This window comes from Vicugna pacos, chromosome 13 (assembly GCF_048564905.1).
Source record: "Vicugna pacos chromosome 13, VicPac4, whole genome shotgun sequence".
NCBI classification, from domain to species: domain Eukaryota; kingdom Metazoa; phylum Chordata; class Mammalia; order Artiodactyla; family Camelidae; genus Vicugna; species Vicugna pacos.
In genome coordinates, this window is record NC_132999.1 from 49,860,210 (window position 1) to 50,004,388 (window position 144,179).

General features: G+C 40.6%; 4 protein-coding genes and 2 long non-coding RNA genes across 12 annotated transcripts; 3 read left to right on the forward strand and 3 right to left on the reverse strand.

Annotated features, from left to right (window-relative positions):
* Window positions 1-3,633: 3,633 nt before the first annotated feature.
* Window positions 3,634-54,561, reverse strand: MACO1 (macoilin 1). Its single transcript, XM_072975089.1, has 11 exons — window positions 54,226-54,561; window positions 40,242-40,383; window positions 38,652-38,778; window positions 34,890-35,013; window positions 32,864-33,042; window positions 31,108-31,609; window positions 13,758-13,916; window positions 12,154-12,336; window positions 10,097-10,217; window positions 8,401-8,575; window positions 3,634-4,099 (listed from the first exon to the last, which is right to left on the reverse strand). The coding sequence occupies exons 1-11, from the start codon at window positions 54,303-54,305 to the stop codon at window positions 3,897-3,899; spliced, it is 1,995 nt and encodes a 664-aa protein (XP_072831190.1). The 5' UTR covers window positions 54,306-54,561; the 3' UTR covers window positions 3,634-3,896.
* Window positions 54,562-63,612: 9,051 nt separating this feature from the next.
* LOC102527255 (RH-like protein) lies at window positions 63,613-96,028 on the forward strand. Its single transcript, XM_072975828.1, has 10 exons — window positions 63,613-63,760; window positions 71,871-72,057; window positions 75,840-75,990; window positions 76,647-76,791; window positions 77,205-77,371; window positions 78,908-79,045; window positions 81,215-81,345; window positions 88,241-88,320; window positions 91,346-91,419; window positions 95,932-96,028. The coding sequence occupies exons 1-10, from the start codon at window positions 63,613-63,615 to the stop codon at window positions 95,956-95,958; spliced, it is 1,248 nt and encodes a 415-aa protein (XP_072831929.1). The 3' UTR covers window positions 95,959-96,028.
* A 1,457-nt stretch (window positions 96,029-97,485) lies between these two features.
* TMEM50A (transmembrane protein 50A) lies at window positions 97,486-110,966 on the reverse strand. 3 transcript variants are annotated; one of them, XM_006196792.4, is made up of 7 exons: window positions 110,825-110,966; window positions 109,144-109,249; window positions 107,301-107,413; window positions 105,124-105,191; window positions 103,179-103,271; window positions 102,358-102,418; window positions 97,486-97,962 (listed from the first exon to the last, which is right to left on the reverse strand). In XM_006196792.4, exons 2-7 carry the CDS (start codon window positions 109,234-109,236, stop codon window positions 97,917-97,919), a joined length of 474 nt encoding a protein of 157 aa, XP_006196854.1. In that variant the 5' UTR covers window positions 109,237-109,249; window positions 110,825-110,966; the 3' UTR covers window positions 97,486-97,916. The 3 variants fall into 3 exon arrangements, with proteins under 3 accessions (XP_006196854.1, XP_015095408.1, XP_072831191.1); XM_015239922.3 differs by having other exon boundaries at window positions 110,814-110,962; XM_072975090.1 differs by lacking the exon at window positions 97,486-97,962 and adding an exon at window positions 97,969-100,713.
* Window positions 110,967-111,025: 59 nt separating this feature from the next.
* Window positions 111,026-118,722, forward strand: LOC107033418 (uncharacterized). Its single transcript, XR_012079712.1, has 3 exons — window positions 111,026-111,154; window positions 115,267-115,389; window positions 118,508-118,722. It is a non-coding gene; the product is annotated as an uncharacterized lncRNA (long non-coding RNA).
* A 12,194-nt stretch (window positions 118,723-130,916) lies between these two features.
* On the reverse strand, window positions 130,917-131,991 carry LOC140700759 (uncharacterized). The gene is made up of 2 exons (XR_012079395.1): window positions 131,839-131,991; window positions 130,917-131,223 (listed from the first exon to the last, which is right to left on the reverse strand). It is a non-coding gene; the product is annotated as an uncharacterized lncRNA (long non-coding RNA).
* On the forward strand, window positions 131,784-135,890 carry RSRP1 (arginine and serine rich protein 1). Of its 5 annotated transcripts, XR_012079394.1 has the most exons (6): window positions 131,784-132,133; window positions 132,481-133,050; window positions 133,597-133,748; window positions 134,140-134,184; window positions 134,966-135,049; window positions 135,422-135,553. XR_012079394.1 is itself a non-coding variant. In XM_072975091.1 (5 exons), the coding sequence occupies exons 1-5, from the start codon at window positions 131,890-131,892 to the stop codon at window positions 135,539-135,541; spliced, it is 1,170 nt and encodes a 389-aa protein (XP_072831192.1). In that variant the 5' UTR covers window positions 131,789-131,889; the 3' UTR covers window positions 135,542-135,890. The 5 variants fall into 5 exon arrangements, 2 of the variants coding, with proteins under 2 accessions (XP_072831192.1, XP_006196853.1); XR_012079392.1 differs by having other exon boundaries at window positions 133,597-134,184; XR_012079393.1 differs by having other exon boundaries at window positions 134,140-135,049.
* Window positions 135,891-144,179: the final 8,289 nt, after the last annotated feature.

The window sequence follows — 144,179 nt, forward strand, 5'->3', positions numbered from 1 at the left end:
GTTACAGCAGTAAATAAATAAAAATCCCTGCCTCATGGAGTTTACATTCTAATTCTAGGCAGGTGGGGAGGAGGGGAGGTAATAATCAAAAGAAGCACAACGTGTATCACTTTGAGTTCTTCATCTCCAGCTTGTCCTTCATCAATTAAGCTTATTCTGAATTTTCAAAGCTTGAGCGTTGGCTGTTTCTGAACGAGAAGATAGTGACAGTGCCGAGAGTCTTTGGGTTAGGAAAGTCAGCTCAGGACAGGGCTTCTAAACAATTCATAAGCAACTGAATCACTTGGAGATGTTAAAGTGCAGGTTCAGACGAGGGCCTGGGGAGGCGACCCCGCGGTGCTGATGCTCGGGCCCCCAGTGCAGAACACACAGTTGAGGAGCTCACTTGGGAGTCAGGCTGGGGGGACGTGGATTCCTAGCCGGGCCCTGCCTCACTGCCGCTCTCTGTTGCAGCCCCTGACCTGGTCGGAGGCCCTGGCTAGTACGCAGAGCACTCCTTGGCATCATTTCACCTGACTCCCATAGCAACTCCAGGCGGGGCAGCCAGGAACACTATTCCTTCTTAAAGGTAAGGAAACAGCACGCACCCCAGAGGTTAAGGGAGGTCACAGAGTGCTGGTGGCAAAGCTGGGAGCGGACTCCCATCCCTGTCTAGGGGGCTTTGCCTGGCCTAGAGCAGACAAGGGCCTTTAAAGAGGGGAAGATGCACTCGGGCAGCTGCTGCAGGCTTCTGAATAAGCCGGCTCCGTAGTACCACTGAGTCCCAGAAAACCAGGCATGTATAGGACTCAGGCCCTTGAACCTAACCAGGTCTAGCTACCATGGCCCACCTGAAAGTTTTACTAGTTGGCTTTCACTGAAATGGCTTTGGAGTGGGTTTCTGGTTTACTTCTTCATCTCCCTTTGGCATGACGTGAATTTCATAAGCAGCAATCTGATAGCAGCTGTTAGAAATGTTCAGCCCTTCCAAGCGGCTTGCCATACACAGCCCCGTTAATACAGCCAGGTGAGCCTGGGGAATTGGGAGGGCAGGAGAAAGGACTGTTCCTTTCCTTCAGCCTGAGAGCCATGAGGAATTGTCCATTCTCATTTTATAGGCTGTCTTGGAAAGATGATCACAGAGGGAATGGGCACACAACGGCTATTTCCTTGTCAGGTTGGGAGACGTCAATAGAGAGGTTATTTGGCCAGTCAAAACACACTCAGCCCGCTCTTTCTGTAAATATTTAACCATCCAGAATGGCAAACACTGCTTTATGGCATGTAATAAGTTACACTGTACTAAGATGGAACCATTTTATGATGGACCTAAAATAACAAAGACAACAACTGGAGATCTCCTTGGTGGAACAGAACATGACAATGAGAATGCTGGAGGCAGTCATATTCCTTCAGGGGAGGCGAGGCAAAAGCCAAGTCAAGTTGAGGAGTTTCCCCTGAGGAACTCTGCTCATGGTGCTAAATGTGGTGTGTTTGCAAGATTTAGGAAGACTATTCAGTAACAGGGATTGGGGGGTGGGGGAGGTGCCAAGAGCAAAATTTTCCAGAATTGGAGCCAAGATCAATTGTAACAATGGCCAAGAGAGGAAAACAGAGGCCAAGAGAGGCAGCCGGCTTCTCAGAGGATGAAAACAGACAAAGCCTCTAGAAACAAGGGAGGACTATATCAGTGGTTACCTTGGAGGTCAGTTCAGAACCTGCAGCAGAAAGGAAACCCAACAGGGTATTGGTCACAAAGTGGCCCAACAAGATTCTGGAAAATGGGAAGGAAATTTGCTCTCAAAATTTTCTCACCAGCTACCGTCCAATCCCACCCCTAACTTGCTTTTTTAGGAGAGAAGGGTTGTACCAGAAAAGTAGGCTAATCAGATGCCAGAGAGGAAGGAAGGGGGAGGGAGGGAAGAGGAGGGGAAGGAAGAAGGAGGGAGAATGAGGATGGAGACATCTTAAGTAAGACCAACTTGAGACCCTGGATGGATTCATCCCGAGTCCAGCACCTGCTCACCCCTGCACAGGACAGTGCCACTGTTGGGGTGCTGAAATGCGGACTGAACAAAAGTGAAAATCTAAGGCCCATTCACAATAATTTATCTTGTGTGCCCTCCTGAAAAGTTAAAAAGGCAGAAAACTAGTTTTATCTGTAAGAAAATGTTTATTCTTTTGAACCCCACAGGAGAAAAAAAAAAGAATGCAGCCAAGACCAAGTATTTAACCAAAATAGTTGTCCCAAAAGGCAGCAAAATGGGGGAAACCTCAACACAAAGTCAGCGACAATTTTCCATGTTTTTGCACAAAGATGAAAAAATCTATGACAATTCTGAGCAACACTTTCATGGTGACAGTTACACAAGATGATTCAAAAATGCAAAATGGCAGCAACATGCACACCTGGCTAAAGCTAGAAGTTTTAAATTCCAAAGTAAGATCTGTGATTAAAAGGACGATTCTTTTTAATACTTCTATTTTGCTGACTTGCTTGCCTACTTAATTTGCTTTAGATGAGACTTACATGCCAATTCACAGGAAATTTTAGAAGAACTATGTCCTTCCAGAATCCATGGCAAGGAAACAAAACCAATCTACTTGGTTTCTTAATTTTCCTAGTTTTCAAATACAATTTTGCTTTGCCCCTCCCTCTCCCAGACCCTCCCTCCACCCCCACCCTGATTCTTAAACACTTCCAAAGGTTGCCAGTGCAAATACTTTTCTACCAAGGTATAATATACACTTGAAACTGAAATCTTTGTGCAGAGTTTTGAGTTTTAAACTCTTTCCAAAAAAATACCCTCCTTGGCACAAGAGCTGAGGAATTGTCAAGTTTCTTTTAAATCGTCAAACATAAGATGATGGAAGAGTAGAAAGCACAGCTGAATGAAATGAAATTAAAAAAAAAAAACAACAAAAAGAAAAACCAAAACAAAACCTAGAACTGCAGCTTTTATTAGCCGTCATTGCAGTCTCTTGAACATAAACACCGCCCAGCTCCCCTTCCCAGGGTGCTTGCCTTGAGACAGGTCCAGAACACTGTGGTGCTTTCTATGAAAGGAAACAGAAAGTGTGGCTGTGGTGGTAACGAACAGCCCAGCTACCCACCAGTTTTACAGCAGGATCCGTAGTGAGCTTGATACAGAGAGAAGACAGATGATGGTAAAGCGGGAAATTGTTTAAAATCATCAAGTTTCCTCTTGAAATGTCTTTTCCCAAGGCACTGTGAACAAGACTGCTGCTAGCAATTGGCTAGGACTAACACACCAATGGGAATGCACACATTTCAGACACAACCCCTGTCAAATTCTCATAGCTGGTCTCATCACCTGAGTCTCTCCCCTCGGCTGAATTGACACTCCTTGGATTTGTTTGGTCCTTGGAGGGGTAATCAATTTTTGTTTCCTGTAATATCAATCATCACCTTCTTTAATGCAGTGATAGGATCAAAGCTGTGTTAGGTAATTTAACCCTTTCACACTAAAAACTAAAAGTTTTCATTATCATTGCATGTGAATCCAATGTGCAGGTTTTGCTTGCTGATTTAAGAATAAAATAAAAATAAAAGGGTTGAGAAGCAAAAACTCTGCATTTTTTTTTTTTTGCTTCAAGAGGAAACTATAAGAATACATAAAAGGCAAAATTGGCTACTTGAAATCCAAGAATGGTTTTAATGTATTGGCCAAGAAAAATAAACTGCAAAGTTCTGTGAGGTCTTCTAAAAATTTACAAGAAAAACTGATGGGCAGTTCTAATCAGACTTGGATGTTACTTCCCCCCCTTTTTAAAAACGACAACATATACAGTCCCACAAAATACAATATAAACTTTTTTTTATCTTGACTGCCAGAGACGTTCCTTTGTGATGCCTTCTGATAACCAAATGGTTGGACAAAACACACTGCTGGCGTTCATTTCTTCAGAGGCTGGTAAACAGAGGCATTGGGATCGAGTCCAGAGGGGCTGGTCTCCACAAATTTGGAAGAGTAGTGGGGGGAAACGGGACTCAGGGGGCTGGTGGCAGCACTGTATGTTATGCTGGGCATGACGGCCATGACTTCGGCTATCTTCTGTTTTAGGTCCTTGATTTCCTGGTCTTTCTGAAGAATTTGTCCTGGAAGACCAAAGACCCACCATTAGTGAGAAAAGAGGGCTCACCCAACACAATACCCTCATGGGCCAATCAAACCCAAATGGATTCAACTCCAGCTCTGATGGTTTGTAAGGGCAGGCAGTTTTTTCCTGTGATGGGCCAAGCCACAGACTGTCTTTGTTGTGTGTGTGTTTTTTAAAAACCATGGAAAAAACTATTCTTAGGCCATGAGTGGTACAAGAACAGGTGGCAGGCTAGATCTGGCCTGTGGGCCATGGTTTACTGGTAAAAAGGGATTCTGTTCATGCCGGTGTGACAAGGCGAAGAGCTCAATTTCCAGAAGCCATGTTTGGAGCTTGGCAGTCACCAAGGGCAGCCTAAGAGGGTACTCCTTTTGAACTATGGCTCTTCCTCTTGAGCTGGAATATTTTTCTGGGAGGATGGGCTACCTCTGAGTGTCAGACCAGCCAGCTCCTGCCTGCCTCGGGGCCACTCCCCTTTCTGTGCTTCTCTGGCTCTCTATGTGTTGTTCACTCTTCAGGCTTCTACTTCCTCACGAAGCTTCCACTGCTTCTTCCACCTAAATTAAGACCGTACCGCCAGCCCCCAACTCCTACTAGATTCTCAACACACCCTCAACTTTCTTTTCTGTCACTTTATTCTTTGTAATAATGATAATAATTACAATAGCTAATACAAGTGTGCCAGACGCTGTTCAAAGTGCTTATGTAGATGAACTCATTTACTTGTCACAACAACCCTATAAGGTTATCACCATCCATTTTATAGATGAGGAAACCAACATACAATGAGGCTGAGTGACAGAGCCAGAATTCAAACTCTGCAGTCTGGCTCCAGAGTCTGCACTCCTACCAACCACATTCTTCTGTCTCTTGCGATTACTCATTTGGGTGATGATTTGTGCCCATCATCTCTCCACTGGCTCATGAGCTCTGTGAGGGCAGAGACTGTCTTCCTTTTTTTCTTTGCTATATCCCTAGTGCCCAGCCCAGAAGAAAGCTGAGGCCCTGCAAATTTTGTATCTTGCCCGAAGTCATTCAGTTATTAAGAGGTAGAGCAGACTTAGACCCAGGACCACTCTTTCCGAAGCCCAGGCAATTTCCACCACGCTTTGACACTCCCTGGTCTACTAGGGGTTCTCACTTAGGAGGAGCCCTTCAGAAATTCAAATGCTGAAAAAAGAAAGAGTCTGCATTTGAGTTGCACTCATTCTGAGTCCAACAGAAGATGGTAATATATTTGAAATATAAGAGAGCATGGTGGTGTATTTTAAAAAATGATATAGTAGAAATGAAAGCCATTTTGGAACTAGGATGAATCAAATGATATAGAAAGTAGGAAGGAGAAAAGCAACATGAGGTTTGATTTAAGTTATTAGAGTATTCCGAGCACAAGCATGACAGTGGAGGGAAGCAGTGGGGAAGGTGGCAGCAAAGGGCAGTAGAAAGGAACTGCTCCCTCTGACTTCCTTCACTCCCCTCAGCTTCAAGTAAGCATCAAATATCCTCCGACCCTTTGAACAAAATAAGCCTCAGATGAATAAAATACCTAACAGCATCTGGTATATGAGCCACTGTATCTTTTTTTCATGTAGATTTAAGTTTGATTTCTTTAATCATAACATGCAAACATTCCCAGAGCTTTGGAAAAGACAGTTCTCTTTGCTTCTTTGTTGCTTTACAAGAATTTCTGGGCCAACAATGCAATATATATGATCTGTGCTGTGAAGCCAAGCTCCCCTTGGCTACTCTGAGACTAGGTGCTGCTTCACTCCTTCACTCCAGGAGGCAATCTCTTCCAAGTCTGCAAATCCAAGTAAATGGGATAAGGCAGAGAGAGGGTGGCCACTTCTCAGGGAGCTGAGCCAGGCAGGCAAAAAAACAGTATATGGTTAGATGTCTGGCTTTAAAGCAGGATTCCCAAGAACCCTGCTTTTTAAAGCCTTTCCTTGGGTCCACAGATTAATAATCCAGATTCTCAAACCCCTTCTCCTCTTGTTCTACCACCACCATCCCAGGCCACTCCTGTGGCTTCACTAACTTCTTACAACTTCTATATCCCATCCCCACCCCAAGGGTTTTGGCCCTCTCTGGGGTTTAGGCCCCAAATTCCCACTGACTGATGAAGATCTTCCAGCCCGGTGTTCAGGAAGCAACTCCGAATCAAAACATCCCGAACCAAACTCATTCTCTCTTTTCATTCCTTAAACCTGTTCTGCTCTACTTCCGTGGTTTCAGCAACCCTGCCAGAACACGTCACCCTCTTCCTCCAGAAAATCTAGGGGACACACCCTGTAAGACAGTCCTCCTAATCTCCTACTCTCTTCTTCCACGTCCCCCAGCTTAAGGCCACCGGACTGCTGACCTGGACACTCTTAGCACTCTTTTCTTTCCTTTGCTTACACTATTCCCTCAAGTAACAATGTTTTTCCCTGCCATTCTCTGCTCTCAAAAAATTCATCCTTCCAAGTCCACTCAATGGCCTCTCCCTCATGAAGCCACCCTGATCTCTCCTCCAGCCTTTCAAGCCGTCTGCCTCCATCCAACGGCAGCAGGCCTTGCTGTGTGGCTTTCCTCAGTGTGGCAGTTCTCACTGGGCCCACAGGGTCCACACCATCCTCATGATAACACAGTATCTGCTTTCTTCACGCTCATTTGCCCATGAGTGTAAGTGAAATCTTGCAGAGGCAACATGGCAAGTGAAATTACAAGCTAAATGTAGAAATAGAGAAGAGAACTGAACTTTATTAAGCCAAAAACTAAGGAGATTTGCTACATGTAAAACAATACCACTTTTCTCACTAAAGCTTTTTTTGTTTGTTTTGAGGAATATAGTTTTCATAGAAATGTTACTAATGCTAACAACTAATATGTTCATTATGTTATTTTTAAATGAATTAATAAATGTTTTAGGTTTTAATTTCTAACAGGTAAATACTGGTTGATATAATCCACTTGAAAAACACCTCCTTGGGGTACTCAAAAATTTTAAGAGTGTAAAGGGGTCCCTAAGAGCAAAATGTTTGAGCACCACTACCTTAGTGGATCCCCAGCTAAATTATGTCTTGTACATCTTTGTCTCCCCTTTACCTTCTAGGACAATGCTTTATGCAGAGTAAATGTGAATGCTCTGTAAGTACCTGTTGAAATATTCTTTTCCTTCTACTAAGTCAACAGTCTGAAAATTTTTTTCAGTAATCTACTGGAGGCTTATCGATTTTTTGAACAAAAGCCAAATTTCTTTTCATCAGGTCATGTCAGGCCTCTGTTCAGAAGCCTTCCAAAGCTTCCCATGTCACTCAGAGTAAAGCCCAAAGTTCTTTCCATGGGTGGCAAAGCTGGCAGAAATGGCTCCCACTACTTCTGACTCTGACAACTCTCCCCATCACTCAGGCTGCAGCCCCACTGGCCACCATGCCTGCTCCCTCTGACTGAAGTGACTTACTGTGGCTCATTCACTCTCTTCCTCTCAGTCTCTGGTCAAATGCTACCTGTTCAAAGAATCTCCCACCTCCACCATGTCAAGTCAGCAGCCCTACGCGCATGCGGACACGCACACGCATGCACACACCCTGCCTCGCCACTGTTTTATTTTCTTCACTGCACGCATCACGTATTATATTTGCCTGTTGCTGTCTGTTCCTTCAGGGATTCTCACAGTGCCTGGCACATGGCAGGTCTCAGTAAATATCTGCTGAGTCAACAGCCTGCTCTTCAGACTCTTCTCCCATCAAGCCCTCCTCTGCAACCTTCGCTCCAGCCAAGCAGAGCCAGCTGTGGCTCTGAACACATCAGGCCCTCCTGGCCTCGCCCAAGCTGTTTCTTCTGTTTAGATACCGCTCTACTCCTAACCTCTACCATGCCACTTCCTCCCTGGGCTAACCCCTTCTCATCAATCAAGACCCAGCTCAGACATCAGCTCCTGTGAGAAATGGCCTTTCCTAATTCTCCAGACTGGCTTAGTCCCTGCCTCTCTGTTTCCATAGACCCTGTAGTACATCCTGCTACAGCAGCACCTTTCGGTGACTCTGAAGTTCTCTATTTCTTCAACAACACCCTGAGCTCCCTGAGTATAGAATCTCATACTCTTCTCTGTGTGCCCTGCACTGGACATTTCTCATCTCAAAATATGTCACAGAATGAATTAATGTGATGATTCCTAGATGTCCATGAAGGGCACTTATCAAACCACTTGAAGAGGAAACTGAAATGCCTTTGGTTCAAGCCCTAAGGGTCTCTACTCCCCATGTCCTGGGGCTTCCTCAGCCACGCCCCCTGATCTGGGGCCTGCTGCTCTCCTACCTTGGGCAATCTCCAGCTGCCGCTTTGCGTCCCCCAGTGCGGAGAACAGGTCCAGCTTGATTCTTGTCTCTGCACTCAGGCTGTTTTCCAGGTGCTGTGTTTTATCTTGCATTGCTGAGAGGGCTGACATTAACACCTCAGTGTCCTTCTCATTTTCCTTATATTTCCGAAGCTCCTATCAATATCATCAAAGCAGCAATGTTACAAGATAGTTTTGATCGATGTCTACAAATTAGCCTGAAATCACAAATAAAATCCCACTATTACTGATCTGGCCCTTAGAACACAGACTCCTGATGTTTCATGGGTTCAGACCTCACCACTTACAGGGAGTGCAAGATGTATTTATACAGTGATGTGCACATACGAAAAACACTGACTGTGCTGGGCTGTTTCTAGGTAACAGTGGACTCTGTCTCTAAATAAAATATTCTCTTACTATCCTAATTCAGAACCACAAAGAACTTTTCCTTGCTGCCAGTTGCAAATGTTGCCATAATGCTGCAGTCAAATTTACCAAAACTTGGCTCTCAATCTGCACTAAAAATTATAAAAATGTTAATTATTTTGACAGGGCATACAGCAAAATAAGCCCACTTAAAACATCAGGTAATGTAGCCAATAAATGTCATATATATACACACACACACACACACACATATATACACATACACACACACATACATACACTGATTTTTTTCATTTTAACAGAGAAATCTAAACTTATTATAGTGAATTAAAAAATACATAAAAGCTCAAATAAAAATCACCCAAAACCCCAACACTGAAAATTTTATATTTTAGTCGTTTTTAAGCATATGTGTATCTTTTAGCATAACTGAAATCACACTATACGTACAATTTTTAAAAAGCTTATATAAATAATCTCAGCTGTTCTTTGAAAATGCAATTTTTATTGGTTGTATAATATTCCTACGTGTATATGTTCCATAAGTTATTAAACAAATCTCCCATTGTTAAGACTATTTCCAATTTTTTTTGCATTTATATACTACTAAGATCAACATCTTTGTATATCAATCATTGGTGAGATTTTATTTTTAAATATTTAACTTATTTATTATTGTATTGTTTAATCAGTTTATTTTGGCAGAGGGGGGTAGGTAATTAGGTTTATTTATATTTCGAGGAGGTACTGGGGATTGAACCCAGGACCTTCTGCATGCTAAGCATGCGTTCTACCACTTGAGCTATACCCTCCCCACTGGTGAGATTTTAAAATACTGATCTTAGGCTGGAGTCATAAAAAGGGAAATAGTTTTAAAAAGTACATAACCTTTTCCAGAAAGTTACACTTCCACCAGCAACATATGAGGCCTATTTTACTGCATCTTCACCCAGGTTAATATTACCATTTAAACATTCTTTTCTAATTTCACAGGCGATAAATGCTACCTAACCTGAAAAAGTGTAATCAATCTACAGTAAGTCAAACTGTGATATAAAACATGTCAAAGACCATCAACTTTTCCGGCACGTATTAGAATCTGGTTAAATTAAATATGACTTGAATGAGCTGGACAAGATGAGAGGTTCCTTTGTGTCTTACAGAGATTTTCAGATGGACTTGGGTTTGCCCTGTATTAACAGGCACCATCTCCATACTGCACCACAGAGCACAAGTCTAACATGGAAGAGGAATTCAAGTGTGATGAAGTCTTTTGTTTCCCTTCACCTGAACTTTCAGTTCCAGTTCTCTGATCTGGTCTTCTTTCACCTTCATGTCCATTGTGAGCTTCTTGCTCTCTGCTTCTAATTCTCTGATCCGATTCCGTAAGGTTTCGGTGCACTCTCCTCTTTTGAAAAAGAAGAGAAGGGAAAAAAGGTACTTAAAAGACTAAAGGTTTGCTTATACTGCAGGATTGGTATTTTGCTTATACTTTCTTATACTCCAGTCAGTCAGATTCTAGCTTTTGACTCAGTCTGCTCATTCTCTCTGTTCTTTGATAATTACCCACACTATCATCTTTACTGGGGTAGGGTATATTATCCTATTTTCCAGGTAAGAAAACTGAAGCTACTTAGATATAACACTAGTCCAAGGTCACCTGGCTTGGAGGTCACCGTACTCAGGTAAGAAATGAGGATTTTTTTAGCTTGCCAATCCAGCAAGCTTCCTACCAGGCCATGTGATGAGACAATGCACACAACCTGAGCAAGACAGAACCAGATGCCTGCTGTCTCCAGCAGGGGGCGGTGAGCTAAAAACATTTTCACTTCTGAGGGGCTATGCATTGGGATCATCACCTTTCTTTAGTCATGAAGTTGTGACAAGCCTGGAGTAAACAGAAAAAGAAAGGAGCAACATTAGGCTACTTCTCAGGGCTATGATAAGGACAAACTAAAAATGATGATGGTAATGGCCAGTCCAAAACTGATTAACTGTTCAGGTTTCAGAAACAGCCTGGTGGAGAAAGTAGGTGTCCTTGGCCTACCGAAAAGGAGAGACTTAACGCCTTGAGATTCACCTAAGAATAAAAACAGCCTCTACATAAATGATGGCAAACAAGGACCATCCAAGGATAAGATCACAGCAAATAAGCTTAAATGAACACACAAGAGATTTGGTGCAGAGGCTAAAACCAATTTACTGATTCTCAGGCATAAGAGACGTTAAACACTATAGTTAAGGAACTATCATATCCTCCTCAGGGGTTTTTTTTTTAAAAAGAGTAACTGCTGGATGAATTAAGGAGAGCATAAGCCACAACAGATGACTATTCAGAGGAATCTCCTACAAACGTTAAGTGCCTCAGAAATGCTTACAAGTCTTTAAATGAATGAGCAAACAAAACTCCCACATCCTAGGCAGGCTTAGTAACGGGTCTTGTGACTCTGTATGGATGCTAACGGGCCAGCTCAGTCATCTGCAGTATAGAGTCTGCTGGGGGAAGGCATGCTCACACAGGAGGAAGAGTTCTTTATCCCGCTGATATTTACCAAAAGATGAAATGATGGCTCACCAATTACTCTGCAAATGCCAGAACTCAAAAGAAGGCTATTAACACACCAAATACAAAAAAGCAAAAAGTAGAATTCTATCACAGGTCAAAATTAGGATACTTAAAGTAAAATAAAAATTCACCCTCACTCCACATCTATAAACCCATAACTGACCCCAACCATGCTGATGAACTTCACCAGTCAAAAAAAAAACAAAGAAAAAAGATACAGTGATAAAGTGAAGCAGAAGCCAAAAAGAAAAAGAAAAAGAGGCTCTTAACTTTTCTCCATTTTTTGCCAGCTCATTTGACAGTTTGCTGATATCTGACAAAGACATGAGCAGTCAGTACAGAGTGCCTGGGGAACCAAGATTTTACCTCCCTTCCATTTTAAGATTAAAAACTCCAGAAACATACACCTAAGAGTAGAGAGTAAGGCTAGTTCTATAAAAGGAACAAAATTCCAGATTGGTTCTAAGTGTTTAGTAATTATCAATCTGACAGAAAGTGGCTGGAAACTTTTTGAGCAGCATTTTGTCTCCCATGTATGGGAGGCATGGTGATTCCCTCATCCCACTTTACAGAGGAGGCCACTGAGGGATGAAGTTGTCATAAGAGAACTGAAGTGTGCACAGATGGAGCTGAAACCAGCTAATAAAACAATACTTAGAGCAATTCATCCATGCATGATTGTGTATTTCCAGTCCTGTCCAAGGTATCAGATTTCCACATCTGTTTCAGCCCAAGGAAAGCCAACCTTGGATTAAGCACTCTGGGGACACAGACATACCTAGACGCGGCAGCAAATGCAACAGCCCGAGCAGCAGTGGCTTCTTCTAGCTTCTTCCTTTTTTTCTCCTCCATTAACTGCTTTTCTACAAAACTTCGGGCTTCCTGCTCAGCTTTTAGCTTTTTCTCCAACTGGCTGATATTCTGCTTGTCTTTTTGCTTCATCTGAACAGCATTATGTAACCTATATGGAAATGATTGTCAGTGGTACAAAGTTTTACAATTAGAAACGTCCACTATAAACCCTGAAGAAACATGATTCCTCTTTATCATTTTAAGACCAAAGTAAACAGGAGATTTGAATAGCAAATCATAAATGTCAACTCCCATTGCCCAGGGAAAATACACTGTCATTATTATTTAACAATTCCTAAACACCAATAAACAAGCTGCCTTACAAGATACAGAATCAGACCTAGCCTCCGCTCTACTAATATAAGTGATCTACAGAAGGCAACCCAGAAAACAGGATAAAACAAATTTCTATCAGAGGAAAAGATAACTGTTGGACGAATTCTAGTGCCCCAAAGTACCCTGAAAGAACTTTGGTCTGAGACTAAAGAACAGAGGGTGGGAGGGGAAGGTCTTTCTTTGCCTGAAAACAATATGCTGCAGCCTACTGCAAGCCTTTCCTTTCCAGCTGTGAGATGTTTTCTCAGCGTATCCCAAAATAGATCTCATAGTTAGAATCACAGGATGCTTAATTTCAGATAGAAATTTCAGCCACACTCCCTTCCCTTCCTACTACCACCCCTAGCTTTACATATCAATACATATCAATACAAGGTTTCTCTCAATATATCAATATAAGGTGAGTTTTTCTCAATGTAAGGTGAGACATTCTCTATGTAACAGTGTTAGAGGCATTACATGGTCAGAAGCAATGGAAAGGTTATCTGCCTGTAATGCACTAGCTTTTGTGCTACATTCCTCGAAAATGTTGAAGGACTACTCTTTCAAGGGAAAGCCCAGAAAGCTCAGAGCCTATAATAGTAATCACTACCCCAGACACACATTGCTTAGAGATTCAAAAAAAGACAGACCCACATTGAGTTAAGAAGTAATTCCAGAATGAATTAATGGGAAGCATAAAAGAATTCACACAGAAGAGCTGGCTTTATGCCTGCCTCTTCAAATAAAGTTCAGTGTCATTTTTTAGTTCCAGAAATCAAAGTAAATAGAGTCTAATCCTCTGGTAAGTTTCACTCAAAGGAATAAGAGAAATACTTCTGCCACAATTTGAGAAGCTATTAAATAAAAGAAGACAAAATAGAAATATTAATAAACTGTTTTGTTGCATGAAGTAAGTCTTGTTTGTTCGGGGGGCGGGGATTAGTTTTATTTATTTATTTTTTTAATTTATTTTTAATGGAGGTACTGGGAATTGAACCCAGGACCTCCTGCATGCTAAGCTCTACCACTGAGCTGTATATAGATTTTATAACATGCTGGATATATGGTCCTAAATTGAGTATTTTAAACATTTTATTAAAAAACCCTCTGCTAGACTGCTTTATCATCATGAATCTTGTGCTCCAGCCCCTGGAAACAAGAGAAATGGTGAGGCCGCTGGCTCACGGCCAAAGGCCCAAAAGGCACACGTACTTGTTCTGCAGCAGCTCGTTCTCCTGTCGGAGCTGGCCCATTTCTGAGCGGATCCCTCGCTCGGTGCTCGACAAGGAGCTGATCTGACTGCGCAGCTCCTGTTCCACTTGCCTGCTGGCCTGCAGGTCAGCCTTTAACTTTTTAATGTCTTGTTCCAGCCTAGGAGAAGGAGAAACACAGCATTTTTTATTATGGAGAGGGCACCCACGAGCCTCTGTGAGACCTTGGCTGAAGTCCCGGATCACTGGTCCCGGAGCACCCCTCTGGCAGCTCCTGACATCACCACAACTCCTGTCCACAATCGGCCTTTGATTTCAGTGCTGCTGCCTGGGTCCCCACCTCTTCCCAGAGGGTAGCTTTTGATTCCTCCCAAGTATTTGTGAACACTGACAGGTGAAGATGGTGCTTATGAATACCTGAGCTGCAGGAGGGGAAGGCAGAGGGAGTACGGTCGAAGGCTAAGGTCTCCTCCCCACTGGTGAATTTCCCATGCCCCTCGGCAAGGGAGCTATGTTAATAACAACCAGCCCAGGACCTACCTGCTTTGAGAGACTCTAATAGTTCAGAATGTACTGCCTGAGACTCCCTCCCATCACGGGCCTAGAAGAAAACTGTCTGAGACAACCTCCTGACATTGCTAGCATCCTTGCTAAATGATGCTCACACCTGCAGTGATTGTGACAGAAGAACTCAACAGACTCAACAACAATGAAAAAGGAACAAATTACATGATCTATGAATCACGAGAAAACACTATCTGTGAAATGAAGCCCATCTTTTCAATCCCTTACTCCTCCTCTTCCATTTATTTTCTTTAATACAGTAGTAGTTTCATTTTAAGTTACATGTACTGGGGAACTATTATATGCACATACAGGGCTGAAAAGGTTGACAAAAAGTATAAAATCAAGTCCCTTTCTTCATGAGAGGACTTTAGGATTTCACTGCGGCCAATAAATAGACACTTAAAATGACTCAACAATAACACAGGAAAGCCATTATTAAATACATACCAGCAGGAATAACTAATATTTAATGAGATCATATGTGCCAGGCACTGTTCTGTGGGCTTTAATGGAATGAACTCATTTAATCTGTACAACTATGAGCTGAGTGCAATTATTAGTCCCATTTTTACAGATGAAGAAATCTAGATTCAGGAAAGGTTCCAGCCCAAAGTCACACGGGCAGCCTACCTCCAGAGCCACTCTCTTCTCCAGCAGGCCAAACTGTGGCCCCCATCACCCACAGAAGGTATGGGGAGAAGTGCCACGTGAGTTGAGGAGAGAAGACAGGAACTGAGTTGGGCAGGATTTGGAGAAGTAGAGGAGAAGAGAAGGCATTCTAAACAAGGAGAAAACATGCTTGAAAGCTTAAAGGTAGGAACAGCCACAGATATTCGGGGGCAGAGCAATGAGTCTGGCCTCTGAGGAAGGCCTATACTCTGGGAATAGAGTGAGAGAGGACAGAAGGGGCCTTGCACTGAAAGTCAGGCCAAGGATGAATACCAGGTGAGACTCAGAAGACACCTTTTCCTACAAACTTACAGGTAGGCAAAAGTCAGTTCACACTGATGAGACTCTTGCATTTCACTAATCCAACATCCCAACAGAACCAAGATTTCTGAAGGGCAATGGTGATCTCTCCCTAGAACTGCCAGCTCCATGGACTGAGTCCTTACAGATATGTTTTATGAAGCACTAAATCCCCAGGGCCCACCACAGTGATCAACACTTACTGAATACATATATATGTTGTCTGGTCTTAGAAAAATCAAAGAGCAGCTTTATTTACCTGTCTATCTTTAGCCAACTGAAACAAAATCTCAAAACCAAAATGTCATGAAACATCGATGGTTATCTCCCAGGCACAGTAGCCAGTCCCCCTGTCCAGTGCCTAAGAGCACTGACTGGAGACCTTGTGTTCCAAAAGTGCTGCCGGTCTCCTGACACAGCTCACTCTCCAAGCAAGGGTCACAAATTGACATGATGCCACACTTTCCCTATTGCCAGAGTTTTTCCAGTTGAACATACTCCTGGAACTGCTCTAAACAATTACCTACTGGCACTGATACCATCCCCACACCATCCCTCATTCACCCGAAGTAACCCAACAGATACTTTCCAAAACAGGTTGATGCCATCAGGTTATCCCCGTTAAGAAGTCTGGCTGAAATACGTGTTAGGTAATTTATCTTTCTTGAGAAGTCAATTTCACAGTCTGAGGATTGTATTTTTAGTAGAAAGGATGAGTTTTAAGAAGAGAATAGAGACTTGGCATGGTTTAGAAATGGGGCTTAAGATCAGGATTCTAGACTCAGCTCTGGTGCCAACTCTGCCACTCTGGGCAAGGCACACAACCTTTCAAGACTCAGTTTCCCCATTTGAGGCAAATGATCTCTAAAGTTCCTCCCAGCTTGGTCTAGGATTTCGAGGCCTGACACACTTACCACCAGCTGCTGATCTGCTCCTTCAGATTAGCAACCTCAGCTGTATCGTATGCAGAGGCACAGGAATCAAGCTCCACACAACCAGCCACTGAGGCAAAGCGTGTGCCGTAGTTGGGAATGAAAGAAAAATTAAATCTGCAAAGGCTAGATGTCGATAATTTTGAAGTTACTACCTTTTTGCATTTTTTAATCTATAAAAGCCAAATTTTCCTACCATGAACTAAGAATAACAATATTCTGAATGAAACTTTAGAGTTGTTTTTGGGTAAAAACCCAGAGTTAGTGCAGTTATGAGAGCAAAACATGCGAAATATCTAGAGTGCAACTTCTGGAGGCCAAAGAACACTAAACAATATTGTTTTGTGTAGACTATGAAAATGTTGTCAAAGACATAAAGCAATACAACAGAAATAAAGTGACACAGTTACAACAGTATGTTCACTTTGTGAAAATTCCTAAGTTGTTGTATGCTTAAGATTTGTGCACTTTTGTGGATATGGTATACTTCAATAAAAAGCTTATTTTCAAAAATTAAATAACTTAATTTCACAAGGCATACAACTAAAATGCTTCAGGATTTTCCTAACTGCTGCCATTAATTCTGTAAAACCGTGAATTATTGTTTTCCAAGCAGTTGCAGCAAACCTGTGAGTTAACACCAGCATTCCCCAGTCTAAGAAACACTGATCTACGGGAAACTGCATAATGACATGTAAGACAACTTTACGTGCTAAAGGGTAAATTCTCAATAGTTTTTAAAATTTATGAGGGGAAATTTTTCATTGTCTCTGTACAGAAAGCATTAATTTAACGATGAATATTCACTATATTTTAAATCTTTACTGAGGTAGGTAGTAAAATGATTTACAATTCCTTACTGGATTCATGTTTTCACTGCAAAAATGATACCCAATCAATACAAAAAACTGCATACAACAGGAAAGTATAAAGAATGAAATGTAAATAACTCATAATCCCTTCATCCAGACAGAACCACTACTTGCATTTACCTCACTTCTTTTCTTTCTTAACACATTTAAACATTTTTAATACCACTGAGAATCACATATATTTTACATCTTAAGCACCTTTCCACATCATTAGAAATTTTTCACAATTTAATTGCATAATATTACGCTGTATGGATGTACTGTACAATCCTGTTTTCTAAGATATATTTCACTCTCTGCATATGCTCAATAGAAAAATGTATGCATGAGTTTTTAAAGAATTATATGAATTAGAAAACTGAACTGAATCAAGCCAGTCAAGTGCCAGGGGCATTTATTAGACAGATAACTGCTACTTGTCTTTATGGTATACTTAACTCTCTGGGGCTGAAGGTCAGTACTTACTAGGTAAAATGCAAATGTATAATTTATTGGTGTGAAGCACCAAGAAGTACTGATTAAATTGTGTTAAGAAGTTAATGAAAAATCTTCAAGTGTATTCTGGGGTTTAATAAAATGTCAACAGCTGCAACCTAAATTAGAAGCAAGTGGTCAAGAAGAAAATGAGGCAGAAGTAATAGTTTATAACCCTTAAAACTAATTTCAGTAAATAGGAATCAAAAGAAAGGAAGAAAAATTCATCCGCGAGCTCAAACCCATTTATCAGAGCTAAATCCTACTCTCCTCCTTACACAATAGGAGATTAAGGGAGAAAAGAGAACTTTCCTCCAGCAGAGCTAACAAACTCATCCAAAAAAGAGAAATAATGGGTCAGACAGATCTTAACCAAACTTTGGTAAGGTTTAGACAGCAAATAAATGCATCCCTCCTTGCCCAACCCCCGTGGCCCTAGTCTTCCCCCTGACAAAGGCTGCCCAAGAATGCTTCTACTTGGGATACAGACAGGGCCCACAGCAAAGCTGGAGTCTACGCATCCAGTAAATATGTCTGTTTATGCCAAATAAGACAAGCCAGGGTTCTAATCAACTCAAAATGTTACCTATTAGGTCCAGGCACCTTTCCAAGCCACTTTGTTGATAAATTTAAACTCGACTTACAAACTTGTGAAGCTACTTCTGAACTCCAGCAGACTACCTAACTCATGAGCAAGAGGGGGCCCCTGAGAGCAGCACTTCCTCAGGGCTCCAATCCATGGCCAGGCTGACTTCAGAGCAATGCTGCCAAGATAAGGAACCTTCTTACCCACTCCAAACCTCCACTCCATCTCATCTTCTCCCTCATTCCACCCAACTAAGGTAAGATATAATGTAAATGGCTAATAATTAACTATTTAATTTTAAGAGAGAAGATTTACATTTTAAAAGGGGATAATTTTCTGGCTGACCAAAAGAATGAAGCTCAAACATGAGTCTTTCAGGTAAGCTAAATAGGAGACGTATCTTTGAGTATCTCAAAGCATACCTGGTAGTAAAACAAAGTATAGTATTCAGGTGTCAGCTTTCAGTTGAAAAGGGTATTGTTTCTGAGTATCTGAAAAGGTAGGGAGATACTGACGTCTAAATGTTTGTAATCCTTATCCATTGTGAATTGCCTGAATTACAGCCATAGTGCTAAGACTGTTTAAAAGTTTAAAAAAGTTCAAAAGCCTCCAATGTGTACAGCCAATACCTTCATGTTTTTATAAAGCCTAAAGCTTTATGAGGCCTGACTGAGAACACAGAAGAACTTTAAGGCTCTGAGGCGGTAAATTTCCCCAGGAAACATGTCCTGCAAAAAAGAGGGAGACCTGTTCTCAGCCAGGACTTCACCTAGGGATGACTAGGTTCCCCAAATACTCTATGAGTCACACTCCATACCCACTCCAGAAAGTGACCTAAGTGTATATTTCTATAGGTTGCCAGCTTGACCCCATGAAGCCATCAGGAAGACAGGGGGCCTCAGCTCTGCTGTTATCTCTGAACTCTGAAAAGCTAGTGACAGATATGCTGTAGGCCTTGCCAGACAACACAGAACTTACAATGCTGCTTGCTCCATAAGAAAAGGGGCTTCAGAAAGTCATCTCTGAATCATACAGCCAAGTGATTGAAAGATGAGTTTTTCTCACAAACCCATCATACCAGCCAGAACAACCCACTCCTTGTCTCCAGATGTCTCTGCCTTTAATTATACCACCCTTCTGAAGGAATAGCCTCCAATTTTCAAATCTCACTCATTCGAGGCCCTGTTAAAAAATAAAAATAAAAAATAAACTAAACAAACTCTCCAGCATGAGGTGCTGATTTCTAAGGGCCCAAAGTTCTCGCTCTTTCTAAAAACTGAAAGCCCTTACTATTGGTGCTTCTCATTCAGCACTAAACCTGTGCTGTTTTTTAATTTGTTTTGGTTTTTAATCTTTTCTTGTCTATGTAGCTTATTTCTAAAAAGCATGTAAGTTCTTTGAAGCCAGGGGTTGACAGTGCCCTAAAATTAAAAGCTGGAAGTGTGTTTCTTCCAATCCTTCCAGGACCATGACTCTAACCCTCACTCTGTGTCCTTCTTCTCAGTGCTGAGAATACAATGGGGTCAATGTTATGATACATGTGGCTCGGGAAACAACCTATCTACAGCAGGCTGTCAGAGTTTTAGTTTAAATAGTGGCTGAAGGAGACAGGGGTAAATGGGCATTTGCTTATCAAGAAGGCAGGTGCACATGAAAAGAATGAATGAAGAGCAACTGCTTCATCTCGGTAAGTACCTAATTCCATTAGGAAATCCCCTGGTATACATTAATCACACAAGACAAGACTTGTTTAGGGACCACACAGCTGTCTATGCAGAAAGCTGAGCTCATAAATCAAAGCTCTGTTCCCAGAAGAAATACTGTTTACCCTCTCCACCAACTCCTTCCCCTCCCCTCTTTCCAGGTCATTCACACTGACAGGATGGGGAGCATGGGTCATTCACATGAAAACATGAATGTATCTCACCTTAAATGAGGCCTATCCTGACTTGAAGCTGCCCCAGTATATTCTATAAACCACAGCTCTGGAAAGAGCGAAATGAAGCTGCCTCAGGTCTCACTGTGGTTACTACAATTGCTTCCCAGGCACAAGTATACAAAAATAAACAACAGCCTGATGACCTGATTGCTGGTGAAACCATTACAAAGTTTCTTATGTCTCTGCTCCCTAATCTGTCAAACACATTCATTTTCATTAAGGAACATAAAGAGACAGAAAAGGAAATCTAGAAGATTTCACACAACTGGTCATTTAGGGATATAGGAAACTGACTTCTTGAAGCCCTTCAAGAATAAGGCTGAGTGCCACAAACTAGTATTTTTAATAAGGTCCTTAAAAGATGTAGTCAGATATGAGGGTTTCTATCAAAAGTCTTTAAAAATATTCATCCCACTCCCAGTCTACAGATACAAAGATTTGTGTAAAAGTGTGTTTGTTGCAGCATTATTTATAATAAAAAAAAATCGGAAACACTTGAATATTCAACAGAAGATTGGCTAAATAAATTGTATATTCCTATGTCTGACTGACATGCAACCATTAAAAAACAATCAAGGAAGATTATTCAATGACATGGGAGAATGCTCATGATACAGTCAGTGAAAAAGACAATTACTAAAGAATATACATAGTGAAAAGAATATGTATATATGCAAGAGAAAAGAGACTGAGAAGATATACATTAAGATAGCGCTATCTCAATGTGACAATGAATATATATATGTTCATATATAACTGAAAAAATTGTGCTCCACACTGGAATTTAAGACACAACATTGTAAAATGATTATAAATCAATAAAAAATGTTTAAAAAAGTGCTATCTCTTCTTTATTTTCAAAGCTGGAAGTAATTAACATCTATAACTTATTTTTAACACTTTAATTACAATTTTTTTGATTGGGAAAAAGTTATTTTAAAAGCAGAAGCTGTTAATTTGCTTTCCATGGCTTTTCAACGTTCATTGTTACTCTTAGACTTGCCCATGTAACAGGCCAGTTTCAGAATAAATCTGAAAGCCTTAGGGAAAACCCAACCCTTTTACTTTATAAACTTTTTAGGTCACTCCAAAAAAGGGGAACTTAACTTTCTGAAGTAGAAAATGCCTCAGTTCCTAACTGAACATCAACTACTTCCCATTCATCAGTTCCTATCAAAGCAACAGTCTGTCAAAATCTAGATTCTAGAGCTGCAGTTTATCGCCCTGTCCTGGTTCCCTTTGGAAAGAGGAGAGCAGGCATTGCTCTGATACCAGGTTTTGTGGTATACCCACGTTACAGGAGATGTGCTAGAAGGTCCACATTCTAAACCAGCTGGCCTGTGAAGTCTGAATAACCAGTGTCCATGTCCTCAGTTTTGGTGTATTTTATGCTCTAAGAACACAGTAGAAAAACATCTTGGTGTAGAAGAAGTTACCTTAGGAGGCCTCTGCATCGTATGGCTTAAGGAACACCAGAGACCCAAACCACCTTTCTTATCACAAGGCTGTCCTCTCTCCTTCTAAGTGATCTGAAAACCTCATGGTCAGATGTGAGGGTGCAAGAAAAAAAGGAGTGGTCTTTGACTCTGGAAGGGCACTGTCAACAGATGCATGTTTTCCAGGAGCTTAAGGAACTGAAGGAGAGGAGAAGGCAAAAAGGTTCCATTAATATATGGCAGATTAGTTCATGGGATTTACCAGCTAGTCCTTAAGTAAAAGTTCTTCGTACAGGAGCCCAGTTTTGATCGGTGGGGCCAGTGGAGGATGGAACAAAATACAAGAATAACAGGAACGGTCAGATGCAGAGGTTATAAACTGGTGAGACAATCTGGCTCATAAACATGTTTTGTTTGACCCTCCCCTACACGATGTAAAAAAAAAATGTTAACTGGGAGATTTCACATAAAGATATCTATTTTTGGCATCTCTTCTAAATATCAGAAGATTTAGCCACACTGGGCCTGCAACTTCCCACAACAACTGTTTGGAAAGGTATATGCTTCCAAAACCCAAGGTACCAGATGCAGTACTGAATATGAGTGATGCCAGTCCTGGCCTCTCCACTGATGCCTGTGCCTGCCTCGCTCCTGTAGGGATCTGAGTCTGAAACGCCCTTTCTAGAGCCAGGGGGAGAAGAAGAGCAATGGGGTCCTTTCCAGTTCTGTGTTTCTGCTTCAAATCTGTTCCAACACTCTACCAAGAAAGGTGAATCTACCTTATGAGAGGGAAAAGTTGTCATTCTTCCCATAAAAAAAAAACAAAACTTGTTTTAATCCTGAGAGTCCCAGCTGGCTAGAAAAAAAGTCTAAGAGATCCCCGAGAGATTTACACAGACAGAAGTATGCCCACACTGGCTGTCAAAGTATTCAAATACCCAGTTTCTAAATGATAGCGTGAGTAACATTTAAAGAATACAGTTCCTTTTCCTTGGAGTACCTCCCCTTCAGGGAATCCACCCCTGATCCCCTTAGCTGGAAATCTCAATTCATTATGTGCCAGCAGGGGTACTGACTCAGAATTTAACACAAAGTCGTAGTAGTTCCTTCTGAATTCTAGGGAAGAAAGTTTCTAACTAATCAGAAATCCCTGTTTTGTTAGAATAAACTCTCAGTACTCAACATAAAAATGTTTCTAATGTGCCCCCCCAAATAACTTATGTGTTATTTCACAATTTATCTATACAATATAGATAATTACCTTCCTTTATCACCTAGATATGGAGACATTAGGCAAACTGCCTAGCTTCTAAAGTGCTGCATGATTTTCAAGTCACAAAATAGCCCTGCTTAAGTATAAAATTATCATGCTTCTATTACCACATTTATATACCAGAATATTAGAGTTTTAAATCACTGCAATGGTTAAAATAAATTCAAACTATATTATGAATTATAATAAAACTAACCAAGTAAAACCTAGAGGTACCTTAAATACTAAGAACATGGCAGAAAATAAAAGTAAATCAGATCTGACAAGTATATCTGTCAGAAACAATGCTAGACTAACATAAATCAAAAGCATGCTTCCCCAGAGACGGTAAACTTACAAACTAGAAATACGGCTCCACTATTTATTTTTTCCACTTAATAATCTCCCAATAATTTAGTAGCATCTATATCCACTATATTTAATTTAATCTAGTTAGAACCTCTAAGTGTTTAGTTATATATTTTTACTAAGTTTTACCTCTCAGCTAGAAATGATACTGTTAACAAATAAATTACCAAATGCATCTGTAGAAGCAGAAAGCACTACTTTGGCAGCCATCACTCGCTGAGGAGAGTGTCAAGCAAGTCCTGTGCAGCAGCAGGTTGTCAGCGCAGATGACAGGTAGCGCATGTAGGGAAAGTAGCCAAGGTAAAGCCCCAAAGCCCTAGTTGCTGTTTCCCAAGGTCAGATTCTCTTCAGCAAACTATTCCTGACACATAGCAAAATGTATTCAAATGCAAAAGAAAACAAACAAATGTACCACTTCCTCTCTAGCACCAGAGATGATACATAAACAGTCAACGCATTTTCTAACTGAAGGCATCTCCTTGGAGGGAAGGCTGGAACAGAAACATGGGATCTGAGCTCTCTCCAGCTACCACAAAGACAAAGAGAATGGCCAGGGCTAAGGGGGGAGAAAGAGGGCAAGACCCACCAGGAAAGATGAATAAGACAAGGCAAACTGAGATTTTCTCCAAGTTCTTGGCTGGCATGTAGCTTGTGCCTAGATTCCTTGGCCCTGAAGCACAACCAACCCACTGCCAGAGCAAATGGCTTTTTCGACAGCAGTCCCTTGGAGGAGTTTTCTCCCCGTGTTCGTTTAAACTTTCAGAAATTCCTTAACCTCCTTCACAGTCCCGGAAAAAAGTCTTGACAAGAGTACTAAATTTGAAAACTTCCTGGGAAATACCAATGAAAGGGGCTTAGAGTGGAAAGTCTTTCTATTTTTTAGAAATATAATCAGTAACAACTTAAGGACCACAAATAGCTTGACATTGGATAGCAGGTCCTCGGCCTGGTCTAATGTAATATTTAGGTTTTCCAACTTCAAAAACCTTTGAGTTGCAATGTACTGCAATTACTGAGGCCCGTCTTTCCTCCCCTTGCCCCTTTTCTAGTATTTTCCCTGCACAAAGGTAATACTCATTCAACAAGTATTTACTGAGCATCTAGCCTGTGCCAATCCCTGTGTACCGTGGCAGGCGAGGGAAAAGGAGCTTACATTCTATTATAGGCATAATAAGCCTGTGTAAAAATTCAAAGTATGTAGAAAGTAAACATCTCCTATAATCAACTACTACTGATTACTTGGCGTTATACCATTTGAAATAACTTTCTGTGTACAGAAGAATGGTATCTACCCATGTTTTGTAATGGGCTCACACTATATAATCTGTTTTGCTACTTCCTCCCCTTTAAACCAATCTTGGGGGTCTTTCCATTACCTTCTTTTAAGGTGGGTTTCCACCTTTCAAGAGAATCCTTCGTAATCTTTCCCACTTAAACTACTGCATTTCCCCACTTAGGACTCTTTAGGGACTTGGGAGAGGGCTGGAAAGGTCCATAAAAGGCCACCTCCCCTGGAGTGCTTATCCCAGGGAATGCTTGTGGACTCTACCTCTGGAATTGACTGCTCTGTTTTGTTTCTTTCCCATAGTCAGGTCTCAGCTTTGGATCCTGTTCTTGCTTTGTGCCTAAAACCTTTAAGATGACAAAATAGGGGCTTCCTGAATTCTCTCTTTACTTTGCTCTTTTTCACAGTTATTCACATGAAAATTATACTGAATCCACTGATTATTAAAAATCAGTATCTAAAAAGATGGCCCTTTCCTTTTAATGAATATATAAATTTTAATTGTGTGTAGACATCTTGAGATGTGGGGAAACGAAAAATAGGAAGTAGTGTAAACTGTCTCCTGTTGGTTCTCCCCAAACAGCAAGACCACACTAAGGGCGTTCTATAAGGCGGAGGCTACACAATAATCTCAATTGTCAAATAACCAAATGAATTTAGAGAGGAATAAAAGAGTAAATATTCAATGTATTTGTTTTTTTTTTTTACAGCAACAAATAAAGAATAGTTTATTTAACAAAATTAGAACCCCATTCCAAAGCACAAACACTGGGAACTGCTAGCCAACCCACTTGGGCAGTCTGTGCCACCAGCAAGTCCCATCAAAGAGGAAAGCTGGCTGTTATTAGCTTTTGCTATCTTTGTCCTCCTTTTCAAGAGAAACATAAAATCATAAAACATAAATATAAGGTTTATATGGGGTAGAAAGTAGAATGAAGACCAATGACATTTTCCTCACCCACCAGCTTAAACTAGAAAGAGGTAAATCACAAATACTCATATCACAGTCTACTAAAACACAATACTAATCGATATACTCACTGATGGACCAGAATACTATAAAGCCTATTTATAAAGTATGTTGTCATATCTATATGCTTCTAAAATATTTAAGACCCCGATTTGGTAATATAAGCTAGTTTCTGAGCACAGGGAACTATATTCAGTATCTTGTATAACCTATAATGGAAAAGAATCTGAAACAGAAAAAATATATATACAACTGAATTACTTTGTTGTACACCTGAAACTAACACAACATTGTAAATCAACTATATTTCAATTTATAAAAAAAAGGTTAGTCCCTGGGTATGAATGTAAATTAAACACTCCTCAGTGTAAGTAAATGAGTTAAAATTTCTTAAAGTGCTTTTCTATCCTTCTTTCCCCCTCCCTCCCCTCTGAGGCAGGGCCACCACTTGCTTAGTGATTACCAAAAAAATCCTGATAAACGTTTTCTCCCTTTCTCCCAAGGCTCTCAAGTCTCCAAATAAGCAGAACTGCATGAACAAACTAAGTTATAAGTAATAACATTTTGGTGTGCCTGAAATAACCAAATGAATTTAGAGAGGAATAAAAGTGTAAGTATTCAATGTATTACAACATAACCCCAAATTTCCATTCTCCACTGAAGAAAAGCCACCCCTGCCCTCAGAACTTACTACCACGGCTATGCCCACACTCCAGGTCACCAGGCCTTCCAAGTAGTCACTGGTGGCCTTTCCTCAGGGAAAATTGATGGTTACATCCTTGATCTTAAGTTTTCCAATGCAGTGCTCTTAGGTGTGCTGCTGTTAAGCTAAGCCAAGCCTACCCCAGATTTATTCCTAAAGGGCAAATTCCCTGCTGGGTGGCTCTAGGTGTCTGGACCAGACTAACTGCCAAACTATCCTTAAACAGAGCTGAATTCTCAGAAACCCCATAAGCTTTCAAGGGTATGAGTGAATGGCCCCCTTCTGTACAGAGATTAATTACACCCCTGTGTCTTTGGCAAGAGCAAGAATTTCTAAAACACTTGAAACAGTATCTCTCTAGAAGAATGGAAAATAAATGAACTCTGAAATTCTAAGCATTTCTTCTATAGATTTTAGCCATGAGAGCATAAAATCTAGCTCTGGTGCCGATCCTTGAGCCAACTTTAGCTATACATGCATTCAAAACAAACAAAAGCACAAAAATTTGTTTTAAAAAAATTGAGAAGTAAAACAAGTTGATAAAACTTTTTTTAAGTAGCATAGGTAACAGCGAAGGCAGAAGTTAAGGAACTTCAATTCTGGTTCTGGCAACTGCCACTCTGAGTTACTTAGAACAGTCATTTAATCTTCTAGGGCTTGTTTACTTCGCTGATAAAAAGACAGGGTTGGGGAGGCTGGTCTAAATGTCTCTTAGAACCCTTGCTGTCCCAAAAAACCACACACACACACAAAAAAACCCAAAATTATCATCCTAAATCCTACTCAGTTTTGCTAAATGCTTTTTTACTAGGCAAACAGTGCATACTTTTCCCTTATGATTCTTCATACCAAACATTATTCAACTATGTTAAAGAGTTGATACCCTATTAAGAATAAGCACTGGAAGGGGAAGGTATAGCTCAAGTGGTAGAGAGCATGCTTAGCATGCATGAGGTCCTGGGTTCCATCCCCAGTACTTCCTCTAAAAATAAAGAAACCTAATCACCTCCCCCCTCAAAAAGGAGTAAGTACTAGAAACAAAAAAGATTAATTTTTTGTCTTGAATACAAAAAACAAGGAAAGAAAAAGTGGAATGGAAATGAAACAAGAAGAAACTTCAGCTTCAACATTTCTACACAATATGATCACTTTACATTTTGTACTCAAAGTTTTAAATTCTCCCCCTTAATCAGGAAACTGAAACAAGCAACAAACCCCAACAAGCAAGCCCACAGTCCTGGGCTGTATTTGTGAGGGAGCATTGTGCCAAGTGCAAACAAAAGTGCTGGCTCTTCTGCTTGCAGCCCTGAAACTGCAGGAAAGCGGCTCAGGTATCGCACCTTGATCTGCGGAACCTTAGAGTGACCACTGAATGATCACACGCCTGCAGTGGAATATTCCACATTAAGTGAAAATGAGGGTTAGGCTAAATTGGGGAAGTGATTTCAATATAATTTAGGTGAAAAAAGCAGGACACAAAAACCATACAAACACCATGGCCACAACTATATAAATTTAGTTAATGAAAAGAAAATATAACAAAAATTTAACAGTGATTTTGTGTCATATTTCTCCCCCGTTTTTCCACCTAAATTTTCTATATATTTTTTGCACTTAAAATATTTTAAAATTGACCACTGAAGAAAAAATTTAAGTAAAACTCATTCTAATTTACATGATTCCTTTCTAACCCCGTACTTAATTAAAATAAATGACCTTCCTCATTGCTTTTTTGTTTTTGTCTAGATTTTTTTCCCCATGTCAGAAGTAAAAATATTTTTGGCTACCAACATTATAAGCCTGTTTCTAAATAACTTGGATAAGGAATTCAGAAATCAAGCTGGCAGAAGTAGGGTCATTTTGTAAGATATGTATTTCTCAAACCAAAAGAGGACTTTAGAGTGGTTAGCAAGTTCCCCAACTTTTCCTAGGAAGGAGCCTATAGGCAACGCTTACTCCCAAGTTCCCCACCTTCCCCACCTTCCTTAACCCTAGCAATCTATCAGCAGACTCTATGTAAAGGGCTAGAAGCAAACGTCTTTGGCTTTGTAGGCCATACAGCTTCTGAAGCGGCTACTCAACTCTGCCACCATAAAGCAGCCATACACACTATGTAAATGAATGAGCATGGCTGTGTTTCAATATAACTTTTTTTTTCCCTTTTTTACAAAAATGGGCAGTGGGCCAGCTTCAGCCTGTGTGCAGTCGTTTGTCAGCCTGGGGTATACAGCACACTAGAGAACATCCAGGGAGCCTGGAGAGATGGAGAACAGACCTGAAGGGCTGCTTCCTTCTTCAGAGGGGACGGCCATCAAACCTTATTTTGATAGCCACACCGATTTCCAAGAATTCTCTTTGAAAGAGGTGTACTAATGAGTTTTCCCCTCAATGTCACTGAATTGGTTCCTAAATATAGCAGTTTTTCAACCATGACGTTAAGAGAGACATAGCTGTAGAATGCGTTGCAATTAATATACTACTAACAATATGGTACTAGTTTTCAAATGATTTTTTAAAAAACATTTACAAAAGGGTAGATCAGTCTTATCCCTACAGCCTCCCTGGACTTGTACACAGCCCTGGGTGTCCTGGCAGGAGCGAAGGACTCATGTTCATACTGTCAGCCCATATATGTTTGCATCAGAGGGAGCCTTAGAGACCACTGAATCCAGCCCTTTTCATCTGAAGATAACAAATCCACTCTAGCTAACAACTTGAATAAGTCAGGTTTGGCTCTATTAGATAGTCTTATTAATACTTATCAAAACATACATGAAGTCAGGCAAGAAGAAACAGGAGACAGGCAAGAAGGGTGAGGGATAGTGTGATAATTTGCTCAGATAGATACTTACAAACTTTCACTGTTGTTCATCATAGAAAAACTTGAAAATGAATGAAAGTAAGAAAAAAAATTAAAAGCTCCACTACTATCACAGGGTAATAACTATTGCTATCATTTTGGTTCCTTTTCCTTCAAAACCTTCCTATGTGTATTAGAAAAATGTTCTTAATAAAATTGCTTTCTATGTTCTTTATGAAATATTATGCCATGAGCACTTTCCTATATTGTTTAATATGGCTCAAACATATGATTTTGTAATGTCTGTATTAAAAGATCATCAAGTAGATGGACGTAATTATTTAAATTTCTTCCCTATTGTTGGATATTTATATTATCTTTTTAAAATGGTATTCATTAAAAGTTGAAAATAATCCTATGGAAGCTTGTAAAACTATTTAAATATAACACTTCTATGTGTTTGACGGTAGACATTCCCTAACACAGAATAATATTCTGAGGCCCCTCAGAACAAGTCACATGAGAGAACACATTAATGACCACAGGAAGAGGTGTTATACCCCAAGAGCAGGCAGAGGGGCACTGGACCCACGACTGGAAAACTGGCCATCTGAATCCTTGAAATTCTCTTCTAAAGGCAGGTCAGGTGGTAGAGTCAACCAACATGACAAGTGGGGGTGCAACTGAGACGGTATCACAAGACAGCCTTGATCACTCGCTCTCTCTCCAATAAAGGAAAATTGTTTTGACTTGACTGCTATTATTAAAATTGTGTAGGAGAAAGGATGTTAAAAAGCTGGTGGCAAATGTTTCATTTATAGCATATAGTAAATTTGTGAGATACTTCCTTTGACATAGAAGGTCAACTAATTGGTCTTTCTCCCATGGGTGTCTGGAAGAGAGTTTTCTGCTGAGTGTTTTCTCTGCAGGTTATGATAGGGAAGAATGTCATAACAACAGATGTGGATGCCAGGCTGGCATTAGCAGCAGCATGATATGCTTCCAAAAGTGGCCAAGGGCTACGAAACCTCTAGAGCCTTCAGCAGTAGAAGCCAAATAGATTTCCCTTAATCTAGCTGTCAATCAGAAAACTAAAACAAATTAATAATCTAATTCATATAATTTATAACACTAGAAACGCTTCCTCCCAGAATAAATTGTCTGCTATGAAGCTAAGCCAAAGGAAGAGGAACACAGATAACTCAGTGGAGGGAGGGAGTTATAATTGCCCTCTTGAGTTACGTATTTTAAAAAAGCTCCAGTTCAGATCTCAATTTCCAAACTGAAAGATATGAGGTAAAAGGAACATATGTGTATTTTATAAAATACATAAACTATAACAAAATTATGTCTGAGCCAGTCAAGGTAATACAACAATGTTATTCTTTAACTTAAAGATGGGGAAAGGAGTATTTCTGATTAAAATCTATGTCTAACACTGTACGGCTGACTCCTGAACAATATGGGGATTAGTCCTAGTATAATTTATAGCTGGCCCTCCATACCCATGGTCCTCTGCATCTGCAGAATCAACCAACCATGGACTGTGTAGTAGTGTAGTATTTACTACTGAAAAATATCCACGTATAAGTGGGCCCATGCACCTCAAGCCCGCCAGCTATATTCAAGGGTCAACTGTATTTACCTGTGGAATTTTTAGAAAGAAATTATTTTTCAAACCTAATTTTCCCAGAGTTATTTGAGGAATAATTCATATTTTAAGTGGAAAATCAAAAACAAGCACAAGGTGGTAAGGACAATTTTCTCCACCCCCAAGTGTCCCCACACTTTTTTATCTGTCTGACAAAAATTTGCACAAACAGAACACAAACTCCTCTTTTTGTGTCTATGCCACAAGAACTTTGGATATACAAACAGAAAAGGTCAAGGACTAAAGCTATGCCTTTCAGTACAAGAAAAGTCAAGTTACATATAAATCTGTCAATGTGAACAGCAATCACTGTCACCCTTTACTCAGAACAGTGGAAAGAGCTGGAGTCAATGCTCTGGACAATGGCACTAGGTGGCCAACAAACCCATATGAAATAAACACTAAAACGTCAAATACCACTGAGTTAATTGTCACAGTATCCGATCACAAACAATTCCTACAGGCCTGTTTGGAAGAGTTTTGTTTTTCACAGCCTAACTCAAGTTTATTGGAAAGTGTGGATAAGCACACAGCACACACACTTACCTTACCAGTGCATCTGGTTTGCTTAGCTGGTTATTAGGAATACAGTTTTCCATCAAGTCCTTGTGTGTACTTGGGCTCTTGCTAGTGCATTTCTGCTTCTTCTCGTTTTTACTAGACGAGGAAGGAATGCTCCCGTTTGTGGCGCTGTGACTTCGAGGTGAGGAGTTCACAACTCCACTGGCATTTTTGTAGTTTTTTGAGGAAGCAGTGCATGAGTCCTCTTTCAAGAGATTTTCTGTACTTCCCACAAGATCATTATTTAATCTTTTACTATTGATATGGTTTTCCATATACTCGATTTCTTGTATTTTAGAGTCTACAGGTTGTAGAATATTGTTGTTATTAATTCCAAGATTGTGTTTTTTGGCATCTTTGTCTTTCTCTTTCCCTTTTTCCCGGTATTCTATCTCTGGCAAAGTTGTGGAGAGTTTTTTGTTGGCTGGGATACCTCCGTTGTGGTGTATAAGGATCGAGGAATCCATGTCAGGTAACCCTTTGGCTGCTACAATACCAAAAACAAACCAACAAGCAAAAAAAACCCACACTGGAATATTTAGTTGGATAAAAACATAATAGATTGATTCAACAACCTGCATTGTCTATGCTTAGAAACTTACCACGTTAATTTGCAAACTCATTTAGAAACAATAATCACAGCACATTATGCTAACTTGGAAGAGAATCCAAATAAATTTGAGAAGCTGCACATTTAGAAAATTGCCATCATTTATAAACACCAACCCATTAAAGTTTTTGTCTTGAAAATAAGATAAGCATTTTATAATTAAGTCATACTTCATTTATCAGTCAAATCAAACTTGCCTATCCCTGGGGTGAGAGGACACAGGCAGATCATACTTTTTAAGAAAGGCCACATTTTAAAAGATGCTTGGATTAAACAAACTGTTAATAACTTTACTAAAAAGAAAAAGATTAAATAAAACAAAGGAAGAGGTGTGATGTTAGGATACAGGGCATCTATCCTTTGTCTTGATTCTATCATTAAAGTAGTAAGAAGTCTGTTATCATTTACAAGACCACTTGTAAAGAATTTTTGATATCAGGTCTACATATTCCAATTTGTCAAAGCCTACTTGAAGAGAGAATTTTGTGCCACACCAGAGAATAAGATTATGTCATTTTTCAACTAACATGACCCTCTCAAAACAAAGAAAACTGGTACTGCTGTCAATTCATCTACTGAATTGGTTATACATTCATGAGAGGCCATATTAGAAAAGAGTTAATTTAAGATCCATGTATCCATGTTGCATTATACAAATCATTTAAAATGAGACCTATCTCTGCTCTATTTAGAAGAATTTTGACTTTTAAAACAATTCTGTATGTTTACATCTCTATCTTGCTTATACTTTGGTTCCTGGCTTGCTTTAGTAACAGACCCACATAGTTATATATACCATTTTGCTACTGAGAATAAATATTTTAAAATATTTATAATAAAAATATTAAAAAACAAAATAAGCTATAAAAATAAAATATTTAAAAATAATAAACATATTTAAAAAGCACAGGATCTTCAGACACTAGAGAGAAAACATCATGCACATTCTTTATTTCATGACCAAACAAAGCTTCAAATGGCCCTAAAGAAGAACACAGGAAAAGCCTTGGTAATCTTCCAAAGTCCTAGCAACTTTTCTGAAACAAACAAACAAACAAAAAAACAACTTCTACTGACAAACAAAATAAATGACTAACCTATTCAGCCCATAACTTTAGGGTAAAGACCTACCTTCCTCGGTCTCTTTTTCTTGCTTTTGTAGCATCTGCTGCTCTGGGGGGAGGGCTTGTTGAAGAAGCTGCATGTAAAATTCATTCTCTTTTTGCACTTCCTTTTGCTTCCTCAACCGCATTTTGTAGCTTACATAACTTTTGAAGCCAAAGCCCAAAGTCACCACAGGGTACCCAATACTAGAAAAAGGACAATCCCGCCAGTAATTGTAAGTTAAAAATAAACAACACATGCATCAAGCACATGAGGACATCTATGACTGAAATTAAGAAATAAATTCTAGATGATAAGCATTCATTAAACACACAAATAAATGTGATGTCTGCTGTGGAAATCAGAGTCAGCTGGCATGTAGAACTAATCCCCAGGGAACGGTGGGACTGCTGGACTGTAAGAGGCTGCCCATTAGACTTTGGCATTTTTCAAACGAACTCAAGAAGTTACTACAGAGACTGTTGGATATAGTGGGTAATGTCTTTGATTAACATCGAACTGCCTTGTGCACGATTAGGACTTAGACATCCATACGCTTTTAAGAACTAACAGGGTAGAGGTTTTGTAAGTGGTCATAAATAAACATTACGAGTGTTAAAAAATCAAAAGGACACTGTCACTAATGAACTCATCTACAAAACAGAAACAGACTCGCAGACATAGTAAACCATCTTATGGTTACCAGCGGAAAGGGAGTGGGAAGGGATAAATAAAGGAGTTTGAGATTTGCAAATGCTAGCTACTATACATAAAAATAGATATAAAAAAACCAAATTTTTCTGTATAGCACAGGGAACTACATTCAATATCTTATAATAACCTTTAATGAAAAAGAATATGAGAACAAATATTTGTATGTATATGCATGACTGGGACACTGTGTCATGTACCAGAAACTGACATACTGTAACTGACTATACTTCAATTAAAAAAAATTAAAAGAGGAAAAAAAGGATATCGTTTGGTTTTTAATACTAGAAAGATAGGATCAAATTCAAACTAATCTCCTTGCTGCCTGAGGGGTACTGTCACTAGCTATTCCTGGAAAATTAGTTCATAGACACTGTCAAACCTAAGTTCAAGAATCATTTAAATAAAATCTGATATTATCAGTGCCAACATTTGGTCTATACCAACAAATTAAACTAGCTGTACTTAGAACTCTAATCTCTGAGATAAAAAGTTGAAATACTTTCATTCAACCCATCAGTCTGTCTAATATCAGTTCAAAGCCTCTGAAAACACTGTCAAAATTCATATTAAGCTTTATTAATATTAAAACTAATCAATTATAATTAGTCTGAATGTGATCTCACCACAAATTTAAAGTGACAAGTTCTACTGACCAGGTGTATTTAATTCGCTTGTTTGTGAAAAGACTTTAAACATTGGAAACTTTTTCGTTGTTGATTCCTTTATTTTGGTTTCTGCTATAAATATTAGCAAAAATTGGTGTTTAAAACATATACTAAGTGGTGATTTCTGCAATAGATAAAAACAAGAATCAAGCTCATTTTTAAAAATGTTTCATGGTTTAAGGTTAAAAAAGATATTCCCTTAAAAATTATTAATAACATTCTCTTGTTTTTGTAAATAGGCAAAGAAAACTGTTCATTTAAGCTTCATGAAATAGGCATATATTTCACCAAGAGTTTTTAGACTCATTATCTGGTTATAATAAAAATAGGTAACATTTATCAGACACCTATGTACTTGGCACTAAGTTAAACACTTTACATATATCACCTCATTTCATCTTTCCCATGATCCCACGAGACAGGTTCCCAACATACAGGTAAGAGAACTAAGGCTTAGAGAGGGTGACACGTCCAAGGCAACAAAGCAGTTAGTGGGCAGAGCTGGGATTTAAGTACTCATTTGCTTGAATAGAGGGCTCATGCTCTTTACCACCATGTTATATTGTCTTCTGGGTTCATGTAAAATCTCTAAGAAAAAACTGACAACTGAATTCACCATTCTACTTTGAAAACACTGAACTTAATTACAGATTAAGAATACACGTAATACTCACCAGTGAGCAGCAAATGGACGACAAAGGTCTACATGAAAATTTTTGAGATCTTTAAATCTAATTGCTGCTTCAATATAAACAAAGAGTATCCAGAGAGACACTGTGGGCAAACACACTCCCCTTTCTGTGGGAAAGCAGCAGAGAGATAAGCAAAAATGAAACATTAATGTAACAGATGGGTTGTTTGGGAGACTGGTTCAACTACATTAATTTTCATTAAGACTTTCAAACTAATTAAAAAGCACTTTGATCCAAACTGAAAGCTTTTATATTACAAAAGATGCCATGGAATCAAAGACAAAAATAAAAACAAGCATTATGGCAGTAAATATTTATAATATACGTAAAACAAAGGAGTCATTGCCCTAACAAAGAGCTCCTACAAATCAATAAAAAGGCAACTGAAGAAAAAAATTTGCAAGTCATAAAAGAAAAAAATACAGATGGCTAAAAAAAATGTGAAAAGATAGTCAACTTCACTACTGATCAGGGAGATAAATACTTTTTAAATAAGATTTTATTATTTTAACCTATCAGATAAAGGAAAAAATTTAAAGATGGATAATAGTATAGGGAAGAAATGAAAAAGGGTTCATTCTCATATTTGGCAATAATATAAACCAGGGTAACTTTCTTAGAAGGCAGTTTGGCAGTGTAATTAAATTTAAATACTTCTACCTTTGAACCAGAAATTCCAATTCCAGGAATCTACCCTATAAAAATACAAGAGCCCTGGGATGTATAAGTATATTCAATGTATTGTCTGCAATAGCAGAAATTAGAATTTAGAATTAACTTAAATGTCTATCTATAGGAAACTGTTCCATTATGCTAAATCTACACAATTAAATATGAAGCAGCTTTTCAAAAGAATAAAGATCTGTACTACCATAAAATGATATGTAAAAAAACCAACAAATTCTTAAGAGTTATAGCACAAAGAAATATTTCTGACATTTAAGTATTATTCAAAAATTTTTTCTTAACTACAAGCTCATATTCCTTTTATAATTAAAAACAATTTTTAATGGAGGAAAAAGTAACCTGCATCAGAATAAATACGATGCAGATAATCAGACAATTTTCATTGGGCTTTAGAATCAAAGTCTGCACGGTAGGTCCATCTATGTCAGATGACTAACAATGGGATATTTTATGAAGATGGACCACAAAGGCATGAGATCCAGTAACTCTGGAAAGATCTCCTTTGACACTGTATAAAGCAAGCAACTTACAGAAGAGAGAACAGGAAGGAAAAGTTAGTGATCTGAAGGACTAAGCGGCTTTTTCCTAAGAATCTTTGGGATGAAACATAAGAAAAACGATAAACTCTTGGGACTAGAAAGAAGATCATTTAGTCCAACTTCCTCATTCTATTGAAGACTAAAGTGAGGCCCAGAGTTTATAAAATTGGGTCCAAGTTCACAGAGATAAAACTGAATCTGCTTCTAAAGAGAATCTAAGTCCCTTTACACCTAGTCCATAAGGTAAGAAAACACTTGAAGCTCTGTGAAGGTAGCAGTCTCAACTACTCTTAAAGATTCAACATACCAAAAAAAGGGTATTTTCACAACGTAGGAAGACAAAGAACAACCTTAGGATAATGTATTTTCAAATTCATTTCAGAATGCATTGTTAAAAATTTACATTCCCTATTTCCTATATTAATTTCTAAAGTTATCATAAACATAATAAGCACTTACAGGAAAAAACCAGAAAAATTTGGACAAATTACCTGCATTTCTACACCTATCAAATAAATAAAATAAAACCACACTGAAATTATTTTTGAACAAGTATAGTAGTCATGTTGTACATATCCTATTTTTTCTTTCTTAACAGCATGGAAAAAGAAAAAAATGATATAATATTATCATTCTTTTGCAGCAATATATAATTTCATCAACCATTACTAACATTCTTAAGAAAGAATTTTCAATTTTAACAACTGGAAGACAAATTAATCCCACATTATATAAACTGCACACATATTTATTGGGCTTAATAAGAATACAAAGTTTGTTTGGTTTGTTCACTCATCACTCCCAATTAAAACATACTTCACAACTTAGCTATTCCGACATGCATTTCTGAGCCTAGAGCTAAAGAGAGGCCAATATCATTTACGACATTAGCTTCACTGCTGCCCTGTGGGTCACCCACTGAACTCCAATAGGTTCTATTAATAGTTATATGAGTAGTTTTTTCTCAACTACTTAGACATTATTAAAGTAATTTAGGGAATCATTATAGTTCATCAGAATCACAGATGATCTGAGCTAGAAGACTCCATTAGACACTATCCAGGTTCCTCAACACTCATGTGACAGAAGCTGAGACCTAGAGACAATGACAAGTATAAATGACAACTCTCTTGAAACTTAGGCCCAGGACAAGGAAATAAAAACTGGTTTAGAGAAAAATCACTTTAACTAGAAGAAAGCATCCTAGCTTATAAATCTAATCAGATATGAGAGAGTGCAAAAGATGAAGAAAATCATGCTCACAACGGATACTTTAAATAACAGAGCTGAACTGTGTCTTTTAACATGGGACAACATCATCCTTCTAGCAGTTTAGAGAAGAGGATGAATGTTCCTCCAGAGAACTTTCATTAGTTGGTGCTCCCTCAGTGGTTAAAATCCTACAGGTTGCAGCTGAGCCTAGGAATCAAGTTTCATGCAGCTTTGCAGACAAGTGTGACGATCTGAGAGCCAGTCCTCACATCCCCATGCGTCTCATGTTCAGGCTTTCATAGTGAACTGGAGCTATCAAAACATCTCATCTCATCTTAGTTTGAAATAGCAGAAGTATAATTCTCAGAAGAAGGAAGGTGACTATGTAGCTCCACTCAAGTCAGAATATACCTGAAATAGTACATTTTGGTTTAGAGAACCACTAAGAATTAGGGAGATTAGAGTGGTGAAAGTGCTTAAAATAACATACAAGGAAAAGCTGATGAAACCAGAGATGTTTTGTCTATAGAAAAGAAGACAAGAGAGTATGACAGTGACTTTAAATCTCTAAAGAAATGTTAATATGGATGGAAAGTTACACACATTCAACATGGCTCTAATGCAGGGGTCCAATGTCTGGACTTGAGGGATGATCTGTAGGCTCCTTGAAATTAAAAAATATTTTCTGTACACTGCCATATATTTTTCTGGGGAAAGCCCTTTATATTCTCTAAATAATCAGAGAGCCCCAAGGCAGTCAAGAGATGGCGGGTCAAAAATATAAGGAGGAAAATTCTAGCTCAGTTTGAGGAAGAATTTTCTATTCCAGTTGCCGTAAAACAACAGCAGTAAGTTCCTTGTCACTGTGGGTTTTCAAGCAGAGATTAAACCACCCTGTGCCAGGGATGCTGTCGGGATTCTTACATCAAACAGGGGTTCAACCAAATGACCTCTGACATTCCTTTCAATGCTGAAGCTCCAAGAACATTTTTCCTACTTGGCACGTAGCTGTTTTTGAGCCTATCTAAATAAAAATTGCTTCAAGTTTTTAAAAAAATTAGTATCTTCATAATGAGAGTTGATCATTGAAATGCCTACAATTGAAGTATCGAACCACAAAGGCTTAAACCTTTGGTTCAGTAATAAAAAAGAAAATGTATTTTAAAGGTATATTATAATCTATCATGAAAAGGGAACTTTAAAATGTCCACGTTAAACTCAACTCTAAATAATTTATTCAAAGAAATCACCACAATTAAAAAAGCTTGAATCTAAGATTTCTACCCATCTAAGAATTAAGACTTACCTGTGTGCCATACGTACTGAACCCACACATATGTACTAGCAGCAAAAAAAAGCCATTGTATGGGGATGAACAGCAGACATATTATATTTGACGTGAATGCTACACAAACAAAAAATACTGAGAAGGCCTAAAGGGAAAAACAAAATAAAAAATACATCTTAGGATTTATTTTCAAACAGATTATTAAAAAGCATGTTGGACAAAACCTCTGAAACTACTATGCAATTACTACGGAGCAAGTTACAACAGGAAATTTTAAACATTTAAAATCACCCATATAAAATGTAGTGGCTAATTTAACATTAAGGAGTAATCCTATTTATGGCCTTAAATCATGAAGAACTGGACTAGAACAAATTGAAGTTGATTCACAGTGAGTTTATTTGGACTCCACAGATGGGTTACTTAAAAGAACTAGAATTTTAGCACAGAAAAGTCTCCTCTCTCCTCACAAAATATGACTAAAGAGCCTCATTTTTAAAGGACAGGTTATTGGAGTACAGATGAAACACAACTGTGGTAAGAATTATGCTGATGTTTTCAATTTTAATAAAGCCAACTTCCTCTGGACACACCACTCTCTATTACAACAGAACATGAGCTCGAAACCATCTTTCCAAGGCACCAGGCCTGGGTAGAAGAGTTACAGGTTTCAGAAGTGGCTCTGGAACACAGCAGAACGACAGGTCAACCAAGGATGCAAGCCCAGGCCTGTGCCCTTGCTCTAATCCAGCAGTTCTCAAAACATGGTCTGGGGATCCCTGGGGATCTCTAAGATCCTATCAGGGAGTCTTCCAGGTAAAAAATATTTTCACAGTAATACTAAGGCATTACCTGTCTTTTTCACACTCATTTACTCAGAACTATAGGGGCATTTTCTAGAAGTTACATGATACATCATCCTGTAATCAACTGAGTTCAGAAACAGGTATGAAGATCCAGCTGTCTTCTGTTAAGCCAGACATTAGAGAGTTCTGCAAAACTATAATCAACCTTCTAAATTTTTTTTTGTTTTGGAAAATTTAGTTACTTTTTATTTAAAAATGTAATGTGCATTAACATGTAATGAGTTTATTGTTGCTATTTTTAAATGAATTAATAAATTTTTTTTCAGTTTTATTTCTAATATAGTAAATATGGATAGATGTAACCCACATAAATAAAAGCACCTTGGAGTCCTCAATAGTTGTCAAGAGTGTAAAGGGGTCCTGAGCCCAAAAAGTTTGAGAACCACTGCTGTAGCTCTAACCCAATCACTAACCCGGTGCTAGGGGCTCCAGAGGTCCTTCAGGGTGGGACTGGGCAATTACTGCTCCCTCCACAACTCTGTCTTCCTCCTGAAGTCCTCCCTCCCTCCCCGTCTTTTCACTGGAATAGTAGAGGAGAGGGGAGTATAATGATTTGATCAGTGGGTTTAGACAAAATGCCTTAAAGACCAGTTTCAATCCACAGACCCTATTAACTCAATACAGTCACCTAAGTATCACTCATAACATCTACTTTAAACAGTTTCACTGTCAGTTATTTAAGATTTTCTTATAAGAGTAATTAAATCCTTTATACTTGAAAAATATGTATTAATAAACATACCAGTCCCTGGTATCTGAAGGAATCATAGACGCTTCTGATGAAAAGCCAAAATGGCCACAGGTATTCAAATCTGAACTCCAGGACAAAATCTGCCAGGAGAACAAGTGCCCAGACCACCAGGAATTTCAGGTATAAAAACGTACTGTAAAAGATAAAGATTAAGAATTTATTCACGGTCATTTGTGCAGAACTAGAAAAAGAAAATGCACTGTTTTGTTTAAAGGCAACAAAAAATATCTTCCTATACCATGAAAACAATGGAGATAGAGGACAAAAAGAGATGCTGCCATGGCCCACCTAAATTTTAAAAGCTCTAGTTATGTTCATTCTGAGACCTACAACTATCAAATAAGATGATGACCAAAAATGCTTAATTCCATTTAAAATGGGGGAAAAAAACATTTAAATCTCACCACTATTTTAAAATGTGCTAAGTGTCTGACTTCAAAATACTGTAACACTCTCAAAATTACAGCTTTCAAGTTGCTTTTCATTAGAAGAAAATGTCATGGTTGAAAGGCTTCAAATGTGCTATTTCCCCACCCTTCTAAATCTGTTTGACGAGTCTATGAAATTCTTAATGCACATCCCTACATGCTTGAAGAATTCTGTCTTTTTCTCCCCTTTCTCCTCCTGCATCTCTATATAACATTAATCTGCATTAACCAAACAAAAACCAAATGACTTCCCAAAAAAGACAGAAATTAACTTAAGAGAGCAGATGCCAATCACTTTAAAGGGCTGTGAGGGCACAAAAATGTACATTAAAGAAAAAAATCCTGAAGCATCCCAGCCTTGCTCTAGCTGAGCTATAAATGTGTGCTCCCAGTTGCATCTGGACTTATGTTAAATAGAACCATAATTTGACTAGCCAGTCAGAACACATATCTAACCACTGTAGTATCTCAAAGCAAAGTAAAGACCAGGATTAAAAAAATATTTTTTATATAATCTAAAAGTCCATTCCTCCAATTCATTAGTTGTATCATAGATGATTGAAGCCTTCAGATTCTACCTATTAGTAAGTCCCTAATTCTAAGTCTTAATCTGGTCAATTCCGGAGCAGGTTAAATGTAAGTATTTTTTTAAAAAAGATTTTCTAAGATACACAGATTGTAAATACCTAAAATTCACTTGGACTTGGGCTAGAGCTTTGCACGGTGTTTTGCAATACAAACATTCCAATATTGTTGTGATTAAATCAGTTGTTTGAAGACATACCACCAACAACAAAATCAAGGCCTTTAATAAATAATTTTGAAATACATTAAAATAAGGTATAAAAATATTTATGTTCTTTGGAGGAAAATCAACAAAAGCAGGATCCAGCATTGGATTCTTTCTATGCCTTATAAAGCCACATAGGTAAAAGATGTCAAGAACCAAACACATATGACCCTCAATGTTACAATATTACAAGGGTCAATATCTAATTCTAATTCTTGGTAGAACTTCTATGGGCATGACAGTAAATTTCCATTAAGATGTCTGCTGTAGAATCAAGGAACCCAAGGCAAACCAGAACACAGGCTGGCATCCTAAGTCTCACCTTTTAGTTTCATTTCACTAGAGTCATGTTAGCCAGATGAGGATGGAGCCCTCATTCTCACTCATTAAAGCCATCACTGATCCAGTGGAGAGCAAGGCTTATTTTGTTAGAAGGAACAATTGAGTCATGCAGGCATTAGGGAGCACAAATCTAGTTTGAAACGAGATTTCCAAGCTTGGCTTTAAAACTGAAAGGTTTTTTCCCCTGTTCCTAGAATTGTTTCGAGGTTTTAAAGAAGAAATAATACCCTTTCATCCATGTTCCTAAGGCATTTAAGAAATGGCAAGGAAACGTATTTACTTCTCCAATGAATCCTTTTTCCCATGGGGCTGTCTCTGGAGTGTAGCCAAATGAGACATGGTGGGCACCTCCCCATGTCTAGTCATCACTATTTCCCAGGTAGAGAAGATAGAGTACTACCAAGTGCTCCCCAAATGCTACTAGGCATGGCAGGATCCCAGTCTAGCAGGCAACTAGACTGTTGTCCATTTCACTGTTTAGATAGAATTATCCTAAGAATTGCAGCCTGTTGAATATTTTAATAACTCAATCATTTAAATCTATGGCAATCAAAAATGATCATCTTTGTTATAGTGACTACTCATTTTCAATGCTGTAACTCCAAGGGAGTTCCTTTATATATAAATATATTTCACTTCTTTTCAAACAATTGCTTTCATATCTCTGATGTTCCCTGACACTCAGTTCTTACAAAGTTATGGTTTAGAAGTACAGATACCTAAGGAAATTTGATCTTTCACAAACATACGCCACACCCTCAGCTTTCCTCAGGCTTCCTTTTTAGGGTGGTAGGTGGACCTCCCTCTAAAACCAAGAGACAATCTTAATTAACAACGTTAACAAACAAAGTTGAAACTGTAGGACTAGTCTTAAACTTTATAGATTAATTTCAATTTAAAAGAGTTTTAGGATATTTAAGACAGTTGATTCACTGAACCTTCTATATTAGTAAATTATACCTAGTATCCTTCCATAGACACAAGTACAAAAGTTAAAAGATAAATAATCTAAAATGACTGCTCATCAGCATAGAAAATCTAACTAATTCTTCTCCTTCCATGTTCTAAAGGTCATAAAATTTTGCCAAATCCAGAGATGACATTCTAAGGGGAAAAAATTTTTGTCAGAGTTTTAAGACATTATTATAGCATTCCAAAATATTTCTTCTAAACCATGAAAAAAATATGATTAAATATAAAATATTTTATACATATGCTTTATGATTTATGACTAACTTGACGTTACTGTAATTCTCTGATCCAAATAAATTTACTAATAACTATAAAATATCTTGAGTAAAAATTTAAGCATAACTGAAACAAAAAGATATTTTCCATAATACTGAAACAAGGGCAGGCCAATAATGTCTTTTCATGGTCTGATAAACTTCTATTCTGAGTGCAAGTGAAATAAAGGAGATATGCAAATATTAGGCTTAATGGTGGTGATTCTTTCACAGTGGATATTAACTAAGATTCTTTTTTTCCCCATTCTATTCCTACCCTTGCCATTTACAACCATTTTTAACTTAATCTATTTAACAGTGCTTTCCACCTATGGATTAATCATCTATGTTTAATGAGAAGTAGTACTGAATGTTTTTCTTTTTCCAAGTAAAGTGCCCCTTCTCTCTCCTATCACTTGTCACTTAGATCATTTTCTGGAGCTCATATTATTACCACAGGGTGACAATCAATCCTCAGTACCTGACCTTTTCCCTAAGCAGACTAATGGCCATTTAGTTCACTTGGTCCTCACCACAGAAATGAGTCTGGAATATTTCACTGGCTGTGCTAGTCGCCACCTATCTCAATCCCAAGCTTTCCGGCCCTCTCTAGAATAGCAACTGTGAATCCCTTTTACCTTTCCATATCTAGCGTGATACTTCCTGAACTGCTTTGTCTTCTACTGCTATGAAATACTTCTCCCTATTGGACATCACCTGTGGAATATTTGCCCAGCCTCTTGTCTGGCTAGTATTCTGCTAAAATCTTATTGTATGTAATTACAGTCTTGCTACTCCAAGTGTGGTCCACGGACCAGCAGCATCAGCGTCATTTATGAGCTTTTGAGAAAAGCACTATTTCAGGGCCCACCCCAGGCCTATTTAATCTAAGTCTGCATTTTAATGTGATCCCTAGACAATTTGAGCATACATTAAAATTTGACGACTACTGGCTTATAGTATAAACTTCTCATAGTCATAGAACTTCCACTGAATTTCACAATGTCTCAGAAAGAAGACAACAATCTACTCAGATAATCAGTACTTATCTCCAAACTGTTAGCTGTTCTTCCCTCAACCAGGAACAATTTACACTGTTCAGGGTTAATTCTTCTATTTTTCTACACTTCTTTCTGAGTCACAGACAAGATCCTTACCTAAATACAATTTAAACTAAAAGAAGCACTTCCATTACTACATATCCTTCAGCACACAGCATGAACCTCACTTCCTCAAAAAATGCCTCTCTGACCCCACAGTGAAGACTGTTACCCCATTATATGCTCATACAGCATCCTGTACCATAAGAATATTTAATCATAATTATAATTAAATAATTTTATATAATTAGCTGTTTAAATGTCAAGTCCACAAGAACAAAGGAGCTGCCTATTTTGTTCCCTGCTTTATTCTCAGTGCCCAGCACCATGCACACCAGAGACACTTAACAAATATTTGTGGAATGAATGATCTACAATGCACAAGAGTGATAAGGACCAACAACAGGGCTTTTATCAAAGCATACACTTACAATGAAGGTAGAAAGAGATGATGCACAGGTGACTAGGAAGGGTGAAAGCAACATCAACAAAGATAACAAATATAGCATCCACCTGAAGGATTACCATGCGCCTGCTCCCAACCTGTTCTGTTTTTCCACTAGGAAGAAAGGAATCTAATCATTCTTGCTTTGGATGCTAGACTATCATTCCATGTAGTCTACCTGCCACTGGCTCTGACTACAGTGAGAGTTCTGAGTACCTTCTATTAAGCCTGACATTAAAGACATCTGCAAAAAATATATAAAACACACCACTCTTCTCATGGATTTATTATTTTTATAAGAGCCAGTAATTATTTAAAATTTTTGTCTTAATTTCTAATCCAGTAAAAATTTTAGATATAATCCACATAAACCAAAGCTTCTTGGGATTCTTGATCATTTTTAAGAGTGTAAAGAGGTCCCGAAACAAAAAATTTGAGAAATGATGATCTACAGAAAGTTGTGCACAAGCCTCAAACTAGAACCACTGTTACATTCTATAACCATGTTCTTCTTTTTTTTCTTTTTTTTGGGGGGGGAAGGAAGTAATTGGGTGTACTTAACTATTTATTTTTAGAGGAGGTACTGGGGATTGAACCCAGGACCTCGTGCATGCTAGACGTGCACTCTACCACTGAGCTATACCCTTCCCCACCAACAACCACATTCTTGTGTAAAGTCCAGAAAAGGGGAGCAGCCTGAGAAGACCTAAGCTGTTTCATATTTTTCTTTTCTATTCTGGGCCTCCTGCAGACTGCAGCAAAACCATTCTAGAGTCAAACACACATACGCACACATATACACACACACACTCATGCATATATATGTACACAGCCACTGGAATGACAAATCTAACAGGGTGAAATATGTCCAGTTCAAAAAGAAAAAGAAATCTAGAATGGAAATCACTAAGAAAAGCTTTTAAGAATCGTGTTGTGCAGTATTCTTATGAAGTACTTTATGACTACTGAGATATCAAGGACAGGTACTGTAACCTAACACAACTGAAGAGTTTGAAGTTTTAGAATTTCTGCTTCAAAAACTCAACAGTGTGGACTCTATGGGTTTTGGGATGAAGAGGACATCAGGAGAAAGAAAACAACCCATAGGCCCTAAAAACTGTGTTAATGTATAAACGTTAGAAATTCATTTCATAAACAAATTAAGTACTATGCTTCCTATCTTCAATAGTAATAATCATCTACCTAATCATACTTTACATTTATATCACACTTGCAACTTTCCCAAATGCTTTCGTATTAATTATCTCATTTTATCCTTACAACTGTGACATAGGCAGAGCAGTTATTAACATTTTACAGAAAAGAAACACGAGGAACAGGGAACTAGCAGGCTGCAAGGCACTGTTGAAAGAGCACAGAAATGGGAGTTAGACCACAGAGAACAGGGTGAATTCTACTTGGAATGCTGTGTTACTGTTAAAAAATGGTCAAGTAAATTTCTAGTAAAGAAATGGACAAAAGATTAAGTTGAGGAGAAAAACCAGGAAACTTTCGTGTAAAACAGAATCCTATTTTTGTTAAGAAGTATATACATTTGTTTATACAGATCAAAGAAGAAACCATAGTTATAACTTATCTAATAGTGCTCATTCCAGAGCAGAAAGTTTATGTTATACTTACACATTGTCGTACTGCTTTAATTTATTATAAAAAGCATGTGTTACTTTTATTTTAACTCTTCATTTTGAAATAATTTCAGACTTACATAAAAGTTGCATAAGTAACACAAATGATTCCCTTATATCTTTCCACCAAGATTCCACAAACGATAAAACATTTTATCAAGTTTCTATTATCATTCTCTCCCTACGTATGTATACATATCGGTTTTTTTCCTGAACCATCTGAAAATAATCTGCAGACATAATGCTCCCTTACTCCCAAATTTCTTGAAAACAAGAATATTCTCTTATTTAACCACAGCTGAATTATCAAAATCAGGACATTAACACTGACACAGTACTATTATCTGATCCATAGACCTTACTCAAATTTCAGTAATTATCTCACTAATGTCCTTTACAGCAACAGACATATAGATCCATTGATCAAATGATCCTGGTCCAGGATCATATTTTGCGTTTTTGTCATGTCTATATTGGATCATTTATTTAGTAGAAAAGGGATTCTCATTTTGGGAAGGAAAAAAGATTAATGGCCTTGCACAAGACACTCGTGATACCTGTTGCTTCCCCTGAAAAATGAAGATAATGACACCTGTTCTACATGCAGTAGAGTTTGAGAGGACCACAAGAGTTACCATACATAAACACCATTCACATGGGATGGAGTAGCACAAAAACTGAAACAAAAAGAGGACAGACTTTGGGTTAGACAGATTGAGGTCTCTATCAAGTAGCAAAACCTATAAACTCAGTTTCCTCACCTGTGAAACTGAAGCTAATATCCTTACTGGAACTACATAACAGAATGAAGATAAAATTACGATAACAATAGTCGTAACAGCATAGTAGTAACAGCAAACAACTTTTTGAGTCTATGTCAGGCACTGCATTAAGTATTTTACCTGACATCTCAATTTTCCTTACAATCGTCATATACAGTAGGTAATATTATTTACTCTCCTCATTTTACAGATGAGAAAACTGAGGGTTAAAGTAGGTAAGTGACTTGTTCAAGATCACATAACCAGTGTCAAGGACATTAATTGAACCCAAGTTCAAACGACATTAAAGCCCATATACTTATCCATTACGTTGGACTTTTTCATCTCTTATCAGATGCTCAATAAGTATTACTTTCCTTCTTTATATCCCTTTGTACATATATATTCAAGTGATATAATTCTTTAATTCTCCAAGAGAACCAAGTTTTTAAAAAATGAGCAGATATACTTTACGAAAGAATAAACACTCAGTACCTTAATTCATAAACTATGAATTGGAAATTTTAATTTGTAAACACCATGAAGCTCTGCAGAAAAAGATGTTAAAGTCAAATGTTCTTTACAGAAATAGCTATGGCACAAAAGATGGGACAATTCAGGACTGCTTTTCAACAATATTCATACTCCTAGAATGGTCATTGTAATAGAGAAACCCGTAATTTGAAAATAAAAAGACAACTCATTTTTTTTAAAAGCAAGAAATACAATGAATCATGAAGTACAGCTTGTCAAGCCTAGAAAAGACAAGAAAATAATCCTTACTACATGTGAGAAAGAAGACTCCAGCCTTAACATTTCTCTCATCCGAGATGGGAGTTTTTGTTTGATCATGAACATGGCATCCATTTTCTCTAGAGCTCAGTGTCCTCACTACAAGATAGGCAAAGTACTGAGTTTAGTACTGAGCAGCTTATTTGGTTTTTAAAAGTGTTTTAAAGATGAGCAAAGTACTAATACAATTTAAAAATAGAGCGAGATTATTTCCAGCCACCACCCCTGTGCTGGGTAGGAAAGAGATTCCAAACAGCCTTAATGAATCAGTCATCTCTACGGATACCCCTAAAGGGGACTAGGTGCACTATTTCAACCCACTAAATGCTAAACCTCTAAAACAGATACAGCAACAGAGGAGATGAGAGAGAAATTACTCCTGACATCACAACCCCATGACTTAACATGAGCCAATCATCCTTAAGGGCAGCAGGGGCAAAAATACAAAGGAATTAGGGCCAGTGCTATGAAGGGGCTTTAAAGTCTGGGGATGACAGACATCTTACAAGGTTGATGAGCTGAGGCCAATTTTATGTCAGTTAAATTAAATAACAAAGTAAAGAAATAAAGCCTCAAAGAATATAATCAAACAGCTGATTACATTTTTTAAAGTTTCCATTACCAGGATGCATATGCCTGAAGGTGAGACACTTTGAGGCAATAGTCACTCCTCAGGTATTTGAAGAAATCCATGATGAAAAAAAGAAGTCCAGCAAAGGATATCTGTTTCCACTGTTGATATGGACCATTCTACTTATACAGCTTGTTGAGCAGACAGCTTATTTTTCTTCTGGACCTATTTCTTGAAAATGATCCAAGTAAAATAATTACACCCAAATCTAGGAAGACTGGAGAATAAAGTAATCCATATATTCAAAGAATACACTAAATTTCATTAAGAAAAGTAACCTAATTACAGTATTTCACTTTGAGGTCTTAACTAAGTTTATAAAATTTTCATCTGACCCTCCAGACTCTATAAGATACATGCTATATATCTTATTTTGGCCCCTTAAGTATCACCTGGATGATAGCTTAGAAAATGACAAAACAAAACACACATATACATACATAAAAACCCCAAAGGGTTAATATCAGTGGGGAGATCTGGCCCAAAAAAATACTCTGGAAATAAAAGTGCTTATAGAACATGAGTTGGATGCATAATATATAGGTATATAACCAACAATAAAGTGAAAATAATAAAGTTATTAAGTCCACCATTAAAATCAAGCTCCAAATCTAGTGAGGTTCAAAAAAAGTTGTGAAGAAAAAGGAGAGTATCACTGATAAAAGAGGAAGCTTTTAAGCAAATAATCTGAAACAGACCATGTTCCCTTTGTTCCTGGCCTCAACTCATAGCAGCACTTTAAAGGGATCTGCAAAACATCTAATGAAGCTAAACTGCCAAGAATGCTCAGACAAGAAGAATCATAAATGAAAGCTGAAGGAAAATACTTTTTAAAAAAGTAGTACACTGGGGGTGGAGGGTGGGAAGGGATAGACTGGGATTTCAAAACTGTAGAATAGATAAACAAGATTACACTGTATAGCACAGGGAAATATACACAAAATGTTATGATAACTCACAGAAAAAAAATGTGACAATGAGTGTGTATATGTCCATGAATGACTGAAAAATTGTGCTGAACACTGGAATTTGACACAACATTGTAAAATGATTATAAATCAATAAAAAATGTTTAAAAAAAAAAGTAGTACACTACTTGCAAAAACTAAGTACCAAATTCCAGTGTGGCAGATTTGTTTAAATGTATTTCATGGAAATTACAAATATAAGGGTTTAGCTAAACACCTTGTTAGACAGGTTAGTGAAAACATTTCAATTTCTCCATTGTGCTTACCCTCTTCCCCAATAGCCCTCTAAAACAATACTGAATTTATCACTTTTATGTCAGGTCCAGCGTTGTTGAAGCTAAGGCCTACTAAGATTAGCAAAATGCGTTTAGGCTGTGAGGTTGCAACACTGGTATCTGGAGTTTCAGTTGCAGAACACATGTACAATCAAAGCAGCCAAGGGTCATGCCAGCCTCCAGTGGCTTTAATAAGCACAGCCCAAAGGAGTCTAAAACTAGGCTTAGGAACCATCATTAAGGCATCAGGAAAAGCAGTGAAGTGAAATCTCTGAACAAGGGTCTGAAAAAGGAAATTAGGAAGCTGAGAAGTATGCAAACTTTGACCATTTACAAAGCCAAAGGCCAGAAAACTCTTCTCTGAAATAAAGATGGGAAAACATACCAGATATACCAGGGAAATTCTGAGTCCTCAGTCCTAGTTCTAAGGTATTAAGCTGTAAAAATGTAAGAGTCAGGCACAGTACTACACTGTTTAAGTTTCAGGCAACATGCTACAAGCAGAACCCAGCACACCATGACAGGAAGTATTTATAAATCCACAAGTGAAGGGGTACTTCCTTCAACCTCCAGTAACAAAGATATGAAATATTTTCCTTAAGCTTAAAACAAGTGCCTTACTTAAAATTCTTATTATACTTATTTCGGTAAGCAACAATTTTAACTGCAGAAACTTTTTTCTGCCTCTGTCTCCTACTCACCACACCTTGTCTCCTCATCTTTCTATTATAAAGTAATTCTTGGCAGTGGAGGGCAGTGGGGAGCATGGCAAGGTAAAAGGTCAATAAACCGCATGGAATCCCCTTAAGGCTTCAAAAGACTATAAAAGAACTCCAACCCAACCTCACCAGGAGAATCACTGCATGCAGTAATTAGATACTACTGTTGGGAGTGTCTGGTGTGTGTGTGAAGGCAGACACAGGGAGAGAATCACTGCCCTAAAACCCAAAGACCTCTGAAATGTTACAGTTGAGTCATTATTCATTTTACTTTCTCTTATTAATAACTTTTTTCATAATTTCCAAAGTACTTTCACATCCATTTCATTTGAGTTAGAAAATACGTATTCCCTCACTTTGTGGCAACTGTCTACTTCATCATAAAATAGCACAGGGCAAGATAAACCTGTTAATGGCATCAGGTGAACCACTAAAGCAGCAAGCTAAAATTTAATTCAACAAAAATATTTTTACTTAAGTAGAATTCAAAGTTCTCTGAAACCTTAAAACCACTGCATAAATTTAAGAGAAAATGTATTATGGCCTCCTAGACTGTAAACTCCTTGAAGACAAGAAGCCATCTTACCCTATATTCTCCGTAATTCCCTGAACAATGCAGGTTCTTAAATGAGTATAATGGATTACATTGATCTATTTATTAATTCACTCACTCAACATTTATTGGGCACTGAATTGCTAGTCTGTGTCAAGCTCTGTGCTGGCTTAGATTTTTCGAAAATGACATTGAATTTTAGCTATTAATAACATAAAAGAAAATGATCACCATTCCTATTTCCTTTCTTTTATTTTTTATTATTAACTTGACTGGAATAACATATTTCTATATGTTTCATTTTTCAAATGATGAGTATATATATATAAATGTAGATAATTTTAAAATAACGTTAAAATCCGTTTTCCATCTACCTTGCCCCTGAAACAGAATTCTATCACATCAATTATACTGACAATAATGATATCATTTGACGATCACCTCCGTCACAGTTGCTGGATTGGAGCCCATGATTAAAAGCATCTCAAAAAGAAAAAAAAAAAAAAAAAGGCATCTCAGCAACAGGATTTTTTCCGCAATACCAAGCAGCAACTGACCCCTTGTTTTGACTGTTCAGCTTCTGTTTATAGTTGTACCAAATCTTTTGGTCTTTCCCGACTGCTTAAAGAATAAACCAAACATGGTAAACTGAGATAACTACGTGGTAAATAATATTTGTATAGTACTCTAGAATTTAGAGTTTCACAAACTAAATTATCTCCTTTTAGTCCTCAAAAGTCATATGACAGATAACAGAACTGGGGCTCAAAACTGTGGATACCCTGCCTGTCAGAGATGGGAAAGCTGGGATTCTGAGTTGGAACTTGGGTTTCCTGACACTCACAGTCCTGTGCTCTCTTCACCACAGCTGCTTCTTGCTATGCCCAAGTTCAGAAAGTTGTGCAGATTGAGAACATGAAAAAACTAAGTCCATGAAAGGTTATGCTGTGAAACAGAAGACAGTAGTTATCAAAATCATCAACAGCGCCTCAGGAAAAAAACAAAGCTCTCTATTTAATGAGACTAAAATTGGCCAGATGTTGAGAAACAAAATGGGCAATACAAGATGTGAAAAACAATTTAGTATAGACTTAAATTTAAAGATCAACAGAAATTTGATACTCACAAATCGTTAGACACCATAACTCATAATTAGCCCACTCTTTCTGTTTTAGAAATAACTGGAAATTTTCTAAGTCTCTTTTTAAAAACAAAAGTGGAAAAAAACCAAAACTATGATCTTATTCCTCAGACCAAAATTCCATAATATGAACTAAGAAACAGATAAAGAAATTGAAACACTCATTTGATATACGGTGCTCCAAGAGGAAAGATAGGTAGAAATACATGTAGGTCTTTTATTAATATTTAAGGCAAAGAATGTCTAATAGAGCAGAGTAAACAGATTTGAGAGCTAAAGCACTTCTGTTTTTAAAAATTTTACAGGTGAAACTCTGAAAAACTTGTAATCGGCATTTACTATTAACATTTAGGGTAAGAAAATGCAAATTCCAAAAGTTCATCAGTAAAATAATGGATCTTCATTACACAATACACTTCTTCACATTGCTTCACACTGACTGAGTGGTTACTATGGGTTAGGTACTAAACTGGGGATATTTGTTCAAATACAAGAGAAACTGAAATACAACAGGAAACATGTCAACAATATGAGGTTCTCAATCTTCTAATTATAAATGGAGGTACATTATCATATGTTACTATAAATAGTAGCCATTCAAATGTCTTGATTTCCTTGGTTTACCAACTCTGTTTAACATGTTCTTTCTACTCTGTGTCACTATTAACATTAAACTGTTCAAATCCTTTGCAACAGCCAGGGGAAAAACCGTTCCTTGACTCAAGAATTATAGTGTATGTAACTTGAAGAGAACTTTCCTCCACCCATTAAATTTGTAGGAAAAATGGTTTTTGCTTTTACAGTTTTAGTTTAAATGGTCAGGTTTGATAGATTCAGCATGGATTTTGGCCTATTTTACTCACTGCTGTTAGCCGGAACAGGGCCTGGCACATAGTGTCAGTATCTGCTGAATGAATCGAAATATTCCTGTGATCTACGGCTCATTACACAAGGATATATCCAAGAACTTTTTACCTTCACTGACTTATTAACATTTTTACACTTTGAATAAAGAAAACACCCAATGTTTACATCAGTCAGCTGCTTGTGAAAAACAATCATTCCATATGTGTAAACAGTGGCATGTTTCAGGTGCACAGTTATGCTAAGACAACTTGGGTGTCATCAGCTACCTCACATATTTCTCTAAGTCCCGTAGCTAGATGAGATAAACTGTAAACCACCACTAAGATTCAATTAAGCCTAAATCCACGTCCTGAGAATTCTCCTCTGTAAACTAAATTACTTCTTCACTGAAATCATTTCTTCATCAAGGCAAGTACCATTTAGAAATAACATTCTGAGTACCAAAAAATAACAGCTGTACACAATTCTGCTTAGGGAAGCTAGGATTGTCACTAAATTGCCCCGTGAACCTGTTGTCCCTCTACCCCTCAGAGAATTGAATTCAATTTCCATTTAAAGGGACACTGTTTCGCTTTTAGGGGTTTTTTAAAAACTGCGAGTTTGGAGAAAATCCCTTTTAAGGGGTTCAAGGAAAACCATCTGCTTGGAATCGTCAAAACAGTGTTCCTGAGAAAGTGTTCATCACTTCTGAATCTGGAGCGGGGCCACAGGGCATGATTTGGGGGTATCGGCTGCAGCCCCTGTTGCCAAGTTTGCGATCCCATAAGACAAGTAAAAGGCGAAAGAGGAGCAATGTGGCCACTTGCCCAGTTTGCCAGGGGCCCGCGGGGCCACTATCCGCTCCCAACTTTGTCAGCCTTCCCCTCACCAGTGCATACAGTCCACGCGCCTGCTGGCTCAGGCCGGCGACTCCTGGGCCAGAGCAGGACTGCTGTGCCAACCGAGGCCCGTCGGGCCCAGGAGCGGCCCTGGGAGGCCCCCGGCGCGGGCGGGGAGGGGGGTCGCCGCCCCTCCCCCCGGCAGGGCCCGGGCGCTCCCAACGGCGGCACGGCAGCTACCTCAGCCCGCGCCCGCCGCGCCCTGCCAGCCGGGCCGGCGGCCCTCGCCACGCCCCAAGCCCCCGAGGCGGACCCCAGAGGGCTGGCCCGGGCACCCCGGGCAGCGCTCCTCCGGGGAGCCCCCGGCGCGGGCGTGCGGCCTAGTCGGGGTTACATAACGGGGCCCGGCCCCTCCGGAGCCAGCCCCGGGCCGCGGGGCCCGCGCCGGCGCAGGCGGGGGCGCCGCCGCTTACCTGCCGTAGATGCCCTCGGTGATCCGGTTCCGCTTTAGGGGGCGGCGGAGCTTACTGCAGTCGGCGTTCCGCCGCTTCATCCTCCCGCTGGGGGGCCGGGTGCCCGCGCCGCCGCCGCCGCCGCCGCCGCCGCCGTCGCCTCCGTCTCTCACCTCAGCCGCCGCCGCCGCCGCCGCCGCTGGCCCGCCCTGCGTAGGGCCTGGACTCTACCCCTGGGGCCGGTCACACAGACATGAAGCCAGCACCCGGGGGGAGGGGGTGGGACAGGGAGGGGGGGGCTCAGAGCTTCCTCCGCCTTCGGAAACAAAGAAATGACAATTCCGGGGCCCGCCCGCCCCAGCACCAGCCAGCCGCCTGCCCCGCCTTCTCAGCCCCGACGGACGGCCTTTGCGGCCAATCGAATGAGCCGCTACGCCGCTGCCGGCCAATCCCAGGGCCCGCAGATGCAAAACGGACTTTAGAACCCGCCCCTTTGAAGGACAGAAGAGTGCGCCAATCATTACGGCGTCTGGGCCCGCGTCTGGGCCTATCAGAAAAGATTAAAATAGAGGCTTATAAATAGGCCCTATAAATATAACATCCTATATTATGCCTTGTTGCGAAGGTACATTTCATTATTATTGAATTGCGTTTCATTGTGTTATAATCCACATTAGAGCTTACTGTGCTATTTTCATTGTAGGCAATCACTAGCACCCTATGAAATCGGGAGGCCTGGGTTTGCGGCATGTGCTGTTTCTGCGCTGACCTGTGCTCCAGTCAGTCGCATCATTATGTAAGGGGCTCGCAGCATCCTCCCCAACCGGGAGGCGCCGTGGACAGCGCCGGGGGCCTTTTCTGCAGATCCTGGAGCTCTCGGTCAAGCCGGCCACGTTAGCGAGCGACGGGGGTACGAATGACAAAGCAAACCTCGCGCGCGCACACACACACACACACACACACACACACACACACACACACGCACACGCACGCACACACACACGCTGCCAGTTTCCCGCGACGTGGTGACAGCACGGCGGCCAATCAGATGAGGTGCGGGGCAGGGCCGCTGTAGCCCCGCCCCCGGGCTCGTCACTGGGGGCAGGGCCGTGGGTACGCGCGACGTCGCGCAAGGCTGCCGCGGGTGTGTGGGGAGATGTGGCCCGGGCTCCACGTCCGCAGGGCTGGCTGGGCAGCGGGCTCCGCGGCCACCGCGCCCGCTGGGCCCGACGAGCGTCGGCGTCGGGAGCGTATTAGCTCCCGAGTAGGGGGCTGGGGATGCGAGGATGCCAGGCACCGACCCTTCTCACCTAACATTCCTAGAGCGTCAATTTTGCGCCAGGCACCGTCCTGGGTGCTCTGCATCTGTTTGTTCATTTACTCCTCGATAGTCCCCTGGAACGTAGGTATGGCAAAATTACAATTAGAAAAGATAGCAAAGATTTTCTTTTAAGAGAAAGAAAAAGAAGAACACATGTTAAGAAGAAGAATGCACTGTCTTAAAGAAAACGGGAAATGTAGAAAAGTAGCTGGAGGGGAAAAACACCCATAGATCTCATCACCTTAACACAACTACTGGTTAGCATTCTATATTTTCTTCCCTTTACAGTTTCCCCCGTGGGTGATGTTATTATTACTATTACAATTATTATTATTAAGCAGAATAGTGATCACATTAGATATTCAATTTTGTATCCTGTTCTTTATCTAAGATAAGCATTTTTACATGTTATAATTCACCCTTCCTAAATATTTCTGATGGTTGCAAAATCTATCAAGTGGCTGTAGCAACTTAACCAGCAGTAGGACCCTTAGATGGTCTTAACAGCACATTTAAAAAACTTATAGGAAGCAGATGCCATTTTGTGTCCTGGGATGTGTGGACCTCTCTCTGCCCTGTGATCACCCCCTTAAATAAAAACCCACCCCAAGAAGGAGCTTGTAATTTATACCAAATGCATCATCCTCAGCTGCTCCTCTGTTACTTTATATTGCCAAATCTTCAGAGATCACCCAGTGCCTGGAAGAGAAAAGCCATTCTCTTTATTATGGCATCCAAAGCTGGTCACAGTGGGAACCCACCCCTCATTTCCAGGCCTCCTCAGGCAAGCAAGCCATTTCTACTCACTGTCCTCAGACCCACTAGTACAACCTTATCTTCCCTGCTTCGTGCCTTTGATCCCACACAGAGCATCTCCTTCAGTACTATTTCTAATTTGCAGTTTCTTGGCTGAGGCTTGTTCATCCACCCAGATGAAAAGCTTCTTGGGGATAGGATCCATACCCTGTAGAGATGCAGTTTAGAAAAATGGCAAGAGTACCTGCTTTTTTCAGACCAGGATTGAAATTCCAGCTTGGCCACTTACTAGCTTGGGCAAGCCTCAGAGCCTCTGTTACCACTCAGGTTTGTTTGCAGGCTTACCAGTTAACGAACTCTCAGGGCCAGGCATGCAGTAGGTAGTAGCAAGTAACTTCTGTTAACAGTATACTTGTTTTTCATCCTTCACCTCTACTGCAGCATGTTGATAAAGTGTCACTGGGCAGCCAAGGATAACAAACTCTGAGCTCAAAGTTTCACCAAGGCTGCCCATCATTGTGAAAGCATCTGAACAGAATGCTCTGCTGGGAGCGACAGAATAAGACTTCAGTTGCCAAGGCAGGTTGGTTCATGGGGAAGGATACAGGCGGGACCTAAATAAATATGACTGGAGGCTTGAAGGCCTAGGTACATGGTGAGGTCATGGCTCCAGACTGAATAGGGGCCCCCAGACCTGAATAGCCCCCCTCTCCATGACTGCAAGTTTCCAGATGACCTGGTCCAGAGACTAATACAATCAACCCTGTGAGATTAGGGGCCATATCTGAGGTCTTTTCCACTCCCTGCTTGTCCCTGTTGTCTAGGACAGTGCCATGGCACACTGTGGAATGGATAGGTGAATAACCAGAGAAAAGATGAGGGAGGTGCTGGGGAGACATGGCAGCTTTCTGGAGCTCACTATCTAACCTGCCATCAAATAGATTCCTGACAAGGCATTCCATACTTCTGTGGCAGAAGTGTGGACTGGCCAGGAGTTTCTTTTGGGCATAGGGCTGTGTGCGTGTAGAGAAAGGGCAGAAAGAATCTCAGGGTGATGGCCCAAGAAGAAACAATCTGGAGGTCTGGGTTCCAGATCCAATTCCGATGTCAACTCACCAGTGTCCTTAGTTGAGTCATTTGTGAACCAGTGCCAGGATCCCCCCTGGAGACACTTCAAGCCCTATGTTTAGAAGCAGAACACATGAGCTCCATTTTACAGATGAGAAAACTAAGTGCCTGCAAGAGAAAAGCCATTCTCTTTATTATGGCATCCAAAGCTGGTCACAATGGGAACCCATGCAATTGGTACGGTAAAGGAATTTGGCTTAAGTCACAAGCTGTGCGATATCAAGCCTTGATGCTGTGGGCACATCCTTCGGTGCCTGTAAATGGCTCTTGATGGTTAGGGTTGTTGATGGGGTGATAGACTGGAGTGGGATGATGGGAAAGGCCTCCTTGCCAAGAGCCCAGGGACAGGACTAGTAAGTCTGTCCTTCTCCGTTACCTTCTCTCTCACTCCTCTTGCCTCAGCTGGACTCTATTTTCCTGGCTCATCCTAGCCCAAGGCCCTTGGTCTCTAGCCACGTTCCAGCCTTTCCCTTCTGAGACCTGAAAGGACCCTCTCAGATCCTAAGGGCACAGAACTGGGATGAGATGAGGCAGGCATCTTGCCTGACACAGAGATTCCCACCTCCATACCCCCATCACCATATCAGGAACCAGGGGAGATCAGCAGTGGCCATGTTACAGAAAGAGAAGAGAAATCATTGCTCTTATCAAAAGACCAAGGGCCAGAAAGGAATTCAGGGCTGTTCCTCCTCTTCTCGTGGGACCTTCTGATGGTCAAGGGGTTGGGATTGGTACATGAGATTCAACTGAGCTCATAATAGCCTGGGGAGAGATTGTTACACCCTGTTTCACAAATGAGGAAATTGCATGCCCACCTCTTGCAGCTGCTTCTATCCCCTCGGGCCTACCAGACTGGGCTGGCCCAGCTGCCTTGAGCTTTGTTCCTGTCCCACAGGAGTCATAGAAAAATCCAGACGTTGGACAGCCATCTCTAATACATGTATCTGCATCCACCAGAGAACCCTATTAATGGAGGATGTTCATAGTAGTGTTTAGAACAGAAAGAGTTTAGAAACAACCCAGATATCCCACAAAGAGAGCTGGTCGAACAAATGATCACACATCCTTACCATGGAGGTCAGTGTAGCTGGAGAATGATTACGAATAGCCCTTACTCTGTACAGGTACTTCTCTAAGTACCATGTGCATTTTGATCTAATCCTCACAACAACCCTATGAGGAAGCAATTATTATTGGTGCCATATTACAGATGAGAAAACTATGACACAGAGAAGTTAAGTCATTTGCCTAAGGTCACACAGTAAGTGATAGAGCTAAGATTTAAACCCAGGCAGTTTGGTGTCAGAGCCTGGGCTCTTAGCCACCATGAAATAGTACTGTAGAAAGATTTTTCCTGGCTTGGAACCTGCTTATCATGGTTCATAAAAAGAGCAAGCTACCGAGAATGTGCTATATAATCCCTTTTTTGTAGGAAAAAAACAAAGCATAGATTCACATGAATAGAAAAAAACCCTGAAAGGATATATGCACGAAGAAGTAGAGCTGGTTTTTGGAGATGTTGAAATCATGGGTGTTTTATGCAAGCTTTACGCATCTCTGCATTTTCAAAGTTTTCTACAGTAAATGTGCCAAGCTTGTGCAATAATAATTGCTAACATTTATGGAGTGTTTTCTACACATCTGACATTTTATGTGCACTACCTTATTTAATCTTCACAACCACCCTATGAGATTAAAACTGATTTTCTCCACTTTACAGATAAGGAGACAGACTCAGAGATATTGATCATTTTACTCAAGGTCACACAGCTAATAATTTGCAGAGCTAGAATTCGAACCCAGTTTGCCTGACTCCAAAGCTCATGTTTGTTAAATGGATAAATAATTGACTTAGCCACACTTTAACTGAGCATGCCAAGAGCAGGATCACACCCTTGATGCGAACAAGCGTCCAGAGAGAGGATGGAGGGCCTTCCCAACTCCTTGGTTAGTGCCCATGACTGAGCTTTATCATACTTGACTCAGGTGTGGAGGGCGTGGTGAATATTCTCATAGAGTCCTGTTTTTACAGAAAATGCGTGATTACATAGGGAAGCTGCCATCTCTCTGACTTGATTCATCACACCTGGAGGAAGTCTGGCTACTCAAACCAGAATGCCACAGTCATGGCACCACCTGGCCACCTTCATTTCCAAAACACACGTTGCCAAGCACACATACATATTCTCATTGTTATAATAACTCTCTGAGAAAAACAAAGCAGCTCCTCTTATTTGACTCATAAGGAAATTGAGACTGTGAGTGGTTTAGTACATGGAAGGTAGAATTGCAGAGTAGTTAACGACACAAGCTATGGCATCAGATGGATGTAGATTGGGCCCTAATTCTGCTGTTTATTAGCTGTGTGGCTTTGGGCACTCACATCAACTCTCTGAGCAGCAGTTTTTTCATCTGTACGATGGGAGTGATGATGCCTGTACTCAAAGGCTTGAGGAGAAGAGTAAATGAAATAATGTGTGCAAAATGCTTGGCCCAACGCTTGGCATTCCAGAAATGGCAGCTGTCAATCAGTCAACAAATATTTACTGAGATCCTACTATGGACTAAGCCCTGGGTGCTGAAGATACAACAATCAAACATCCCTGGTTTCACGTTGCTTGGGTCTGAGTTGGTGAGGGTGGGAGCATGCAGATGCCTGGGGGGAGGAATGTTTAAGGCATTGGAAGTGGCACTTTTTCCCCCACTTTTTCCCCCAACATTTTATTATGAAAAATTTCAAACATATACCCAAAAAGTTGAAAGACATGTTCACTGAAAAGCCATTCACCTCTGTTGTTCAGAGTCTACAGTTAACGTTCGATTTGTCTTACAACATTTCTGCCCTAGATCACCTGTGCTGCTTAGTATCAGAGGTTCTGCCTTGAAGATTTGGAGTCAGACTATCTGGACCTGTAGTCAGAAAACAGGGGCCTTTTGCAAGAGTCAGAAGGGAAGAGAGAAAACTTCCCTCTTGACCAGTCTTTTGGGAGAGGCCCACTGCGGTGGGTACTGCCTTTTATGAAAGAAAGCTTTTCTGTTCAGTGAGGAGCTTGGCCCTCTTGTCAAGCAGTCCGTCCCTCTCTGGGGCAGGATCAGGACACACAGGGGTTTAGGATGCCACCACTGAGTTTTCCAGCTGCTAAACACAACCATCTGGGGGCTTCAAGCCCAGGGGCTAGCAGTGACTGGAAGTCTTCAGTGTCCATCTGCCTGACATTTGGTGCCCTTGGGCAGGTGGGTCTGGCTGCCTGATTTACAAGCAGCTGGTACAGGACCTAGGCCAGCAGGAGTCACATTCATTCATCCTACTCACAGAGGAGTTCCCCCTTTAATGAAACCCAGTTCATACCAAATGCTGATGGCCTAAAGAAGGCCAGAAATCAGGACCAGGGCTGACCATAAGGGAAATAGAGACTTCTGATCTCCAACCTCAAGAGATCCTGGCACCTTCTCCCTTATTTACTGCTGAGGTAGCAGAGCACTTGGAATCCTACATTCCTAGACTTTTGGAGGTAGAAGAAGACTTAGAAGTTATCTGAGCTAAAGTTAAGTGGTTAAACACCCAGTTGCACAAGTCAGACTGCCTGGGTTTAAATCCCAGCTCTTACTACTTACTAGCCCCATAAGCTTGGGCAAGTCACCTAAACTTCCTGTGTCTCAGGTTTGTTCCTCATTTGTAATATACGGCCAACAGTACCCACTTCACAGACTCCTTAGCTGAGTTCGTACCTGTAAAGGGCCTAGGACAGTGCCGAGCAATGCTAAGTGCTAAGTAAATGTTAGCTCCTAACAACACCTAAAGCAAAAGTAACCAGTTAGTGGTTTGCAGCCCATTTTTTTTCCTATGCATGCCTTAACATATTGTATTGTTATTATTATTTCACAAAAGTGGGAACATACTGTACACACTGTTCCATAACTTCTTTTTTCACCAAATAATATATCCTCTCTGACACTTTTGATATACCTTAGAAGCATTTTTCTCTGGATTTGTCCACATGTTCGGAACCATCATATGGCAAGTTGTGTGTCTTATAGTTTGCTTAACCAGCCCCCTACTACTGGGCATTTAGGCTATTGTCAATTTTTCTCTTCTGTAAGTAAAGCTGTACTGAGCAAGATGTGATTGATACCAATGACTTTATGACCTTGGTTATGACCTTCTGAGTCTTAAGCTTCTTCATCTAAAAACAAAATGACAAGATTCTACCAGGTGATTAAAATCTCCCATGACCCACATATGATTCACTTGTAAGACATCTCTGACAAGTAACCATCAACTTCAGCTTGCATTCCCCTAGTGACAGGGTGCTCACTACCTCATGAATGGCCAAGAAAGTATCCACTCTTGCTGGGCCAAAATCTGCCTCCCCACAACTCCTATCCTAGTTTGATTTTCTGGGCCCCCATAAATTCAGTCTATACTCGGTGGCCAGTGGCTGGGGCCAGTGTAGAAAGTAAAAAAAACTTCAATTCCTCCATTTCTTCCTTCCCTCTCCTCCCACCCTTTCCTGATGCTTATTATATATCACACCTTCTGCTAGGCACATGGATGTGGCCAAAGAAGTTAGCTGCAGGGTCAGAACTTGAGGCCAGGTGCCCTAAGTCCCATTCCAATGGACTGTCCTCCATTGTGGGTTGGGGGTGCTGAGGCCAGTGGCCTTCCTTAAATGCATTGGAGTGCTCATGTCCCAGGGAGAGTCCTGGGTTGCTCTGTGAGGAAGTGACCAGAAGGAGTAAGGGAGGGGGGCCCACTTCAGCCTTGGGCTGGATCAGGACTCCTGCCAGAGTTTTACTAGAGCTGAACCCAAGCCTCCTGTCTTTTCCCTCATCTGCCCTTAAGAGATTTAGAAACAGGTAGATTTAAATACAGATTCTGATAGAAATATTTTCAACTGTGTAGCTCTGAGGAGTTAGTTCTCTGTGGGTCCTGTCTATGTCCTCCCCAGGGCTTAGTATTTTTCTTTGCTTTCATTCATTAAACACATTCTTTTTTCTCTTAACATCTTTGTTATGGTATGATTCCTGTACAGTAAACTACACATATTTCAGATGTACAATTTGATGAATTTTGGTAGATGTGTACACCAATGAAACCACCACCACAACCAAGATAACTAACATTTCCATCACTCTCCAAGAGGTATAAATTTCAAATTCTCAATTTATCCCTTCCTACCCCCTTCCCCTCTGGTAACCATAAGTTTGTTCTCTAAGTCTATGGGTCTGTTTCTGTTTTGTGGATAAGTTTATTTGTGTCCTTTTTTAGATTCCACACATAAGTGATATCATATGGTATTTTTCTTTTTCTTTCTGACTTACTTCACTTAGAATGACAATCTCCAGGTCCATCCATGTTGCTGCAAATGGTTTTATTTTATTCTTTTTTATGACTAAATAGTATTCCATTATATATATATATATATATATATATATATACACACATCTTCTTTATCCAGTCGTTTGTTGATGGACATTTATGTTGTTTCCATGTCTTGGCTATAGTAAGTAGTGCTGTTGTGAACATTGGGGTACATGTGTCATTTTGAATTATAGTTTCCTCCGGATATATGCCCAGGAGTGAGATTGCTGGATCATATCGTAAGATTATTTTTAGTTTTTCAAGGACCCTCCATACTGTCCTCCACAATGGCTGCATCAATTTACATTCCCACCAACAGTCAACGCATCCTTTTAAAGAGCCCACTGGGTGCCTTCTCTGACATGTGGTAAGGTTTTAAAGAGAAATTTTGCCAATCCAAAGCCCGTCTGAGCCTCAATTTCCCCATTTGTAAAATAGGAGAGTTGATCTATTCTCTGCCTCTCTTCCAAGGATATGGTGAGGGTAAACGTAAGTAATGGGTAAAGGAGAATTCTTATGTTTGGGTGTCAAGTGAATGAATGCCCTCTTTTCAACTGAGCACAGTGCCTGACCCAGAGGAGGAATGCAGCAGCTGCTTGAATGAATAAATATATTAATGACTGAATGAATCAATTAGTGTTAGGATAAATGCATGTCTCCCCACTCCCTGTCATAGCTCCTCTGCTCCCGCGTTAACTCCACAACGAGCCAGCAGAGCCAGCCTTGCAGCCCAAGATAAGACCTTTGGTGGGTGTCTCCCCTATCACTCCCCCAAGTGGATGTGGGGGCAGAGGAGTAAGGCCTGATGCTGGTGGAACCACTGCACAGAGACGGACACAGGATGGGCTCCAAGTACCAACAGTCTCTGTGGGGCTGCCTGCCCCTGTGGGCTTTATTGCTAGAGGTGGCTCTCATTCTCATCTTCTTACTTTTCACCTCCTATGACACTTCTTCAAAGGATCAAAAGGATCTCCTGGGGACCTTTCGAGGTGAGTGTCCAGAGGGGAGGTGGTTGCAGAGGCAAATAGCTGCAGTAGGGAAGAGAAGGTCTGTAGTCCTCCAGGGGCCTAGGTGTTCCTTTCCACAAAGTCTCCAAGGAAAGGGGTTCCCTCATCTTCCATTGGTTGCGCAAAGACCCAGTCATCAATGTAGTCTCTGCTTTAGGACCAGGGTGGAGATCACCTCTTCTGTGAAGCCCTCCTTGATTTGTCAAGCAGAGTGAGGGAACTCCTCTTCTGTGTTCCCAGAATTCCTTTTGTCAAATGGTCTTCACAATTCTCTGCTTCTCTTCTTCTTCCTCGCCCTCCCCCTCCCTTCACAGCAAGGAATTGCCCGTTATTGTGTTTGAGATTTTTTGTTTCCCTTTATGGGGTCCCTTTTTCTCATTTTGGTACCACCCTCCTTTTGGAAGCTTTCTTCTCACTTAGGGGCTGGGAAGTCTGCATTTTGTCTGCAAATCCAGAGCCATAAGCTATAGCTGAAGGGGAATGTAGGATGCTTGTTATTTTATATGCAGCTAAAAATATTCATAGACTGTGATGAGAACAACTGTAAACAAGACAGGTGTCCACAATGGTGTGGTTTTTGCTTTTTAAAAAAAGTTGAGATGAGTTTTCTAGTATATCAGTGGGCCCATGTGTTGTTTATGATAATAGAAGGGCCTCCTTGAGTGACATCCTTGAGACAAGGTGAAGATTGAGCCTGTGAGTGCTTGCTTGTTTCTAAGTGATGTTAACTGAATAGTTAACCAGAAGCAAATGGAAGGCACCCTGGGCCCTCAGCAGTGGAAAAAGGATAAAGAGATGGCTTCGGGAGGGAAGTCCCTACACTACTTAGTGGGCGAGCCCAGAGAGTGCCCTCAGTGCCAAACAAGCAAGGCCTGGGCACGATTTTAATTCCTTTCAATTTAATTCTTTTTAATCCAGCACAATGTAATTCAATGCATTCATTCATTCATTTAACCCTGTATTATAAACCATGAGGAATCCAGACACACATCAATTAGAGCTGATACTTCTTGAGCACTTACTATGCATCAGGCACTATTCTAAATGCTATACGTGGAACCCTCACAGCAACCCTGCGAGATAGGTTCTGTTATGATCTCCATTTTTCATATGAGGAAGCTAGAAAGCACTGAGTGATTTGCCCAAGGTCTCTCAGCTGGCAATAGCACAGCAGGGTTAAACTTGGGCAGCCTGGTTTCAATCTGCACGCCATGTAACAATGATGTTTCACGGCCCTGCTTTACAGTGCGGTTGAATCACTTGTCATATGACCAGTAGGCATAGGAGCCAATACTCCAACTTTATAGTATGGATCCAGGGTCCATGTTCTTTACTCCTAGGCTGTGCTACTTACACATAGATGTAAAGTGTCCTGAGATGCTTGCTTCATATGCAAGCACAGAGGAGGGCCCACAACCCAGGCAGAGAGAGTGACTGCCCAGCCAGGTCTTGGAGCCTCGGTAGGAATAACTGTGTGAAAGTGGACAGTGGAGCGTACAGCAGGAACCACTGTGTGTGCACTCACTGGACTGGACCAGGCTAGGGTTCAACACTGCAGTGTTTTTGGAGCAGAAAGAGGAAGGCAGGGCATGGTGGACCCACTGTGTTGAGCAAGAAGTTTGCCCTTCATTCTTTTGATCTACTAGGGAAAAGGGGGTGATCAGTTCACATTTGGGTTATGGAGAGAGCCATCCCAGGGCTGGCATGGGGGATGACTCGAAATGGGAGGCCAGTGTGGAGGCTGCGGTGTAGAATGGACCAGAGGGCTTCATACTTTTCTGATTGTGAACACCATTTTATCAAGCAGGCACTGTTAGACTTAAGTACTGCTACATTAATATATTTTGTACATTATAATACATATACACAAATTAGAAAATGTGAACGTGATCAAAATAAAATATATAATATTTTGAAATTACTGATCATAATGGTGTCCGTCACTCTTAAGGCAAAGTCCACTGTTACTAGTAATGATAATGGATGTAAATCCTTTTCTTTAGAGTCTTCTGGATAATTCAAATTATCTTGCTTGATTTCTTGTCAGATATGATTAGACTGACTTTTTTAAAACTTTGAATGTGACTGTCGAAGAGTCTGCACAAGAGAAGTATCACTCTGCCCTTTTGTTTCCGTGTGCTTGACTGCCAGTATTCTTTTGCCTTCAGTCTGTGTTTTTTGGCAGGACTCATTTAAGCCATCAGTCCATTTTGTGAAGGTCAGTTGAGTTAAAACTAAGTCATGTTCTGTCAATCCACTTAATCTAATCCAGTCCATGTAAACGCTAATAAGTTGTTTAAACCAGTCAATTCTAAAAAAAAGGCATTTTTGAGATAATCTGGAAATCTGAATAAAATATGAATATTCTAGCATATACACAAATTGATGCTGGTTTTGTTAGGTGTGATAGGAGCCTGGTGGGTGTTTTTAAAGGCCCTATTAGAGAAGCATACTGAAATGGCATGGTGTCTGGGGTCTGCTTCATGCCAGAAAAAAAGAAGGAAAGGAAGGAAGAAAACAAGTAGAGGAGGATAATAAAAGCAAGGCTGACCTCGTGTGACAGTCATCAAAGCTGGGAATGGGGACAAGAGGCTCACCATGCTACTCACTCTGTTTTTGTGTATGCTTAAAATTTTCTATAATAAAGAGATGAATTTTAAAACAAAACAAAACAAAACCCTGTCATTAGTTGCAACATGATGAATATGGAGAAACACGTGTCACTCCCTTCTTGGTGGCCAAATGTTCCCTAAGGACATCTTCTAAAGCTAGGAGACTAAGCTGTCTGACATCCTGAGCAAATGAGAAGAGGTTTCTGGGTTCATCTGAACATTAAACTCTTGCAGAGTTGCAAACTTCACCAAGTGCCTTTAGAGGTAGAAGAACCTAGATCAGTGGTTCTTAAAATGTGGTCCCCAGGTCAGCCACCTCAGCATCCCCTGGGAGCTTGTTAGAAATGCAAGTTCCCAGGCCCCATCTATGCCTACTGCTCCGAAACTCAAGGGGTGGGGCCCAGCAGTCTGTGTTTTACCAAGTCGTCTAAGAGACTGTAGTGCACACAGAAGTTTGGGGACTACTGGAGCTAGACTGATTCAAATCTTGCCTCTGCCTCTTAGCTGTGAGACCTTGGGCAAATCCCTCAACCTCTCTCTGCCTCCATTTCAACCTCTGTCACATGATGATAGTACTTATTTCATTAAATTGTCGAAAGGATTGAAAGAATGAACACATACAAAGACTGATAAAGGGCACTAGCTTTTACTGTTAATAAACTTTAATTTCTTATTTTTTAAGTAAAAATAATGGAACTTAAAGTGCAGTCTCTGCTTCTGGCAGCCCCCGTAGATTGTCTGGAACACCTTCTGAGGGAAGAAGCAAAGAGTCAGATTCAAGAGATATTTCAGAGGTAAAATCAGCTGCACTTGGTGAAAACGAGGGAGGAGTCAAGGATGGCTTCAGACATATGATTTGGCAGATGGAGGTACCCATTCCTGAGATGAGAAGTGCAAGGGGAGGGGCAGATACAGTGATATATTCATCCTGGGCTTGGGGTTGAGGTGCCTGTGAGGTACTTAGGGGAAGTCAGTGTGTCTATTATCTACTGTTGCATAACAAACGGCCCCCAACCTTACTGGCTTAAAATAGCAGTCATCTAATTTGTTCCCGACCATGATTCTGTGGTTCAGCAATTTCAGCCATACTCTGCGATGCAGTTCTTCTGTTGGTTTCACCTAGGCTTACCATGCATCTCCAGCTTGGAGGTTTGACTGGGGCTGTACGGCTTCAGATGACTGCCTTCACATGTTCAGCAGTTGGTGCTGGCTGGCAGCTAGCCCACATGGCTCCAGCAGACTAGCCCAGGCTTTTCACAGGGCAGCTGAGGAGTTACCACAGTAAGATAGGGCAAGCACCAGTGCCCAGGTGCTTTTCAAGCCTCTGCTTGTATGGTGTTTGCTAATGCTCCATTAGCCACAGCTAATCAGCCAATCACAAGACCAAACTCAGGTGGGCGGGGTCTATACTGGAAGGCATGATTCACTGGGGGCCATTACTATGCCAGTCTATCACACAGAGCCTGCTTGAAAGCTGCCAAATTGGGGGATGATCCTAGGCCCTGCACTGTGGCTACCACCCAGTTCCCCTCCGCACTCCTTAGAAGCAGGAAGGACAGCTACTAAGAGACCACAGAGGCTTTGCCAGTGACATGTAAATATGCCCAAATCCTGGCACCTTCCACATTTTAGCCTTGGCTGCCCCTTTGATTGGGCAATCTCTTTTTCTCTTCCCAGACTGCTGCAGGGGTGAGGGTAGGGTGGGAGTTAAGGCAGTGGAAGAAGGGAAGGCAGCATGGGACTCCATGGATGGTCCCAGACCAGGGCTGCAGAGGTCCTCCTATCCAGTGGTGGAGGGCACAGTGTGGAGGTTAGGCCCAGGGCCTGAGGGACCAAACCAGGGCCTGGCCTCAGAGATGACGGTGCTGAAGTGTCTGCAGGCCATAGGGCAGGGGCAAGTGTGGGTGGGAAGAGAGAACTAGACTCCCAGGGGCAGCCAGGTTGAAGGAGAGGAAACAGTCCTGCCCAAAGTCACACAGCTAAGTGGCAGGCATGGGATAATAGTTACTAACACTTAGTTACTAGCACCCGGCACCAGGCTAAGCGATTTGTAGGAGCCAGCGAACTCAGTGCTCACAGCAGTCCGCTGAGCAGGTGCCTCTGTTTCAGACCATTTTACAGATGAGGAAGTAGGGACACAGAGATAGAGACAGGGTCTGACTCTGACAACCTGACTCGGGCCCACACTCTTCACATGACACTGGATATGCTGTATGGTGAGGCGGGATGGCATAGTGGTTAAACGCAGAGTCAGGATTCAGATCTCCCACCACAATTTGCTAGCTGTGTGACCTGAGCTAGTTACTGCACCTCTCTGTGCCATTGTTTCCCCATCTGTAAAATGGGAATAATAAACAGTACCTCCTGCCTGAGGTTGTTGTAGGTTAAGGCTGTCAGGCACTTGGAACAGTGCCTGGTATGTAGAGGGCATCGTATATGTGCCCGCTGTTACAATGATAGTAATTATTGCCCTGCAGGACTCCCAAGTTAGACTTTCTCTAAGTCATGGGACTTTTATAAACTTCGAAGGCCTGTTTCAGACTGTAAAACTCCCCACTGGGGCCCAGTCATTGGGGCCCCCCCGTAGCGATCCATTCCTTGTCACCCCTGGACACCTTGAGTCCATTAGCATATCAGACCAGCAGCTCATGTGGGGCGTGGCGCAGACTCTGAGAGGTGGAGGCTGACATCAGTGGGGAGGCCCTCAATTGGGACCCGACAATGAAGTTGGGGTGCACGTTGTGGGATGTAGGAGGATGCAGGGGGTGAGGGAAGAGAGGGCTTGAAATCATACGAGATTTACTGACCAGTCTGGCGTGAAGGGTGAATGGGCTCTGTCAACAGCTCCCAGAAACTAACACTGTAATTTCATCCTCTGGCTGAAGCGCAATCCATCCCTCAGGGACAGGGTGGGGCTTTGGGAGGAAGGTCCTGAGCTCCTAGACCTGGTAGCAGGCATGGCAGCTGTGCCTGATACAGCCCCCCAGCCAAGAGCCTCTGACTTTCTAATCTTTAGAGCTCCACCTATCCCCACTCACTGACCCCTGCCTAGGAATACGCCAGAGCGGTGAGGTCCTTAGAGAGTATCAAGTCCAACTCCTGCGTGTTACAGATAGGGAAACTGAGGCCCAAAGAGGGCAAGGGACTTACCCAAGGTCCCTTAGTGAGGTGAGGGCAAACTAGAGAAAGAAACAGCCCAGCCTGGTGGAAGGGCACTGTACCAGGAATTCAGAGCTTGGTTCTGTTGCTGACATGCTGTGTGGCCTTGAGGAAGTTACAGACTCTCTCTGGTCCCCTTCTATAAAATGAGAGGAAAATGGAAGTGTGTTCTACTCATGGAAACTTCAACTTGAAGTCCGGACCCTAGCATTGTAACCTTCTTACACATAGTTTCCTGCTTGGCTTTTGAAGGAATCTGAGCAATCCCAAGAGGATTGCCCTATACAAAATGTGCCCTGCCCACCCGCATTCCACCCCAATTCCTAAGAGGATGCAAGACAGAATCATTGCCTATACCTCTCCTTCCCTCACGTCAGAGAAGAAAGTGCAAGAATTTGAATCTTCCCGAACCCCCACTTCTTACCCACTGCCCAAGTCCCCAGATCACATGGAGGTGCCCAGGTCTCCTACATCCCGGTGTTGTCAGGCTGATATGGGATCATCAACACTCACCCACATACTATGTGCAAGACCCTAGGGATGCGTACTTTTCAATGAAAGTGAATTTAAATATAAATTGAAGAGGCTTTGGAAAATTCTGGAAATGAAAGCTTCCTCCTTGTTATCAGAGCCAAGGCTGGAGACCAGTGGAGACCAGGTGAGTCATTATCACTGTGAGGGTGATGATGGTGATGATCACATACGTGCCAGGCACTGTACCTGGCTCTTGAACAAAAGACATGACTTCCTTTGGATCTCCCAGCACCCTCTGAGGCAGGAGGATAATTGTCCCTATTTAGCTGATGGGGAAAGTAAGCAACCTATAAGTCTGCACAACTAAAAGGGTGAAACATATAAATTGCCATTTTTATAGGTCAAAACAGTCAAATGTTGGCAATTTATATGGTTAACCGAATAGGGAACAATACAGCTGCGGTCAAACTGAACTGTCTGACCTCAAAGCCTATGCCTTTTTCCTTTAAAAGAAAATAATTTACTGTCTACATGCTGGTTGTAGAAAATTTTAACACTGCAATGGAGAAAAAAGAGTAAAACTCTCCTCAACCCAGAAATAATCTCCCTAGGGGGAAAATTCTTTCAAGCTCTCTCTCCAGGCATCTATACACATGTGAAAATAGTTGATGTTTGTTAATAAAATAGTCTTTACTATTTTGAGAAATTATGTGCATTATACTATTTGATTCTTGCAACCTGACGAGGGAGGTATGATTGTATTCCCCATTGAATGGATGAGAACACCAAGAGAGCAGATAGGTCAAGGCACGGGCTTCAGAGCAGACGGTTTAGGTTTAGATCTCAGCTCTGCCAGCAAGAGCAAGTTACTTCATCCTTTTGTGCCTTGGTTTTCCTATCTGCAAAATGGTCATAATAACAGCGCCCAAATTGAACGGTTGTTGTGAGAACTAAATGAGAGAGTTTATGCGAAATGGTTAAAACAGTGTTGGCACTTGGTAAACACTTAACAAATGTAGGCTGTTATTAAAGTTCAGAGACATTAAATGACTAGAGAGATTAAGCCACACAGCCGGAAAGTGCCAGAGCCCAGATATGACCCCAAGCTTATCTGGTTCCAGAGCCTAAACCGTTACCCAGTTTTCAAACCTGGAATTAGTTCAAAGCATCCGCCCTGTTCCTTTTGCTGGTCCCCTCCCGAACAGTAGGTAAGTTCCTTGTGCTCACCTGCCCCAGCAGCCTCTGCACAGGGTCTAAGGCTGGGAGAGGTGAAGGTCACCCAGATGCCCTGCTGCTCTCAGCCGGCCCCCTAGGTCCCTCTCAGTAGTGGCCAAAGTGGGAGAGCTGTTTTCTGCCAAGATAATTTGGTTCTTGCCTATGAACTCTGGGCCTGTTTCTGCCCCCTCTTTTCTGTGTGACCTGAGCCAAGTCACCAGCTTCTGTGGCCTTATTTTCTCATGTGCATGATCGGGAGGTTGAACTTGATTTTTAATAGCCAGAGTAATTACCTTTCCTGAGTGTTAACTATGTGCCGGGGAATGGTCCTGATGCTCAGCACGTGTTCATGTCATTATGTTTAATAACAATAATTGCTACATTTACTGAAAGCAGTATTAGCATTAGTATTAATCAGCATGAGCTCAGTTAACCCTTCCCTCAACGGTGTATATGTTATCCCCATTATTCAGATGAGAAAACTGAGGCTCAAAGAGGAGAAGTAACTTGGCCAAGCACTGTTAAATAATCCTTAATGTCCCTCCCAGCTGCCGTTCTGTAAAACACTAATTTCACACAACCTTCCACCTTACCTGCCTCTCCCTCCTCCTCAACGTCTCTTTCCTGAGCAGTCATCCAGGATGTGATCCTCATGGCGGCCCTTGGCTTGGGCTTCCTCAACACATCTTTGCGGAGACACTGCTGGAGCAGTGTAGCCTTCAATCTCTTCTTGCTGGCCCTCGGGGTGCAGTTCACAGTCCTACTGGATGGCTTCCTGAAGCAACTCTCCCTTACGAAAATTGTCATCAATCTGTCCAGGTAACTGGATGGCTGCAGGGTCGCTTTTGGGTCCTTGGGGGTGTGGGGCCCAAGAGGGCAGGTTCTAGAAGAGCTGGGATGTCCCCTTCTCTTTCCAGCATCAACACCATGCAGTATTCAGGACTTATTTATACTAACAAATTACTCATTGTTGGTCTAAAATTATTAGTTTAACCATTATGGATTGTCCTGTTCAGTGCCACCTTCCCCAGGAAGCTGTCCTTGGTAAGTCCAGTTCACACTGTCTAAAATTCAAATTTAACTGGTGTCTCCTATTTTATCTGACAACACTACTCTGTGGCACTGCAAGGGGCTCAGATCTATGGCACTCCCTGTGTCCTTTCTTTTTTTATTAATGTTGATTTTGTAAACTTACACCATACATATAAGTTCAAAGAAAATGAATAGAGATTAGACAAAACAAAATAGAAATCTACAATCAAAGTGATAGTCTCTTGAAAAGAAAGATGTACTTTCCGCCCTCAAATGCTCATGGAGAAGAAATCACTATGCCTTTAGTTTCTTTCAATTAACTTTGATCTATTTAGATGCCTTTATAAGAAATTCTAAAAACTAGCAGAAGTAACCTGTGTTGCTAGAAGTCAGAATAATTGTTACCTAGGGTATGGTGTTTATTGATTAGGAAGGGGCACGAAAGAAGCTTATGGGATGCAGTAAACATTCTCTGTTATCCTGGGTGATGGTTACACAGAAGTATGTATGTATATATATATATATATATGTGTGTGTGTGTGTGTGTGTGTGTGTGTGTGTGTATGCATTGAGCTGCAATAGAGAGAGAGAGAGAGAGAGAGAGAGAGAGATGTAAAAAAAGGTATTCACACTTAATAGGAGGAGCTATGTAAATTTTTTCTTTAAGAATTGTTTTTTGTTTTATCCAATTCTGAATTTCTGTCTTGCCCAGGTGATGATAAATCCCTCCTTGGGCATCTTGAGGACCCCCTCACCTTTCAAGGCCACTCTATCCTCCCCTCTGAGACCCTTCTAAACCTCTAGGCTCTGCTGTTGAACATGTCCCCATGAGCCAGGCTCTGTGCTGAGCTTCACAAACATTTGTTTCACCCTTCCAAGCAGGGGTCTGACCTGGTATACAGGCAAAGAACTAGACACTCAGAGAGCATAAGGCACTTACCTAGGGTCACACAGCTAAATGGTGGGAATGGCTTCAGTTTTTACTCTCTGTAACCTTTCCCACACACTCCAGAGTGAAGATGACAAGAAACACAGTCTAGTCAGCTCCCCACTGGCCCTGGAAAAACTCTCCACCTTTTGGCTTGTAAACCAACCCCCATGGGGATTCAATAACCCCAGTAACCACTTGGGAAGTGACAAAGGGCACTTGGGGGGTAATGCTGACAGGATGGTCCTGGTCCGATATTTCTGCTGCCATGGCTTAAGGTCACACAAGCCTTCAGCCTCCTGCACCTTGGTCTCCAGGCATCTCCAGGCTGCCCCCTTCTTCTGACATCCTGCAGCAGAGAACTGTTTGCTCTTGCCTCAATCCGGAAAGACAAGAAGAGGCCATTTATTGCCTGAGTGAACGCCCCTGCCCTGCCCTGCCCCCTTGGGTCCTCCCAGCTGTGACCCTCAATGGGACTGGCTTCACGGATTTGAACAATGGGCTCCTTCCTGACCTTTCCGGCTCTCGCTGGGCTGGTGGGCGGTGGCCAGGCCTGCCTCCCAGACAGGCCCTCTCCCTCCTGCTCGGCCTCACCCGCATCTCTCAGCCTGACTTGGCACTGAATTGGTTCTGCTTGAGTCACCGATGACCAGTCCCTTCAGGGCAGGGGCCTGTCTAATTCAGTTTTGTCCTCCTTTGTTTCCTTCACATAGTAAGGACTTAGTAAATGGTTACTGGAGCAAAAATGAAAAGAAAAAGAACTCTAAAAGGTGTGATATTTTTAATGCTGTATGTTGAAAGGTCCAGGAGGGCCTATAATAGCAATAACCAACCCCCTTATTGAGCTTGACATATCTTAACTCACTTTGCCTTCACATTCCTCCATAGGCCTTGCCTTTACCTTATAGGTGAGAGCATTGAAACACAGAGTGGTTAAGTAATTTGCCCAAGGCCACACAGCCAGGAAGTGGCTGAGTTAGGATTCCAACCTAGGCAGCCTAGACAGAGACCATCCTGGGTACTGCGCCTCACTGTCTCAACACCTCCACAGTCCCAGCTGGCCCGGGAGGTCTGAAAGCCCACCACCAGCACACACTCTCCTGAATTAGGCCTTTGCCAATTAAATGAGCACTCACACATGGCATGGAAGTAGAGCTCAGCGGTAGAGCTTGTGCTTAGCATGCACGAGGTCCTTTAAATCCCCTCCTTTAAAAAAAAAAAAAGCACTCACCCAGAAGATCTAACATGACCAGCCACGGTGAAACACTGAGTGACTTTATTCTAAGTAATTCCTGGTCCCTGTGAGACTCCTTCCCCATACCCTTGGACCTGCTCTGACCTTCCCTCTGAAGTCCTTGAACCTTAAGCAGGACACTACATTGGCAGCAATTGCTGGGAAGACTGTTTCCAAACTTCAGAGCACAGGCTTTGGATCCACGGCAACTGGGTGGGATTGACCCTTACGTTTGTCATTAACTAGCTGTGAGGCCATTACCAAAAAAGCCACCTCTTCTAGTCTCAATGTCCTCTCTGTAAAATGGAGGTCATTAATGGTACCCTAGCACCATTTACAGAGGGTTACTTGGAGCATTAAAATTTAAATGAATTGATGTAGTTTCAAGCCAGTTATACATAATGCTCAACAGATTGTTGTTGTTGTTGTTATTATTATTATTATTGCATTATCATCAGCTCCTAGGGGGAGGGGCGTGGTCCCAGCAATGTGCCCAGAGGAGGATGGGTTGGTTTAACCACCATGGATTGTCCTGCACAGTGCCACCTCCCCCAAGAAGCCCTCCCTGATGAGTCCAGTTCACGTTGCTCTCGCTCTCCAGTGAGCCCCTCTTGGTTCATGATATCGCACATCGTCTTAATCGACAGGGTTATCTCCCCAGCTGAATCCTAAGTGCCTGGAAATCAAAAATTTTTTCTCCTTCTGAATCCCAACACTAAGCTTGCTCATTTGTCAAGGGGAGGAACGAATCAGTAATAGGGCTGAGTTAGTTCTTTGTGCCAGTCATGGTGTTCTAGACACATATGTACGACCATTCCTTCTGCTCCCCAACAGCACTACCATGAGATAAGTATTATCATCATTCTTATTTTACAGATGGAGAAACAGACTCAGTGAGATTAAATAGCTGCTCAAGTAGAAAAGCTGGAACTGGAAGCCAGGCTTGTCCTGCTTCCAAACCCAGTCTCTTTTCACTAAGGTGGAAAGGAAGAGATGAGCGTGATGGGTGGCCAAAGGGCAGGCGGGCTAGCAGGTGAAGAGCGCCCCCTATTGAGCATCTGTGAGAGATGGCGGCCGAAGAGAAGTCAAGGGCTGAATCCCAGTTGTCAGATCCCAGACGGGGCGCCTGTGGGAACAATCGGCCTCTGTAACTCACCTTGACATTTCTCTGAGATCCTGGGAGCATCCTCAGTACAGATGCATGTGTGCAGACCAATCTTTCAGTGTAGCTGCCCCTAGCAGCATCCATCCCCACATGAGCAGAAATTGTGTCTACTTCTCGGGCTGTGTCTTCAGTTTCTTGAAGACAGGGACTAAGTCCTCAACAAGTGTTTGCTGAATGTGCGAATGAATGAATGAGAGGCATCCTTCCTTCTTAGTCATCCTGGTCTTGCCCACTCTCCCCAGTGTTCAGATGGCCACCATGAGCGCTACATCTGTGCTGATCTCGGCGGGCACCGTCCTGGGGAAGGTCAACTTAGTGCAGCTGGTGTTGATGATGCTGATAGAGCTGACAGCCTTTAGCACCACGAGGATAGTTGGCAAGAAACTCCTCAATGTGAGTCATGGTGCTGTGAGGAGGGACCTATGGGATGAGAGCTGAGCAGGTAGAAGGGGAGGGCTCTGCCTCCCTTTGGTGAGGCTTCAGGGATTAAAAAAAAAAAAAAAAAAAAAAAAAGGACGGGCCAAAATAGGATTACAAGAGTGTGGTCTATGCTAAATGTTTACACAGAGCAAACAAATGCCTTTAACTTCCAAAATATGGTACTGTTGCTTGTGCTATTCACAATATGATTATGGGATGTATAAAAAGAGAATTAATTCCTGGGACCCCATGGGCAGTGGTCCTACGAGCTACATGGCCAACGTCTTCTTTCAAACCAGTCAACATGTGTTTGTACATGGGATCTCATCGAGGGAGACTGTCAAAAGTCTACAGCTGAAGCCAGCTGTGCGGGTGAAGCCTGTCCAAATGGCTCTCCCAGCTCCTCTGCCATAGCCCTGCCAAGGTCAGGTATGATTAAGTAAGATGAGAGCTGATCACAAACGAGAAAGCTCACGGGGCTCCTCTGAAAGGGGAACTGGGCTGGGTCAGTCTCCTGACTTCAAATCACACCTCCTACATGAAGTGCAGAACTTTCTCTGAGGAACCTGGGGGATTCCCCGTGGGTAGAGGACGCTGACGTTCACTGCTCCTACTGGTTTTTTTTGCAGATGGACAATCACATAAGTATGATGTACATCCATGTGTTTGCAGCCTATTTTGGGCTGACTGCATCCTACTGCCTCCCAAAGCCTCCCAAAGAAATGAAGCAGGAAACTCAGATGGCAACGAGTCCCAGTTTGTTTGCCATGCTTGGTAAGGACGGGTTAGGGATTGGTCTCAGATCTGGGGTGAGCAGAGGCTCTGCAGAAAAATCTTTCTCCTTCACCAACGTGCCCTGGGTGTCTGAAGCCCCTCTATAGTGACTGGTTTCCTCAAATAGCATTTGATGAATTCAGACCTTTGAAAGAAGCATTCCCCTCCAGGGAACTTCTCTTCATTAGTATCCAAAGGAGAGGAGAGACTTGCTACATCTCAATCCTTTTGTCCTCAACTTAAAGAAGGGAATTGGACAAGTGAAGAAAGCCGGGCCTAGGGGTGGAGGAAAAGGACAGGGGTGACCGAGTGGAGACTTGCTAGCTCCAGGAGTCTCCTGTCTGAAGCCCCCGGAGGCTCAGGCTTTGGAGCAGGAGTACTGGTTCCCGCCTTTGACACTCTGTGGCCTCCAGGCACCCTCTTCTTGTGGATATTCTGGCCGAGTTTCAACTCCTCTCTGCTGGACTTACTGAGCGAAAGGAAGAAGGCTGTGTTCAACACTTACTATGCCCTTGCGGTCAGCGCGGTGACAGCCATCTTGGTGTCAGCCTTGGTTCACTCTCGAGGGAAGATCAACATGGTGAGGAGAGGGGGAGGGGGACTGTCCCTCGGGCCACACTTGGATCATGTAGACCTGACACACATATTCATGTCCCCTCCCCCAGCACAGCCCCTTGGGCTGGGAAAGAGCATGTCAGGTGATGGAGCCTTGTCTGCAGCACCGTGGGGCATCAGCCCAGACAGCGCTGGCATGTCAGAATGGGCCCTGGCACGTAGGAGACCGGCAAGTGATCAAAGGCTCTCTAGAGACTGTGATTAAACCTATCAGCCTTGACATCAAACAAACCCAAGTTTGAACCCCGTTTCTGCTAGTTACTAAAGCCAGCCACATGAACAGCAGTCAGCAGAGGAAAATGGGGGTGGAATTAGTCTCTCCCTTTCCCCCAAGAAATTTCAAGAATAGAATGAACAGAATCAGAAGTAAAGAACTTTGTTTCCCTAGCCATGTGACAGTGGCCAAGCCACTTAAACTTTTGGAGTCTCAGCTGCCTTCCACTGTAAAGTGGGGCTTGATAGACAATGCACGAAAGTGCTTCACACAGGGTGAGACCTGGGCGGATATCAGCTGCTGTTATCAACGTGGCTGGGAGACTGCGTGTGCGAGTTTTGGGAGGAGAGATGGGTGAGAGAGTAGAGCTGAAGACAAAAAACAAGTCCCCATGTTGAGTGGGACATGAGGTCAACCAGCCGGAGGTGGTGGGAAAAAGTCTGGACAGACAGCGGGGGCTGGAGTGGAGAGAATGTGGCCATGGATGACAGGTTAACAGCACTAAGGGGAGGTGAGGGTCTCCACAGGTGAGCTCCATGGTGACAGGGAGTGGTGACTCAGACAAAATGGGGACATCCAGGGAGGTAGGTGTAGGCATCAGGTCAGGGAATCCCAGAAGCTAGTCCCAGGGCCCAGAGCTTGGAATCTGGGTGGAACAGAGAAAGGCAGAAGGAAGCAGTGTAAGAGCAAGAACTGGCAAGGCCCAGGTTCTAGAGGAACAAAGGACAGAGTGGAGACATGACCCAGGGACAAGGGCCAGTTTATTGGGAATTGGGTCCAATAATTACAGGGAGGCCTAGGTACCAAGTAGCCAGTAATAATAATAAAAATAGTAAAAATTATGATGGCTTATATTTATTGGACATTTACTCATGTTCTATGCCAGGCATTGGGCTTGGAGTTTTACATGTGGTAGCTGGCTCAATTCCCACAATAACCGTATCAAGTAGGTATAGTCAAAACCCCATGCATCTGGTGGCAAAGTTGAAGCACTGAATGGTTAAGCACCCAAGGACACATCACTGCTGGGTGTGAGCATGACTAGGATGCTGAGTAACTGCACTTTCAAGCTAAATGACTCCCAGTCAGGGTGACTGTTCCCAGAGCCTGAGAAGTGGGTGAGATAAGACCATTGATGAAGTCTCAACAGAGGGGAGGAGGTGGTTTCAGGATCAGAAAAGCAGGGAGGACGCTACAGGGTTGTCTTGCTACCAGCTTACCAAGTATCTTGGAGAGATTGTGTCCTCTTTACCTCACTCCGTTTACCCACAAGCCATTTCTTTGCAGATTCATATCCACAATGCGGTGTTGGCAGGAGGTGTGGCTGTGGGCCCCGCTTGTTACCTGATCCCTTCTCCTTGGCTCGCCATGCTGCTGGGCCTTATGGCTGGGCTGATCTCCATCTTGGAAGCCAAGTACCTGTCGGTAAGGAGCTGGGAAACTAACACCTGCTGCTTTGGCTCACACCAAGGTCCCAGGCCCCTGGGAATACAGTGCGTCATCATGTAGTGCCACGGGCTGCATTAGGCAGCTGTTGGCAGTTGTCAACTTGGCTTCAAAGCTTGGGTGAGGGACCCACCCATGTTGGATGGCACATTTGTTAGGTGGGGAGGAAGTAACAGAACCCATTCAAGCTCACTCAGGAATAAGAAGGAATTCATTATAAGGCTACTACCCAAGGCAGGAATGCTGCTGGGAGCCCAGGAATGGCCAGTACCAGGGATGGGAGTCTTGTGGGGATCTCGCAAAGTCCCTGCTCTTTTTCTTTTTTTTTTGCTTTTCCTGAATATCTGCTTTATTCTTACTCTGCAGACTTCCCTCCCCTTGTCCTACTCCTACTCCACATGGTGGAATGTAGTCTCACTCTTCAAGAAAGCAGCCAGGTGAATTCCCTTGACCCCAGTTCTGAGTTCTCTGGAGAAGGCGATCATTGGTCTAACGTGGATAATGTGCCAGTCTTTGGCTAGGAATGGGAGGTAGGGCACAGCATACATACAGGCTGCTGTCCATGAACCACGTGAATGAGGGTGGGAAGGGCAGCACCCAAAAGAAAGATGCTGGGCAAATAGTCCAGGTCATGTCCACGTCTGATTATTTAGTTCTTCTAAGTGGATGGATTTTCCTTCCTTCAATATTCAACAGATATTGATAATATCAGAGTACTCCATTATAGCCAATTTGTTATACTCTCAAGAGAAATATTTCAGAACAAATCTTCATCAATTTGAAGGCTTGATAGAGGAAAAAGGAATAGACTTTCGGATGAACTGTGGATATTCAGGAAGGTAGTTTCAACCCCCAAATAAGGAAGTATTACCAACAGTTTGATCTTGCCAAAGATGGGGCGATCTGATTTTCATCTTTGGAATGGAAACACATGTCTTTTATCTCCTCTGGTTCTGAGGCCCTATGATGAAAGGAAATGTACAGCAAAACAAGTATCACAAGTTATCATCAGAAAACAAAACAAAACAAAACAAAACAAAAAAACAAGTTATCATCAGGCTCAGTGTCTGTCACTTACCCTGTGCCTCAGGTTCCTTGATTCTATCACTGGGGGAATGATTCAAAGATGATTCACTGATTCTTTAAAATTAATTAATTCACTCAGTGCACATGTTCTAGTAGTCATCCTGCCTCCCAAGCTATAGTGTAGGGGGAGAAATGGACAAATAAACACAGCACAGTGTGATAACTGCTACTGGAGCACATCTGGCCTGAGATGGGTCAGGAAATGCTTCCCAGAGCAGATGTCTCAGCTGAGTGTTGACAGATAACTAATGTTAGCCAGACAGAGAAGTTGGAAATGTCCTCCAGACAGAAGGAACAGGGTGTTCAAAGGCTCAATGATGAGAAGAGCATGCAGCCCAACTAGGAAACAGAAGGATGTTCTTATGGCTGAAGCATCAAGTTCATCAGGGAGTGTGGTGGGACCAGAGCCTTGAGCGATGGCAGGTGCTGGGGAACATCTCCTGGGCGAGTTGAAGAGTCTGAAGTTGCATTGATATCCACATCTGTTGGCCCAAGGCCATCTGGGAGGCTAAGTGATGAAATGGGAGTCTGGAGGTGTGGTCGGGTGCTTTTCTTTTCACCAGCCATGTAGTCTCTTGGATGACAGTTAAGTCTGGGCTAGACCAGTGGGTCTTGATCAGCCCCTAGGGACATTTGACAATCTCTGGAGACACTTTTGATTGACATAACTGGGTGAGGGGTGGTACTGGCATCTTGAGAGTACAGGCCAGGGATCCTAAGCCTCCTACAACACATGGGACAGAATTATCAGCCCAAAATGTGAGTAGTGCCTGGGCTAGACCATTGTTATTCAACGTGTGGACCAGAGACCAGCAGCATTGGCATCACCTGGGACTTTGTTGGAAATGCAGAATCTCAAGCCCCAGACCCACTAAATCTGACTTTGTATTTTAACAATCTCCCCAGGTGATGTGAGTGCACATGTGACTCTGAGAAGTACTTACTTAGTTGCGCCCTAATGCCCATCACCTCAGATGCCCTGGACGCCAAGAGTCTGTGAAAGGGTGGGCAAGGAGTGTTATTCCCACATGTAGATCTGCTGATAATAGTGTTTGTCCCCAGGTGTGCTTTCAAATGCTGAACATCCACGACACCTACGGCGTGCACTACACCTTCGGCTTGCCAGGTCTGCTTGGAGGGATCATCTACGTTGTGCTGATGGCGCATCAGGTCATGTGGACGGATATTTCCATGTGGGTCATTTCGCTCAGCCCCTTATTATCCCATCCAGCTTGGGAAGAAGTGTGCTCAGAGCCCTTGGCTGGGTGGGGGGCATACATTAAGGGCCAGGCACTCAGAAGGCCTCAGTGAATATTTCTTGGCCAATTTATTTTGAAATTCTGCCCAGCCCCTACCTCGTATGGACTTATCACCTCTCCAGGCCACTTCTTTCCAAAGCTGGCAGCTTAGGTGCAGGGCAAAGGCAGACAGTCCTGAGGCATCCCCAAATGCAGACAGAGCAGAGCAATCAGGCCCAAGTTGACTGAGTCCATTTTTCAACCCGTGGTAGTTTAGGTTGTGGTGAAGTGTGCTGTGGGTCAGACTGGTTTTGACCTCTCACTAGCTGGGTCATGCTACCTAACCCCTCTGAGCCTCCATCGCCTGAAACAAATGAAAATAATGATAGTACCTCTTCTCAGAGGGTTGTTGGAAGCTACTTGAGGCCAGGCGCTGTGTGGTTAAGAGGGTTTGATATGTTAATGTAGGCAAATGCTGAGCACACCTCAGCCCAAAGGCCTAGAGAGGGAAGGGGCTTGGCTAAGGTCTCACGATGAGGTGGGAACGTGGGCCTCTGGGCCAGAGTCGGGTCCTGTGCCCCCTAGCCAACGGACAGCAGTGCTCAGAACCCTGGCCATCACCTTCTCGAAGTTGTTTATCTTATGAACGTGTCTCACATAAAATGAAAAAAGTGACTTAGGCACAAGACAGGGATAGATTTTTCCAGATAAACCAATATAGTGATGATAATAATAATATTACTGATGACAATCAGAACTGCTGATTGACTGCTTTCAAAGTGCTAGGCATTATTCCAAAATCATCACATGCATCATATCATCTAATCCTCACAACCACCCTCTGAGATGTTATTAACTTCCTCAAAGGAACAATACTTGGGAGGAGTTACCTGTCTGAGGTCATGTGGCGGGAACCTGGCTGTGAAGGTGGTGAGCACCTGCGGTGGGTGGTGAGAGCTCACAGTGTTTGGGGACATCTCAGAGAAATCACGGAGGGCTGGGTCGCTTGTAGCTCCAATGACAGAGACAACCATAGCTCCAAATTATACGAATCATCTGAGGGCGGGTGAGACATACCTCCCTAGGTTGCATGGGGTGAGGGGGATCCTATTTGAGGGTGGGGAGGGGATGGTCTGTGTGAAGTAAGGCATCTCAGTAACGGACTCCAGGGATGTGTCTGCCAGTGTTTTAATAGCTGTGTGACTCTCGGCAAATCTTTTCCTCTCTCTGGGTCCCTGGGTCCCCCTTTGTAGAATGAGGGGTGGATCTAGCAGAGTCTTATGCCCTGGTGTCTATAGGGGCCAGGCAGGTAAGGTGAAAAATGAGACCAGCAAGGGGAGGAAACCATGGGCGATTGCTCTTTGATGCCAGGCAACGAATGCCATGCAGGGACCCAGGATCAATGTTGCCAGATCTGATGACTTTTCAAATTATGCATGTACTGTCCCAAGCATTGGCAAAAGATTCAAAAGCTTAGAAACATTGTGTGGGCCAAATTCTGCTTGTGGGCTGCCAATCTGAAACTTCTGGACCACCTATCCTTCTATTCCTCAAATTCTGTGACCCTGGATCTCCTAGAACAGAAGTTCTCAGCAGGAACAGCATCACCTGGGAACTTGTAAGAAATACAAATCCCACCTCACCCCAGACCCACTCAATTAGACATTAAGGAGCAGGGCCCAGCAGTCTTCTTTGTGATTCTCATGCCAACTCAAGTTTGAGAACTATTGGCCTATAGCAAAAAATCCAAACAACAACAACAAACACAAAAAACAAAACCCCAAAATCAAAACAAAGCAAAACAGTCAACCAACAGTGTGCTCCTAAAGGCTCTCCAGGGAAACAAATCCTGACTTGCAGCATTTGTTAATTTCACCGATGCAAGTACTCTCACTGTGGCTAATTTCAAGCCATCAAGGTGACATCACTGAACATGGAGTTGAGAAGAGATGAGACCGCTCAGCCGGTGTGTCTATGTGAGCTGGCTCCAGCACCCCTCTGCAAGTCAAGTCTCATCAGAAGGAGATAGCCGAGGACCAAGAAGTAGTCCTCTCTCTTCTGCAGGAACCAGGCAGGAGGAAGGGCACAGTGACAGCAATGACCTCTCTTGGGGAAGCCTCTTGTTGTCTTTAAGTAAAGGGCTCAGGCTTCAGGGACAAACAGACCAAGGTCACGTTTACCAGTTGTGTGCCTTTAGGTATGGTATTCAACCTCAAATTTAAGTGCCAGTTTTCTATCTGTAAAATAGGATAATAAGATCCATGTTCCAGGGCCACTGGGGATTCAGCAACGTAGAATAATAAAGGGGCTCAGGACAGTGCTTGGCATGGAGTAACACCCAACACACGGTCCCTTTCTTTATGATGGTCACTAATGCTGCTGCTTCCGTAAGAGGGACATCTGGATGTAGTGGAAAGACAGAGGAAGGACCGAGCTGGTGGGCAGAACGCTTCCTGGGAAGTGTGGATCAGCTGCTTTCCTTAGCTCTGTGTCATTGGGCACGTGAGCTGGCTTTTCATTCATTCCACAAACAATACTTGCCGATTTCCTGTTCAGGTGAGAGGAAGTGAATGAGTTGGATGCTGTGCTCGGAGCCTGGACAGAGCGTTTTTCACAAATTGTGGGATTTTAAGTGGTGTGAAGACACACTTCAAGAACGTTGAATCACACAGTGCAGATGCTGTTTCCCTTTGATTACATCAGGGAGAAAGTCTCAACTTGGTACTGAGAGTCTCCACACTCTTCCAATAGCTGCTGACCTCCTGTTTGAACAACAGCAGAGGAAACCTCAGACTGAGATTTGCCCAGGCTGTAGCATCTGGGGGAGATTCTAGCAATGTTTTCATTGTCTCTCTTTTTTATAGTGACCTCTCATTTCTCTTCCATTTACACTAGTGATGCAAAGTTTCCTTTTAAATACACTTATTTAAATGTTTTTTTAAAAGTCTGTTTGCACACCTATGGTCAAATCTTCGACAAAAGAGACAAGAATGTACAATGGAAAAGAGATAGTCTCTTCAATAAGTGGTGTTGGGAAAGCTGGACAGCCACATGTAAATCAATGAAGTTAGAACACTCCCTCACTCCATACACAAAAATAAACTCAAAATGGCTTAAAGACTTAAACATAAGACATGACACCATAAAACCCCTAGAAGAGAACATAGACAAAACATTCTCTCACATAAATCGTAGCAATATTTTCTTAGGTCAGTCTCCCAAGGCAAAAGAAATAAAAGCAAAAATAAACAAATAAGACCCAATCAAACTTACAAGCTTTTGCATAGAAAAGGAAACCATAAATAAAATGAAAAGACAACCTACAGAATGGGAGAAAAATTTGTAAGTAATGCAACTGACAGGGATTAATTTTCAAAATATACAAACAGCTCATATAGCTCAGCAGCAAAAAAACAAACAATCCAATCAAAAAGTGGGTAGAATATCTAAGTAGGCATTTCTCCAAAGAAGACATACATATGGCAATAGGTATATGAAAAGATGCTCAACATTGCTAATGATTAGAGAAATACAACTCAAAACTACAATGAGACATCACCTCACACCAGTCAGAATGGCCATCATTAAAAAGTCCACAAAGAATAAATGCTGGGGAGGATGTGGAAAAAGGGAATGCTTCTGCACTGTTGGTGGGAATGAAAATTGGTGCAGCCACTTTGAAGAACAGTATGGTAGTTCCTTAAAAACTAAAAATAGAGTTACTATATGATCTAGCAATCTCACTCCTTGGCATATATCTGGAGAAAACTCTAATTTGAAAAGATATATATACCCCAATGTTCATAGCAGCACTGTTTACAATAGCCAAGATGTGAAAGCAACCTAAATGTATATCAACAGATGATTGGATAAAGAAGATGTGGCACATATATAAAATGGAACACTACTTAGCTATAAAAAATAACAAAATACTGCCATCTTCAGCAACATGGATGGATGTAAAGGTTATTATACCAAGTAAATCAGACAAAGAAAGATAAATACCGTATGGCATAACTTATTTGTGGAACCTTAAAAGATGATACAAATGAACTTATTTATAAACCAGAAATAGATTAACAGACATAGAAATGAATTATGGTTACCAAAAGGGAAAAGGTTGGGGAGGGATAAATTAGGAGTTTGGAATTAGCAGATATAAACTACTGTATAAAAAATAAACAAACAAGAAGGTCCTACTGTATAGCATAGGGAACCATATTCAATATCTTAACCTACAATGGAAAAGAATCTGGAAAATAATACGCACACATATATATCTGAATCACTTTGCTGTACACCAGAAACTAACACAACATTGTAAATTGACTATACTTCAATTTTTTAAAAAAGTCTATTTAAAGAAAAATGTTTAAATAGTATCCCTGGAATGCTGATATGGCCAAATTTGTGAAGGTAACTCTCGAATGCTGAAATTTGGCCACTTTTGTGGGTAGACAGTCCTACCTAATTTAAATCCCAAGAGCTATGCATTCCAGGCCACATGGCATTGGAACCCTTGGTTCATGTCCCTAAACTGAGCCTCCCATTTGTGAAATAAGGACTTGCTTACAGAGCTGTTGTGAGGATCATGGAAAAACAATGGTAAAGTAAGGAGCCAAGGGCCTGGCACAGAAGAGCCCACCCTGCATTACTATGGCATGAGGGTAGAGTGAATTGTAGGTTGGCAGTCAGCGATTTGGTTTTAGCCTTTATGCCAGGCTTTTTGAAAAACTTTTTTACTGTAGTGTAATCTACATCCAGAAAAGTGCAAATATCATAAGGGTATCCCTCAATGACTTCTGACACGCCCCAGTAACCAGCACCAGGAACTCCTTTGTGTCCTGTCCCAGGGTGACCACTAACCTGACTTCTAACAGCATCAATCAGTTTTGCCTCCTTCTGTCCTTTATATACGTGGAATCCTACCGGAGGTCTGCTCTTGTGTGCTTGGCTTGTTTTACTCAACATTGTAACTGTGAGGTTCATCCATATTGTTGAGTATCTCTGTAGATTGTTCATTTTCATTGGGGGACAGCACTGAATTAATTGTGCTTAGGTTTAATTTATAAAGGCAACTCAGTGACAACATGGAGAGGTCAATGTCATTGAAAGGAAACTTTAATGTTCCTCACAGTTGCCCTGGAAGGGAGAGGCACAGCATGAAAGTTTATCACATGCAGGGACCAGGCAGCAGAGAGAGTGGAACTAACACTCTGCCTTTAGGACTACGGTGGCAGGAGAGTAAAGTAGGGACGTCCCCTATTGAGTGGGAGTGAAAACACATACGTTACAGTATGTGGTTGGGGGCTTCGTAATATGAGTTTTGCATGCCAGTGAAAGCTGTTATGAGAGAGAGAGGTAGACAGCTTTGGCCACTAGTTTGGCCCTGTAATAAATGAGTGCCAAGTAGACAAACACAAAATCTGAGAAAACACACAACAGGCTTCCATTGGGTGAATACAGCACAACTTATTTATCCATTATCACTGAGTGTTTGGGTTGTTTCTGGTTTGGAGCTATGACATTCTAGTACATTCTTGGACTTTTTTTTTTTGAACATATAAATGTACTTCTGTTGAGTACATGCCTAGAAGTGGAATTGTTGGATCGTACAGTATTCATACAACCCACTTTAGTGGATACTGCGTTTTCCATTGTGGTTTGTGCAGTAGAACCTGAGAGTTCTCCAACACTCCATCATTTCCTCTAAAAAATATTTAGCCACTTAGATATCAAACTTATTGTTTTAATTTTAATTATCCTGATGACTAATTAAGTGGAGCATTTTTCATATGCTTTTTAGCATTTGAATACCTTCTCTTGTGAAACGTCTGTTTGAGTTCTTTAGCCCATTTTTCTGTTGTGTGTTATTTTTCTTACTGATTTGTAGGAATTCTTTATATGTGCTGGATATAGACCCTTGGTCAGATAAATATATTGTAAATGTCTTCTCCCATTTTGTGGGTTGTTTTTCACTTTCTTAATGATGTCTTTTGATGAACAGAAGTTCTTAATTTTTATTTAGTCCAATTTATCATTGCTCCCTCTATGTTTAGCTCTTCTGTGTCCTGTTTATGAAATCTTTGTTGGGAGGCAGGGTATAGCTCAAGTGGTAGAGTGCATGCTTAGCATGCATGAGGTCCTGGGTTCAGTTCCCAGTACCTCCTTTAAAACTAAACCTGATTACCCCCCCAAAATAATCTTTTTAAAATCATAAAAAAAGAAATCCTTGCCTACTGCAAGGTGAAATAGATGTCTTCCAAGGGCTGCATAATAGTTTAAAGTGAAGCCCTGGGGTTGCCTTAGAGGAGAGGACAGGGACATATGTTCAAGGGAGGGGGTGGGCAGAAGAGATGGATCTGACAGCCAAGCTGTACCCTGTTTTGCCCTGATAGAAATAAAACCTTTGTCTTTAATTGCTTAGTGAAGAAATCCAGGACTCTGAGAGGTTAAGTGCCCAGGGTCACAAGGCCTGTGAAGAATTGAGACTTGAACTTCGTTTTTTTTTTTTAAATTGGGTTTGTTTAGTTAATTAATTAATTAATTAATTAGTTAAAATGGAGATAGCAGGGATTGAACCCAGAACCTCGTACATGCCAAGCATACACTCTACCACTTAGCTATACCCTTCCCGCTTGAACTTCTTGAAATCCCTCCTTCCCCACCTACATGCCTGCATGGCTTTGTGGGAAAATGACAGGGAAAAGTATCACCTGTGGAGGGGACAATTGTTCTCCTGATGGCCTTTCCTGAGAGCATCTCTATGGATGCAAATAGTCCTTTTTGTCCCCAGTGACCTCTGCAGCCTGATGCTGGAAAGTGACCACCTCTGCTTTGTCATTTCTAGGGTCCGCTACCAGGTACTCACCAACCTTGGGGCACTCAGCTTCTCCGTGATCATGGGCATGGTATTTGGTCTCCTGACAGGTCAGTGTGAGACGAACCTTCCTCTGCTGCTGTCCAGGGTGCAGGGCACGGGTCCAGAGGGCACCTTCCCCATGGCTGGATGAGGATGTGCCCATTCCCTTCCCCATGAACCCACCCCCTCAGTTCCAGCCAAATGAAGCAAAGGGCTCAGACCTTGATTATAGAATAAATGAGCACAAACCCACAAAACTTCATAATTGAAAAGGCCCTCAGAGGTCACCTGTGGTGACATTGCAGCTTCTTGAGCCCAAGGCTGAAGATTTCACCAAATTTTGTACAGAAGACCAAGGAAACCCTTATGCCACAAAGCCTACCTCTTACTCCCTAAGGACACCTATAATACTATTTTGTTCAGCAAATATTTTTTCAATATCTGCTATGAGCTAGGCACTGTTCTTAGGCACTAGGGACAGAGCAGTGAACAAACCAAATTTCCTGACCTCATGGAGTTGACATTCTAGCTGGGGAGGGGGCTTTTACAATAAACAGACATATAAATATACACTATGTCAGATGGTGATCAGTGCTATGAAGAGAAATAAATCAGGGTAGGGGAACACAGAGTCATTGTGAGAGTGGGGGGGCACTCTTTTAGAAGGGTGGTAAGGGAAGACCTATTGAGAAAGTTGACCTGTACAGAAGGACTCGAATGCAAAGAAGGAGGGAGATATACCATGTATTTATTTGGGAGAAGAACATTCCATGAAGGGGGGACAGCAAGTGCAAAGGTACTGAAGCAGGAGCATGCTTTGCATGTTCGGGGAACAGCAAGGATGTCAGTGCAGCTGATGTAGATGGAATGATGGGGAGAGTGGCTGGGGTTGAGGACAGTGAACAAGGAGCCAGATCATTCTGAGAGATGGGGAGCCATTAGAGATGTGTAAACAGGACTGAAGTATGTTTTTGCTTCTATAATGTGGCAGAGCAGCAAAGAATCTTGGGGAGATACCAGTTTGCCAGTCTTACTTATATGCTAGCTGAAAATAGGCATTCTGTCCAGATCTCTTCACTGTTATTCTAAAAGAAAACAGCTTTCACTGGTTAGACTCATATATTGTGTCCCTAAGCAGGAAGTGAATTCCAAATAAGAGACAAAATAGCATAAATAGACACTCAGGAGTTGTGTGACCTTGGGCATGTCATTTCTCTCTCTCTGGGAATTGGCTGGCTTCTCCGTAAAATGAAAGGACTGTGGTAACTAATCATTTGGCGTCCTTTCAGCTCTAAAATATGTATGAAGGTACTTTCTGGAGTTACCTGGCTAATTTTAGAGAGTGAGATTGGCTAGAATTGGTTTGATGTACCAATTGGCCTCAGCTTTTGACAGTCTGGGGTGATTAATTAAGTGCAGATGAGAAAAACACCTCCTGCCATTAGCTTACATTCTGCTCATGATGGCAGTGAAGCCCTGAGTAGGGTTGCTAGATTTAGCAATGAAAGTACAGGGCACTCATTTTTTGAATTCAATATTAACTGAGCATCCTCTATTTTATCTGGCAATTCTATACCTGGATTCTCCCACCATTCATCACTGTCACCGGTGTGGACAAAGTGACACTAATCTGCACTGTCTTGTAAAGCACCTGGGAGGGCTACTTACGTGTCACTGAGGTCAAGAAGGAGCATAGAGGAAAGACACTCCTCTCATTCCTTCAGGAGTTAAGACCAGTGAGCTTTCCTCTTTACATGTTGCTTTCTACCTGAGGGAACCGGTGACTAAAAAGAACTTGGACAACAGAAGGGAAAAGAGTTCTCCAAGCAGCTCAGATGGCACCCAACTGACCTCTTAAAGCCAAGCATTTCACTTGTCGAAAGACTCTCTTCTGTGGAGCTTGACTATATGCACTTAATTTAAGAAAAACTCTTATCAAGCATGGTTATGGGGTTTCCCAGTTCGGGCAGATTAGAAATAGCAGATTAGAGGCGGATAAGTTTCTGGAGGTAAGGCAGGCTGGTAGAAGTCAGACATGAAAGCAGAGAGCCTAGCAGGATAAAAGAAATCCTTAAAACCGGACACAAGAACATGAGAAGCCCGGGCCGCTGGAGAGGAGGCCAATAACCCGCAGCAGCTGTGGCCCTTCTCCGTGGGATACAGCGCATTTCATACATGCGTGTTCCTAGCAATAGTTCTAATTAAAAAAAAGAAAAAGTCCAAATGTGTTCAGCGTGGTCTCGTAAGACAAGAAAATATAATATATTTTAGATGGATTTTCATCAGTGATGAGTAAGCCTCAGCTCTCTGGAAAATGTCCGTAGGCGATGGAGATCACTGCTGAGTAATTGTAGCTAAATGAGGTGTGCTGATGGCACTCTACATGCCAACATCAGCAAAAGGCCTGCATTCTAAGAGGAAAATATGAAAAAGCACACGCCTACTCTTGTTAGTCTTACTGTTTAACTCATTGGGAGTGATCATCATTAAAAGTACACAGATCAATCTATCAGTGGCATTTCCCTGCTTCAAGTGAAAGGTAAGCCCTAGTTTATGTACTGGAAATTCGGCAGATTTTGAGCAGCTGGGGGAAGGCGTAGGGGCCCAGCTCTTGGAGCAGAGGCAGGATGGGTGGAAGGAATAGGCACAAAAGCAAGTTGTTAAGTTTCAGCTACTTTCCCAACAAGCGGAACTGTGAGCTGAGGTCACTGGGACTTTATTGGAGCCAGTGATGTTGGACCTACAAGGGGCACCTAATTTGAGTCGCTTGCTCTCCATGGTAGCTCTTGCGTTTTAAATGGACCGGTTTTTAAGTGGGGCGGTTCTATTCCGTCTCTGCAAGCGTCAGATCCATGACTCTCTGTGTAATCTAAACCCTTTGGATGAAATTGCTCTTGCCAGTTCCTTTTAAAAGATGTCTATAGAGTTAATTAAGCTGGTCCAGGAAGGACAGTGCTTCAGTTTATCTCCTGCTTGTGGAAGAAAAAAGGATTTCTGTTGAGATAGCATAGTTGATGTATGACATTTGGATTAATTTTGAGATAACAAATGCAATGCTCTAAATGTTTAACATTTAATTATTAATTTTAACAGGTTTTATCTTAAGCTTCAAAATATGGAAACCACCTTATGTGGCTAACTATTTTAATGGCCGACCTTTCTGGACGGTAAGATTTTTCACCTATTAATGTCATAGGTTTTGAGTGAATGAACTTAAAAAGATACCTGAGTATATACGTTAACTTGGTGTTTATGAGAGTAAAGTAAAAACAAATGAAAATGAAGTATTGGAAGAGAAGCAAATCCATGGTGTATGTGTGTGTGTGTGCATGTGTGTGCGTGTGTGTGTTTGTGGCAGGTGGGGAGTTAGTAAAGGTTCCCGTTTCCCTGATGCCTCAAAATCACTGATGGTCAGGGATGCGGGAACTGTCACTGGCCACATGCCTCCTCCTCATCTGGAGTCATCAAAACAGGCAAATAATTTGACGTGAAGTTGATAGAAGCCTGCAGTGCAGGGGGTAGAAGGTCAGCGAATCCAATCTCCTCACTTGATGGACCTGAGTGGAGCCATGACTGTCCAAGTTCTGACAGGGAGTGAGTGGCAGAGCTGAATAAATTATAGCTGGTGGACATGAGAAAACTTGCAGAATTGGGGTCTGGGGACATTTAGTCAAGGGACATAAAGCTCAAACTACTCAGTGGCTGCTGAGAGTCTGTGACATTGCAGTGTTTGTTGTCATGCCTGGGCTAGAAGGAAGGTCAGAGCTCATCCCCTGAGACCCCACTGTCCTCCTCCCTTTGACCTACATCATGGTTCACAAAGCACTCAGATGGCTGTCACCTTAGGTAATCTTCCAGCTGATGCTGAGGTTGGCTGAGCAAGCAGGGACCGGTACTGCCAAGTTATAAATGGGAATTGGGGGTCGACAGAGGGCAGGCTGATACCACCATTATACCTTCATGAGTGGCAGAGACAAGACCAGGAAGCAGGCCTTCTGAATCTCAGGCCAATCCTTCTCCACCCAGCAGACCAAGACACTGACCACTAAAGGGCCAGAGAACCAGCCTTACTAGGGACCTTGGCTTTTGTGTCTGTAGGGGTGATACAGAGGGAATCTATAGAGGAAACCCGCCTCTGCCCCTTTTCCTTCATCTCTGTGCTCTCTCTCCTCCTCTTCCTTGTCTTCGTCTTGAAACAGCTTTCTGGAGGTATACTTGACCGTGAACTGCACGTATTTAAAGTATACAATTTGACATATTTAAACACACTTATACACCTATGGAAACCATGACCCCAATCAAGGTAAGATTATATCAATCACCACCAAACAGTTCCTCCTGCCTCTTTGAAACTGCTCCCTCCCGACTCCACCCAGTTCCATCCCCAGGCAACCACTGACCTGCTTTCTTTCCTACGGATTAGCTTACATTTTCTGTAATTTTATATAAGTGGAACTGCATGGCATGCACTCTTTGTCTGGCTTTTTTCACTCAGCGTAATTATCCTGGGAGTCATCCATGCCACCTCACGTAATCTGCCTCACCTTGCACCCGCTTCTCCCCACAGCCAGTCTGTCCCAGTCCCCTGCAAGTGTCCCTGCCCCGTTAGCAGAAGCAGGGTAATTTAGTGAAAGGACTCAGAAAACTGGTTTAATCCATCCATTCATTCCGCAAGTATTTATTGAGCAACTGTCATACACCAAGCCCTCTGCTAATTAACCAGAGAGACCACAAATAGGACAAATATCCAGCTCAATTACTTGAGTTGCAGTAAATACTTGCTGAATAAATGAAGGAACTCTGAGGAACCCCACCTAACACTAGCCCCTGCAGCAGCAGGTGACACGGACTGAGTGTGTCCCTGGAACAAGAAGACCTTGATTCTAGTCACTATTCTGCAAGGTGTGATGTAGGCAAGTCCCTTGACCTTTCTTGCTAGTAAAGAACTGTAAACTTTAATCTACCTCACTGGGTTATTTTGAAGATCAAATGAAGTAATAATGTCTGTCACTACATTCTGTAAAAAGCACATGAATGTGAAAGTTTATTACTAAGTGTTGAGACAACCATGGAGGAATTTGCCAGTCTAACAGCTATCAGATATTCCAAGCCTACTGTTCCCGGTTTTGTGCTGGATGCTTTTCAATGTTACCTGACTGTATCCTCCCCAAAACCCTGCATAAGAGTTAAGTATCCTGATCAGAAGATGAAGAGTAACTTGTCCAAAACGACAGAGCTAGTAAATGGAACAGGAGGAATTTGAATTGGCGTCTCTTGGGCTCCAAAGATGGCCTGTGTGTATGTGTTGTGGGAAGCTACTGGAGATTGGTTATTTCTCCCCTAATCTTCAATTTATTTTTTTACAGTTGAGTAGAACCATTTATTCAGCAGTAAAACACTTAGAGCTTGCATTTGAAAAGCCAAATATCCATTAAAGAGGCAAGAATACAAACTTCCAAAGCTGATAAATCCAGGGGTGATTTTTTTTTTTTTGTAAACTATCCCAAAAGACATCTTAAACATTATTGAATGCCCTTTTTGTATGCTATAGAACCAGACTGCTGGAGGTTGGAAGGGACATTCTTTTAGTGCCAGACCATGCTGAGCACTTCCTGGGATGGGGGCACTCAGCACTCCCCAAGGGCACCCATCTCATCCTTGGATGTGTCTATTGATATACTTATTCATTCACTAATTAATTCCATAATATAATATCTAATATGTGACAGGCATCGTATGAAGAGCTGGAAAGACGAATCTAAATAAAATATAGTTCTAGGTGTTAAGGTGCTGCATATACTAATCCTTTATCTTCTGGTAAATGATCCTAATCCAGATGCTGATTTACAAAAATCTGATTTATAACCAAATTTTCATATATCTTCTGCCTTCACTAAGGGAATAAAGCCTTTCAACTTTTAATTTCAATTTAATAAACCATGAATTTTATTTCATGCTTTCCAAGGCACAAGGACCCACTAACATCCACACACTAAAATTAATTCCACAGCTCACCTTTTTGAAGAAAGGAACTTTTTTTGCCAGTCTCCTGTGGACAAGCCCCTGTTCTGAGTATTGTGTGGGGGTATGAACAAAGAAACTAGGGCTCTAGTCACCTGCACTGGATCTTCGTCTGTGCACAGCATTAGCTATTAAGTACTAGAAAGGTAATCCTGGCAGTAGCTGCTAGAAGAATTGGAAGAGGGAGAAGTCATGATTTGGGGAGGTCAGGCAGAATGGAACTTGGAGTTGTATTGGATTTGGTTAAGTGACAGGAAGTGAAAGACATGCCAAGAAAGGGGAGGACTGTGAGCAAGAACAGAAGCATGAAGCAGCTGGCTCAGGGCGAGGTGAAGAGGATGAATGGTGGGCAGAGCCTCTTGCATTATCCTTCAGGCAACTGGTTCCCAAGGTTTAAGGGGGGAAATGGTGCCATAAAATGAATGTTTTAGGGGCGAGGAGCATGATGGGATTATGCATGTGGTATGGATTCTGAAATGATGCCAGTATACTCAAGGTCCTCTATTGCTTTCTGAACAAGTATTCGCAGGTTATTACTTTTTTTAAATTACTGTATTGCCAAGAAATATAAACACTACTGTTTTGACACAAAAACATGACAAAATATGTTGAGTTCCTCCTGCTGTTTTATGCAAAACAGCATAGTCTTGTCACCCCTGCTTCTGATTTAAAGTAAATGTTCTAGACACACAGAAAGTGTCCAACAAATGCTCATTCAACCAAAATGAGGAGAGATGGTTTTTAAACCAAAGCAGGAAAACAGATCAGGGGCCTGTTGAGTCCTTCCCTCTTGGAGAGGCCCAGTGAAAAGAGGCTTGTCTGGGAGGCAGCTCTAAATTGAGTCCTAGTTCACCCACCACAGGCTGGTGCCCTCAGGCAAGTCACTTCCGGGGGGGCAGAGGAGGGTTCAGTTTCTTCATTGGTAAAATGAGACCACATTTGCCATCCTGGAGTCAGACTGATCTGGGCTCTACCACCTCTAGTTCTATGATCTCCCAGAGCTTCAGTCTCTTCATCTCCGAAATGGAGATATCTCAGTAGGTTGTTGTAAGGATTTAAAGGAGATAACGTGTGTGAAATGTTAGCACACTGATCCACAGGAAACACCCCATAAATGCTGGCTGCTCTGATTTCCAGTGCTAGAATTCTGTGATCCAGAGCTACTCCACATGCTGTGATGCTGTGTGGCAGGGTGTAAGATGGTACAACCACAGAAATGGGGAGCTATTCATTTAGTTTGCAGAAGAGAAGACCCAAAGGAGACCTAAGAACAATCTTCAAACACTTAAAAGACTGTCATGTAAAGGAGGGAAAATATTTCTTTCTAGGCTTCTCCAAAGAACTTAACTAGGTCCAGTGGGTGATGTGTATAAACTGCTAACAATTTGAACTGTCTGCAAAATGGAATGAACTACTTCATATAGTTGTGAGTTTCTTGTCACTGGAGGTGTTCAAACCAAAGCCAGGTGATTATCAATGATCCATCCATCTAAGAGATCTTCCAATTCAGAGTTTATAAAAGAACTTCTAAGGCCTTTGTGATGAAACAACATTTTAGGCAACCTAAGTTTCAAGTGATCAAGCCAGAATCAATGTGTGTACAATTTTAAGAGTATAAGGGTTCATCTGTAATAAAAATGTTTGCTTTACTTTTACAGTCTCCGTATTTGGCTGCTGGATATTAAGCAAAGCAACCAAGAAAAAACAAGGCCTGTTTGAGAACAAGACAACTTTTCTCACTGTTGCCCATTTTTTGTGTGTGTGTCAAATACTTGTTAAGCAAAGTCTCCTTATGTACAGTGAAACATGGACAGAGATAGATTTGATATTAAAAATAAAAGACTAAAAACTTAAGTGACAATTTTATAATAATTTTAAATAATTGTTTGATTTCCTTAAAGACGATGCTATGAACATTTTCTTGGGTGCAGACACATAATTAAGGTTTTGGGACAATTCTTAGATTCTTTCTTGTACTTAATAAAGTATGTTACCTGGTTAACTTGTTTACATCAGCAGAGCAGGTGATATAAAAGTGGGAAAAATTAAGAACTCACTTATATTTAGTCCTTGCAAACATTATGCTTTCATTCCAGTGGTTTTATGAAGTAGTGCTTATTCCCTGAGCACATCTTGAATTTAACTGTGGGGAAGACATTCGGGGTCAACGGTGGAGACATACTGCCTCAAGATTTAAAAACTAGTTTGGTGGGGGGAAGGTACAGCTCAGTGGTAGAGTGTGTGCTTAGCATGCATGAGGTCCTGTGTTCAATCCCCAGCACCTCCATTAAATAAAGTCTCTTAAAAAAAAATAGTCTATGACTTTGAAGAAATCATTCAAATTTCCATGATCTGGATTCCCTTATCTGTAAAAAGAGGTGGATGGTGGACTTCAACCCCTAAGATCGCCTCCAAGTCTCACATCCTATGTATCTAAAAACTCACCGTGACTGATCTGCTGTGAGATGACAGCCACACGGTCGTTCTCTTGAGCAGCTGATGACCAGACAATATTCAGAGCCAGGGAGAAATACACGCTGGGGGAAAACTATGGCCGACACAGAAAGATGTACCACAATTTAAATCATCTGAGAGGTATTTTGTGTTTAATGAACAGCTAATTATAGCAAGTTTTATGAGAGAAAACATTTCAAGCTGTAGTTCTAAAGAACATGGATCCCATAGTTAGCTGGTTCATTAAAAAAAAAAAAGAAATCCCCTTTTGCCAAAGTGGGGAGCCTGAGGGATAACAGAGTTCCAGAGAGGAACAGACTATGAGAATTCCCAGTAGTTAATGCTTGTAATTGTAACTGACCTTGTTGGTCTATTTTGAGCTTAGTGGTTATATAATGAAACATGGAATCCAACTTGTCTTCAAGCCAACAACAAAAGAATTAGTCACTTGGGTGAAGATCAGTGTCATGTCCCTGTCCTTTTCCTCTTTCCTTCAATGGTGGCTGTGGAGTGATGGTCAGCGTCCCACCAGGACCAGGTGTCACAGCTGAATTACTACTTCCTCCCCTCCTCCCCTCCTTGGTGGCACTGAAGGGATACTTTTGAGGAGACTGGTGGCTGGATCGTGGGGCTTCTCTCTTTCCACGTGTTCACTTGGGAGACACTCAATAGCTACTGATACTGACGTGTTTACAGAATTTCTGGCAAACACATAAACCAAACACAAAGTATATTGAGAAAGAATTCTGACCACTGAATAGTTTTTAAAAACTATGTTTATATTTCACTTAATTATTTGACACAGAAGAGACCACATTTAAATAAACACATTAAGTCTTCAGAGCGCTTTAATTGCAGCTTTGGACCTTAGATATGACAAATACTTACATCATTTCTTTTGTGATTCATTTTTATTTTTACAAATTATACCATGATAAAACTTAATAAAAATTGCACACATGAAATGTTTTTCTTTAACATTTCGCAAGTTAATCAAATGCAGACCACAGTAAGATTTTTTTGGTGGTGGTTGTTTAAACAGGGCATTCTCATGATTTTAGTATTATACAAATTTAAGTCTCAACTACACTCAGAAATAAGTTTAGAAAATGGCTTTACAAAAGACTGGGAGTGAGTAGTAAAAAAAAACCCCATGCAGGGCTGCTATGTAGTAATAAATCAGATGTTTTCACTGCCATAAGTCTTCAGTGCGGCCAAACTTAAAAACGAGTCCTCTGTGAATAAAATAAAAAACATCACATGACTAGCTGAGTTTGGGAAAAGAAAGACTATGTGAGATTTAGGATCGTGGGAAACTAGCAACAGAGAATAATTGATGAGTTGTATGAAAAAAACCATGAGATGTATTAGAACAGAAACTGACTACTCTAAAGTAGTAAAATTCTTCCACTGTGCTCAACTGTGCTGTTTACCACCAGCGTCCCTGCATCCTTAACTTCTGAGTTTGGAGACATATACCACTCTTTAAAAGTTGACTAATGTTTAACATGTAACCATTATATGCCTGATTTTATCAAATTCATTCAACAAACCTTTTTAGAGTGTCAAAGTGCTAGGTGGTGATGCTAGGGCTATAAAGATAAAGAGGATACAGTCCCTGCTCACGTTCTGGATGACACTATGTGGTCAGTATCAGGAGAGGGGCATATATACCAAATGTTTGGGGGCAGAGACAAATGGAATTTATTTTGCCTGAACAAAATAGGAAAGGGTTTGCAGAAGTGGTAGTATTAGACCAACTTTGAAAGGTAAGCAGGAATTTGAAAGGGGCGCCGGTAGGAACAGGAGCTAATGGGATAATGAAGGAAGATATTTCAGGGAGAGGAAATGGGAAAGTAAAAGGCAAAGAGGAATAAAAGACCACAGGGCCGCAGGAAAAGCCCAGGAGACTGATGTCAGGAAATGTCTCCACAGAGCTTACACTCTAGGTTTTAGGTTGGAAAGTGTCTACGGTTACCCTCAAGGCTTCAGTTTAAGAGCACAGAGGGCAGTTATATGCACTAGGAGACACACACATGTGTGCACGCACACACACACACATCTCGATGTAGGTATCTGAGATGTAGCAGAGCAGGGAAGAGTCTGATACGGCTAGACTGCAGTTTAAAAGACAAGGAGGATAAGGAATGGAGGTGGCCAGGACTTGGTAAGCCAACTGACCAGGGTGGCAAATTGCCCACAGGGGCCTTAGGTGCCTTAGACAAGTTAAGGGGGCAGATGCCAGCCTGTGATCTACTAAAGGGGGCAACTGGTACTCGGTCCCAGGCAATGCGTGGAATGGAACTATGTGGACATGCATCCTCCTTTTAAATAAACAATTTAGCTTCAACTGATAGTTGCTGAGCAGGGCCCAGGGTTGTCAGATCCTCCAGTCTCTCAAGAAAAGCTAAAAATTCAATTTTTGGGGTAAAATCTCTTGACTTTTTAATGTCAGCTCAATAAAACAAAAAATACTGTGTAGGCTAAATAAAACAGAACTGTGGGCAGAATCTGGCTGGATGGCCACTAGTGATGATTTCTTCTGCAGACAGCTTGGAGTTTTGAGCTATTTTAAGATGGGAAATGACAGGATGGGAGCTATGTTTTAGAAAGAAAACTGACACAGAAAAACCGGATCTGAGAGAGAGTATCAGTCAAGGCAGTGAACTGCTCAGGAAGGGACAAGGATGACAGAACATAAACAATGGAAGTGAACAAGAAGAGAACAGGTTTAAGACAACTGAAAAGCAGATTTATCAGGGCTGTAACGTAGGGGGGTGACTGCAAGGGAGAAATTGAAGAGAGAAGTAGACACTTTCGATGGCATAGCTGGTTTTCATTTTGTTTTCTCATCTGTTTTCCAATTTCCAGTGTATACTCAAGGTTAAGCCTGCAATTATAATGGTCTATTTAAAACAGGTTTCACAGGCCTAAGGTAAACACTTGAGTGTTTTTTTGATGAAAACAAAAATGCAACCAGGAAGTCGTCTATACCCTATTTTGGAAGTGTTATTACTTTATCTTTACAAAGGACTTCATAGGCCTCCAAAACGTGATTTGACCCCTGCTTTTCCAGGTAATATCAAATCTACTGCTGCAGAAAGAAAAACCAAAGTGGGTTATTAGGGGCCCCTATTCTTCAGATAGCTTAAAAGAGATATGGTAACTTCAGCACACTAGTCACCAGATGTGTAAACTGTCATCTCAAGAGTTTCTTGGGCAAGAACCAGTCCCTCCTACCTTTGTACTGACATATGTTCTTGATTTCTGAAACAGTCATTTCTAAGCTGTTGGTGAGAATTGTTCTGTTATAAATCAAAACGGTAGGCAATCTGCTACAAGTATTCTGATAATGGTGTCTATTAGTTGAATTTGATTTCAATTTGCTTATAGTATTTTCACAAAACCAAATTAATTTTTGGACTTAATAGGTACAATAGTATAAATGAGAAATTAGCCTAACTTGTTGCATATAAAAGTAATTTATAACTAATTTGAGACAATGACAAGTCAATGATTGGTTTTCCAAGGTTTTGTGAAATGTGATAACTGCTGTATGAACTTATGTGTTTCTTCCCTCACTGAAAAAGATATTTTCCCATAAATCTGCTCCTCTCAATCCTATTAATCCCTGCTGTGACAGAGTAACTTCTCTGCCAAAAACAGGATCTCAAGGTGGAACTTACTTTATCCTCTATCCCTGACAGAGTAAATAATGATTAAATTATTTTACTCATTATATACTACATACAAAAGGCTGCTTGCTGTCTGCCCTTCCCTGGCCGGTTCTCAGTAAATTCCCTCCCCACCACTCTATCCTGATGCTTTTCTTACCCCTGCCTCTGATCCTGTTATACTACCTTCCTTTGGCTGAAGTTGTGGAGCACTGAATTCCCCCAAGCACCTCTAACCCTGTGGAGATTCTGGAGTAATGAGCTCAGGATGCCTGGTCCTTCTTTAAAGATGTTTAAGCCTCAGCACCGCAGCTTGAAAGGAAAAGAAATCCTAAGTATCAACACTGTCCCTCTCATAAACACATGCTACATCACCCTACAAAACAACTTACTAAACTTATATAAACTGGGGAGGGAGGTTTGTTCACTTTGTATTTTTCAAGTACAGTGTTGTATTCTTAAAAAAAAAAAAAGGGAGAAGGAGGGAAACAGAACTAATACTAAGCAACTGGTTGAAGACTCAGCAAAAGGAGAAAATTGTTCACTAAATTTATCCCAAATTCCAAATTTCATCATCATTAATAGCTGGAGACTGTGATCTTTGAAGTCAGAGAGCCTGAATTTCAGCCACATGATCTCAAACATGATCTCTGTGTCTGTTTCTCACATATAAAGTGGGGATAATAGGGGAGCTACCTTCAGAGTTGTTTTGGAGATTAACTGAGAGAGTCCATGAAATGCACTAAGAATGATTCCTTGTGCATAAAAAGTGCTCAATAAACCTTGGTCATTTTTATTTCTGCATAGAAATCAATGGTTTAACGTTTAAAAAAAAAAAAAAAACAACTCTGGGTTTTCCCCACTAGTTTCAGGACACAAGGTATGCCCCCAAAAGGCTGTGTATCTTGCCACATCTAAGTTCATATTTTTCTTATTTCCAAACTGATTTTATAAAACTTGCAAAAATGCTTTGTGGTGGAATGGATTAACAACTGCTGACTATTATTAGAGGGCAACTATTAGTGTTTCACCAGTGGTTTAAGTAGATAAGAGGTGTCTATTTCCTTTTAGGAGGTTTAGGAGGTTGGCGGGAAGGGGCAGGGAAGGGAAAGCCCTGGAATAGACTGTCCTAGAATATACAACAGGTTTTTTTAAAAAAATCTTTTTTTGGATTAAGGACATTTTTGAAAATTTGATGAAAGCCAAGACTCTCTTCCCAGAAATGAGCAGAAAAACCAACGTCTCTCATACAGAAATGTCTGGTGGTTGCCAACCTTCAGAAGCCTACCCATGGAATGGAAGTTAAGAACTCCTGATGCACAGGATAAAGAGAAGTGTTTTTTGTTATTGTTTTTTTTTTTTTGTGGGGGGGGGAGGTGAAGTGGGAAGCTAATGATAGGGGAAAGGGCAGGCTCTAAGAATGAACATTAGAAAAGATTAGTGATAAAAATGTTAAGGTTTTTAGGGGTCTCAGTAACCTTTTAATTTGTCATTGCATCTGAAGGATAAAAAAATGTCAGGGCTTTTCCTCCACAGCTCAAATATCATACACAAGTTCTAGTGACACCAAGGGTAGAAACAACCATAAAATGCATCCAGAAACAAAATTTTTAAAAGAAATGGTTTTAAGCAGGCTTTCATTAAAAGCAACTGTTAAGGATTCAGATTTAAAATGAACATTGTCACTATTATGTAACTAACTCTACACGAATCACAGTTCTTCATTAAAGGGAAGGTGATAGCAATTAAAAAGAATTAATGTATGTTCCCATGGTTGGCAGCAAACCAACTCATATATTGAAAATACATTTTTTGGTCTCATTTTTCATATTTTATGACAAGACATGGGGGAGGGGCATTAGAGGGGGCAAATTAAGCAACTAAAAACAGTAAATGACATAAACTATTATTTAAAAAAAGAAAAAAGATACGATGAAAAATGCAATACAAACTTACCCAAAAAAGATGAAGGCATTTTGGAAAAATACAGCAATTCCAGGGTATACTATGGCTTTTTCTGTAAAAGTAATTGTAATATTTAGAGGTTTATGGTCTCAAAACATTCAATTTCTGATAAACTGGTGAACATCAGTTTTCCTGCCCAACATAATTGATTTTTCTGGTAACTATGGTTGGTTTGAGTATTAAATGACATAATACATATGACAGAGTACAGTATTTTTGCTGTGATAAGCAGTCAATTTTACCCAGAACATTAAATGGATTTCATATTTTTCTGGGGTCCCTCAAGGCAAAATTTGAGCCAGGGATCCAAGAATAGGTCTTTTCCTAGCTTGCCTTAAACCGGTCTTATATAGCAGACACAGATTAAGTGTTAACTTACTTTTCCATCTAAAAGAAGATGATATATCATCAGGCAAGCTTATTTAGCTCAATAAACTTCAATTCTAGGATGTCTGAGCTCTGTCTGAATATTATTCAGCAAGTAAAAACTTGCCAAATAACTCCACAACATATGTATTCCGCTTTTGAGGTTTCTGGAAGTCAAAGAGAAACAAAGTATGGAGCTGTGTCCCATTGTTTCCCCAGCTCTCGATTAGGAGGAAAAATACAGAAGAAAGGAATACTAAAACCATACCAAACAAACAAAACAAGTACAGATGGGGGAAGGGAGTTCCCAGGCACAAATGCAGTACCCGTAATTGGCCAAACTACAGAAAAGCAGCTTTATTTTAAAAAACAAACAAAAAAACCCAACTTTAATGCAAAATTTCAGTATCCCATTGATATAAAATGTAAACCGTGCTTTCTCTTACCTTTAGCAACATACCCTCCAAAGAGAATCCACATAGATGCAATCAGAGAGCCAAAGGCCAACATGAAACCGATGAACAGCCAAATTCGAGCACCTGAGGAGAAATAACATTATACCAGAATTGTTCCTCCTGTGGCAACAGTCAGTTCAATTAACTTTTCAAAAAAGAAGGCAGAACCCAAACATTAAAAATGTGCAGTCTCCATTAAAGTCTACGGAGGAACAGTGGAAAAGGTGTGCTGATTATCATCAGGGCAGACGTGGGCTTTCTTCCTGTTGGCTGGTCTGTACAGTGCAAGTGATTCTGTTCATGCTCCTCAGCTGTGCACACTGAGAAAAACTTTACTCACCCTGCCTGTAGAAATCTCACAAAATATGTTTCACCATATTCAGAAGCTCATTCTCCAAATATTTTTAGAAATTGTGCTCCCATGCTTAAACTCCTCCACGAGAACTTTCAAACAATAACAGGTAGACTTAACAAAAAACACATATTCAGCACTATGTGAATCTAAACACTACCATATTTCACTTTCTGGCAAGTCAGGTAGTAAAGTAAACTCAAATTTATTGTGGCTGGTACTTAGGACTAAGCTGCATTAATATTATGTTAACAGAGAAGACAATCAACTTACTTATAAATCCCATTTACATAAGATTTATAAAGATTTGCTATAAAATAAATGGAGTTATTAGATTGCCTAAAATGAATTCTAAGATAAGTGTGTTTAATTTAGCACAAATACATTTCAATAAAAACACTGCCTTGCTCAATAAAGCACAGCAAATAGAATGTTACACATAAATTTCTAATTTCACACCTAAAACAAAAAACAGTTCTGAAATAATAAGCTGTTACTCAGAGATGTGATATTAAAACAAAAACAACTAGCTCTGGACCCCCAGAGCTGTGCGAGCTAACAGATTTTATTTACGGATGTGATGGCCATATTCTGTTTGCTCTTAGCTTTAGTTGTTATTGGCTGATTACTGCCAACACTAACTGCTAACAGTCATCTCTTCATCCAGAGTTTATAAGGTTGTAGTCTATCAGTATTTCTGTATCTCTTCTACTTAAGTCCATCTACGAAGAGAGTGAACCAGAGAAGAGTCTGAAAGCACAGACCAGAGCTGAATACTGAAGTTTCTCCTGTTTCATTAGGGAAAAAAAAGTCACCTGAAATATGCCTATATCCAGGTTTATTTTTGTGTGGACGTAATATTTTAAGTTTACCACTTAAACTGCTTAATATCTGTCCCCTCAAATGTTTGATTAAATTGGCTCTACAGGAAGCTGTGTTACACGCATCCCGTATTCTGCCTACCATGGATGGGTACAAGGCCACGGGGTCCAGGGGACATGAGTTCCTTAGTTGAAAAGGACAGGCCTGATTGACACGAAGCACTAAAATTCTATTATTCTACTCAGTTTTGCAATATTAAAAGAGTTCTGGAGGTTGTTTGCACAACAAAGTGAATGTACCCACTACTGAACTGTACACTTAGAAGTAAGTTAAGATGGTAAATTTTACATTGTGTATTTTAAAACACACCAGAAAACTACGATTCCAAGCTATTTCAAAATGCTAATTCAATCAAATAAGGTTGGCAAAAAAGGGAAGAAAATAATTTACATGGTATAGCTTCATGTACCATAGACTCTTATTTTGCACGTGCATTCTTTATTACATGCTGTTCTTTACTGTATGCTGTATACTTTCCTAGCTACGTATTATTGCACACAGTTTTATACTCAAAACTGTGTAGTCTGCACTATTCAGCAAACTTTGACCAAATGTGACTTTTACCTTAGGCCTTGGAACCTATAACTCTACTCAGATACACCTCCATCCTATCCCTGATCTGAAAGAGTTAGACAAGTAGCCCTTCCATGTATAATTCTCATTTTAAGGGTGTGTAGTGAGATGTCATTTGCACCTATTTACCTGTTTGACCCAGGCAGCCTTCACTGTAACTATCACCTCGGACTTGTCCATTCGATACTGCATTAATCCTGTATGAATACAATAAAACCAAGAGATCAGGGTCTCTGACTCGAAGAGGAAACTATCCATGACATCAAATTACCAGGAACAGTAAGCTAGAGTTCTGCAAATATAAGCAAAGTCTTCATGAGTCTTGAGTAATGGATTCATAAGACCTAAAGCAAGTCCCTTCAACAGGATATCTTGTAAAACAATGGTTATAGTACCCAGACCAGCAAAGTCAGCGCCACCTGGGGACTCTTTAGGAAGAAAAGTCCCCAGCTCCACCCCAAGTTTACTGAAGCATAAACTCTGGGTATGGTGCTCAGCAATCTGAACTTTAACAGATCAATCCTTCACGTGATTCTGATGCTTCTTAAAAATTTGAGAATGAAATTCCCAAAAGTATATATTGCTAAAACTGGAACAATTTTTAGCTTGGTCTTATCTAGTTTTCCATTTGTACACATTAGACATATTCAGCATGAAGAGATTCAAGTGGTAAAATCTTGTTTCTTTCAATCCCCAACACTTATTCCAAACGTAAGTCTTTTGCTGACTTTCACATAATACCACACTAAATTGAGATAGTCTTGCTTTCTTTAGAGGTATCCTCTGGGAAGGGGAGGGTATCGATCAGTAGTACAGTGTGTGTTTAGCATTCATGAGATCCTGGGTTCAATCCCCAGGACCTCCACTTAAAAAACAAATAAATAAATAGAGGCATCCTCTGAAAAATTTTAAATGTCATGGGAAAATGTTCACAATTTAACACGTTAAGAAGTTTGAAAACTGTGTGTGTACATATATATATGGATATAATTATATATATTAAATGGGTGTGTGATATATATATACACATACATATACAGTATGCATGTCTACCATTAGAATGTAAGCTTTATGAAAGCAAGGGCTGTGTCTATCTCATTTCCCATTTTTACTCTCAGTGTGTAGCACAGGGCTTGGCTATAGGAGGTGCTCAAAAATGTGCTGAATACACGAACCTTAATTTTTTCACAACAATATGAAGACTTAATTTATTCATTCAAATCTAAGCTTCAGAATAATTACTTTCATAGTAATTTTCAGTGATCTCTATATTAAATTATTTGGTGCATAAAATAAATACTTTTTAATAAAAACAAGCTTCACATTTTGAAACAATGCAGACATTCTTGGGTCAATGGCTCATGGCTCTTGTTTTTCTTGCTGAGCCATCTGAACACACTTCACAGCCCTCTGTTGGGCAGCCGTGACCCTGCCCCCTCAGTCTTCACTAACAGGCACATTTCCTAATGCACAATCTCTTTTTGTTCTCTGGCATTACTAGTTTTATATGTAATCTCAAACTGACAGAAAAGTCACAAGTATAGTTCAAATAAATATGTTTTCCTGAACATCTCAAAGTTGCCAACATGATGCCCCGTAACTCCAGAAATTTCTGTGTATTTCCTACAAACTTGACAGTTCTACAGATCAAGATCAGGAAATTAATGATGATCCATTACCATTATCTAGCCATCAGACCTCATTCAAGTTCCCAGGTTGCCCTGATAATGGCTGTAAATAGCAAAAGCATCCTCTCCAGACCATAAGGCATATTTTGCTCTCCTGTCTCTTTAGTGTCCTCAGTCTGGAACAGCTCCTCACTCCTCTCTGGCTTTTATGACCTTGATCTCTTACTCCAGCCATACTGGTCTCCTCACCACTGAGCCTTAGTTACTTGCTCTTTGTCTGTCTGCAATGATCCTTTCTTATATATCTCCATGATCAGCTCCCTCATTTCCTCAAGTTTTTACTTAAAAATCACCTCCTTCCTTGACTCCATAACTTTGTAAGGCATGCCTTGACTAACGCATGGTTTCTGAACTAAAAGTAAAGTTATAAACAGCACAGAAAAAAAAGGACAGCTGAGAGAGGCTGGGAGATAGAGGTGGAATCGGAGATGTGGAAGGAAGAATAGAAAAGAGGACTGTTGCTTCTCTTAATAAGTTCTTTCTATGATTTGACTTTTCAACCCTGTCTGATATGTTAATTTGGTAACACTTAAAAAATTTAACTCTACTCAACTATATGTAAAAAGCTTTTATTTTGTGACAATGTACGTAAGTCCTGTCACTAACAATGACACTTACATTAGGAAGGCTATGGTTGCTATAACACCACAGGCGTGGTAGGAGTGGTTGAAGTCTTCCATGCTAGGATAAATGACAGCTGCATCTATGATAATCCACCAGCCTGTAAAAAACTAAAACAAACCAGAAAGGAGAAATTACAGTAGTTTCATATCTTACTGGCTAAAAAGAAAGCACTGTATCTAAGTAAAGAGACCCCTTCTAATAAAGTCCAAAATTTTCTTAAATGTTCCAGCAGTTTCCTGCCTATAACTGGCACATGGCTTAATAGCTGATGAAATATTAGATACCCTAAAGTGCCAAAGCAATTGTTATTTATTAGTAGGAACTTCTTTTCTAAGTCTCCTGCAGTCATTATTTTATACTGTCATATTCAATACTGTAATCTAATTTTGTAATCTAATTACAATGCAATCTAATATTATAATCTAATTTCCTGAACTAGAAATAATTTACAATATCTCATGGCAGGAGAAAGGAAAGAAGTGATTCAGACTCCAATTGACAGGAGAAGTGGCCTGTTGCTGATATATTATAAGCCTCCAGAAAAATATTACTACTGAAAATGAAAAAAAATATATTCAAAATACTATGGGAGAATACTTATTGTTGACAGAATTTCAGCGATCCTCTTAGTGTGAAATAAGTAACAGCTCTGCAGCTCTGCTTTTCCTTGAGGAACCATAGTGCAGCCTACAGATGGTTTCAGTTGTGACAACACCTGAATTTCAATTTCAACACCAAATTATAATTCATCTCAATTGAATTTGGTTCTGGATATTATCACGGGCAAATATACAATGAAAGACATTAAAACTACACAAATATTTTTTATAACCTGAGCCGAAACTTAAAATAAGATGATATTATCCAAATTCTGGTAAGTAGCTTAGAAGGTTTGGAAAGTAACCTCCTTCCCTTCACCCACTTCCAACTCTGACCTAGTTATCTCTGCAAACTACCATCTTCAGGAAGTTATTTAAAAATAACTATTTTAGGCTAATCAAATTATTTTTATCAGGCTATGGACAGATCTATACTAATGACATTATATTGGCTAGCACAAGTACTTTTTCACTTTTTCTTTTTTTACCCTTAGTTCAAAATATTCAAGATACTTTCTTTACAGATTAAAATTTAAAGCTTTTTTTTTGGGCTCTTTGTAAGAGCAGAATTTGTACAGCAGTTTTATATTCTGACATTACTTTGGAAAAATGTAGGATAATTATTTTTCGCATATTATAACTATCAGAGACTAGGCAAAGAGGATATACTTAAACTTGGATTTTTGTTTGCTTACTTAAAATTCACTCTTTAGAGTATATGACATTAGAGCACAAAACAACAAACATCAGATGCCTTGAAGGATTTATAATGTAAATAAGAATTTTATACTTCTAAACAATATGTTCATTAATGAATTCATTTTTTCTTTTTTTTAATGAGATTGAGAAGTTAACCCTGGATTATGTAGAAATGCAATCATATCTCTTGAATGGTTTTGACCTGATTTTTCTTAAACACTTCTTGGTAACTTAATGTACTCATTAAGAGGAGGCATAATCCTTACAATGAATAAATGTATAAAATATACTGTCTTGTATATTATAATATTTTTTTTCATGCAGTCAAAGGAAAACAATCTACTAATCAAATTTCAAGCCATAATGTCAACACTTTACGTGGAATAACTCAACACCCTCATAAATAAAATATCAGCATTTATTATTAAAAATTCAGTGGTCAAAGATAAAACAGTACATCTTAAAGACATCATACAGAATTCAAAATACATAAAACAAACACCGAAAAAATGAAGGTCCAGATTATCAATGACACTTACCAGAACACCAGCAGCAATGGAAGCAATAGTATTGCGCTTTTCTCCCCAGTCAACGCATTCAGAGCATCTCAAGCCTTCTAGAAATCCGGACATTTTTTTCAAGTCACTTAAAAAAAACAACAAACACACAAAAGCAACTAAATAAAGTACTTCTATCTACTTTCTTCAAACCTGACATATGTTTCTAGAAAAGCAATTAACAGTTCAGGAATAATTCAATAAAAGTGAAGTTACAAATACTTTATTGGGCTACATTTACTTCAGAATATTTGAGTTTTTTATGAAATTCCACATAACTTTGGAAAATAAGACTTGGATTCATTTAGGTTTCTTTTTTTAATTTAAAAGATGGTTTTGGTATATTTCAAGTAACATAAGCAAAACTGGGCATCCAAATATTGAAAAAAATTTGTAATGATTATTATTTTCATTCCAAACTAAATTATAATATGACTTAGATATTTATAGTCCAGGAGCACTAACATAGTGGACAAATGATAAACTTTGGCTCCGAGTTAAAGCATGCACTCAGATGAAAAATATTTCTCTTAGCAATTTACACATTTTATCATAGAACATGTTTCTTCACACTCAGATTAAGAAATTAAACACTGCACTGCAGGTCTTCTACCCATGTCTTTTCACTTCATTATTTTTCCTCCTCCAAGCCTGCTTCTCAGTGTCATTGCTATATAAAGAACACCTACTCCATTTTAATAATCTCTATCTCTGATTCTAACACGTTTTCAGGCCAAAAGAGAGCATAAAATTGAAGTCAATATTAATTCACACCAAAATAAAAATCCACTGCTAAATTACCATAGGTAAGTTACCACTGACGACAATCACATAAAACACTCCTTTGGGCTAGGGGCTCTGCAGACCCAACCATTTTCTCTCTATTTCAAAACATCAAAAAGCCTGCATTAAGTGTAACTTGTTAATAATCAAGCAAACACTCAAACTCCTACAGCGAATCTTAACAAGTCCATGAAGCCAGTAATCATGGGTGGCTAAAACAGAGCAATGAATCCAGTTGTAACCTACCTTTTAAAAGTTAAATATTAAAAACTGTTACTATAATCAGTGCTCAGTCTTTAGGACAAGTCTAATTTTGAAAATTCACTCGTTTTATTCTTCCCCGGGAGGAATAGTAATTCAGTGTGTTACTTTCGGTTTACCCCAATGACCCCGCCCCGAATCTATTTTTCCTGGATTTATTACTTGCACACTCATGCCCAAACACCTCCCTCCAGACTCCAGGGATTTTAGGTGCAGAGTGTGGACGGGATTGGGAAGATGTGGGAACTAGTTGTAGCTCAGCCACCTCCCTCGCCGAAGGAACCAGCCGGCTTACACGCCCTTCCGGGGGTGACAGTTTCTCCAGCTGTTAAGTGAGGGGGCATGGTGATTTTCGGGGATCCTGTGTCCGCCAGGGGAGGGACGCTGTCCCGCGGCCTGGCGGAGTGTGGACGCGGTGTCCCCATCCCGTAGCCAGCGGGACGCGGGGTCAGCAGGAAGTGGCCAGGAAGGCTCCAGCAAGGCACAGCCTGAGCCCGCAGCTTCCCAGAGGGTGGACATAAAGACCCAGTCAGCATCCTCCCGGCAGACAGTCTCGGGTCCGAGCCTCATCTGGCCTACGGCGGTTCCACCCCTTTCCCCACTCCCACCTGGCACTTACGTCCAGCCCGACCGGTGCAGTCGGTCCAGAGCCTGGTGTCGCGCCGCGCGGGATCCCTTCACTTTCCCAGTTTCAGCGAAGAAAACAAAACAGCCACAGGCCGCCGGATACCCGGATGGAGCAGTGCCGCCCCGGGGCTCGGTCGCGCATGCGGATACGCGGCAGAGGGAGGGCACGGGGAGAGAGGAGGACGGGCTGAGGGAGGGCCAGAGAGCCACGCCCACCGCGCCAAAGTCTCTGCGCATGCTCGGAAGACAGCTGCAGAAGATTATTGCCTCTCTCAGTTCACGTCTGGACGTCGGAAATGGTAGTAGGGTACAGCTTTCAAGGGTAAGTGTGAGAAGTTGCTCTTTGTGTTAAGCTTTCGAAAGAAGGCGTTTGTTGGCGCTCTGTATCCGTCTTCAGTGAGGTGGTAAGTATCCTAGTGCTGGGGTCGGTCCCACTGTTATCTCAAGCATGGGTCCCGCATGGTGCAAAAGATGGGTCCAGGTTCGCCGTCCCATAGCATTAATCCGGGTTTTAAAGTCTTGTTTATGGGGGGAGAGTGCATGCCTAGCATGCAGGAGGTCCTGGCTTCAATTCCCAGTACTGCCATTGAGTAAATAAATAAAAACCTAATTACCTCCCCACACACCAAAAATAAATAAGTAAAATCTTATTTTCCCAGAGCCTGGTCCCGCCGTCGCCGTAGCTACACCTGTTTGAGAGGTGGGGTCATTACCGGGAGGCGGGGACGTCCCGGTTTTGCAAGAGGGCTACTTGGGTGACCCAACTGGGTACCGGTGCGGTGACCCACTTCTTCTGGGACTTGATCTTTTTTTCTCGTTTGCTTACGGTAGGGTTTCTCAGCCTAGGCACTCCTGACATATGGGGCCAGATAATTCTGTTTAGGGGGAGGGGCCGTCCTATGCACTCTAGGATGTTTATCTGCATCCCTGACTTTTACCCAGTTGTAGCAACCAAAAATGTCTCCAGACTGCGAAACATCCCTTACCGGGGAAAAATCATCTGGTTTGAGAACCACTCCTTAGGAGATGATCTGGGTTTTGGGGAAGTGACACTTCTCAAAGCTGGAAGCAACGATGTTCTAGCTACCTGAAAGACTTGTGGCTGGGCTCGCGCCGTCTTCCAGAAGCTCTAGGTCCGGTTCCAGTGTCTCGCTGGTGTCGGTCGTGGTCCAGGAGTCAGAGCCCGCCCCGGCGAAGGTCATGGTCTAGTCCCAGAAAACGCCACCAGAGAACGTACAGGCGCCACTGGCATTCTTTCTTGCGGAGCGGATCTCAATCTCGTAGGAGGTCCCGCTCTCAGGGAAGGTCATATTACAGAAGGGCCTTCTCCATCAGGTGGGGGCGACAGTAGTAGGGCTTTGACCCTGTGGCGTACCCGAAAGGACACAGCACTTGGAGGCAAGAGATCAAGGAAGGGGTCATGGAGCAGAACCCCGTTTCGCTTGAGTAGAAAAGGTGGGTGGGTTATTTTGTCAAGAGAGGCGCACAGCTTCACCTTTATTTTTCATTTAGGGCCAGTGTATGAGTAGGCTAGGGAACCAAGGTTGTTGTGTCGTTTAATTTCTTTGATTTCTTTTGATGTATGAAATCTTTGTAGCTTTGGTGGAGGGGGCATTAGCTGATTAGTAGACAAAACTATACAGTAACAATCCATAGCCTATTTTTAAACGGACATCATTTGGGATTAAAGATTAATTGTGACTTTAAATGGCTCAGGGTGAAGGAATCTAGTGCAGGCAGTTCTTAATGGAACCTTTTAAATGTCTATTAGTGACTTAACATTAGCTTACCAGCTCTGAACAGCTTTAACAAATCTTTCCTTCAGCTTTTAATGTTATCTAATGACTGTGGGAGGAACAGTATTAACTTTCTCTTTGCCTTTTCTGTGTCAACCTTTTTTTTTACATTTATTGCATACAATGAGTATTTTATAAGCATAAGTGAGCATCTTTGTTTTGCTTTTATAATAAAACAAATCATTAATTGGTCGTTCTTAGCCTTTGGAGAGTATGCCATAGAATTATTGAGTGTTTGGTTTTTTCTTTGTAGATAAAATGGAGCTATTAGAAATAGCAAAAGCCAGTACAGCTAAATCATTAGGAATATCCAACCTTGACTTGCCAGCTAGTCTCAGAACTGTTCCTGTAGCTAAAGAAACTATGGAACAGCTATAACAAATACTGCAAGGTTTAAAGTAAGCCAGACTTATCCAAACAAAACTTTCAGAAAAACTACTGTCAGAAAGAATTGATTAACCAATTTTATTTCATTTACCTTAGACTACACTTCTCAGAAAGTCTATCTAAATATAATTTGCTAAAGTCAAAATAGCAGATCTGAAAATACAAGCCAGACTCACTCATGAAAATGGAAGAATAATGAACTTTATTTTTGGTGACCAACCATACCAAATTGGGACTGTTCCTGAAAGTCCCATGTTCCAAGAAACTCCTCTTGGGTAAAAAATGCCCTGGTTTTCAGTAGTGAGTGCAAAGATTAGAGGGGAGAGGAAGAATACAAAACCCATATTATGGTCCCTCAAAAAGGGGCTGATGTTGACACCATTTTTATGAATATGATGATTGTCTGCCTTCTGTTAATCAGGAATGAATGTGGTGATTGTCAGCCTTCCATTGACCACTGATAATGGCAACCATGATTTGTGTGGTCCACATAATACATCCATTGTATTGCATATCAAAAAAAATCCATTATAGCATTTTCTCAGAGCAACGTAAGTTCTTGTTAACAGTCCAATTAACTGTTGTGCTTTGTATGGAGATAGTGCTAGTCTAATTTTTAACTTTGTGAATATTGTGACCATGTTTTCTAAGAGTTCAGATAATGAAAATGAGAGTGAGTTCAATACCAACGCCAACATGACCCAGACAATACCGAGAAAGAAGACTATAAATAGCTATGTTATTTTAATGGCAGATGGAAGGACACTTACCACTGGATTAGGGAGGTAAATAACACAAACAGGGCCTATTGCACAATATGCAGAAAAGAATTCGAGGTTGGCCACGGTGGAAAAGGGGATGTGAAAACATTTATGGAGACTGAATCTCACAAGACTGGGATGAGACAAGCAAGTACTTTTGAATCAATATGAAGTGTTTTCATCTCCCAAAAAGACACCAATGCTCAAACGAAAATAGCAGCCACTGAATTAGCTTGGGCATACCACACAAATAAGCATGCATTGTCCTACTGCTCCATTGACTGTTCTGTGCAACTGAGTAAGGTTACGCTTCCTGATTCAGAGGTTGCAACTAAAATGTCCTGTAGGTGAACAAAAGGGGAGATTTTGATCACAGATCTGTTGGCCCCTTAAGTGTAGAGCTGATTCTGTCAGATCTTACCAACAATCATGCTTTCTATGGTATATCAAGTGTTGTGTTGTGTTGATCATGGCAATAAAAAAGTGTTCCCCCTAGTTCTTAGGTACTTTGATTTGAAAAATAGAGTTTCAAACTGTCTTCTTGATTTCTGTGAAGATTTTAACGAAACCTCAGAAAACATAAAACAAAAGATTGTTGATATCCTGTCCAAATACAACCTAGACTTTGCTCACCTATCTGCATGTTCAGCATAGTGCAGGTGTAAATTTCAGCAAATTCCACTCAGTCTATAAACTTCTTACCAAAGACAATGAAAAGATCTTACCTGCTCAATGTCCTGTGCACCTTGTACACAAGACTGCTAAAAAGGGGTGTGATTTGCTTTCCTGTGACATTGAGGCTTTCATAATGAAAGTTTTTGGTTACTTTTCAGTTTCCTCAAAACGTGCAGAAGCACTTAATGAGATTTTTGACTTTGTAGAAATGGAAGGAGAGAGACTCTTTAGACAGATGCCAACAAGATGGCTGTCATTGTTGCCAGCCATAGAAAAGATGTTAAAATGTTGGCCTACCATAAAATACTATTTTCAAAGTGTAGGAAAAGAAGAATGCCCTTCTCTATCTTGGAAATACACTGAAGATGAGAATGGAGAAAAGGATTACAATACAACAGAAATTTATATGTTGTTTCTCCAGAACTGCTTGATGACCTTTGAAGAGGCCATAAGGAGCCTAGAAAAGGATAAACTGTCTGCACCTGAGTTATTTGTTATCATGTGTAAGTTGTGACAAAAACTCATGTAAGCAGGAAAATGACTCATTTTTTTGGAAAGAAAATTGCTTTAGAACTGGAAAAAAGTGTCACCAGAAAAGGGCAACCAAATTATACAGGCCTTTCTCAATTTCTTTACTAGAATGGTAAGTTTTTTGGAATCCAGTTTCGATTTCACAAGGTCAGATTACCTCCGTACTTTAAAACCATCTTCTCTGAGAAAGAGAGGTTTAACTTATAAGGACATCCAGTATGCTTCGGAATGTTTAAAAATTATGGACATTTTACACATGGACAACCTCTATGATGAATTTCTAGATGCAAAGGACCTGATTGACAAACAGCTGGTCTACCAAAATAAGCCTGTAGATTGAAAAATGGATGGACATTTTTGGAGAGCTGGAAATGAATTCCTACAAGTCTCAAAGCTTGCTCTTGCTAGTAAGTAAAATCCTAAATATTCCATGCTCAAATGTTTTTGTTGAGAGGATATTGAGATTGGTGTCATCACATTGGACTGACACCAGGAATCAGTGTAACGTGGGTTTGATAAGAGCACAACTGCAAGTCGAAGAGAATTTTACATTTGACTGTATTCAGTTTTATCACTACATAAAAGGAAAGAAGGATGTTCTAAAGGCAGCAGGCAGTTCAGAGAAGTATTATTGCAAAAGGAAACCAAAAGAGTGAAAATATCCTGTATCATGAGACTGGAACATGTCATTGCTATTTTTAAATAAATGTAGCAATGTTTAGTTAATCCTATTGAATTTATATTCTCCTTTTAAAATTATATTTTGGTATCTTAAGAATAGTATAGCCTACAAAATTTAAATATTCAATTGTTTAAAAAAGTTAATTGCTGTATCAGAGGAGGAAAATATATAAAATATTATATATTTCTCATACATTATTTAATTAGTCCTATTACTAATGGTCACTGTTAACTAGTCCTATTTTTTAAAAATAATAGCATTTATGTAAATGAAGGCTAAATAATACAACATAGATATTTTCAAGTGAACACTGCATCTTTCATATTTTTATGTGAAAGTAATAACACATGTATAATTATTATCTACTGTATTTTGGTGTGTATGTGTATGTGTTTGGCTTGTTCTAGCTTTGTTCCAGATTGGCTTTCCCTACTATAATCAGTCCTTTTATCTTTCTTAATTATGAAATTTTGGTCCCTGTTTTAAGTGGATTCTCTTTGAGATACCCCTCCCCTCCCCCACCCCCATGCCTAACCTCCTTACCAATTATCCTCCACTAAAGAGAACCACCAAATAATTACTTTAGGCTGAGGGGATAAGGAAAGGCCTTGTAGGCTGATTTGGGTTTCTTAAAATAAAATGGGGACTAGGCCTAAAAATCCCCCAAGCAGACAAAAACCATTTAAGCCACGTAAGCAAAACTTAATGAACATTGACGAAACTTAATTTAGGTTATTTCCTGCAAATGTCTCTGATAATCATAAACAAAACTTAAAGTGCCTTCCATTTTAGGTATAAGACAATTACTTTTAACTAATCCCCTGCTGTTTGGAAACTCTTGTAACAACCAATCCTTGTGAAAGTTAAAGAGCTTCCTCAATCCCCCCTGTTAGAAGCCATCCTATAAAGACATGCCTTTGAGCTTCTTGCCACTTTCTATCTGAAGTCTCCCAGTTTGCAAACTGTTCTTTTGTATGCACAATAAATTCTTAATTTTAATTTGATGATTTTATGACAATTTCTTGTGTCGTTACTGGGATCTGAAGACTACCCTTTGACGAGCCCCAAGGCTGGTGAATAACCTGGTGCTGCTGCCTGCCAAGCTCATTGTGCTCACTGCTTTCTCACCAACCACAGAGTTCTAGGGTAAATCTGTTTTGGATCTAAGCTCTGCTTTTTGTGTCTTGAGCTCTCTGACTTTATTGTGCATACATGTGTCTTGTTCAAGCTTCTTGATCACCTTTCTGTCTGTAAGAGGAGAAAAAGCCCATGATTCCCTGGATTCCTAGACAGCAGTGAAATTCCCAGGCTCCCTTATAGATACAGTCATTGTAGAGAACCTAAAGACAAATTTAAACCCCGGTCTTGAGCCAATCTTTGAACCACTGTAAATTATTTTCCAGACCCTAAAAAGGACTAAGCTAAATTTATAGAAGAATTTAAAATTCTTTTTGATGCCTGTGACCCTGAACTACCTGGTTTTTACCAGTTTATTAACATGATACTGAATCCAGGAAATGCTGAAAAATGGCTTCAAGAAATGTATTGGAAAGACCCTTCCTAAGATCTTAAGGGTCCCAACAAATATGCCTCCAGAGATAGAATAAAAAGAGCAAGAAAATAAGTCAATGGCTTCTTGAAGCAGTTCCCAAAGGTTTTCCTATGAGAGTTGATGGGGCCATAATACAGTCCTATAAACAGAAAGAGTATGAACCAGTGGCAGATTTCTGAGTTCGTTTAGAAGTAGTATTTAGACAATACTCTGGTCTCAAACAGCTGGTGACTATTTTTGCCTTGTGTGCCCATTTGTTAATGAGCTTCACCCAGAACTCAGTGGTTTGTTACAGAAGCATAGCTTAGAATAGGAAGTCACGCCTCTCCCAGAGCTTCATCTTCCTGAACATTTTGAAAGAACAATAGAACAGAAAAAAGGCTATCAAACAAATAAATTCACGGCCCAACAACTGTAACAGTTACGAGCAGATTGATCCCACTTCAGGAGGTCCAATCCTACTCCACATTTTGCCCTTATTGACAGAGATGGCTGTGAATACTATCATCAAAAGGAACATTAGAAGAGGAACAGCCCACTTTTAGATAGAGGGCCTGTTAAACAATCCAGTTGCCCTATAAGAGAGAGCAGCCCCCAACTCCCAAATTCTTGTGATACTCAGCAATGACAGGGCTCTGAGAAATTTCTCAGTAAGCTACTTTCAATAATTCTTTAAATCAAGAATGAAAGTTAAACTAAACTTACATGGAGAAATTTCTACCATACTGATAGATGCCAAAGCAATTCTGTTTACTTTAACCCCCACCATGATACATAAAGAACTTTCTCAGAGTAATAAAAATATCTTAGTTCTGGGAGTTTCCAGTCAAGTTCAGAGAGTTCTTTTATTGGAGCCCATGACTGTTATCCTTGGCTCTTTCTCTGAAAGTCATACTTTTCTATTATTTGATACTACCTCTCTGAATTTTCTATGTAAAGAACTGCTGTCTAAATTATGAGGCTAGATAAAATTTTCCTCAGGAGAAATAACCTTAGAATTTCCAGACTCATCAGACACTTAGGCATTATGTGTCCTAAGGAGACTATTAAATTCTATAAAAGTATAGATGCTATAAATCTCTCTGAAATCTGATACTCTATGGGCCTCTTCTTCCACAGATGTGGAAAAAAATAAAAAGTACCAAACTCATTAAGATTCAGATTGATTCATCTAAACCGCTTCTTAACTTGCCTCAGTACCCCTTAAAGTCTGAAGCCATACAAGGGCTTACTCCTATAACAGAAGATTTAATAAATCAGAGGTTTTTTATCCCTGTATCAATTCTTGCAGTACTCCTGTCTTGCCTTTAAAGAAACCCCATGGATGGGGATGGAGATTTGTACAAGACCTCAGAGCCGTAAGTAAAATTGTGATACTGAAGTTTCCAATGGTACCAAGCCTAATTACTTTGTTGGCAAATACACCAACCAAATCCAGATGGTTTACAGTTGTGGATGTATGCTCTGCTTTCTTCAGCATCCCAGTGGACAAAGTAAGTCAATATTTATTTGCTTTTACTTGGAGAAATCAACAGTCTTGTTGGACAATAGTGCATCAGGAATTTACTGAGGCTCCCTTGTACTTTTCACAAATTTAACATTAGAATTTAAATTCTCTGCTGCAATTCCTCAGAAATTCTGCCTTGATTCAATATGTAGATGATTTGCTTCCTTGTTACTTCTCTATGGAGAACTCAGGAATGGATTCAACATATCTGTTAAAGTGGGGCTTATAAAGGCTGTAAAGCCTCAAGATAACATTCAGTTCTCACAAGAGATGGTTCATTTTCTAGGTCATGACTTCTCTTCAAAAAGAATCTCTCTTCAGGAAGAATAAATGCCATTCAAATTATCCTAGACCTGTAAGGATTCCTTAGATTTGTGGGATATTGTTAAGTCCTGTGTCTCATATGTTTCTTTATTGGCTTCCCCACTCTATGACCTAAAAACAGCACTTAGGAATCTCTCCCTTGGGAAATAAAACATGAGGATACCTTTACTGAACTCAAATGGGCTTTATAAAACCCTCCTGCATTAGAGCTCCCCAGCTATACTAGACCCTTCATACTGTTCCTCTGTGAATGGAACAATTGGTACAATTGGACAGGGAATCCCAAACTTAATTTCAAGCTACAGAGGGATTCACTTTACTGAACAACTTATAAAACAACCAGACAAGGTTATTCAAACGTAATGGCACTACCATGTTCCTACCATCCTCAATCTTCAGGAATGGTTGCATGCACCAGTGGCATTCTAAAATTAAAATTGATAAAATTAACTGAAACCACAGATTACCTTGGCCTTGAATGCTACCTTTATAGCTTATGTGATAATAAGATCAACACCTTTTGGGAAACATAAGTTGACACCTTATGAAATCATTACTGGTTGACTGATGCCCTTAATGATAGAAACTCATGCTCTTGTAAACTCTGATATGACCCAATACTGTAAGGACCTAGTGCTGTATTAGAAGCCTATTTCCAACAGGCCAAAGAGGCCTTCAGAGACCCTCCACCTGATGAGGACTTCAGCCCAATACACTGGATGGTATACCAGTGATGGTATTCAGGAAAAGACAGCAACAAAAAACTGCACTGGAACCTTGATGGACAGAGCCCCATCAGGTTCCTTTAACCTCCCAGACAGCAGTCAGATTACAGAATGTTGAACCTTGAGTCCATATCTTTCAACTAAACAGGTCCCTTAGACTCTTGGACCCACAACTGACTTAACATTAAGGATACCGGTAAAATTTTTTCCCCAGAAGCAAACAATCATAGGATGTAGACAACTTTCCCAGGCCAATGGAACAAGACCACTGGTGCCAAAATTAACATGATTTTGTTACTGATAATTCTATTAAGACTTTACTAATGTTTAATGCAAATACCTGAAAGTAGACACTGTACCAAAAAAAAAATCAGTGACTAATCAAATAGGAAGTTGGATATGTACCTAGACTGATGAAGAAGCTGACGTATAAACAGAAAACTATCTGCAGATGAAACCACCAGTCTTGGTTCTTTTGTTCATAAGATAACAGTTCGTAAGAGAAATCCAGGAAGCACTAGTCCTCTCAATACACACAATACTGGATTCCTTTGTTTGTCAGGACATTAATTCTTCATACTGGCACCTGTAAAGTAGAAAATGCTTTTTTATGTAACTCTAAAAACTATAGGGAAAAAAAGCTTCAGGTGGGTAGGTGTAGCTCAGTGGTAGAGCACATGCTTAGCATGTACAAGGTTCAATCCCCAGTACCTCCATTAAAAAAAAATAGGGAAGAGGATATAGCTCAGTGGTAGAGCACATGCTTAACATGCATGAGGTCCTGGGTTCAGTCCCCAGTACCTCTGTAAAAAAATAACTAGAGGAATCTATCGTAAAATACAGATATAATCAGAGAATGAGGGCGACTTAAGCTACTGACAATGTGGGGTGTGAACCTTCCCTCATAGTAAACACAATACAAGAAATAATAAAAAATAATACTCTTGTCTCCAATGAACAAAGGAAGCTATTAAAAGCTTTGGCTTTTGAGCTAGACACACCTGAGTTTAATGCCTGGCTTGGGTACCAACTAGGTCTACAATACTCAACAAGTGATTTAACATCTCCAAGCTGCAGTTTTCTAAGGGCTGTAGCAGCACCTCTTACACAGGGCTGTGGTGAGAATTACACAAGTGTGGAAAAGGTATTAGCCTAGTTCCTGGTACCTAGAAAAAGCTCGGTAGATATTTGTTGACTGAATGAATGTAAGCTAGTAATCTTAAGACCTAAAGCAGGATAGAGTCACAGGAGGAAGAACTCTCTGTAGGAGGTAAGAATATATGTAAAGCACGAGGAGGAGGGATACTAATGGAGGGAAAATAAAGCAGGGTGGTTAAGACATGGGCTTTGGAGGCAGTCAGACCTGGATTCAAATATCAGTCCTACCACTTGAGCAAGTCACCTAATTCAAAACCTTGTAAACAGGAAAAATTGAAGCAAAAACGGAAAACTTTTTGTTATTGAAGTAAAATATGCATGACATAAAATGTATCATTTTAATCATTTTTAAATGTCTAGGTCTGTGGCATTAAGTATGTTCATATTGTACCACCATCACTTCCTACCATCTCCTGGATACGTGTATGTGAGTTACATTGTTGGGGTTTTTTTCCTTTTTAATTTGGATTTGGAAAAAATGAACAGATAGTATAGAAAGTTTCATATTACTCCCCGCCCCCCACCACACACACAGTTTCACTATTAACATTTTACACTAGTGTGGTACATTTGTTATAATCAATAAACTGATATTGATACATTATTATTACTGAAGCCATAGATTATACAGATTTTCTTAGTTTTTAACCTAATGTCTTTGTTCCAGAATCCCATCCAAAATACCACATTGCATTTAGTCGTCATATCTCCTTAGGCTTCTCTTGACTGTGACAGTTTCATTCTTTCTGATGCACAGATTTGAGGCATACTGGTCCAGTATTGTGGGGGTGTTTTGAATGTAACATTTCATGATTAAAAAATACTAATCAATTGTGATAACAATACCTGTTGGGCCTACTTGAAACACACACACACACACACACACACACCTCCATCCTATCACTTTTGTGGAAACCAGCATCCTTTCTGACTCTAATCACTGTGGATGTCTCTCTGCCTCATATTGGGCCTCTGCTCCCCCATCTTTTCTCCACACTGCAGCCAGAGAGGCTTTAAAATATAAATCAGCTTCTATTCTGTTCTCTAGCTGCTTCAGTGGCTTCTTACGGTATAAACTAAAACACTACAAGATCCTTCACGCTCTAGCTCCTGGCCACCTCGTCAGTGTCATGACTTATTCCTCTCCTCCTGGCTCAGTCTGCTCTGTCACACTGGCTTCCTTACAGACCCTGAAACACACCACGCCCCTGCCCTAGAGCCTTTGCACCTGTCCTCTGCCTGGAAAGTTCATTCTCCATGTAGCCATGTTGGCCCACTCCTTCACTCCTTTCAAGTCTCTGCTCAGATGTCACTTCCTAAAGAGAGGCCCCTATCTTGCATAGCAGCCTCCCCCCTAAAGAGAGTTGTCCCCCTAAAGAAAGTTGTCCTCTTTCTCCTTAGCTTTGTTTTAACCCAGAATATTTATCACTACCTGACATTACATCCTATATCTTAATATGTTTATTGTCTGTTTCTTCCTTTAGAAGACAAGTTTCATGAGGCCAAACACTTTAATTTGTTAATACTCAATAACATTGGTTAAATTAATTAGTGAATAAAAGACTTTTATTTTTAACAAGCAAGTTGGATGTTAGGTAAGGTGGTTCACAGTCTGGGACTCCTGAACTCCTAGATATCTTTGAAGGTAGCAATTTCCTGAATTTTTAAAGATCTGGCCAGGCTACAGGTTCTTAAAAATGGGTAGTATGATTCATAAATGGATATATCTCCAGAATCTGGGATAATTCCTCAAATACATGGAGCACTCAGTAGAGATATCTGCATTTTAATTAACTAGAATGGAATTGGCAATGTGGCAAAGTGTGGTGGCAGCTTATCTGAAAGGCAGAGGAATACTGAGAAAGATTATGTATAACGATGATAATCACAAATGAATATCATATAATGTCTGTTAATAACTAGTGTTATGGACCGAATTGTGTCTCCACCCTTCCACTCCCTGCCCCCACCCCCATGTAGCCCCCAAACCCATTGTGACTGTATTTGGAGACATGGCCTCTAAGGAAGTCATTAAGCTTAAATGAGGTCATAATAGTAGGGCTCTAATCTAATAGGGTTGGTGTCCTTCCAAGAAGAGAAAGAGACTATGCACAGAGAAATGCCACGTAAGTACACAGTGAGAAGGCAAGCCAGAAAGAGAGGTCTCTCCAGAAACCAACCCCACCAGCAGGTTGATCTTGGACTCCCAGCCTTCAGAACTGTGAACAAATAAATTTCTGTGGTTTAAGCCACCCAGTCTGATTTCAGTCACCATAAGCAGTATCATCTTAGAATGTGAAAGACAATGAGGAAGATAAACACACACTCCTGTGTTTTAAACATGGCTTCAGATTCATTGTTTTGTGTATTATATGGAAAAAAATCTATGAAATAAAATTGTATTTCAGTTTTAAATAATAGATTGGTTCTCTTTTATTCAAATAATGCTCATAATTTAAAAGTCCTGGAAAAAATAAATTCACAATCAAATCACAATCAAATTTTACATGTGAAACCGTGGTAATTTTGGTAGATTTTTTTTAAGTGTTATGGAACTGTAAAGGACTTAGTTTGCAGAATTTTCAATGAAAATGATACTTTGGCCAAACCAAGATGACTCCCCACAGTAATAACCTACATACAGCCATATTCAGTGACTAAATTGTGTTTATGATTTTCTCAAACAATGGAGTTCATTTTGACTATTTATCTAAACAAAATGTGATAAACAGAGCAATAAGAAAGAAAAATGTAACCCTGGAATGCATTTGCAGCCAATGCATAGAGCTGTGGCCTTAGCTTTCCGAAGAGCATTTAAACACTGCCATACACCGTCCATCTGTGTGTCCTGCAGTGGAGTGACTACACGGTTCTGCCTTGATCTCAGTGGAAGTCTGAGTCACAGGCACTAACAGTCACAAGATTGTTAATTCTTCAGAAGCACCAAATAGACTTCAAAAAGGAAGGATAAAAATCTTAAGACTCTAGTAGTGTATCCTAACTAAAATTCCATGAAGCACATGATTGTAGTTGTGACAAAGCAGTCTTTATGAGCACATGTTTACTGTTAAAAAAGTAGAAGCCCTGCCAGAAAGCCTTTATATATGATTTATTAAATTTATTAATGTTTGAACTTCTTATTTTACACATTTCATAACATTATCAGTGCTAATTTTATGTGATGCTACATAGGACCAGGTTCTTTAAAAGAATTGATTCAAATTAAAGTATATCTACCTCTTCTAAAAACAGTGTAGCATCCAAATGCCTGCAATGTACTTTGAGGTAGGAATCATGTTTAATTTAATTTTGTTTTTCCTGTAACTGATAAAAAAAAAAAGAGATACGGAGAAAATGCTTGTTGAAGTTGAATGAACGAATGGACAATCAAGCACAGTTTAGAATTTTAGAAGGAAATTTCTAGAGAATACCAGATCCTTAAGCTACCATTTACTTTTAGTTTCCTCCCTTTCTGAAAATAATATGTAGATGGACAGATTCAAAACCAGTCGTCAACTTTATATCCTTCTTTGTTCAGCAACATCATCCTCAAGAGAAATAAAAGCACTAAAATGAAATCCTTGTTTATTCTAATTACCTTGATCAGAAAAATTGAACTAGAATGTGCTATTCTTTGCTCTTACGTGAAGTCCTTAATTTAAATAAAATCTAGCATAAAGCATTTCTCTTTGTGCATGTAACATAAACTCAGTATTAACTCACTTTATTTTTCATTCATTCAAATACCAAAAATCTCTATGGTAAGAGAAGGTCAGATGCTGGAGGGAAAAAAAGTATGGACTGGTCTCATTTTAAACTTGTGATCACTAATTTCAAGTGGCTCTGGCAGATACCTCGCTGTCCTGCTCTATCTAGTCAGTTTCATCCTAAGTCTACATTGCGCTTTCTTCTTTCTTTTCAGATCTTCAGTATCTTCTACCCATCCTCAATCTCAGCTGCTCATTTCACTGGGGGAAAAAAAAAAACCACAGAAAGATCCACATAGGTGCTCACGGCCAGGCTATCATCCTGCCTTCATCTGTCCTCATGCTCTACCTTCTGTCCTGTCTTTGTCCATTCAGGCTGCTGAAACAAAAGTACTACGGACTGGGTGGCTTATAACAACAAAAATTTATTTCTCACGTTTCCAAAGGCTGGAAGTCCAAGATCAGGGTGCCAGTATGGTCAGGTTCTGGTAAAGGCCTTTTTGTGGGTTGCAAACTGCTGACTTCTTGCTGTGTCCTCACATGGAGAAAAGGTGAGGAATCTCTCCAGTATCTCTTTTATAAGAGCACTAATCCCAATCAAGAAGCTTCACCCTCATGACCTAATCACCTCCTGATGACCCTACTCCTAATCCAATCACCTTGGGGATTAAATTTCAATATATGAATTTTGGAGTGACACAAACATTCAGCCCAAAGCACCACCATATTGGGTAAACTGCCTGTGCTCCCAGGTAAGGCCAACTCCTCCACTTGTCCTCTGGACTGACCCTCTCACCTGCTCGAGAACACGGCACCCACAACTGCCCAATCTCTGCTACATAATCCATTTCCCCTTTTCTACTAGATTATTTCCATCAGTATACAGACATGCTGTAATATATCCCATCTTAGAACAAAAAACAAAAACAAAAGTTTGATACAACCACCCTCTCCTAGCCACCAGTCCAATTCTGTATGTCTTTTTACAGCAGAATTCTAAATTCATAACTATCATATTTAAAGGAAAATAAAGTGATGTTGAGAAATTAGAACCCTCATACATGGCTGGTGAGAATGTAAAATGGTGAAGCCACTGTGGAAAACAGTTTTATAAGCCCACAAAAAGTTAAATATAGTGCTATCAAATGACCCAGCAATTCCACTCCAGCAGTGTACCCAAGAGAACTGAAGACATTTGTTCACACAAAAACTTGTATGTGGATGTTCATAGCAGCATTACTCATAATAGCCAAAAAATAGAAACCCCCAAATGTCCATCAACTATACACCACATATACATACATACAATAGTGTATACATACAATGGAATATTCTTTAGCCGTGAAAAGGAATGAATGAATTATGGATGCATGCTGCAAGTTTGAACTTTGAAAACATGCTAAGTGAAAGAAGCCAAACACAAAAGACCACAAGTTGTATGATACCTTTTAGATGAGATGTCCATTATAGGCAAATACATAGAGACAGAAAGTAGATCAGTGGTTGCAAGGGACTGGGGAATGAAGGGAAGAAGGCATGATTGCCAATAGGGGGTTTCTTTCTGAGGGGATGAAAAAGTTCTGGAATTAGTGGTGATGGTTGCACAACCTTGTGAGTACACTAAAAACCACTGGATAGCACACTTTAAAAGGATAAATGTCTTGGTATGTACCTTATATCTCAATTTCAAAACTCCTCTAATTTGCCTAAACTTACTATCTTGGCACTCTTTTCTCATTTTTTTTCTTGAGCTTACTCCAGTCTGGCTTTCGTTCCCAGTAACCCATGGAAACTGCTATTGGCAATGTCAACTATGCTCTGTTGTTTCCTAAACTTTTAATCAAAATCCTTTCAGCAGAATGTGAGGGAAAAAAAGTTTAAAATTCCTTTAGTAAATGAATTTGTCCTCATGACAAGGATTCTGATAGTTGTAGAAAGGAAGCTAAAGGTGTTCATTAAGGGCAGTGTTTCATTGTTGTAACAGTGCATACGAAGGTGTGAGATTATGCATTTTTGTAGTCTAGCTATTTTAGGTGTCTGGGTTTTGTTTTGTTTTGTTTTAGGGGGAGGTAATTAGGTTCATTTATTTACTTATTTATTTTAATGGAGGTCCTGGGGATTGAGCCCAGGACTTCATGTATACTAAGCATACACTCTACCACTAAGCTATACCCTCCTCCCTCATTTTTCTTTATTTTTGCCATTATAGCTTTTGGGTGGGAATGGGAGGTAATTCGGTTTTATTTATTTATTTACTTATTGGTTTATTTACTTATTATTATTAATGTAATATAATCAATATATTTATTTACTTATTATTAATAGAGGTACTAGAGATTGAACCCAGGACCTCATGCATGCTAGGCATGTGATCTACCACTGAACTATACCCTCCCACCTTAGGTGTCTGCTTAAGGAGAGCATATTTTAAGGCTAAAAACCTTTTGAACCCTATTCTCCAAATCCTGCAAGTGTTTTCTTCCTTCCAATACAATTAAGTAAAGCTATTTACCATCTCAGTGTATACAGTCACCTTTTGAAAGGTATATTCAGTATTTCTGACAAACTAGGACCCTGCTGCTTGACAAGCTGATGTTCACACTTATGGTTTCCCATAATCTGCCCCAACTCTACATCTCCAGCTTTATCTTCCAAAATTCCCCACCACAAACTCTGCTCTACTGAAGCTGGTTTGTTTTCTGTCCCCAAATTATGAAATGGGCAATCCTATTTCCAAGATTTTGCTAAGAACTTTGTTCCTGTCTCAAATATTCCTTTCTTTTCCCTCTGCCTGGTCTTCAAGATTTATTTGAGATTCTATTTCATTTGCTTATTTAGTAAATGTCACCTGAATGGCTACCATATGCGATGCACAGTCTGGAATACTGGGGTACAGTGAAAACAAGCCTGTCCTTATGTAGCTTATATTCTAGCAGGAAAATGACACATTACACAATTAAATAAAACTTTATTACAATTGTGATAAATGCCAAAACTATGAGGCACCAGAAAACAGGATAACCTATGGTAGGGGAAATAAACTGGTCTAGAGGATCAGAAAGACTTTCTCTCATTCATTGTTGCTACAACCTTTTTGTAAAGCAATACGGCAATGTATTAAATCACACAGAACCTTTAACTCAGAAAGTCTACTTTTGAGAGTTTATCATATAACAATAAAAGTACCAGGACTTAAATGGCATGTGACTTTGGCTCCTAGCAAAGCTGCAAGCAAGCATTGTAAGATATAGTGTCCCACCAAGCCAAGCTGCCCAGTCAAACCACCAATCCACAAGGTGGATTGAGAAAAGCAAATGAAGGTAATCCAGTCTGTCATAAAGTACTGTTCAAGTGGGTGGACTCATGAAGTGCATAGAACATTCCAGAGAAAGCAGATTTACGTCCAATTGCATAATACAAAGCATCCAGCACATGAAAGCTTGCTATAAAATCCCAATGGAAGTCTCCCAGTAAAAACTTACCCATTAATGGGGTTTAATGAAATGGTAGTTGAACATGGGGGCAATGGCCAGTCCTATTCCAAGCACATTTGTCTTATTGGCCGGACTGGCTGATATGACTGTTCTTTGCCTATGGAAGGCAAATTGCTGTATAAGATCCTGTTTTATTGGTAAAACATCCAGTTGCACTACATTGTACCTCAAAGTAAAGGTCACCTGTTAGGTTAAGGATAGAATAGTTCACCTTTACATAGGGCAGGACAAGCTCTGAGTCTCCTGAGATAGTATCTGTGATTGGTTGTTGAGCCAAAGCTGCAAAAATTGAGTATAGTCAAGTAAAGGCTGTGAAAGGATTTGGAGCAGAACACAGAGCAGATTACATGACATACAACCTTTGAAAAGGAAGTCTCTTACAGTACCAATAGTGTAGCCTTGTGCATTGTTTCTTCTATTCTGAACCTGTTGACATTCTCGTCATTACATTGCCTCTGACTGTGCCTATACTGACGTCAAATTCCTTGTGCTGGTTATGTAACATAATCCACAGATGTACAGTCACTTATGGTTACTCTGATGTTCAGGTGACTATAGCCAAGACACCTCGTCTGATTGAGGAGCAGCACTCCAGCAAGCAAAGGTGTGCACTGAAGCGTTATACTGCTGTGCAGAGTAGAGCAATCCTCAGATGAGAAATACAGGTGACCATTAGGCATGGACACAAATGTCACATTCTTAGTTAAGGAGAGGTGCTGATCAGTCCTTATATTGTAATAACCAGTAATTGCACCTTTGCGGGTTATTGGGAGTGATATTGGCAGGTGCACATCTGGATCTGTGTGCTGTTTGCTCACTTTTCCTGGCTTCTGAATAGACACCCAAAAGCCAAATAACATGGTACAGGAGACTTCCTAACACTTCTCAATCGTGGCTGCAATGGGGAAATGGTCGTCAGCTTCCAAGGTAACGTTGCAGATAACATCCTCATGTGATAAGTCTTTATGGCAGGAAACAGATGTGTTGATACATCGAGGGGTGCCTCCTGAATAGCACTGCAAGCCTGGTGTTTCCATGCAGGAGCTACCAACCCAAGAAGCAGTCATCAGGAGGAGCAGTAGGAATAATAGCCTAGTTACAGTGAGGCTCAGTAATTGCAGGCAGTGGAGGGGCAAGCCCACATGGGGTGGTGTTTGAACCAATGGCAGGAGTTCCTTAGGACATCCTGGGAGACAGGAATGTCACATCAGATTGGAGTTTATTGATCTTTGTGTTAATTGACTTGAATGCTGCAATGGTTGACTGCAGCTAATGATTCTACAGTAGCTCTAACAACAGAGCTGTCTCATCTCTGATCTAAGATCAGTGAATATGCCTTCCTCTGTGTTAGAATTACTCAGAGCTCCTCTTTCCTCTTTTCAGCTCTCACCCTCTAGATGAGCTCCATGGTCACAAGCTCCTCTTACCCTGTCTTTCTGAGAGCTAAGCTTACCCTCTGAGCTCCCACCTAAGGTACTTCGGAGGTAACTCCCTGAGTGGTGCTGTGGTCTTCGTTGCAATCAGCTGCTCCAGGTTATATCCTGGACATGGCTCTGTTGACCTTGAAGCCACATATTAGGAGCCAGCAGAGGAGCCCTGCAACTCCTCGGACATTTTTAGAATCTGACTTTGGTTCCAAGGCATAGTTTTTAGTGGTGGAAAAATGGGATACCACATGAATGTCCATGAATAAACAATAAAGGATAAAAGATTAATTTCTGGTCCTTCTAGACTATGAAATATTATACAGCTGATAAACAAATTATATCTATATGTTTTATCTTCAAGGATATTGATTATAAAAGCAAGTTTCAAATCAGTATGTTTAAAATGAGCCCATATGCCTAAAAAATACCATAGGCTTATATATTTGAAAGAGTTTGAAAATAACATTAGTTATTTCTAAATTATGGGGAAGAAGAATGGGGACCTCTTTTAGAGGATTCTATACCTCTAGGGAATGGATAATTAGCTTTTATTTTATATATCTTCAGATTCCTCACTACTTACAAAATTAGCTGTTATTGGGTGGGAGTATAGGTCAGGGGTATAGCACATGCTTAGCATGCACGAGGTCCTGGGTTCAATCCCCAGTACCTCTGTTAAAAAAATTAGATTAAAAAAATTCATTAAAAAAAAGAAGGTAAAAAGACAAAATTAGCTGTTACTAAAATTAATGAAAAATTGTAATTTTGGTAGGGGAAAGGACTACTAAATTTTTCTTAATCTATCCAACAGCATCTAATCCAATAAACATTCTGTAAATATTTGTGGAAGATGGAGGGAGTAGAAACACATTTAAATATATTTTGTAGAGATGAAAAGATCACCGTTAAACCATTAATGGTGTGATGAAGCATTGCAGAACCTCTAAATGAACAATGGGAGGGAGGAGGAGAGATACTTAATGAAGCTGGCAAAAAAAAAAAAATGGGAACAGTGAAAGCAAGGTAAAATAAGTAACAGACACCAATGGAAGAGATAAGATCAACATTGCAGTTACTCCAATAAATGTAAATGGGTTGAATTTACCTATCAAATAAAAAAAATCTTTCATATTGGGTGTAAAAACTCAGCTAGATGTTGTGTACCTTTTAAAACACACAAAACAAAGTGAACATTTAACAAAAAGGATCCTATTCACAATCCACAAATACGATCAAAATATTTCAGAATACACCAAGCAAGACAAGTGCAAGATGTGTCTGGAAAAAAAGCTGTAAAATTCTAGTGAATATATTAGTTTTCTACTGCTTCAGTAACAGATAATCACAAACTTAGAGGCTTAAATCAACCCCAGTTTATTTTCCAGTTCTGTAGGTGAGATGTCTCACTGGGCTAAAGTCAGGGTGTCAGCAGGGCTGGTTCTTTTTGGAGGACTAAGCTAAGGGAGAATCCCCACACCTTGCTCATTCAGATGTTGGTGGAACTCAGTTCTATGGGGTTGTAGGGCTGTTTCCTTGGTGCTGTCAGCTGGGAGCCATCCTTAGTTCCTCGAGGCCTCTCTGGAGTCCTTGTAGATAAGATACCCCACAACACTTCAGAAGCAGCAGTAGGATGGGGAATCCTCCTCTGATTAGATTGGGCCCACCCTATATAATACAGGATAACTGATTTTGTATCTCCCTCCAGAGAAAGTGGCTTTTGTAAATCTTCTTGACTTGCAAAGAAGCCCTATAGGGAGGCAGACTCTCCTTAAGAAGTGTTTAGTTCATCCAACCAAAAGTTATTTCAAGGCAATTTTCATGCTTTATTAACAACAGTAAGTATGTTTGAAATGTATCCTACTTATAAATCTCTGGAAATAATAGTCACCAGTATTTAGTCCCTAACACTAAGCACACTGGAATAGACATCTCAGACATCATTCTGAACCCCTAGATTAAAGGTCAGTTATGGGTGTCTTTGTATTCTGTCTCCACTTTTCTTACTTTTCCTAGCCAAAACACGGGAGTGAAAAAACCCCTCTAAGATACTGCGCTGACAGACATCCTGTGACGTCCGGAGAGGGGCGCTGTGCGGCGGCCTAGTGTGGCCGCGGTCGCCCTCTCCCGCAGTAGGAGATATGGGTCAGCAGGAGGTGGCCAGGAAGGGTCCAGCAAGGCACAGCCTGAGCCTGCAGCTTCCCAAAGGGTGGACACAATGACCCAGTCACCATCGGCCGGGCAGTACTACAGTCCGCTGTTACCCGCGCTGGGCCGCCTCACCCTCACTTAGTTCCAGCGGAGAAAACCAAACAACCACAGGAATATACCCGGATGGAGCGGTATCATCCTCCCCCTTCCGTCCCTAAACCCGGTCTGAGGTGCGCATGCACATCCTGGAGGCCATTGGGCGAGGCGAAGGGTGGGTCGCCTGGTGAGAGAAGAGCGGCGGTTGGACGAGAGGGGAGCTACGTCCATGCGTTAACGTCTCTGCGCATGCGCCGGGCGTCAGCTTCTGGTACTTTCGACGCGTTTTCGAACGCTCGGCTCGGATCGCGTCCGGACGTCGGAGGTGGAGGTATATAGGTTTTGGTTTTTGGGAGTGGCAGCGAAAGGCCTCTCTTCGTCTTCAGCTTCAGAAGGAAGGCGTCCGTTGGGCCTTTCTTTCCGTGTTGAGTGAGGCGTCTACGGCCTGTGGTGGGTTTTCTGGTGATGGGTTGGGTCCCGCAGGCACCTCATCCCGTGCGTGGCCGGGGCAGTGCGTGCCCTGTGGGACGGGGACGATGGCGGCGCTTCAGGGCTGGCAGGTGGCGTCGCCATTGCCCGGAGGCCGGGAGGCTCGTTTCCTTCTGAGCCCCCGGCCAGCCAGCGCGACTCACTTCCGGGGCTTCATTTTTTTCCCCTCCCCTCTCGTTTGTTTTTTAGAAACAAGTTTCCTGGAAGAGATCCTCGGAGAAAAGGAAGCTTGGAAGCTGTCGGCCGAGATGTCTAGCTACGTGAACGACCTGTGGCCGGGCTCGCCGCGCAAGGTGTCCCCCTCGTCGTCGCGGTCGGGCCCGTCCAGCCGCCTGTCCTCGGCGTCGGGGAGCCGCTCTCCCCAGAGCTCTCGATCTCCGTCCCGGTCCAGCATCTCGAGCCGCTCGTGGTCCAGGAGCCGCAGCCCGCCCCGGCGGAGGAGCAGGTCGAGGTCCCGCTCCCGGAGGCGCTACCAGAGGAGGTACCGGCGCTATTCCCGATCCTACTCGCGGAGCCGCTCGCGGTCCCGCAGCCGCCGGTACCCGGAGAGGCGCTACGGCTCCCCCAGGAGGTCCTGCCGGTCCCGCAGCCGCTCCCGCTCCCGGGGCCGCTCCTATTACCGGAGGGCCTACGCTATCGCGCGCAGCCGCCGGTACTACGGCTTCGGCCGCACCTTCTACTCCGAGGAGCGCAGAAGCTGGAGGGGGCGATCCCGGACCAGGTCGCGGAGCCCAACCCCCTTTCGCCTAAGTGAAAAAGGTGAGTCCGTCTCAGAGAGAGGCTTTTGGAGGAAAGAGGAAGGACGTCTGTAGATTAATGGTTAAAACTACGCTACAGTTGGCACCCAGTTTTAAGATGGGCGCCATTCTTTCCTCTTGGGACTGAGTCAAGTGTGTGTGTTACATATAAATGACTCAGGGTGGAGGGAAGTTCTTGGTGGAGTCTTCAAAATGTTAGTGATTTCTTTACCCATTGTAAGCTTTCAATTGTAGATTACTTATGGATGCTTATTTTCCTCAGCAAAAGAGGTAGAGTTCTGTTTCCATGAATAGTTATATCTTATATATGAAATCGTTTATTTTCAGTTTTCAAAAACTTTATTATGAAAAAAATCTATGCAAAAGTAAAACTAGTGCGGTGGACACCTATAAACTCAGCCAGATGTTCTACAGTTGCTAAAAGTGTCACAGGAAATGTTATTTAAACTTCCGTATATTGCTGGGTTAAAAAAGCAGAAACTTGTTTTGTGATTTAAGTCTTTTGGGGAACTACTACAGAATTAATGAACATTCTTATGTTTTGTAGATCGAATGGAGCTGTTAGAAATAGCAAAAGCCAATGCAGCAAAAACATTAGGAACTGCCAACTTTGACTTGCCAGCTAGTCTCAGAACTGTTCCTGTATCTAAAGAAACAAACCGTGGAACGGCTGTACTGAATAACCGGGCAAAGTCTGAGGTAAGTATTCTAGGTTTATCCAAACAAAATCTTCAGAAAACTACTGCCAGAAAGATCTGATTAGCCATTTTTATTTGATTTGCCCTAGACTGCTGCTTGGAAAGGCTAGCTAAATAAAATTTGTTAAAATGAAAATAACAGATTTGACAATACTGGACAGAATCTCCCCCCATGAAAATGGGAGACAGATGAACTTTATTTTCAGTTGGCACAGTACTAATTTACTTTCATAATTGTAGCTAGTATTTTGGTGATTTCTGTGCAGTTATCAAGTTGTTTTAGCTAGTTCTTACAGAGTATTTATATGTAGCTTTCATTTGCAGCATTATGTTCCCACAAATTCTGTATTCAACATACAGTATAGTTTATCTGCTTTATTTCTGTCTTATAGAAATCATGAATGTGGTCTCCAGACATTGATGAAGAAAATCTGTTGGTAATTGATACATGGGCAAAAGCATCAGAGGTTTAACTAATTTGAACTTTATGTTGACACACTGAAAGCTTAGTTTTTTGTTGATAGATCCATGTGCATGCTAGAATTTGGGACAGGTACTATTTGAATAAGGTACTAAAGACAATTTTTAAACAAAAGTGTACTTCTAGTGGTGGGGCATCTGATACAGGTGTCCCTTTCATAATATATGCAATATATTCCAGATGTTTTGAGAGATTACAGAAGAAGAGGCCTGCTTCACTTGCAGATAAGTTTATTACAATTCTCCGGAAATTCTGCAGTATAAAATTGATAGCTTTAAACGTTTAAGGTAGTTAGGAATTGATAGGCAAACCCACATCTGGGTCTGAACGAGAGGAGATAATCCATCTTTCCTATCTTAACCGAGCCTAAGTATTAGTGATAGACAAATAAGATCTTAGTTGAGTTGCTTTTTCAGATGATCAGGTTCCCAACTGGATTGACAAATGCCTTAGTTCTTTGAAACTAGGTATTTTCTGGTACAACTACTTTCAAAGTTATTTGAATTTGCATCAGGAGATACAATACTGCTTTATGGGGAAGAGTGTTTTAAGCCTATCATTCAAGCACCTTTGTTATGGGGAAAACTCAACAGAGTACCATGTTTATTTTAGGCTGTTAATTATTTGGTTAGATCTCTCCAACTAAATTTATAATACATTTTTGGGCTGCTTTTTATACAGTACTGTAAACCAAGGGTATGGCTTTTTAAAATATATATTTTTTCTTACCTGTCTAGCTGTCGGAAAAGTTAACAGAAGATGAAACTAAAAATCCCAATGGAAAGTCTTCTCAGCAAAAAAGCATAGCTTTTAGCTCTAATGTAAGTATATCTAAGTATTAACCACTCAAAAATTGGACATAGAACATATTTCTGTCATGTGAGCTTTTATTTTTGTTGACTTACAGTTTTTGTCTTTATGATGATAATTTGAGGCCTACTAAGCTACTTAAATAAATTTTTTAGTATCTTTTTGTGTGGCTCTTAGAAGTGACTGATATAATTCCGTCTAATATCCACATTATCAGTTTGAATATTTTGCCTTACTTTTAAATATTCCTCTTAAAACTTTCCAATTGCTGAAATATTTAAGTTATCTTAAATAGAATTATTTAATGTATCTTGTAAAAGCACATATTTTATGTATAATATATATGTTTGGGAAGCTGACTTAAGAATTTGTTCTCTTTACAGAATTCTGTAGCAAAGCCAATGCTTCAGAAGTCAGCTAAAGCTACTGCTGAAGAGACCTCTTCAGGGTCCCCAAAGATAGATAAGAAGAAAAGTCCATATGGACTGTGGATACCTGTCTGAAAAAAAGAAAACCAATGGCTAAGGTTACCTGAAATGCACTTTATTGCAAATGTGTGTTTCTAGCATTATTCCATTCCTGTGCACCATTTAGTGGTAATTGTTGCAATGACAAATGATGACACAAGATGATGTAAATACTTAATATTTAAATATTAACATTTTAGATTTCTCTTGCAGACAGGAGATAGGACAAATGGACCAGAGGTTACGCACAGGTGGGATCCTTGTAAATATACTTGTAAATATTTTATATAGTATGGATTGGTTATATAGAAGTGAAATTTTTAAGATAAACACAGTAATTGAACTCTTTATCTTGTATATATTTTAATAAAATGTGTTTTTATTATTTTAGTCTCAGTTAATTGTGTATATTTTACATAATGGGTCTTTAATGGGAAGAATAAGGCTGTATCTCTAAAAGCCTTGCTAAATCAGTTAGTTCCACATCCACAGACTGAGCATGGGGGACCTTACACTCTCACTGACCTTAACCTGGGAATTTGTGAGAAATGCTGAATCTCAAGTCTCTCCCCCTCCCCCCAACCTCAATTAGAAACTAAATCATAACAATATTCTCCATTGATGTAGATTCTTATTAAAATTTGGGAATCCTGCCATACTGTTGTGCTGGAAGAATTGAGCTTAAGGGCAGGAAACTTAGGCTGAAACAGAATACCTCAATGAGCTATAAAATCTGAGGTTTTAGTTGCATTTTTTCATAATGCTTTAATAAGTATTCTAAATACTAAATTCATTAATTTGAAATTCTTTAATGCTGCTGTAGCTGGGAAGAACCTTAGCTAAAGCACATGAAAATTTAAAAATGAATGTTATCTTAACTGAAAGATCTAGACAGTTGGTTTAAATAATAGCTAATTAGAGACTTGTAGTAGTATTTGCCTATTAATATATACTAGTGGATACCAATATTAGAAAGATTTAAGCCACTTAGATTGTTTCTGCAAGTGTTACTTGACTTAAAAGATCAATGTTTTGAGTTAAACGAAGGAGCCAGCTTAATGAATTTATTGTGCATATGTGCTAGGCTTTAGCAGTAAAACATCTTGCTAGAAGGAAAAAAAATCCTGGTAGACCAAAAACATGCATGAGGTTTTATTTTAGTTAAAGTTGGGGGAGGGCGCTTACTATTGATTGTTTTTCTTTCCTACTCTCTTGACTCTTGCCACAATCTTGAGCAGATTAAGAACAGAAATTTAGAAAACAATAAAGTAGGCTTCTAATAGGCAAGGATAACAAATTAGAGGATAGGATGAGCATATTAGAGGCAAAACAACAAATAAGACAGATACCCAGAAATTAGATGAATAGATGGGCAGGCTTAAATCCTAATTCTTGAGTAGAAGTAGACTTTAAAAAAGATGGTAAAGGTCCTCAAGTGGGATGTACTATAGTATAAAAGATGTGTACTGTCCAGTATTTCACCTGCATTTTCCATTAAGACAGCCATTAGCTACGTGTGGCTGTTGACCACTTGAGAAGTGGTTAGTAAGAGTGATGAACTGAGCTTTAAGTAACCACTTACTGGGAAGTACAGATAATAGGTTTTTGTCATAGAGCAGCTCTATCCAATACAATTTTCTTAAATTTGACCCTGTGGAAAAATGTACAAAGACTTGGATATATATTATACACTCCTGGATGTGTAATTCCTATCTCTGTCACTTACATAGCCTTGGTCACATTTTCATCCCTCAATCCAGTGGCACTTGATTTGAACAAGGGGAATTTCCTAGGAGAAAAAGTTGCTATTCTGGGTAAAATGTCTTTCTCAACTAGGATAATTCTTGGGGGTGGGTAACATGATTTGAAAGGTAACAAAGTTTACAAAGCAGATGCATTTTATTCTAAGGAGACCTGAGAATATTGGTAGACTGATATGGTTACAGCAGAGTCCAAGAGGACATCAGCATTTGTAACTTTTAAAAAAGCAGACACCCTCATTAGTATCATTTTTAAAACTTAAAAAAAAAAACAGGAAAAAAAACCGTGAACACCCTTGTTAGTATCATTTGTTGGTATCTTTAGCAAAGTTGCAGAACTCAAGGATTTCCTTATAAGGGGGACTTGGAATGAACTGACAATGCTAGGATCATTTTCACGCTCACTTAGCTGGTAACAGAAAAGCACTTCCTTTGATTGTGACCTGTGTTCAAATGCAGCCCTTAACAGCTAAGGGGACAAGTCATGTAACCTCTTCAAACCTTTTCCTTTAAGAGGTTTAGCTAGTTGCTGTGGCTGTGTGCCATTTCTGAGATTCACTCCTACAGTGATTTTTTCCTTTGGTTTGAGACTTACCTATATTCCTTTCATTTCTTTTTTGGCTCATTTTCTCTTTACTACCTAGTCTCCTGAAAAGAATGCTTTTTTTCATAATTACCCTATGGAGTCCTATCAGTCCTTGTTTAACTTGACCTTGTTGTTTGTGCCTGGCCTGGACTATTGGGTTCAGTCTCTCCTAGGCTTTGTAACACAGATTAACTGTGGATGTTCCCAGATGGGCTGTCATGTAAGTGGCATGCAGTTGCCCAGGTGTGATACCATGTCATATAATCTGTGGACAATTACAGCAAGCTGGTGGTGACAGTGGGAAATTACACCAAGAGACTAAATTAATTGTTGTCCAATAGAAGAGCCACATTGAAAAAGGTAAAAAGAGGTGAATTTAAGTTACCCCAGTATATTTAAAAATATCATTTCAACATTTAAGAAAGTGGGTTTTTTGTGGGGTTTTTTTTTTTCGGTAGGTGGTGTGATTCAGTGTATTTTACACTTAAAGCACAACTCAAGTTTGCCTTAGCAACATTTCAAGTGATCACTAGGCATATGAGGTGAGTGGCTACCATTTTGGAAATCACAGCCCTAGGTAGTAGGTTCAGGTCTGTAATACTTTGCTTTTCTTCTAGAGAAGCCATGCTTACTGAACTAATGCACCACAGCATGCTGTCCTTTAGTTTTCTTTGCTGAAGCATTTATTAAGCTTACTTAGTAAAATGAAACGTTTCTACGAGTGCTCCCTTTTCACTATTTCTTTTGTGGAGTCCTTTCTCAATTTTTTCTGTCATTCATGCAGAGATTTACATGCCTTTCTTTGATCTCTCCCATTGTCTACAGGGGCTCTTTGTCCTTTGCCCACTGTTGGGATTCTGTCCTTGGCCTTTCTCTACAAGCTATTTTGACAATTTCCTTCACTCTGCCTTTTAACTACCATCTGCTAACTGAAAATTATCAATTTTCTAAGCTCCAGTTTCCAATGCTTGCCTCAGCTCTACAAAATGAATCTTTCCTATACTGAGCTTATTACAGTATTGCCTGTTTGAATTTGTGGCTTTTACCATCCACCCAGTCACCATCAGAGTAGTCTTCAAATTATACTGACATCTGCTTATTTGGTTGTCTGTGGGGAGTGCTTTTCTACTCTGGAGAAATCCTATTTGTCATTTAAACCCAGGCAGTGATGTCTATGAAACCTACCCTTAGTAATTTTTCCCTCCTCTCCTTTTCCCTTAGTACAAAGGTATTAAATGTTTCTTCGAAAATACTGGGGAACAAAAAACTATGGCAGATTATTCCTAGGATAAGATTAGGCAGTATGGTTATTTGTATCAAATTATTTTAAAAAATAAGTAAAATTATATCGCCTCTGTTCCCATTCCCCAGGGGTAATCACTCACTATAAATAGTATGATATACCTCCTGGATTTTTTCTATGCCTGTACAAACCTCCCTATATATAGTTGAGTGCATCTTTTCATGTTAGTATAGATCTGTCTTGTATAATTATATGAATGTACCATAGTGTTAAAATTTACCTATTCGCAGTACATTGAACATGCCTTTATTAATAGCACTAATATTACCATCTTTATAAGCCCATCATTAGCTAAATCAGAACTTCCTACTCATGTGCCCAACCTACTTACTGACCTCAATCCTAGTCATTTTTATTCACATAACATGGCACAACTAATCTCCTTCACTTTCATGTAATACTCCTGACTACCAGTTTTCTATCCTCTATTTCCCATAACTACTACTAAGACCACATGTCCTAATAATATTTTTACCAAATGTTTTAACTTACTTTCTTCCAAGGGATATTTGCTTTTTGAAGGCTGGCATATTTATAAAATGCCTTTGGAAAATCAGTCTCCTACCCTCCCTATGTTTGCCCCATAAATGCACCTGGGCCATGGGGTAGAACATGGGACAAGTGAGCACCTGTTAGTTGTGACCATATCCTGGGGAGAGGGGCTAGGGTGAACTTCCGGTAGCCACTGTCATCGCCTTCCTTTCACTACCTACCACAGCTTACAAGAATAATTACTACCAGTTTAGCATCCCATCTCTGAAGCTCCCAAGTTCAACTCTAGGTCAAGTCAAATATATGACAAACTTCAGCATGATGATGACTTGTCTTTGTATCTAAGAGTTTTAAGCCTAGCAGAGTGCACATCTTAAGCACACACTTTAAACAAAGAAATACAAGACAAATTTTTCTTCAAAAAGTGAATAATAAATATATAAGTATGAAAATACACAGACATTCGTAGAACACTTTACAAGTTATAAAAGGAATGAGTCCTAGTTTACTGGTACAATTTGGCAGTCAAAACAGTTCCTAAAGGAGATTAGACAGCTGTTCCTCTTTCCAAATTCTGTTTAATTTCAGCTGTATATTTCCCATAGAATCTTTCTGCCTTCTTGTTGAATTTGGCATTCCTTTCATTAAGGTAGTCAATATCTGCATCATCATTATAGGGACGTCTCCGGCTATATTTGTCGCATTTTTCAATTCTGTAATGTAAACAAATATACAAAATTCAAAGCTGCTTTTTTGTTCTTAATAGTTAAGACTGATAACAATACCTTTAGAAAAGCATCCTACAATGAAATATGTTCAATGAGCATTCCTGAATTTAATTTTATAAGTTAACAGTACCATCAGATGGTCTGGTCTGCAGTTTGGGAAATTACCCAAGTTCATATTGAAATATAAGGGCAGTGATACATTATACTATGTTGAGAGCATTTTTATACATACTCTGTAGGTTCTGCCTAATAATTACCCCTTCAAACACAAACAGATGTTGGAATGGGACCATTCCTCAAAGCAATAACTCAAGATGTTCCTTAATTTCTACCCACTTGCTACACTTTAAGACCATAACATTAATTTTGTTATTAAACATGAAACTAGTACTGAAACTTTAGGTTGGACTTGTAATACTTACTGCTTTTCCAAGTCTGTGACCATCCTATCAATTTCCTCTGTGGAACGCACATGTGGTCTATGAAGAAGACTGTTAGATGTTGGGTAGAACTACTCTCCACTGAAAAAGAGGCAAGTGGTGAGTAAACAAAAGAAAAAAAATCTTCAGAACTGGACACTGTTTAGTGGTCAGAAATGGAAACTTTGGGATCATATTTGATTTCAAAGAAACAATTCAGATTTGAAAAAAGATATTTAAGAAATACCTACTCCAAAGCCCAAATGAGTCAGCCTAGGACCACAGGTGAGTGGACTTACCTAACCCAGTTCATACAGAAGGAGGGAGGGCTTGAATAACATGCTGTGCTCAGCACAATTTACAGCTCTCTCCACTATACTATATGATCACTTTTAAAATAGTGTTGATCTTTAGCAAATGACCTGTCTTACATAATTAGGTAAGGAGTGCAGTTTACATGGTTTACTGTACGTGATAAAGTTAGAAAGTATTACAGTGTCCTTTACCTGTGGAAGGAGTTAGAACAACAGTAATCATGATAATAAACAGGTAAAACATAACACAGTGCTTACTATGTGCTAAGCACTGATGAAGTTTACTGTATGAATTCATTTACTCTTCATCATAACCCTATAAGGTAAGCACTATTATTCCCTGTATACACACGAGGAAACAGAACAATTGTGTGACACAGCTAGTAAGTGGTGGAGCCAGGACCCAAGGCCAGGAATCAAAGCTCCAGATCAGCTCTCTTAAATTCAAGGCCTTCCACTAACATATAAAATGTATACTTTTAAATCACATCAACTTACTGTTTTTCTGTCTTTCATATGTTTCCATGTCAGGATTGATCTGCTTGGTTAACCTATGATACTGGCGTTAACTGGGCAGCAGCATAATCTAAAAAACTGAGAACCCAGATTGTTTTCAGTGTTGGGGCATTATTAGACTTGTTAAGTGGGCCATTAACAGGTCCATCCAATAAAGTAAAGGTTAGTTTTACCTGAAAAACCCAGATCTGGTTTTTCTGCCTTTTTCTTCTCCCATCTTTCTGCATCTTCTGCACTGATCTCCAGCAATTTCACTTTCTCAGTCTTCCCACCTTGCTGCACATTCCTAAAAAGAGGGAAAAGAACATTAGCTTTACTGCCTTATATAATTTCTTGAGTTCTTTCCACTCAAAGGCCTAAAGACTGCCATCAAGACAGTAAGTTGACCAATTTTCAAAGAAAATTGTGGCATTTGCTATTATCTGTAAGAAGTAATACATCTGTAACAATGACATCAAAAATACCTGTGTGGGACACATTAGGTGTCCATCAAAATCCTTTCTCCCCTCCTTCCTGGGCTCATGGCTGCCCATTTCTCAACCTCCCTCACAGATGGATCAGGACAGATAACTTGGGCTGCTCAACCGGGAACTGACACATGAGAGACTCATGAGTTTTACCGTTTAGTACTGTTGAAACTTTTGTTACTGTAGCTTTTTACCCTAAAATCCATTGTTTATGTGGCTCTAATGATGTGCCAGGCACTGTTGTAAATGTTTTACATACTTTTTTCTCACAACTCTCTAAGGTACAGATCAAGGAAACCAGAGCCAGAATGCTTAATGCTGAACTACCATGCCATATACTGCCTCACGGAACACAATATAATATCTGATCCACAGCTTGTGAAGAAGGCAGAAGTGTACTTACTTTTTTCTTTCCTTCCATTCCAAACGAGCTTTTTTAGCTTCCCAGTTTGCAGGTAGTTTAAGTCTTATTTTCCTTCACAACTTCCTAGTGATTTAATTTTTGAGCTTCATTCTACCACCAGGACACATAAAGTTTATCAGCAGAAGTATGGAAACAAATCCAAACATGTTATCTGTCTTCTTCTATGGTAGACCATCCAAAATAGACTTATGGGTCTTATCCTGGAAGGAAGGGAGCTACACTGTGTGTGTGTGCTGGGGATATTTCATGTAGGGGGACGAGATGAGGTAAATATTCATACCCATACCTCAAAGTATTCTTTCACTGCCTTTGAGGAACCACGTGGTAAAGATGGAAAGAGCAATAATTTGGGAGTAAGGAGGCCTGAGAAATATATTGATTTGACTATTCCTTGGCTGTGTGATGTAAGCAAGTCTCTTAGGATTGGACTGAAACAGGGTTTCCTGAAGTATGAGTTCTACTGTACAGAGGTACTCGAGGGGATTTTAGATACTACTGAATACTCTGAGTCACGTACTGAAAAAGTGATTACATTTTCATTCCTCTTTTAATTCAGATTGGGTTGAAGACAAAGTTTCAGCAACTAACAGTTTAACACCTCAAAAATACCTATCTTAACACCTTGTTTAATCTCCCTTTAAAAACAGAGGGTAGGAGGCACCACCAGAATGCATCAGAATGCAAATCCTGACTGTGAAACTACAGACAAAATAACCTGTTTTTTTTTCAACCCAACAAAACAAACTCCCAGCCTCCCACACCCACGCCACTCCTGCTAACCCAAAACAAGCCCACAAAACAAAACAAAACAAAAAAACCTCAAAAAACAAAAAACAACCCCCCCAAAAATGGAAAGAGAACCTACAGATTAAAAAGAGACTAAAATTAAAAATTCCCATTTGAAATAGTAATATTAAATAAATTTAAATAGTAATTTAAAGAACACTGAACAAGTGGACAGGTGGTCACACTTACAAACCATGAAGGTGGTATGAGAAGGACTCCAAACTAATTCCCCTATTGTCTATGAAGTTCAGAAAGTTTCAGGTCACAGAACTGGTGGCAGAGTCAGGCCAAGAACCCAATTTTTCCTGATTTCTAGCTGTTTTTTCCTCTACATATTAAGTATTTTAATATCTCTTTAACCACAATACCATCAGCATGCTCCCCAAATAATTCCTTAAAATCAAATATCTTGTCAGTGTTCACATTTTCCTGATGGTCTCATAAGTGTTATTTTTACAGTTTTTTTGAATTGGAATTGAGACAAGTCCCATACATTGTGATTAATCAGTATGTATGTACATCTCCAAAGGTTTATTTAATCTACAGTTTCCTTCTCCATCATCTTTATCCATTGCTCTTTTGGGGAGTGCGAAAATGACTGGGTTGAATGTCCTATTGTTTCCTAAAGTGGCTTTTGCTAGTTGCCTCCCTATAATGTCTTATAACATATTCCTTTGATCTCCTGTATTTCCTATAAATCGGTCATTAGATCTAGTGGCTTCATCCAATTCAGGTTAGATTTTGGGGAAGTCTAATTATACGAAGCTAGTGTTACATCTAACAGGAGATACATAATCTCCAGATTTTCTCCTTTTCTGTGATGTTCACAGCTATTGCCTGTAATCCAGTGATTCATTAAAGACTGCAAAGGAGGGATGT

Excerpts from the sequence above, each read along its gene's own strand:
- MACO1 (XM_072975089.1), bottom strand. The coding sequence starts at position 54,305 with ATGAAGCGGCGGAACGCCGACTGCAGTAAGCTCCGCCGCCCCCTAAAG. Across the intron at positions 31,610-32,863 it reads AGAAAAAGAGACCGAGGAAG|CAGCCAAAGGGTTACCTGAC; the intron begins GTAGGTCTTTAC and ends TTGGTATTGTAG. Across the intron at positions 10,218-12,153 it reads GCATTTGCTGCCGCGTCTAG|AGGAGAGTGCACCGAAACCT; the intron begins GTATGTCTGTGT and ends CTTTTTCAAAAG.
- LOC102527255 (XM_072975828.1), top strand. The coding sequence starts at position 63,613 with ATGGGCTCCAAGTACCAACAGTCTCTGTGGGGCTGCCTGCCCCTGTGG. Across the intron at positions 63,761-71,870 it reads TCTCCTGGGGACCTTTCGAG|TCATCCAGGATGTGATCCTC; the intron begins GTGAGTGTCCAG and ends TTTCCTGAGCAG. Across the intron at positions 77,372-78,907 it reads CTCGAGGGAAGATCAACATG|ATTCATATCCACAATGCGGT; the intron begins GTGAGGAGAGGG and ends ATTTCTTTGCAG.
- TMEM50A (XM_006196792.4), bottom strand. The coding sequence starts at position 109,236 with ATGTCCGGATTTCTAGAAGGCTTGAGATGCTCTGAATGCGTTGACTGG. Across the intron at positions 105,192-107,300 it reads GCAACCATAGCCTTCCTAAT|GATTAATGCAGTATCGAATG; the intron begins GTAAGTGTCATT and ends GTATTCATACAG. Across the intron at positions 97,963-102,357 it reads AATGCCTTCATCTTTTTTGG|AGGACTCGTTTTTAAGTTTG; the intron begins GTAAGTTTGTAT and ends TTTTATTCACAG.
- RSRP1 (XM_072975091.1), top strand. The coding sequence starts at position 131,890 with ATGGAGCGGTATCATCCTCCCCCTTCCGTCCCTAAACCCGGTCTGAGG. Across the intron at positions 133,749-134,965 it reads ATAACCGGGCAAAGTCTGAG|CTGTCGGAAAAGTTAACAGA; the intron begins GTAAGTATTCTA and ends TTACCTGTCTAG. Across the intron at positions 135,050-135,421 it reads GCATAGCTTTTAGCTCTAAT|AATTCTGTAGCAAAGCCAAT; the intron begins GTAAGTATATCT and ends TTCTCTTTACAG.